General features: G+C 37.5%; 3 protein-coding genes and 1 non-coding gene across 7 annotated transcripts; 3 read left to right on the top strand and 1 right to left on the bottom strand.

The window, feature by feature from the left end:
- Window positions 1–17358: 17358 nt before the first annotated feature.
- On the bottom strand, window positions 17359–26704 carry LOC106054976 (glyoxylate reductase/hydroxypyruvate reductase-like). Its single transcript, XM_013211072.2, has 4 exons — window positions 26570–26704; window positions 24326–24541; window positions 21922–22092; window positions 17359–19807 (listed from the first exon to the last, which is right to left on the bottom strand). The coding sequence occupies exons 2-4, from the start codon at window positions 24534–24536 to the stop codon at window positions 19209–19211; spliced, it is 981 nt and encodes a 326-aa protein (XP_013066526.2). The 5' UTR covers window positions 24537–24541; window positions 26570–26704; the 3' UTR covers window positions 17359–19208.
- Window positions 26705–32114: 5410 nt separating this feature from the next.
- On the top strand, window positions 32115–45913 carry LOC106054969 (uncharacterized). 2 transcript variants are annotated; one of them, XM_056004728.1, is made up of 3 exons: window positions 32115–32320; window positions 39350–39715; window positions 42105–45913. In XM_056004728.1, the coding sequence occupies exons 2-3, from the start codon at window positions 39360–39362 to the stop codon at window positions 44062–44064; spliced, it is 2316 nt and encodes a 771-aa protein (XP_055860703.1). In that variant the 5' UTR covers window positions 32115–32320; window positions 39350–39359; the 3' UTR covers window positions 44065–45913. The 2 variants fall into 2 exon arrangements, with proteins under 2 accessions (XP_055860703.1, XP_013066511.2); XM_013211057.2 differs by having other exon boundaries at window positions 32116–32330.
- Window positions 45914–50159: 4246 nt separating this feature from the next.
- Window positions 50160–72624, top strand: LOC106054955 (cytidine deaminase-like). 3 transcript variants are annotated; one of them, XM_056004458.1, is made up of 5 exons: window positions 50160–50287; window positions 60542–60690; window positions 64512–64623; window positions 68337–68394; window positions 72464–72624. In XM_056004458.1, exons 2-5 carry the CDS (start codon window positions 60570–60572, stop codon window positions 72590–72592), a joined length of 420 nt encoding a protein of 139 aa, XP_055860433.1. In that variant the 5' UTR covers window positions 50160–50287; window positions 60542–60569; the 3' UTR covers window positions 72593–72624. The 3 variants fall into 3 exon arrangements, with proteins under 3 accessions (XP_055860433.1, XP_055860435.1, XP_055860434.1); XM_056004460.1 differs by having other exon boundaries at window positions 50164–50318; XM_056004459.1 differs by lacking the exon at window positions 50160–50287 and adding an exon at window positions 56319–56471.
- A 19338-nt stretch (window positions 72625–91962) lies between these two features.
- Trnar-acg (transfer RNA arginine (anticodon ACG)) lies at window positions 91963–92035 on the top strand. Its single transcript has one exon. It is a non-coding gene; the product is annotated as a tRNA-Arg (tRNA).
- The last annotated feature ends 12909 nt before the right edge of the window (window positions 92036–104944 follow it).

The raw sequence follows: 104944 nt of genomic DNA, 5'->3' as shown, positions 1-104944 counted from the left end.
ATCTCAGTACTTAAAATTTGAACTGTATTTTCAATTAAATAATTAATTTATTACTACTAATTGATTAACTAATTGGTTAGTTTTGTAATTGATTCGTGTATTGTCATGGACTATGAATAATTGTACAAAATGTCAACTTGATCCAAGAATGGCAAGTGGGAGAACAAACATAGAAAATCTGAACCAGACAGACAGACGCAGTGAGTTAATAAAACCTTTCTAAAAAAAACTATCCAAGATAATGATAGAAATTCTCTTTTTTGGTCATACTATTTTTAAATATCTGAATCAAATCTTAATGTATGCGGAAAACTCGAGTTTCGTCAGAGAGTATGTTAAACCGCTGGATCATATCTTGACGTTTGTAGAGCAGACAAGTTGTGTTGGAGATTATGTTTTGCATAAAGATTAGTTCATACCATAGAGGTCTATCTATAGATTGTGTTATCTATGTATAAATATCAAGATCATTACAAAAGAGGTCAGAAATAACTACATAGTGACAGAACAGATTATCTGAAAGACGTTTAGATATAGAAATACAGTTGGCTCTTTGTAAAAAAAAATAAAAAAAATTAAGATCTCTCTTTCACTCAGTAGATATACGAAGTTAAGCTGTCAAATATTCATGAAGCTTATCAGTTAGAAATGTTAATTTGCATTGCTATTTTCAAGGGAGCTAACTTGTACAGAGCACATGCACACATCCACTTATAGATAGATTTCAACAGTTGATAAGCAAGTACAGCTTTGTGATGGCATAATTACAGATGTATAATCTTTGAACTAATAATTAGACATTAAAGCTCACTAACATATATATCTTAATGATCATTCCTTAGAAAGCATAGATTACTACTTTAGATCATTTACGAAATTATTATACTTTGAAGATAATTAGCAATATTTGACAACGGTAAGTACGTCATCTCGTGTGGAGTTTTTGATCTCCCATCGAGCGCCTCCCCAGGTGGCGGATAGGGGAATGCCCTCCAGATATGGTGGGTACCGGGGAAATAAAATACCCGGGGTGGACCAAAATCAAACCTGCTGCCTTGCAGGAAGTGGAGGGATCCACAAAGGCTAGGGCACCTTACCCGAAAATAAAGGCAGCTATCCAGAGAGCTGAAAGGGGCAGCCCCCCAGATGGTTATGCACAGGGCTAACAACTCTGTCATATAAAAAATACTGTTACGAAAGCTAATACACACAAGAAAACCCGGACAGATCTCAACGGAAAACGACCTAGGCCTGGAAAAGGACATGATTTTTGTTTTGCGACATGGAACGTGCTAAGCCTTTATAGAGCAGGTGCACTAGCCCAACTTACTGAAGTGTTAAAGAAATATAGGATACCCCTTGTTGCCCTACAGGAAATCAGGTGGAAAGACTCGGACATTCTCAGAACCAAGGAGTATACTATATTTTATAGTGGTGGAAGCACTAACAACTTAGGTACAGGTTTTGCTGTTAAAAAGGAAATGGTAGGTAATGTCATTGGATTTAAACCTGTAAGTGATAGACTCTGCTCACTACGTTTGAAAGGAAAATTCTTCAACATATCATTTATCAATGTTCATGCCCCTACTGAAGATGCAGATGATAACACAAAAGAAGCCTTCTATGATGGACTGGAAATAATTTATGATGAAGCGCCAAAGCATGACATCAAAATAGTCCTAGGAGATTTCAATGCAAAAATTGGAAAGGAACCAGCATTCAGACCAATAATTGGCAAAGAAAGTTTACATGAAGAGACCAACAATAATGGCATAAGATTAGTGGATTTTGCATCAGGAAAAAGAATGTCTATCAGCAGCACAAAATTCCAACATAAGAATATTCACAAGGTAACCTGGATCTCACCTGATGGCAACACCCAGAATCAAATAGATCATATACTCATAGATAAGAGACATGGATCAGACATACTAGATGTAAGAAGTTTCAGAGGAGCTAATGCTGACTCAGACCACCTACTAGTAAAAGCTAAATTTAGACAAAGAATAAGTACCATACACAATTACCAAAGAAAGAGAGCACAGCAATATGATAGTCAAAAACTCACAAAGGATCCACTTGTTGCAGAAACTTATAGAATGGCACTCCAAACACAACTGACAACATTAGAAAAGGACAGCGAAAATAACATAAATGAGCATTGGGAAATAATAAAGCATGCTATCAAAAGAACAGCAGAAGAGGTAGTTGGACTTAAACAAAAGAACGAGAAAATAGGGTGGTATGATGATGAATGCAGACAAACTATAGAAGAGAAGAACAATGCCCGAATGATAATGCTACTGAGAGAAACCAGGAACACTAGACAGCAATACAATGAAGCAAGAAGAAGGGCCACAAAAGTTTTAAGAAAGAAAAAACGGGAATGGGAAAAGTCCAAGATCACTCAAATTGAGGAACTAGCAAAGGAGGGAGACATGAGAGGAATGTATATGAAAATTAAAGATGAAAAGAACGGATTTCAAGCTAGATCACACATGTGTGAGAACAAAGATGGTCAGCTTATTACAGAAAACAGCAGGGTCATTGAGAGATGGGCTGAATACTTTGAGGAGATCCTAAATACCACTGAAGATGGAGACAATGGAGAATATGAACTGCCGCATGGGGGACCAGATCCCTTAGTGAACCCTCCAACACTCATTGAAACATCAGAAATAATTAGGACCATGAAGAATCACAAAGCACCAGGAGAGGACCAAATCACAGCAGAACTAATTAAATATGGAGGGAAAGACTTACATTCCCAAATACACAGACTAATATCAAGAATTTGGGAAGAAGAAGTAATACCAACAGAATGGGAAACGGCTCTTATAACCCCAATACACAAAAAAGGATCCAAGTTAAAGTGCTGTAATTACAGAGGAATCTCTCTACTAAATGTGACTTATAAGATACTGTCTAGGCTTATAAATAAGAGACTTGGAAAATATTCAGAAGAAATCTTAGGTGACTACCAATGTGGTTTCAGACCCAACAAATCCACAACCGACCACATCTTCACACTAAGATGTATACTAGAAAAATGCCATGAATACAACATACCAATCCACCAACTCTTTATAGACTATAAAATGGCTTATGACAGTATCAGAAGGAAATACCTATATGACACACTACAGGATTTTGGAATACCCAACAAGCTGACAAGACTTATACATATGACATTAAACAACTCAAAAAGCAAAGTCATAATACAAGGAGAACACTCACAGGAATTTAGGATTAAACGAGGATTAAGACAAGGAGACGCACTTTCCTGCATGCTTTTCAATTTAACACTGGAGAGAGTTATAAGAAATATACACATAAACACAAGGGGAACTATTACTAACTACTTCAGGAGAGAAAACATGGGTCCACAACCAACTGGGACGATATACAGCCAACCTCTACAATACCTTGCTTATGCCGATGACATTGCCTTATTGGGTAAAGAAACCTCTGACATTGCTAGAGCCTTCATACAACTAGAAGAAGCATCTCGACCAGCAGGACTTGAGGTCAATGACAGTAAAACCAAGTACATCACAATGACAAGAGACAATCAAACAGAGGGACAAAATATCAAAATCAAAGACCACGAATTTGAAAACGTCCAAACTTTCAAATATCTAGGAAGTACTATTAATTTCAAAAATGACCTACTAACAGAAATAAAGGAAAGAATAGCAGCAGGCAACAGGGCATTTTATAGCACCCACCATCTACTTAAGAGCAAAATGATTTCAAGGAAAACCAAGAAAATAATATACAAAACCATAATAAGACCAGCAGCAATGTATGGAAGTGAGACCTGGACACTGACAAAGACATCTGAAAATTTACTTAACACTTGGGAAAGAAAAATTCTTAGGAAAATCTATAGTGCCATACAGGATGAAACAGGGTGGAGGACACGCACTAACCATGAGTTATATCAATTATATGAAGACCCACCAATAGTGAACGAAATAAAAAAGAACAGACTACGTTGGGCAGGTCACCTTGAAAGAATGTCAGACAACAGAGGGGCGAAAATCGTATACAGGCAAAAACCAAAAGGCAGGCGACCCAAAGGCAGACCCCGAATGCGATGGATAGATGACGTGGAAGCAGATCTGAAGCAGCTTGGGGTTAGGGCGTGGAGACGAAAGGCCCAGGAGAGATCTGAATGGAAGGATGTGTTAAAGCAGGCCAGAGCCCTCCATGGGCTGTAGCGCCACTGGGATGGATGGTAAGTACGTCATTCACAATTTGATCCTTCTCAATTTGAACATACACAATTTCACAATTTGATCATTGACATTTTGATGATTGGCTATTTATTTAAGAATCCATGGCCATTTTTTAACGCAATAAACCGCAAATGGTCAAAGATGAAACAATTCTTCTTACCTACCATCAATATGAACAAAAACTCGAAACAGTTTGAGAACCTCTTCTGTGTGAGCGCCCCCCCCCCGTCTTGACCCCCCCCCCCAATTCCTAAGTCGTTCCCTGTTATTTTTGTTTCATCCAAACTTCAGATTTTCTTTTTTCGGCTTACTTTTCTGTTCCCAACTTTTCTTCCCGCTCAAGGCAGCCGCCTTTGGCTTTTTTTCGTATCGGAACGAATTCAACTTTTTTTTTAAAGTTCACATCGACCTTCGCTTCGAAAGCAGCATTTTTTATTCACAAGCCCACTAGAGGCAACACCCAGTGCCGCTCTATTAAATGTCAGCTGCTAATTCAACATGAGTTTCTACTTTTTCCACCATTCCCCAATCCATTTCTGTAGAATCACGTTACGTATCGCGTGTGTAAATAAGATTTAGAGCTTCTGGTATGAAACATGTATAGAGAATAAACACATGGACCAATCAGATATGTGTGTAAGTATTTTATCTGACTCTTAGATAACGTGGTTCTAATTGAAAAAAAAACAACAACTACTAATCTATATTTTAAGATCACTGAATTTTTTCCAGGCAGTGGCGTCGCTAATGGGTGCTAGAAAGGTACGGAGCCTATTGTCCTATTAAGTGATACTCTTCGGGGGAGGGGGTGACTGGAAAGTCTAAAATAGAAAAAAAAAATTTAAAAAAAGGAACAAAAATTATAATTAGGAAAGATTTTTGTGTCTGGGTAGAGATGGGAGAGATAGTACTTATGGTGGGGGTTGACGTCATGCGCTAACTGCACCGGGCGACATCTACCCTAGTGACAACTCAATTTCCTGGCCAATCATAATATTTTCCTTTTTATTTACACTCTACTATCAAAAGTCCAAAAGCGCCAAAATGCACCTGCAATTTCTTTTAAGTGTGTCAAAGTAAAATGTAAAGTTCCCCTTTCAGACCTTGCGATCTATAGAACAAATGATGTTCAGGTCATCTGTTTCTTTGGCCAAAAATTTCACGAGCAGGGTGTCTTGTGACTAGCACAACGACCAACCGCCTTTACTTTCCCCAACTAAAGTCAGGTACCCATTAGAGTTGGGTGGACTTAGGGACGCCCTAAAAATCCCGAAGTTCAAAACTCGGCCACTGGTGTACATTTTGTTATTTCAAATCCATTTTTCCAATTGCGCAATTGTAGTCAAACTGAATTTCCATTCTTTTGGTCCAATCAAATTATCTAATCTTGTCTCAAACAATGAAATCGTATCTAAAAACAATGAAGCACATCTTAAATTATTGGGGCGCTGGGTTATACACTAAGAACCACTGTAAAATTCCAAAGTATAGCAAAGTATATTTACTTTTAGGTAGGAAGAGTGAGACCAGGACACGAAGTCAGATCTGACTAAACAATACGTTTTAAAAAGCTTTAGAAAACTGCGCCATGCAAGCTCCTTTCTCAGCACATATTCAACTTTAACCTTTGAACTTTCTGATCTTCGAAATCATTATTGAAACTTATACTCTTGAAATGGTCTTTTGGTAGGTAGTTGAAATGTGTAGCTCTTTTTTTTTAACTGCATGATCTGTGAATATTCAAGACTTAAACTTACTGATCAGGCATTTTAACTTACTGAGCTGGAGAGTGTATAACTGGTTGGCAGAGGAAAAAAAAAAGAGAGTGATTTGCAAATATTGACTCTGCAGGTACGAATTAAACCCTTGTTGGGCTAGTTTATTAATAGCCATGAGGTCACAATGTCAATGCAACCCATCAATATAAACACATTAACTCTGAGCAGTAATGCCAGAACTACGGCCCGCGGACCATTTCCGATCCGTAAGATGGCGTTATACTGTCCGTCAAAGGTTACGCCTACAATGTAAATGAACTAAATAAAGCCTATTTGTTACGTTGTTACTTGTTACTTGTTACATAGTTTGCATAGTTTTGTTTTTATGACTTGCTTGTTATCATGATTATTATGTTATTTATTTTGCAAACAAGAAAAACAAGGAAAATATATTTTTTTGTTCAAAATTCAATATCACTTTTATACAACCTATAATAAGGCTTATCTATCTTCGCATAGCTCCTGCCAGTATTTGTTAGCACACTGTCTCGCTACTCTTTGGGCATTGTTACGTACAGCTCTGAGCCTTCTTAAGTTGCTTGGGGTGGGATCCTTCTTGTAGATTAGCATGGCTGCTCTCTTGTTCGTAGAGGCAGTTTCCATTTCTGGTAGGCTAGCTTCAAACCAGTCTTCGCTTTTCTTGGTTTTGTTTCCAAAGACCAGTGATGATATTTGGTAGATTGTATCACGCATAAACGTCCAGCTTTTTTCTACCTCAGTCACAGAGAAGTTTTTAAAAGGCGTATCCATCTTCGACTCCAATTTCAAGTTTTACAAGTGAAAATAGAATACGCCTACCAGAAGTGAGGTGATGCAAGTCAACGTCCGGCTACAACAAACACACATAAAGTAAAAGTGATTTCAGTTCGATGATACTCTTATACCCACATTTTCTCACGCCCCTGTATGTCAATACAGACTACATTATGTCTCATCGATGACATGGTTTACCATACAAATTTTTAGATCTGGAGCATTTGGAGAGTCACCTGACTGGGGCAATTTTCTAAGAATACATTGAATTATGTAAACATTACGCTTGTTGCGCACACGGAGCTAAAAATAAGCCAGGGACCCGCCCCCCCCAAATCCCTACATGACGTAGGCGTGACAGCAGTGGCGTAACTAAGGGGGGATGGGGGGGGGAGAATTTTAAAATCCCCCCTGGCCCCACCTGGGGGGGGGGCCCAAATGGGTGTCCGAAATAAATTTGTAAATACATAAATTAATATATTTTATTGACAAATAGTGTCAACAGGTGTCTTTTTTTTTAAAACATTTATGGATTAAATTTATCACAAAGACTAAACCTAGATCTAGGTCTATCAGTACGTTGACTTTGTTGACATTTTAAAAATATTTTTTCCCAAAGCGATCAAAGTTTTTTTAAAGTTAATTTTACATTTTAAACTTTGTTGCCACGAATAAAACTGCATGATATACAGCGAATTCCAGTTATCTTGTTACCTTTACTAATAATAGATCTAATTGGCGAGTATTTTATGGCTACACTAATTAACCTTGAAGCAAAATTTACAGAATCGAGTATAACAGATCTAAAAGTTATTCTTAACAATGCTAAAATAGTCCATTATTCGGGTTTGGCGTCTATAATTTTAGAATTAAACTTCACACTCGAGTTATCACCCCTCTATTAATCTTTCCTCCATTCAATAGAAACTCCCTTTTTATTTCCATCTAATCCTTTTGCTTTCGCACAAAACATAAACAACAAACAATGACGTAATATCATATAATATTAGCACATCCTTCCTTTTGAAGTTATTATCACACCCTTCCTTTTCAAGTTCTTAAGAGTGATATCTACTAGCAGGGCCGGCCCTAGCATTTGCGGGGCCCTATGCGAAACGGATCGCGCGGGGCCTAGTCTGGGTAAGGATAAGCATAATGTCAAAATTATTTTTTTTTAATTAGAAAATAGGCCTACTTTCGTCTTTGCAATAAATTTTTATCAAATGAAAACTCGCAATGCAACTTTTTGTTTATTGGCACCCCAAAATGTCAATTTGGTGTATTCTTCAGGAGATCTGAATAAATTCAAAAAAAATTCAGGACTTTATCGCATATTTTGCCTTTTCATGAGATTTCCTGGAGGCCCTGGAAAATCAGGAGGTCGCGAAAACCCTGTTAATTTATTTACGTTATAATGGTTTAATTTAATACTTAGAATTAGCGCTGGGCCTATGAAAGCGCGGGGCCCACTGCGACCGCATAGGCTGCAGAGGCCTAAGGCCTGCCCTGTCTACTAGGAACTTTAACAATTCGTCCACTTCTGGTTGTCTTGACTGGCACAACAAGTTCTCTAGACATTGGTCTATAACTGTCTGTTTCGTTTGTTCCAACAGTTTGCAGTTCATTGTCTTCATCGGTATCATAGTACCCAGAGATGTCTTCATCGAAACTCTTATTTCAAAAAGCGTTGATTTCTTCTGTATGTTTTTCCGTTTGTCTTTATGATGTAAGATCTGGGTGCTGAATGTTTTTTTATGACAACTGCTTTCTGCCATGTTTGACCTAGACGAACTCTCCGACAGAATAATCTTTAGGTAGTCTAGCTTTTGCATCGTATTTCACTTTGCTTTTCATCTGTCGTTCGTTGAGTAATGTCTCTGCATTTTCAGCTACCGATGGTTTCAATAGTTTGGGATCAGTTGGAATGATTCCCTGAGTCTTCTACTCGTCAGCAGATGTGATGGTGAATACGGCAGTCCACTTTTCGGAGTATTACTATACTCGAGCATAACGAGATATGGATCTTTCCAACTTTTGTATGCTCTGAATCCTTTTACTTTCGCACAAAACATAAACAACCAACAATGACGTAATACCATATAATATTAGCACAGAATCTTCTTCATGCAGTGGAAAATTAAGAATTGTTTGCCTATCTTGAATTCTGGTCAAAGCTCCTGCGCCTAATTAATATAGTTCAGATGAAACTACAAAAGTCTGGACTGCATATACGGGAAGCTGCTAAAGAAATTAGTACCCTTTCATGCTTTCTGCAAAATGATGAGACACTGACAAAAACCCAATCCATCCAAAAAGCAAAAGAAGGTAGTGAATACCATGGATTCCCTGTAATCAAAACAACCAGAAGAAAGAAAAGACTTGATGGGAAGTTGAGTTCTAATGTAGGACTGTCAATAGAACTGCAATTCAAACGTTATGCGACAGAAGTGACTGACAGATTTCATATGGCAGATTTCAAAGGCTGGAAAGAAAATGGATACCTTTGGGTTTCTTCTTGAACCAAGACACCTGTTAGATGAAGACCCGCTTATGACAAACTGTGCTACTTTTCCTGTTTGTATGATGAAATAAATGGAAAATCGCTTTTTCAATGATGTCATTGATGCACGAGCACTTTTCATCAACAAACCAGTAATACAATCACCAATAGACATATTTAGGTAAAAAGGCTTCATATGGTGATTACGTGTGCTCAAACTTTGCAACCTCCTCCGAATACCGCTAACTCAGGCCACTTCCATTACGTCATGTGAGAGATCATTCTCAAAGCTCAAGTTCATCAAAAACTATCTCAGGAGCACAATGACGCAAGAAAGGCTTATCATGGCTTTAATGTCATTTAAGTCACAAATACTAGAAAGTATCGATGTAGTTGATGTTATAGATGTCTTCGCTGCACAGAATGCACGACGTGAAGCGATATCAATTGAGAGTTGTCACTTGTGCATTATTTAACTAATAAACAACGGCAATATTCATTAAAAGAGTCTTCATGATTATTTTTTTGTTAAGTTTACTGATATACTGAACCAATTTGATTTTGCGTAGCCTACATTATCTCATGTCATATGTCGAATGTCAAAATGCAAGGGGCCCCCCAAAGAGGTCAATCCCCCCGGGCCCCCAAATCCCTAGTTACGCCCCTGCGTGACAGAGATAAGTGTTTCTTGGTTTCTTTTATAATCAATTTCTGGGTGTGTTTGGTCTAAGTGGAAGAACATTGTGCATTGATAATGCAGGGCATAGGAGAAGAGGATCAAGATGTTTAGAGACAGACAACTTAAAGAGACCGTAGGACGACTCAAAGACTGCAGATATATAGACCAATTGACTGCAGATATTTAGAGCAATTGACTTCAGATATATAGACCAATTGACTTCAGATATATAGACCAAATTACTGCAGATATTTAGAGCAATTGTCTTCAGATATATAGACCAAATGACTTTAGATATTTTAACCAATTGACTGCAGACATTTAGACTAATTGACTGCAGATATAGAGACCAATTGACTTCAGATATTTATACCAATCCGCTGCAGATATTTTGACCAATTGACTACAGATATTTAAACCAATTGTCTTCAGATATCTAGATCGATTGATTGCAGATATATAGATCGATTGGCTGCATATATTTAGACCTAATGACTGAATATACTTTGACCAATCGACTGCAGATACATAGAGAAATGACTATATATATATATATATATATATATTGGTTAGGCCAATAATAGAATATGCATCCTGCGTTTGGGACCCCTCAACTCAAGAAAACATTAAGAAACTGGAACAGACACAAAATAGAGCAGTGAGATTCATAACAAATGAATATTCACATTTGACTAGAGTAACACCCTTAGTAAAATCCCTAAATTTAGAAAGCCTTCAGGACAGAAGACTCTAAAGTAAAGTAGCAATTATACATAAAACACTGAACCATAATCTTCAAATACAAAAACAAAATTTAATAAAATACTCTGAAATATATATATATGATACCTATTTTTTCGTTACTAAATAAAATAATAAATTATCAATATTTAATTTTAAAAAATTGTTACATTGTTTTGCTTGAATAAAGTTTTCTTAGGTACAGCAAGTAATTGTGTTGATCCGAGAATGGCGTGGGAGAAAGACGTGTGCAAATATTGTACCAGACAGACAGACAAAGTAAGTTGTTAAACTCAATTAATAAAATGTGCATACATTGATCTATCTTTAAAAAAACAACAACAACAGAAAGTATGCTGTGATCTGCGATTTAAACCTAAGCCTTCTACCTCATAACAGCTTTTTTTTTTGTACAAATTATGGTTTGTTGTTTTTGAATAATGCGCTATCGTCATTTATTTAAACTTATTGCAGTAAAGATTTCAACTGAGAGCTGCTTTAAGCGTATATCTAAAACAAGAACATAGATAATATCATTAGTCATTCCCAGACTGCACTGGACCATCCTAAAACTTACGATGTCACACATCAATAAATATTCATGATTGAATGAAATAAGAAAAGACTCTCGCGGATAAGAAGTGTGTATAAGCAGAATCACTCAGACGCGTCACAACAGCAAAACATGTTTTCAATACCGATAAAAGCGAGGAGAAAAATCTGGCATGTTGATAGCAAGCTAATTGTAAAAGATCAAAGGTATAAATGACAAAAATTAAAATAGTTCCTGAATTAAGAACGACTTCAAAACAAAGAAATAAACACAGCAGGCCAAAAAAAACAACAACACATTGTATAAAAGTACAATTTATATATACTAAAACAGATACTAAAACAAAGCACTTTAAAAAAACAAAAAAACTCTAGACCATATGAACACTTACACAACAATAAAACAACACAACAAAATAACATAAAAACAACGCTAACACAGCACTTGAACATTAAAACAACATTAAAGCAACACAATATATAAAACAGCATTGAAGCAACACAATATATAAAACAGCATTAAAGCAACACAATATATAAAACAGCATTAAAGCAACACAATATATAAAACAGCATTGAAGCAACACAATATATAAAACAGCATTAAAGCAACACAATATATAAAACAGCATTAAAGCAACACAATATATAAAACAGCATTAAAGCAACACAATATATAAAACAGCATTAAAGCAACACAATATATAAAACAGCATTGAAGCAACACAATATATAAAACAGCATTAAAGCAACACAATATATAAAACAGCATTAAAGCAACACAATATATAAAACAGCATTAAAGCAACACAATATATAAAACAGCATTAAAGCAACACAATATATAAAACAGCATTGAAGCAACACAATATATAAAACAGCATTAAAGCAACACAATATATAAAACAGCATTAAAGCAACACAATATATAAAACAGCATTAAAGCAACACAATATATAAAACAGCATTGAAGCAACACAATATATAAAACAGCATTAAAGCAACACAATATATAAAACAGCATTGAAGCAACACAATATATAAAACAGCATTAAAGCAACACAATATATAAAACAGCATTAAAGCAACACAATATATAAAACAGCATTAAAGCAACACAATATATAAAACAGCATTGAAGCAACACAATATATAAAACAGCATTAAAGCAACACAATATATAAAACAGCATTAAAGCAACACAATATATAAAACAGCATTAAAGCAACACAATATATAAAACAGCATTAAAGCAACACAATATATAAAACAGCATTGAAGCAACACAATATATAAAACAGCATTAAAGCAACACAATATATAAAACAGCATTGAAGCAACACAATATATAAAACAGCATTAAAGCAACACAATATATAAAACAGCATTAAAGCAACACAATATATAAAACAGCATTAAAGCAACACAATATATAAAACAGCATTAAAGCAACACAATATATAAAACAGCATTAAAGCAACACAATATATAAAACAGCATTAAAGCAACACAATATATAAAACAGCATTGAAGCAACACAATATATAAAACAGCATTAAAGCAACACAATATATAAAACAGCATTGAAGCAACACAATATATAAAACAGCATTAAAGCAACACAATATATAAAACAGCATTAAAGCAACACAATATATAAAACAGCATTAAAGCAACACAATATATAAAACAGCATTAAAGCAACACAATATATAAAACAGCATTGAAGCAACACAATATATAAAACAGCATTAAAGCAACACAATATATAAAACAGCATTAAAGCAACACAATATATAAAACAGCATTGAAGCAACACAATATATAAAACAGCATTAAAGCAACACAATATATAAAACAGCATTGAAGCAACACAATATATAAAACAGCATTAAAGCAACACAATATATAAAACAGCATTAAAGCAACACAATATATAAAACAGCATTGAAGCAACACAATATATAAAACAGCATTAAAGCAACACAATATATAAAACAGCATTGAAGCAACACAATATATAAAACAGCATTAAAGCAACACAATATATAAAACAGCATTGAAGCAACACAATATATAAAACAGCATTAAAGCAACACAATATATAAAACAGCATTGAAGCAACACAATATATAAAACAGCATTAAAGCAACACAATATATAAAACAGCATTAAAGCAGGCATGCTGACAAAAAGACCTTTGTAAACATAGAGAGCTATACAGAGACAAACACAGAAAAACTTTCTTTACAAATATCTTTCGCGCATGTAAACAAAGTGCCTCCATTTAAGCCCCTCCCCCCCCAAAAAAAAAAAAAAAAAAAAAACAAACAAGGTAATAACCTTTGTAAATGTTAACTTTAGATCACATGTACACAATTTACTTTTTTTTTTTTTTTTTTTTTTTTTTTTTTACAAAACTTGTATCAACTCACTCTGTCTGTCGGTCTGTCTGTCTGGTAATAAGCTCGTACACGTTATTTTTCCCTCACCCATTTTCGGATCAAGTTGAAACTTTGAACAATTATTCATTGGCGTAGACAAGACGTGAATCAGTTTTGCAAAATTAAACAATTTGTTTGTGATACAATGGAAATAAATCATTCAGTATTCACATACATAGCTCTATATGTAGGGTTTCGTCCTCTTAGATAATTGAACTCTTATCTCTACCACACACATTGTTGGATCGAGTTGAAAGAATCAATTATTTATCGTGCCTGGCAAAAGTAACTATCAACTCCGCTGTATTTCCTTAAATGAAATGTTTTAATTACTTTCTGTATTATTTATTACTTTTTTTCCTTAGTTTGTTTTTAACCGCCCACATTTATTGAAGAAAAAATTACTAGGTTCAATGACAAGGGAGAGAATAAAATAATTTCAAAACATTCATGCGTTGCGAAGTAGCTTCCCCTACCTTTATGTATAGCGTTCATATTTTAAAAAAAAATTAATGATAAATTTTAAAAGATTTGCAGTCATCTGCAGCAATCATACAGCAGACACACACACACACACTCCCATCACAAATATGAAATTGAACCCTGTGCTTTAAGAATGTAATTTTAAATGTCTTCTCCATCATCGATACTGTTTGTTATCTGGATCCTCATTTTTAGACATTCTTCATTAATTTGTTTGGGTCACGTTACTTTCATATTTATACAGACAATTATGATGCTCACAGTAATGACATTATATGTCTATGGTAGTGACTCAATGTGAATGTATGTTCGATATATGAGTAGCTCCACTGGTGCTGATTAAAATGTGTAATGAGATAAATTAATGAAACTATTTATTGGAAGTCCTCATAGACCCCTGGGAGTCTATGTAGACCCTATGACAAAATTCTTGTTTTGTTCATGTAAATAAGACCTACTGTTGAATGTTTATGGGAGGCTACTACTGAGAGTTTACTGTAAAGATCGTATACGTTTATAAACAAGGGTAAAACACAGTGACTTCAGCCATTAATACACAAATAGCCTTGTCCTTGGTTCCACCAGTTCCCCCCCCCCCCCAAAACGCTTATTATAGACCAACGACAGCATCTCGTGTCTTTCCAAGTTCCAGTGAACTAATAGTTCCAGAAAGCTCAGCCTATTTCTAAATACCTCTGGTCGATGTAATCTGCCTCTTTCTATTCACAGCGTGTTTCTATCCAATGCTGAATAGAGCGCTTTTATACCCACCACAAACACAGGAGCTGGGCATGGATACAACAGTCCTCACTAGGAGACTCAGTCAGACTTCATGATGTTTACTTAAAACATTTCTCCAGGAGTTAAATATGTTTTGAACAGAATGGACGACAATCTACCAGTATTACAAAGCTAGCATTGTTTGTAGCTTTTATATATTAAAAAAACTTTGCAAGATATAGACTTGGGTAGGCTATATAATGTGAGATTTTAAATGGTCTAGAAGACTAAGAATTTAGTGAAATAATGTGACGCGTGGTCGAGAGACCAAGTGCGCTTGAACTTGGCTTGGCTATCTAGAAGGGGGCTCGAGGTTCGACACCCGACATGGGCAGAGTTGTGTTTACTGAGCGCCTAAAGGCAGCACGGAAAACCAACTCCTAGAAACTTCCCCCCCCCCCCACCACTGGTCCACATGAGATTGGACCAAAAGCGCTCTGAGCATGCTATAAGCAATATAAGCTATATGAAAGCTATAATAATAATAATAATATTGAAGTGTCATAGACTTAGTGAAATAATGTCACATAGCGAAGGGTGTTGTATATTAAAGACTTAGGGATATAATGGGTGATTTTGATTGCTCTTCAACATGACAAGGGAAGTAAGATGCTTAATTTAAAGTACTTATTTTTGATCAGGTATTTAGGTTGTACCAAGTTTAACCTAACTTTTAATAGAAGCCCTGGCATTTGTAAGTAATTAATGTTCATTTGTTGCTATGCTGGACACAGGCCACTGTAATTAAAAGTTGTCCATAGCATTACATTGACATCCTTCAGTCAATGTTGTAGTCCCTCAATGATTTCTTTGTGTACAATGTGACTTTTTTCCCTTTACTTGTGTGGAAGGTTTTTAAATTGAGAAAGAAAGAAAAATCCATCATAACTATAGTATATAACCATGTGGATTAATAAAGCTGTCTTAGGCTTATTTTCTAATAGAAAGAACTCCCTTTAAATCAATATTTCTTTTAAGATCTATAAGGACATAATAATAAGGATTGGTTTAAGTGTATACAATTAAACATGAAAACAAAATACTTTATACATTTATTATTTTTGAAAGACAATGTTAAAGTTCTTTGAATTATTTGAATTGTAAATAAAACAATTACAATTCTTGACTTACAGAAAGCGGCTTATTAAAAATTGATTACAAAACAATTTCTGGTTAGAAAAATTATATAGTAATAGGAAAGTCTGGAATACAAAGCCCCTTCTGTCCAATCATGTCATTCTTAAAAACACAATCGGCCAAAAAATAAAACACAATAATATTGTAATATAAATACAAGAAAAAATTATACATTCTTATTTCATGAGCTTGGACATAAAAGTGCATAAACTTTTCTATTCAAATCCCATAGATCACATGTAATTTGCAGAAAAAAAGCCAGACAATTTGTTTTTGTGTTAAGTTGATGCTCTAAGGTTTAAAATCACTCTATTCTTGTGGATCCCTGAGCAAGGTCCCATTACCCAAAGCACAAGACTTCTAGACAATATTTTGGTGTAAACATAACACTTTTCAGATAATTAGACATTAATGCTTTATATGGAGACAGACTGTACATGCTGGGACAATCATCGCTGAGAGCAAAAGAAACGAAGTGACCTTTAATCAAGAGGATAAAAAAAGAAAGCTGCCCTGTCAGCTAGCCCTGAATCAGATGCATTCACATGCACGAATTGTGGCTAAGTCTGCCGCTCTAGAATTGGCTTGATTAGCCACACCAGATTCTGCCCCGTCTCAAGACGAAACCAAGACCAGTGACTCATCTGGGCGCATCCATTGCCTTCCGAGACAAAAAGGAGCCATATAATTCTTAAAATAAAAGATACACACATAATGACAATCAGTATTATGTTTATTGAACATCAACTATAATTAATGTTCTTAATTGATATGTGATCACATTTCCATATGAATTCAAAGCTCACGTTAATTTAATCTCATCTAACATTTGCAAGGTCAAAGACAGCTGAGAGTAAAGAGAGGGTAGTGAGCTGTGTCTGCTGAAGCTATGAACTAGCTTTTTTTAGCCAAACGACAGAAAACAAAATATTCTTACTCTAAGCATTCCATGACGCATTAATTTCCAACTAAATGAAGGAGAAAATGAGAGGAGGTTCTGAAACAGTCGAGACACCAGAGCATGTCTACTATGACTAGAAGCCTGCATAATGGATCAACAGGACCAGTGGCGTAGCTAGGGTGGGGGTGGGTGGGGCAGAATTTGAAAATCCCCACTTGGGGGGGGGGGGGGGGGGGGGGGGGGGCGCCCAAATGAGTGTTCATAATTGTTTTTTTACATTAAATATTAAATAGTACGCAAAATGCAGGGACACTCAAACAGGTCAGGCCCCCCAAATGAGGGCAAATTTCTAGCTACAGCACTACTTGTCAAGTAGCTAGCCTCCAAGATACCCCTAAATTAAATAGAGCACTGTCTTGGCTGCAAACTAAAGTGCACTCATCACCAAGACAGGACAATTTATATGAACCATTGATGATTGAATGTAGAAAGATTAAGATGAAGAAAAAGTTATGTTTAATGTTTTCTCTGAGTATTTTTCTCTATTTTTTAAAAAGAGTGAGAAAGAATCTCAAACAAAGAAATATTTAAGTCTCCAAGTAAGAAAGTCAAAAGTAAGAAGATAAATATTACTAGCTCAAAGTATTTGTCTAAAACAGTGTTTCCCAAAATGTCCTTCACCGAATCCTAGTGTTCCACGATGCCTGAATAGGTGTTCCGCCAACTACTGCAATAATTAACAAGTAGGCCTCCACGTTAATTAATCTCTCTAAAAAAATAAGCAAAGTGTTCCGCTAAATACTCAGAATAAGCGAAATGTTCCGTTACGAAAAAGTTTGGGAAACACTGTTCTAAAACAATACTAAACATTTTTTCTACCATTTAATTCAGACAAAAAAAAAGGTAAAAAAATGTAAACATGAAAATAAAAATCTCACTACTACTTAAATAGTAATAACAATGTTTCAAAATAAAAATAAAATATTAAAAGTGCTTTTTATCCTAGTGAATTATAAGATCAACAATGTAGAACTGGCTGACTAGATAATCTACAAAAACAGACAATGTAACACTTCAATAGCCTCTGAATAACAAAGATAAATTATGTGAAAAATATTATCAAACAACAATTCTGACTAACTTAAACATATTTCACTGCAATATTTTTAAAAATTGACCAAAATAGACCTTATATAGACAAACTAATACATCTACTTTGACATCCATAATAAATGATATTTGATGGTCCAAGATGTAGAATATGGTGGATTTAAAAATTTTGCTTTTGAATAATAAAAATAGTCCAAAAGAAAAATCCAGTAAATATGATAACTATTTCAAAAACTCATTGCAAATAATTTGTGCTTTGCTAAAAAAATTTCATATCATTTCAAATGAAAAATAGGCTTAAAATTACATTGAAAGTAAAGTAAGTTCTTTGAAACAACATTCAAAGACCGCATCGCAAACCAAGAGATTAGAGACAGGGTTACTGCAGCGATCGGACCCCATGATGACCTTCTCACTATAGTAAAAAAACACAAGCTTAAAATCTATGGCCATATTACAAGATCTTCGGGGCTTGCAAACACCTTCCTTCAGGGAACAATACCAGGAAAAGAAGAGGAGTCCGACAGAGAAAGCGATGGGAGGACAACATTAAAGAATGTACGGGCCTGCCATTGAAAGAGGTTCTAACTAAGGCAAAAGACAGGGAGGAATGGAGAAAGGTGCCCCAACGGTCCAACAGACTAAGGGATAGGTAAAGGTAAGTTCCCCTTACAGACCTTGCGATCTATAAGAAACTGCCATCACTTTCCCCAACTAATGTCAGGTGCTGGGTAAACTCAGAGGCACCCAAAGATACCAGAATTTACCAAAAAAACAGTCTTCATCAGGATTCAACCCGGGACCTCTCTGGAAGCCAAGCACTTTACTGCATCTCCAAAAGTAACATTGAAATAAAGTTTTTGAAAGTAAGAAAAAAAAGTCTTCAGAAATTTCTGAATATAAACTCATTTTCTTTTTTTCTTTCTGTAAATAAACCAACACCTGATAAGAATTTTGTTTTTACTAGGAATACATATTTTAAGATAAATTAGCATCTGCATAACTTGGTGACTTTGAGAAAACCATACAAAAATGATATAATACTGAATAATTGATTATTACACCTAATTAAATGCCAACATATAAATAATAATTAAATAATTTCATAATCAACATGGACAAGGCAAAGGTTTTTCAGTCAATCCAGCCAATATATTATCCACAGTCAAGGAACACATTGCCATACGAGTTTCTATTGTTCCGCTGGCAATATGGGGGGTTATCAAGCAGTTCTTCAGTGTCAAAAGCTTATGATCTATAGGAAGGGGCTCTGGGGTTGTGACGTCCAAACCAGCTGCCCCAATTTTATGTGTGGACAGGGCATCGTACAAGGCATCTTGATCTACCAGGGCACCCCTGGTCACATTGATAAATACAGAGTCCTTTTTCATTCTAGCAAACGCCTCAGCATTGAAGAGTTTCTGGTTCCTGGCATGTACAGAACAAGTAGCTATGACAAAGTCTGAAGTCTCCAGAAGCTCACTGAAACTAACAAACTCAGCTCTGACTTTAGCTGCTTCTGGTTTCACTGAGTTTCCAGAGTAGAGAATCCGAAATGGTTCAAAGGCAGATAGCCTTTTCGCTGTAGCTAATCCGATTCTGCCCAATCCCACAATTCCAATTACAGACCCAGAAACTTGCTTTCCGCACATCCACAGGGCACTGTCCCATTTGGTGCCCCAGGCACCAGTTTTCACAGACTGCATGGCTGAAAAACAAAATTGTCTATGCATTAACAATATTTGACTATTACCTCCTTTATATTTTTACTAATACTTATGGGAAGCGTGGTCGAGAGGCCAAGTGCGCTTGAACTTGGCTTGGCTTGGGTACCTAGAAGGGGGCTCGAGGTTCGACACCCAACTCGGGCAGAGTTGTGTTTACTGAGCGCCTAAAGGCAGCACAGAAAACCAACTCCTAGATACCCCCTCCCCCCCACTGGTCCACAAATGAGATTAGACCAAAAGCGCTCTAAGCATGAAAGTAGCGCTATATAAAAGCTATAATAATAATGGACCAAGTAAAAAACAAAAATTAGAACTAACAATAAAATTTGAGATAGAACAAAGTAAACTATATTGTTACTCCCCCACTTTTGCCCCTTCATCTCTAAAATTCAAAATTCTGGCTATTCAAAAGTATAAAGAGTTTATAAAATTCTAAAATGCCTATAGATACAGACTTACAAGACAGAGCACAAAATGTTCTTCAACATCTATTTGGAATTATGTTACTCACTAAAGAATAATAGATGTAAATAAAAAATGGAATATTTTTAAACCAGACCAATCCTCCTCCATGGCTGAGTCTCATAACATTCCTGGATACCTATAAAGGGGGCTTTAGTTTGAATCCCAACACAAGTTGAACTCCTAGAGGCAGCACAAAACTCAGATTCCCAGATTCCCCCTCCCCCAACGGCTGCACAAGAGATCAGACTAGAGAACACTAAATCTGCATAGCATGAGGTGTGCGCAATTTAAAAAAAAAAAGGTAACAAAACAGTAATCTACAATAGTTGTTCTGATTGATTTTTTTTTTCATATGGAAATTATAGAATTTGTTCAATGTGTAAAAATTATTTTAATTTTTCTAAATTATTTTACAAGATGTTAAGATCTATATAATAATATGTAAAAATTGTGTATCTAATGCAGTATCTAGAAAAAGAAGTAAAGTTTCCCTTTTAGACCTTGTCATCTATAGGGCAGATGATGTAAAAGTTGTCTGTTTCTATGGCTCAAAGTAAACAAGGGTGTTATGTGGCCAGCACAATGAATAACCGCCTTTACTTTTCCCCAGCTAATATCAGGTACTCATTAGTGGTGGTGGTTTACAGTGGTTTAGAGGCACACTAAAGATCCTGAAATTGAAAATCTCAGTCTTCATCAGCATTTGAACTTGCAACCCCCCAGTCCATAAGCCAAGCACTTTACTACTCAGCCACTGCCCTTCCTATGGAGTACCTACAATGTAAATATATATTACTTAGAAGTTGATAAAAGCTTTTATTCTTGTAATGCATAATGCAAGCAATGGCCCATTAGATATTAAATATATACCAGTGCCAGTAATTGGTTGTAAAACGTCAATGTTTAAGATTTAAGAATATATGGATCAAGCATTTGTCAAAGTTTTCTTTCAAACAAAATTTTTAAAAAATGTAATTCAGTTACAAAAAAAAAAAGAGGGATGTGCTGACTGAGTGGTGAACAGGTTGGCTTCAGAATCAAGGTGTCTCGGATTTAACTCAGTAAAGACAAGGATTTTGAACTTCATGATTTTCACAAACCACCGAGTCCACCCCAATGGATTTTTGGTCATTAAGCTGGCCAATTGACATCCATTTAATTATACATTAAACTCTGAACCATTATCTTCAAACACAAAACAAAATCTAATTAAATACTTAGAAAGACACAAAAATAAATGCACATTCCTCATTCCATATGCTAAGACAAATTTGAATAAATGCTCCTTCTTCCCTAGTGCTATTAGAGCATGGAATGGGTTACCTGAGCCAGCCAGGAAAACCAGTGACTTGGCAGAATTTAAGTCATTGGTTAATATGCCTGACTATATAGAGATGCATGACGCGTAGGACGTAATCATCTTCTTTTTTGAAGTTACATCTGTATTTTATAAGATAAAAGGAAGAAGCTTAGCTTAATATCATCTGCCCTATAGATTGCAAGGTCTGAAAAGGGTATTTACTTTAAATAAAAAATAAGGTATATTATTTTGTTTCTTAATTTAAACTATTAAACAATTAAATATGATTAAAAGAGTAACCAAAAAAATATATATATCAATGACAACAACCTTCATCTAATCGTCTTGCCGTCGCCAGCATCAAACTGATGGTCATCTCAGCAACAGCCTTTGTCACTGTATCAGCAACATAGCCGACTTTAATGCCTCGCCTACGACACTCATTTAAGTCAATGTGACCCAGACCAGCTGATGCAGTTGCAATGACTTTTAACTGAGGACCTAGATAAAATAAAATATACAAATAAAACTTCAGAATAAAAAAACATTTTTGTTCATTTTTTGAAGTTAAATTAGGAATATTTATAGAACAACGGTTTCCTAATTATCAGTTAAATTTGGTACTTTTATAGTTGCATTTATAGTTGCATTTATAGTTGCATTTATAGTTGTACTTATAGTTGCATTTATAGTTGCATTTATAGGTGCATTTATAGGTACATTTTTAGGACAAAGATTCTCTTTTCAAATGGCTTATTGGACGTATATTTAAAGTTTGACAATGACATTGATAACAAATCCGGTCTTTTCAAAGGAAATACAAGATTTGATCTCTTACTCAAAGTTGAACAATGACCAAGAATAAGAACATTTTATTGAGACCAACAAGTCTTGGGTTGAAAGAATGGATGCCTGGTCATGAAGTACGTGCTCTGGACTTTTGTCTTGATAGCCATAGGTTCCAACACTATCAGCTTCCATTCTATGCTGTATTACAGTAGGTCTATCTTATCTTATAAATTACAGATGTTACTTCAAAAGAAAAGATGATTAAGTCCTACACATGTCCCTGTGTCAACCTTGTCATGCATGTTAATCAGTGACTTAAACTCTGCCAAGTCATTCGTTTCCCTTGTTGATTCAGGCAATGCATTCCATTCTGAAATAGCACTAGGGAAGAAGCACTTGTACAATTTTTTCCCATCTTATGGAATAAGAAATCTGCATAAGACATAATCTTAATTTCTGAAAGAATGTCCAAAACTTACAAGTCATGTTTGATGGAAACTGGAAAGTTCATAGACTGGAAAGTGAGATTCACACGTTCAACCAGCTAATTTAGATAAGCTTACTTTTTAGGGGGAAGAGTAGCAGTGGTGTAGCAATTAAGAGATTTGAGGGTGGGAGGGCGAGGGTTGACCTCTTTACGGGCCCCTGCATTTTGACATTCAACACCATGGTCTGAGATAATAATTATGAAAACAAGGCTTGTCTTCGAGTTTGAAGATAATATGTAGTGTAAAAACAAATTTCAAAAACTCATTGAGGGGGGCCCAGGGGTATTTTCAAATGTGGGCCCCTTTCCCACCCTAGCTAATCCACTGAAGAATAGAAATGGTTGGTTGTTGTCAGTGTTTACTTTACTGTTAGGATTTTTTTTCCTTTTTTAGTTAAGTGAAAACTAAGCAAGGGACCAAGTGGTTAAGTGTTTGACTTCTGAACGGAGGGGCCTTAAGTTAGAACTTTGAATTTATCCATATTTAGATCGCTCTGAGTCCACCCAACACTACTGTGTACCTAACATTATTTTCCAGTACTTGAGTTTGGTGGCCTCAGACGAGTAAAAAAAAAAAATTTTTTAAATTAAATATCCCAGTCTATAGAGAATTTGGAACCCGAGATCCCTCAGTTTAGAAGCCAAGTGCGTTAACTCTTTCAGTGCAGTGTTACTCTCCGGGAGTATCTTGGTATATAATATTTATTTTTAATGTTAGCATTTTTAGTTCTCTTTCTTTTTTTTTTATTTTCTGGATTTGAGAGTGATTGTTCTTTTTATTTTTATTTTCTGGATATGAGAGTGATTGTTCGTTTTTTTTTTGTTTTTTTTTGTAAATTGGATGCAGGACCAAGATGTTTTGTTTTAAAAAAAAGACAACATTAATTTGCGTTTACGGATCCTCTTTTATTTCTTGGGACCCAAAAAATGTTAATAATTCAATTTCTTGTTTGTTTGTTTTACATGTTTCGGATGTTCCTTCAGAGTTGAAGATAGTTTACTTCCTAGTCCAAACCTCCCGCAGTGCATTTGTTCATCTTTAATGAAATAGAAGTGATAAAATGTGTTTAGTTTTTTGATTTTTTAATATTTATGGATTAAATGTTTAATAAAAAGGTAGAATTTTTCAGTATATAGATTTTGTAATAAATTTTTCATATATTTCCTTTTCTGTGCTCAGTTTAAAATTCATTTTTAAAAAATTTTGATGAATAATTTATTTTATTTATTACACTTTCATAGCCTATTCATTTTCCTGTAAAATAAAATTAAATATGTTAGATTATATTATGAACTTAAAAAATAACATTACTAACTCTAACTCCCTTGAAAATTTGTGTTCGTCCCGGAAAATTCAATTTTTTTCAATCAAAATAATTAGCACTAAAAGAGTTTGCCTCTCAGCCATTATGCCCCATTATGTTAATTTATTGTTTAAAATAGCAATATTTGTAAAACCTGCTATGTCCAATACTTTGTTGTCAATTGTGATAGATGGAATAATAATCACAGCATCTGCTCCAGGGAGAGCCTTCAAGAACTCTTCTTGTGTAGTAAAGCTGTCACTTCCCAAGACTTTCACTTGACAATGCTCTTTAAGGCGCAACAATATCTCTGGTGGCCACTGGTGGGACACCAATACCTTGGGTTTTATATTTAAATTACTCATGGTATCTAAAAAAAAACAATAATAATAATAATAATAAACAACTTTGTAGTTCAATCAAGAAGAACATTTATCTTATCATATCAAATACAGATGTGTAATAAGAAATACATCCTACGGGTGTTTGTAGGTCAATCTATTATAGTTATGCATGTTAATCATGCATATGCAATTACTTCAACTCTGCCAATTCATTGGTTTTCCTGGCTGACTCATGCAACCCTTTCCATGCTCTGATAGCACTATGGAAGAAGGAGCATTTGTCCAATTTGTCCTGGCATATTGAAATAGTAATGTGCCGTTAACTTTGTGTCTTTCTGGGTATTTTATTAGATTTTGTTTTTGTATTTGAAGATTATGGTTCAGTGATTTATGTATAATTGCTACTTTACTTTTAAGTCTTCTATTCTGAAGGGTTTCTAAATTTAGAGATTTTACTGAAGGTGTTACTCTAATCAAATGTGAATATTCATGTTTTTATGAATCTCCCTGCTCTATTTTGTGTCTGTTCCAGTTTCTTAATGTTTTCTTGAGTTGAGGCTCCCAAACAGAGGACGCATATTTTATTAATGGTCTATACAGTATCTAGATAGTATTGTTATGGCACCATTAGGAATAAATTATTTGTTTTGAAAATAGGGGAAGTTTTTACTTAGTGACAATGAGGTGACTAGTAAAATAAGGATAGGGTTTTGGAGTCAAAATGAAACAGACTGCGTTCATAACAACGTAGAAATACGTAGCATTTTATAAAAGGATAGAAGTAGATGACATTCGACAGTTCCTTTCATCGCTATTAAACTAGTTTAACATTTAATATCAGTGGCTACTAACTTCTATTGATTGTTCGGCCTTTTGCCGGTGTTATCGGATTCTGCATTTCGTTGAGTGTTACCTCCATTTGGTTTATAACTTTAATTGCATTAGAAACAGCAGAAGCACCTAACAGTATATAGGCAGCCATGATGATATATGAGCTTAATTTTTTATTCTTATTGCCTCAGTGAAGACCTAACTTACTGCCTATTACTGGCCCGAATTGCTCACGACCTTCTGAAAAAAAAAGCAAGGTTTTGACTGTATAACCATATTATATTACGAGATCCATAGGACAGTCACAAATTCACATTGCTAAGACCACTCTTCAATGATTCTATGATTCTTCTATATAGAACAGAACCAAGGAAAGGGAGATGCAAACAAAACTCAAGAGAAGTAATGGGAAGACTGTCAAGGAATGGAAATTCGGGATGCCACATTACCATAGCTGCATAGATTTAGATCTAGACTAGATTCTAGATCTAGATTTACTATAATAGATTGTCTAGAATATAGATTCTTGATCTCTAGATCTATATATTTATAGATCTAAACATACATATAGACTCTATAGGATTATCTATAGTAGATCTACATTATATTATATAGATCTATTTTAATATAATATTAAATTATTATGGCATTATGCTCTAGTCTAGGCAAAACTAGACTATAACTATAGCCTACTCACTATAGAGTATAGGCTATAGCCAGATAGGCAGCTAGAATCATAGATCTAGATAGATCTAGACTATAATCTACAAAATCAGACTACACACCGTTACTCACTTACTGCGTTAGACGTTACTTCAAAAAACTTATTAAAAAGATGATTATATTGACAATATTGTTACGACATCCATCTACTAGTATCTAGAATAGATCTCTTAATTTAACTATAAACTAGGCCATATAGATCTAGTCATTCTAGTCTACATCCCAGCTGAGTCGGCCTGAATTTGGCTGAATGACACTACTAGATTTACTAGAATCAAGAATGAGAATCTTCAATCTAATTGAACTATTCAACTAATTACTAATTGACTGTCTGAGTCACACTAGTCACAGTCTCACAGTGGACCTGAGTGGATGACAGTCATACAGTTACAGTGCGCCTTTCGTAGTCAAGTCAACTCCACTAGAAAATGAAATAGATCTATTTCCAACAAATAGATCGAGACTCTATATTAGGTTTTATCACTTAGAAGTACACTTACTAATTTAGATCTTAGATATATTAGATCTAACTGTATGGAGATAATCATGCAGGAACAAACTGTTCTGACTTTTGCTAGCAGTTCTGTATTACGGGTCAAAGGTTAGATTAGATAGAAACAATACTTGATCCATATTCGCTCTTTTTTTCAGTGAAACACGGAAAGGTCCATCTTATGATGAGGCAGTGTTTCTCAAACTGATAGAGAGGGGAAAAAAAGGGGATAGGACACATTTAAATTTTTAATATAGATCTATTAACCGAATAAAGACAACAATATTACATAAGTTTATTTAAAAAATAATTTAAATCTATATGAGACTTTTTTGAAGTAACGTCTGTAAAATATAAGATAAGACTAATAAATAAATGTCGTTTATTTTATAAGTAGCGTTTCTAAGAGCCTTTTAAAATGTAGACTTATTGAAGTAACGTCTGTATTATACAAGATAAAAACGGAAATTCATGTATCGCAATTTCCGTACAATAGACAGGGACTAGTAAACATAGTCATAGTGCTCTTATATTTGGTTTATAATTATAATTACCGATAAATATGTACCAGATTTCCATTTGCTCCTTTAACATGTAGACTATATTGTTTAAGCTAGCAGTAAATCCTTCTAGAGTTTCTAGTATGCTATGTTCTAGGAAAATATTTTAAAAGTACTGAGTAGATAATGCATTTTAGTCTATTTAAAATTGAGTTGAGCTTAGATAAACCTAACTGTTGGAGAAGCAACATAGTTCTTTCTTTATATAACGAGGAAAATGTTAAACACTATGTATGAAAAGCCTTCTAGACTGCTGTTAAGAGTATATGTTTATAATATTCCGTCTCTATTAAAATCAAACGTATTGTCCTTTTTTTTTTTTTTCAGATTTAATCTTTTTTATTGATTTGTACATGTCATTGATAATGAATAATCGTGCAAAGTTTCAACTTGATCCGAGAATGAGAAGTGGGAGATTTCACCCAGATAGACAGACGGACATAGTGAGTTGATTAAGTAAAGTTTCCCCTTTCAGAACTTGCGATCTATGGGGCAGATGATGTTGATTTAAGCTGTGTAAATTAAGGATCTTTTCGATTTCTTTTTGTAATTTAAAATATATTTTTTACTGACACAAACTGACTTTCTCAACAATAAATGGGAATCAAATTGGAGCATGTCTTTCCACCCAGAAAAATGTCAGTTGTTAAGTGTAACAAAAAAACTAAAACAAATTAATTCCACTTATCTTATTCATGGCAAACCAGTAACACAGACTAAAAACGCAAAATACCTAGGTGTTATAATAAATGAAAAACTGTCATGGAATCCACATATTGATGAAACTATAAAAAAAAAATTCAACAAAGCATTAGGGTTTATTAAAAGAATTTTCTATAAATCAAATAAGAACATAAAACTAAAATGTTATTTAACCTTGGTTAGGCCAATAATAGAATATGCATCCTCCGTTTGGGACCCCTCAACTCAAGAAAACATTAAGAAACTGGAACAGACACAATATAGAGTAGTGAGATTCATAACAAACGAATATTCACATTTGACTAGAGTAACACCTTTAGTAAAATCACTAAATTTAGAAAGCCTTAAGAACAGAAGACTCAAAAGTAAAGTAGCAATTATACATAAAACACTGAACCATAATCTTCAAATACAAAAACAAAATTTAATAAAATACTCTGAAAGACACAAAGATAAAGGCACATTCCTCGTCCCATATGCTAGGACAAATTTGTACAAATACTCCTTCTTCCCTAGTGCTATTAGAGCATGGAATGGGTTGCCTGAGCTAGCCAGGAAAACTAGTGATTTGGCAGAATTTAAGTCATTGGTTAATATGCAAGACTAAATGCATGACTTCTTTTTTGAAGTAACGTCTGTATTATATAAGATAAGAAGATAAGAGAAACAAAAAATAGTTTTTTACTTATATACATATAATATGCATTTTTTTTATTCAGCATTGAAAAATTCTTTCATCACCAATAAATACTCAAAACATAAGCAAGTTTAATGGTTTCCAATCAGCTCATATTGAGTACGCTCAACTTAAAAAAAATATATCTTTGGAGGTAAAGGATAAAAACATATTTTAATGTTTTTTGTTTTACTATATACCTTGGCTAGGAAGATCTCTAGTGCAGTGGTTCGCAACCTTTTAAGTTCGGCGACCTCTTTTAACAATCCCCTACTCTGCCGCGACCTCCACCCACCCACACACAAACATACAGCAATAGAAGAGTAGATAACAATCCATATTTTCGATTTTCTTAGGCGACCCCTGGCAAATGGTCAAACGACCCCCAAAGGGGTCGCGACCCACATGTTGAGAACCCCTAATCTAGTGCCATACAAGGTCAACATGCATCCTTTTGGTTATTCCGATCTCAAACCGTTTTTTTTATAACGAAAACGAAAGTAAATTTATATTGTTGTTTGGTTGTTTGGTTTATATGTGCCATATTGGGCCATCTCTTTTCTAATCTATTTTTAGCACTTTTTTCAATGCAAATGATTTATCTGCAACATTTAGTTTCGAATTGATTTCTTGACCCGATTTGCATTGTCTTCTATAAAATCGATGCCTTGTGCAAACCTGAGATAGAAAATCAGTCCGCCGTTTATGTTCATGCTAGGGTAAAATCTTTTTAGTAATTTTATCATGATAAAGAACTGCATGACTAAATGCATGACGCGTAGGACGTAATCAGCTTTTTTGATGTAACGTCTGTTTTATATAAGTTCTTGGAAAATAGTAAAAGTATCCTAGGAGAGATGCATGCTTGCAGTACTCCAATATTTGGGATAAAGCCAATTGTTGCCATGTCTACATAATTCCTCGCTAATAATTGTCTCGACCACCATTGTTGGCCTCTTTTTAATATAAACATATCAACTCACTCTTGAAGAGACTTGACCATTTATAACTGCATTTAAAAAGCGATAATGGTAACATTAACAAAGATACCCCGTCTTCCTCCCCCAACCCTTTTCCAACTGGTTCAGGCCAGTGATTGGATTGTAGCCCATTGTGAAAGCTAAACGCATGAAATAGCGCTTAACAAAAAATAATTGGTAGGCCTAACCAAGATTACAAAGAGAGTTTGTGTTATCACACACACAAACTCATAAAGTCAAATACGCGGGGCCGCCTCTGAGTTTGTGTGATAGCACAAACTCTCTTTGTAATCTTTTTTTTTTTTTTTATATTTGTTAGAACGTTTTTCTTGTTTGCGTGTTATGTTGTACACTTTTAGTCATTTCAAATAATTGTTTTCGTTTCTAAATAATTACGAGTACGATTTTACTGTAGCTATTTCTTTTTTGTCGATATCTCATTTAGCCTGTAAGTCTTTCTTTATTCTTTATATAGCAATGTAATACGTTACATTAACCAAGTTCAGCTCTCGATACTTTATCAGACTTAACATATTATGACAAGTTCGAATGATTACTATTATATGTAAGATGTAGGTCGATAGTAGGTAATGCTAGGGTCGATTTGGGCACCATGTCCGCCCTTGCGCTGGAGTAATTGTTGACTTTTTAATGTTTACTACTCTCAAAGTCTCGCCAAATGTCGCAAGTACCTTAGGAATGTTACACATTTTAAGCGTGATTATTTTGAGTATAGTCTTAGTCTTTACGACTTTTGAAAATCGATAAAAATCCAAATTTCTCATATAAATAGTAAAGTTCCCATTTCAAACCTTGTGGTCTATAGGGCTGATGATGTAAAGGCCATCTGTTTCTGTGGCCTACGGTTAACGAAGGTGTCAAGTGGTCAGCACAACAACCAACCGCCTTTACTTTTCCTAAAAATCCCGAAATTAAAAATCTCATCCGGACTCGAACCCGAGACCCCCGGTTTGGAAGCTAATTTATGCACTGTTCACCCACCGCGCTTCCAAATTTCTCATATAAACCTGACATTTAATGTTTAAAAAAAAACACTTTGGTTTGATCGTATATTTTGTGTGCAGCTGTTTAATTAATTTTCTGTTATAATGTTTTCTTATTGGTAATGCCAACATTATAAGACAATTTCCTTAATGATAATATGATTATTGTCATACACCTATGATTATTACATTGGTCTTTATTGACCTAGCACTAGAAGTGGTCACCGTTAGTTTTATGTAACCTGTGCGATCATTTCTCGGTCCTTCTGACAAGTAAAGATTTCCATAAAAGAAGTATTGAAAATATTGGGTCTTCTGAAAGAGAATCCGTTTGTTCTAATCCTATTTAAGTAAATCTTGTTTTGTTCATAATTATTCGACACCATGGGCGTAGCCAGGAAGGGGGTCGGAATTTAGTGACTGAATTTTTGCTTTGATTTTTGTTTATTTTAGGTGAGATTTTAATACTAAACCATCACTTGACCCAGCAAAGCCAAGGCGGTTTTGAGTTTAAAACCCCCTACTTGGGGGGTTTGCGGTTAAATATCTCCCTCTTCTATAAAACAAAACAAATTTAAAAAATAATGCAAACGACAATCCCCAAGTTCCAAAAGCATAGCTAAGGAAGATTTGATTTTAAACCCACCTCCGAAATTGATTTTTACGATAAAAACCCATCTTCAATATAAGACTAAACCATACATCAGTCACCAGTTTCTATGAGTGTAGCCAAGAGGGGTTTTGTGTTTAAACTTTCCCTCTCCCACCCCACCATCAGAGGGTTTGAAGCTAAAAAATACCTCATCAGTATAAAAAAAAAAGCAAATTGCACACTCAAAATTCTATGAGCTAGCCAAAGGGGTTTTGAGTTTAAACGCCACTTCAGCGATATTTTTAAGCTAAAAAAATAACTCTTCAATATAAATTCTATGAGCGTAGCCAAGCCAAAAGGATGGGGTGAATTTACCACCCCCCTCCACTCCAGAGGGCTTTTTTTTTATTTAAAACCCTTCCACACACACCTTACCTCCCACCCACAACTAATAATCAAAAGTGATGAAATAACAAACAAAATAAAAATAAAAAATACGGTCAATGGTCCCGTAATATTCATATAGAATATGTCTTATACTTGTATTTTTATGCATATTGTCGAGGACCCCTTTTGAGGATGAAGCCCTGAACGGCTGCTCGGCTGCTCGGCCTGGGCTAGGGTAGATCCGGTCTTGTATGCAACTTTATTTAATAATTCTAAATATAGAAATAGATCGAGAACAATTCAAATGTAGAGTGTTAAAAGTCGCACGATATTGGATGGGTCAATCCCACACAAACTGTCCACCCACACGTTTCGCGTCTGCCAAATATCACCAGATGTCCGTACCTTCCATATTATTTTCAACACTGAGCGATATTATTAACCACGCCCCCCCCCCCCAAAATGCATACGTCACTTCCGTCAAGATGCAGACGACAGTAGCCTTCTCATTCTCGCAGCGTTGCATGGTCTAGCCATCTTGAGCAAACAAACCAATAAAATACCAGATAGTAGAAGTTAGCCCACTTGAAAGGCCTCCTACTGTCCCCCCCCCCCCCACTCGTGTGCTAAAATTTGTTTGCTTAGACAATTAAGAGTGTCCACTTTAGTTAATTATGCTCTCCCCATCTTTTTTTCCGTGTGTTTTATAAGTTTGTATTTTTAAACACTCGATAGCACACAGCACTAACACACATGCATTTTTTTAGAATTGGAACAATATATTGATGTAGTACATCTGTTTGTCGAAGTCGTGTGATTATCCCCCAGGACATATTTTTTGAGAGCTGTTAAGAAAGGTCAGCAATGGTAAATCTATTTTTTTAAATATTTTTTGTTCTTTAGTCTGTCTTTATACATTGTAGGCAATGGAACCTTTATTTATACATTGTAGGCAATGTGACCTTTATATATACGTTGTAGGCAATGTGATTTTATTTATACATTGAAGGCAATGTGACCTTTATTTATACATTGCAGGCAATGTGACCTTTATTTATACGTTGTAGGCAATGTGACCTTTATTTATACATTACAGGCAATGTGACCTTTATTTATACATTGCAGGCAATGTGACCTTTATTTATACATTGCAGACAATGGGACCTTTCTTTATTCATTGCAGGCAATGGGACCTTTATTTATACATTGTAGGCAATGTGACCTTGATTTATTCATTGCAGGAAATGTGACCTTTATTTATACATTGCAGGCAATGTGACTTTCATTTATACATTGTAGGCAATGTGACCTTTATTTATACATTGAAGGCAATGTGACCTTTATTGATACATTGTAGGCAATGGAACCTTTATTTATACATTGTAGGCAATGGAAACTTTATTTATACATTGTAGGCAATGTGACTTTAATTTATACATTGTAGGCAATGTGACTTTTACTTATACATTGAAGGCAATGTGACTTTTACTTATACATTGTAGGCAATGGAACCTTTATTTATACATTGTAGGCAATGGAACCTTTACTTATACATTGTAGGCAATGTGACTTTAATTTATACATTGTAGGCAATGTGACTTTTACTTATACATTGTAGGCAATGTGACTTTTATTTATACATTGTAGGCAATGGGACCTTTAATATACAGTGTAGGCAATGTGACCTTTATTGCAGGCAATGTGACCTTTATTATTTATATATTGTAGGCAACGTGACGTTTATTTATAAATTCTTGGCACTGTGACCTTAATTTATACACTGTACGAAATGTGACATTTATTTATACGCCGTAGGTAAAAATACATTTATGTTAACACTATAGCTAATGTGACATGTATTATATATATATTGTAGGCAATGTGCCATTTATTTATACAGTGTAGGCAATGGGACTTGACTCTTGAGTTGCTTCAACAGCCTCTTTTTAACTCTTCCTCTTCTTTTTTCTTGTACTGTTCCCTAAAGGAAGGTCACTGAGGACCTTGTCATGTGACCCTAGAGTTTGAGTTCACGTTTTTTGAGAGTGGTTAGCAGGTCATCGTGGGGTCCAATTGCTGTATTAATCCTGTTTCTAATCTCTTCATTCGTGATGCAGTCTTTGTAAGTGACACTTAGGATTTAACTATATCTTTATAACTATCAGTTCATTGAGTAAATATGAATATTAACAATGTAATAATAATAACATTAATAAATCTCAGTATCCTGTGGTATCGAGTCGTTAGTCGAACTATCGATAGAACACTTTCGACACGAGCACGTCTCTTCATTTTGTATCGACGGAGATAGGGTTGTAGTTGTTGATAGTTTGAAACTTATGACTTGACTTAATCCTGTGCACTCCCAGGGGAGCATAGGGCCGCAACCACACCTCTCCACCGAACTCGGTTCTGAGCAGCTTTCTTCATCTACTTCCATGTCATTCCAGTACCCTCAGCTTCACTGATGACTGACCTCTTCCAGGTTTGCTTGGGTCTGCCCACTTTCCTCTTTCCTTGTGGGTTCCAGTCAAGTGCCTGCCTTGCAACATTGGTAGCTGGTTTTCGCAGGGTGTGTCCTATCCAGCTCCATTTTCGTTTTGTGATGTCTTGGGCTATGGGCTTTTGTCTAGTTCTCTCCAACAAATCGATAGTAGTTATCTTTTCTGGCCACATAACTCCTAATATCCGGCGTAGGCATCTGTTAACAAAGGTCTGGAGCGTTTCCATATTTGTTTTAGCGAAGCAGGACGTTTTGGCGCCGCCGTTTTGGCGACGCCGTTTTGGCGCGAAGGACGTTTTGGCGCGAGCCGTTTTGGCGACGGGACGTTTTGGCGCGAAATACATTATGTACGTTTATTGTATTATTTCTTTTAAAATAATTATTCATATCTATGTTTTGCATGAGTGTTTGTGTTAAGACATATTTTTCACGAACTAAATGTAAATGTGTGTTTGATTTTCACATCATTTTCTTTAATAAACATTTTGGCTTGTGTATGTGTGTTTATTAAGAGGCACACTTTTATTTTGAAAAAAGTTTTTTAAGATATTACTTTAAAATTAAAAACAAAATGAAACGATGATAGACTAAAAATTGATGCAATTATTTGTTTACATTAACATTGGTTTATTTAATGACTGTATGGTATCTCCAGCTATACATACCAAACACTTGCTAATAATAAGTAAAAATATAATACATGTACCATGTTTCTCAAAATACTTTAAGTTAAGTATACATATACACCATGGTTATTTGCCTAAGTCGCTGGAATTCAAGGCTTCATTAAAAAAAAGCTACGTGCTTATTAAATTATCGTCAAATGATATCTCGCGCCAAAACGTCCCGTCGCCAAAACGGCTCGCGCCAAAACGTCCCGTCGCCAAAACGGCGGGGCCAAAACGGCGTCGCCAAAACGGCGGCGCCAAAACGTCACGTACCGTTGTTTTAGTGACTCTCCAAGTTTCAGAACTGTATAGAAAGACAGACTTAACGTTTGTATCATAGATTCGTATCTTGTTGTGTAGAGATAATGCCTTAGAGCGCCAGATAGTTTGAAGAGTTGAAAAGGCAAACCTAGCGTTATTAATCCGAATTAGTATAGTTATAGTTTCTGATATTCTTACTGAAAATATTGAAACCTGCCTCTTTAACTACCTGATCGGACCACTTCGGGGGGGGGGGCGATTTTGAGTTTGTGTTTCCACACAAACAGTCTTTGTAACCTTGTTTTACAATATGAACGTACTAGCTCAACGTTCGTATTTAGTGTTAGTTCATAAATAATGCTACTGACATTAATAGAGTTATAAATCGCTGGTTAGTCTCCACTACAATCTAGACTTTTCACGCGGCATTAATTACAAATTATGCAAAGATATAGTTACCACTTTCAAACCTTGCTATCTATGGTGCGGATGATGTAAAGTGAACTGTTTCTATTGCTGACGGTTAACGAGGGTGTCACGTGGCCAGCACAACCGTCTTTATGTCCCTAACGTATGTTAAGTACCCATTAGAGATGGGTGGACCTAGAAGTGAGGTTCAAATCCTAGCCTTCAACGGGATTAGAACTTGAGAACCATCGTTTCGGAAGCCTCATTACCACTTGGCCACCACGATCCCATTTTCAGAGATAAACAATAAATAAATAAATTACTCTTAAAAAAAAGAAAATCAGAACTTATCATCAGTTTCAGATGAACGACTTTTAATGGTTTAGCCTACACCCTCCGAAGCATCCAGCACAAAAACTAATCCTAGCCTAAATATAACCCTACTCCAGAAGTAACCCGAAAATTAACCAAAATATATCTCAATCATCACAAAATATAACACTGAAATTAACCCAAACTTTCACCAAAAAAAAAATAAAATTATACTGTCCAATGCTATATAAAGTTGTAGTCTGCAACATAAAAAAAAAGTTGTTTAAAAAAAAAAAATAAAAGTAGGCCTATTATAATATGAGAAACGTGAAATCGAAAATGTCCTATATCATTGCCAAATTTAGAAGAAAACTCGGGCCAAGAGAGTTTAGTTATTATATTTTCTATTGTTTATTCACAAGATCCATCTGGTTGGTGCAATTATTTTTTTTTCAAAACTCTAATGACCTTTCCTCACAAACAATATAGTGCTACACTGCTACTAGATCTAGTAGGCCTCATCCTTTTAGGGCCCACATACTTAAGGATTAAAAAGCAACATAAGGCCATTAATCCTTATAAGGATAGAGTGTTCACTGTATGCACGTGTAGAGCTATCGATAAATTACCAAACTTATCATGATGATTTTGAGGACAGGTAGACCTAGAGGATGTCCATTATATAGGCCAAACATACAATTTATGGGCCGGATGGTATATAAATGCCCGTACTTGTGAATTGTACATATAACGCTTTGGTCACTTTCACTAGCCTAGTGTTATACATTTGTTAATATATATATATATATAGTGAACACTATATCCTTATAAGGATTAAAGGCCTTATGTTGCTTTTTAATCCTTAAGTATGTGGGCCCTAAAAGGATGAGGCCTACTAGATCTAGTAGCACTGTCTACGGATGTAGGCTATTATATTATTTCAGAAAAAAGTGTTAGATGTTTCTTGTATGATTAAATTAGTTGGCCCTAGTAGAGTCTGCATAAGTTTTTTTTTTTTAATACGTGGCTCAGAGGTCCTCATTTGTTAGAGACTACTATGAAACCTTTAACAATTTAATACCCCACGGTAGTGGGGTCCATGCCGCCCTTATCTTATAAAATACAGACGTGACTTCAAAAAAAAAAAAAGAAGACAATAAGGCTATTGTAACCCTACCGGCCCATTTGTGTACCGGCATTTGCCCGAATGCCCATATAGCCAGTCCACCCTGGGACAAGTGCTTTGACTTGTTAAAAATCTTTCAGATGTGCCCTAAAATTTAACACACCATCAACACGACGGGTTGAACAACTAGTATGCTATCCAAACAGCTTTCTCTTCATAAACATATATTAACATACTATGCCACTTTGAGGAGCGGGCATCCTGCTGATACCCAAAGGAAAGCCGCGGCCTCAAACATCAAAACACTCGTGGGCCACTTGATACCCTGTGTAGTGGCTCTTGAATCTAACACGGGTTGAATCTGTTTCTAACACGAAATTCACTCTTCCAGTTTTGTGGCTTACAAGTTTACAATAGGATTGATATCATAAATATCAACTGAGTGAATATCACAACAATATCACAACAATATCACAACAATAAGATATGATAAGATAGTAAGATAATATACACGCGAAGTATTACGCTTAAAATTTGACTCGAGCATAGTCCAGGTTATCTTATCTAATCTTATCTTATCTTACTTCAAAAATAAAAAAAAGATGATAATTAAGTCCAAGTCAATATAGTCATGCGTGTTAACCAATGACTTAATATTCTGCCAAGTCATTGGTTTTCCTGGCTGGCTCAGCCCATTTCTTGCTCTAATAGCGCTAGGGAAGAAGTTGTCCGAGCACAAGGAACAAGGAATGATAGCCACATCTTATCTTATATGATACAGACGTTACTTCAAAAAAAAAAAGATGATTAAGTCATACACGTCATGCATTTAGTCATGCATATAAAAATATTAACCAATGACTTAAATTCTGCCAAGTCACTGGTTTTCCTGACTAGTTCAGACAACCCATTCCATGCTTTAATAGCACTAGGGAAGAAGGAGTATTTGTACAAATTTGTCCTAGCATATGGAACGTGGAATGTGGCAAGTGGCAGGTGATGTAAAGGTCACCTGTGCTAAGTGGCTGAGTGGTAAAGCACTAGGCTTCCGAACCAATAGTCTCGGGTTTGAATGTCATTGAATGGATAAGGGAAGCGTGGTCGAGAGGCCAAGTGCGCTTGAACTTGGCTTGGCTACCTAGAAGGGGGCTCGAGGTTCTACACCCGACTCGGGCAGAGTTGTGTTTACTGAGCGCCTAAAGGCAGCACGGAAAACCAACTCCTAGATACCCCCTCCCCCCCCCCCCCCCGGTCCACAAATGAGATTGGACCAAAAGCGCTCTGAGCATGCTATAAGCATGAAAGTAGCGCTATATAAAAGCTATAATAATAATAATAATAACCATAATATCTGACTTTAGGTATGGAAAGTAGAGGCAGTTGGGCGTTGTGCTGGTCACACGACGCCCTCGTTAACCGCGTTAGTTTGTAAACTTTAATATATGATTATATTATCTTATCTTGTAAATTAAAGACGTTACTTAATTAGTTAATTAAATATTTTTTTTTCAACGTTTTTCTTTAGGTTCCATTATGTAGCCCCAACACTTTACAGCGTCGCTTTGTCTTCTTTTCTTTTTCTTACCACATTTTATTGTATAAAGAGTTCTAAATATTAATAAGATAAGAAGATAAGAAGAAAGATAAACAAAGAGAAGAAGGATAAGCACGCTGACTCATCTTATCTTATATATTATAGACGTTACTTCAAAGACGAATATTATTACGTCCTAGGCATTTCATGTGTCAATCTAGTCATGCATGTTAATCAATGACTTAAAATCCGCCAAGTCCTTCACTGGCTGATTCAGACAACCCATTCTATTCTCTAATGGCACTAGGGAAGAAGGAGCACTTGTACGAATTTGTTCTAGCGTATGGAATAAGCAATGTGCCTCTATCTTTGTGTCTTTCTGACTATTTCAATAGTTTTTGTATTTCGATTTGTAAGTTATGGTTCAGTGTTTTATGTAGTATAGTTACTTTACTTTTTATTCTTCTGTCCTAAAGTGTTTCTAAGTTCAGTGATTTTACTAGAAAAAGTACAGTTAAGTTCCCCTATCAGACCTTATGGTCTGTAGGGCAGATGATGTAAAGGTCATCTGTTTCTGTGGCCTACTGTTAACAATTGTATCATGTGACCAGCACAACGACCAACGGCCTTTACTTTTCCCGAACTAATGTCAGGTGGAGCTGGGTGGAGTCAGGGTCGCCAGAAATAATTTAGTGTTGCTACTCTAATCAAAGTGGAATATTCGTTAGTTATCAATCTCACTGCTCTATTTTCTTACTTCCTTGACTTTACTGATAATTTTAGCCTTTAGCTGGCTAATTAAAGATTTCTTCTTTGGATTGCTGTCGGTGGCTTAGCTAGGAATTCGACATCATTTAGGGGCCCTGGGGGGGGGGCTTGACCTCTTTGTGGGGCCCTGTATTTCGCGTAATATTTAATTTTTAATGTAAAAAACACTAATTCAGGGGCGCCCCTCAAGTGGGGGCCCGGGGAGGTGGTCGAATTCTCCCCTTCCTCCCCTTACCCTAGCTATGCCTCTGATTGCTGTTCTGTGTTAACTTTAACTAACCATCTCCGTATGAAACGCTTTCTTAGGTTGTTGTAGATGGCGCTGTCAGGAAACACCACCAGCAACTCTGACGTCAACAGCTACTACCTCAGTCGGGCGCTATGGCCTGCAGTGGCGTACACCGTGTTGATGATGACGGTGGGCACCGTGGGCAACATCCTGGTGCTGGTGGTCTACAGGAGGCAGTATCGCAAGAGCGTCACCCGGCTCTTCATCTTCGCCCTGGCCGCGCTGGACATCGGCAACTGCTTGATCACCATGCCTGCGGAGCTGGTCATCTTGATCCACTTCACTTCCTTCCCGTCAGCCACCTGGTGCAAGGCCACGCGCTACTTGACCTATATATTTAACGGAAGTAGTTCCATTATACTGATAGCCATTTCCATGGACAGGTAACAATGTTTGTGTTATAGCACAGTTTATGTTGAAGTAATTTACGCGATACTTTAACAAGTTAAAAACAAGCAACATATTTAAAACAAAATAAAGATTATGTAAGGGAAATAACTCCGCACTTACAACTATATATCTCAGTACTGTAAAAGTTACTTCCCTTTTTCGGTATCGACCAAAATAATTAAATGAATAATTGGTTAATTTTTTTATTCATTCATGTTTCCTTATGTACAATAAATAATAATAATAATAATAATAATAATTTTATTTATAAAGCGCTGTTAACAAACAAAATGTAGGCTCAAGGCGCTGTGATAACATTAGAAACATAAACATGAGAAATAATTGTTTGATTAATGTTTCAACATGGTTTGAGATTGGGTGTGGGAGAATTAGTGTGTACAAAATTATCTAGGGGACGAAACCCTACATATTTAGAGGATATGTGAATACCAAAAGATTAATTTTCCTTTTTGATATGAAAGAAATTATTAATTACCAGTAATTAATTAGCTAATTGGTTAATTGTTTTACATGTTACATCTTGTCTATACCATTGAATAAGTGTGCAAAGTTTCAACTTGATCCGACAATGGGTGAGGGAGAGATGGCGTGTACACACTTTTTACCAGACAGAGTGAGCTAATTTTTTTTACATTTTTTTCTTTGCAATTATGTATTTCGTTGCAGTATCTAACGGACTAAATGTCTCCGATAAATTGCTAATATTTTCCTTTTTTCTTGTGGTTTTCCACAATATTTGTTTTTCAAATGTTTCCTTATTCTATACACCAGATAAACAGCAAGCTAGTTATGAATGCATTGATTTAGTTCTATTTAGTTCTATTTAGTTCTATTTAGGAGTAATACACCAAAAGAGAATGTTAATGCAATGTAATTTGGTCTTTGGCCAGTGTAATATAAAACTGATCGTTTCCATACCCCCCATCCCCAACGGGTAAAGTCAGTTTAAGAGACGCGGTAGATGATAGGAAACAAAATTGTACATTGTTACTTAATATTTCATTTTGAATTCCATCCAAACTCAATGGCTGCTGGATGAGAGGTAGAGCTTTACAGTGACAGCCAGAAGTCTCGGTTCCTCTTTTGGAGAAGAATGAGACTTTAAATCTTCTCCGGAGACTCCGCGTTCAATCAGCTCAATGTTTTTACTTAGCTCTATGGTCTGAGCATCGGACTGTCGTGATAAAAAGCCATGTAATTTGGTCTTTGGCCAGTGTAATATGAAACTGATCGTTTCCATACCCCCCATCCCCAACGGGTAAAGTCAGTTTAAGAGGCGCGGTAGATGAGTGGTCTCGGGTTCTGAAGCCTGGTGAAGAGTGGGATTTTTTTTGTTTCGGGATCCTTAGGGCGCATCCACCCAGTTCTAATGGGTACCTGACATTAGTTTGTGGAAAAGTAAAAACCGTTTAATCGTTGTGCTGGTCACATGACATCCTGGTTAACCGTGGGACACAGAAACATATACATCATCTGTACTATAGACCGCATGGTCTGAAAGGGGTACTTTACTTTTTTTTTCTTTTAAACTCAGTTAACAGAGGCGATAATTTTGTCACTGTTGCCGCAAGACACAAGAAAGTGTCCCTTATAGAAGTTAATTGTTTTAGATGTTGGAGCCTATATAGGAAATTGGCCATCAATAAAAGTTCTCCAGATATGTGGATTCTGTGCTAGATTTCCTTACAATCCTAGTTTATATGAATATGTCTTATGTTTGAGTACATGTACAAAGTCGAAAGATTTTTCTTTTTTAAATGTTAATTTCATAGAAGGTTTAATCGATATATGACTCCTTCTGTCTCGGAAGACAGTGGATGCGCCCAGATGAGTCACTGGTTTTGGTTTCGTCTTGAGACGGGGCAGAATCTTGAGTGACTGGTCAAGCCAATTCTGGAGCGGGAGAGTTAGCCACAGTTCGTGCATGTATATAGTAGGTTTAATTGATAACTAGAAAAGTAACTTGCCTAATAAAGTAATGTTTTTTTGTTATTTCTTCCTCCCATCCATCCATCCATCCCAGTGGCGCTACAGCCCATGGAGGGCTCTGGCCTGCTTTAACACATCCTTCCATTCAGATCTCTCCTGGGCCTTTCGTCTCCACGCCCTAACCCCAAGCTGCTTCAGATCTGCTTCCACGTCATCTATCCATCGCATTCGGGGTCTGCCTTTGGGTCGCCTGCCCTTTGGTTTTTGCCTGTATACGATTTTCGCCCCTCTGTTGTCTGACATTCTTTCAAGGTGACCTGTCCAACGTAGTCTGTTCTTTTTTATTTCGTTCACTATTGGTGGGTCTTCATATAATTGATATTGATAACTTGCCTAATAAAGTAATGTTTTTTTGTTATTTCTTCTTCCCAGATATTTTAAAGTGTGCCGTCCAACACATCAAGGTATGGACATTGGCAGAGCACGGCTCGTGTGTTACGGCTCTTTCCTTTTAGCCGCCCTGCTCTCCATACCGGCTCTCGTTATCTACGGAGACATGGTCATCCCAGTTTTAATTACTGGCGAGGAGGTCTCTTTGCTCCCGTTTGACACTCCCATGAAGAACAGGTCAATGCACAGGGTCAACTCCGAGGGGATTACTGAGACTACCATCACAGGGACGTTCTGTCTGCTGACCACGGACTACATGGACAGCCTACTGCCCACTTTCTTTTATATTGGGATGCTGGTTCTTTACCTTATTCTCATCTTCTTCGTCATCTTCTTTTATAGCCAAGTTGCGAAGACCATGTTTGTGCTGACCCGGAAGCATTCCCAGATGTTTACCTTCTATACCACCCGCGAACTGTCTTCCCCAAACTCCGTGGTGCTGGACGACCGGCCCGTAAGCCACAGCTGCGGGGCTTCCAATATAGTCATTAGGGAGGTGAGTACCTTCGACGAGGACGGGCCCTACGACCAATGCGGTCAGCTTGATCCGGTGTCTACAGTTGGCAGCTCTCATCCGTGTGATCAAGAAGACATATCGCGCCAAGGGAGATCACAATCCCAAAGAACAGCCTTGGGGACCAAGTTAAGGAACATGACAAACTCATTTCGATTTAACGATAATAAAAACGCATCCGTAAGAAGCCATCAGCTAAACCACGATGAGGGAAAGACGCATTTGAGAAACATTTTTAACCTCGAGTCCAATGCCGCAGACGCAACTCTTTCAATCCAAAACAACTCAAGCGCCGTTCGCAGAGACAAAACTCAGAGCGAGATAATTCCCGTGCCCATCGACGTTAATTCGAATTCTCAAATCGGCAGCAAAAAGTTTCGAAAGTCCCACAAGATTCCGAAAATAAAAGTCCACGATGCATGCGACAGCAACGACAGGCTGAACTACACTTCCTCCATGCACAGCATTGACCTGAAGAGTCTCAACGTATCCAACAACAGTCTGCTGCTAAGGAGAATTAAGAGCGCGGAGAACATCAACTCTCTGACGCGCTTGAACAAGCTGCACATGCCGGAAAGGGCATCTACCAAGAAGATCACCGCGCCCATTTTTCCGGACGCGTACGAGGACCTGCTTCCGAAAGTCTCCAGCCGGAAGTCACGAAAGGAAAAGACGACGGAGGTAGGTCACGTGACGAAAAGCTGCGTCAACTTGGATTACGTAGGTGGCTGTGACGATGACAGTGACAGCCACATGAGGGCCAACTCTGAGAAGACTTTAACCCTCACAAAGAAAACATCTCCCCAAGGAAAAAAGAAAATATGCGTCATCCCGCTAACAGGTCTGTCTACAAAAACTGCTCTGCTGGCACAGGATAGCCAAGGGGAGTTTAACACCACAAAGGGAAATAACCCAACAATAAACGGTAAAAAAGATACTTTGTCTGCCTTGAAACCAAGTAATCCTGAAAAAGTGCCCAGTGTTGATCACCTTGACGTCACACTCAGGCCAAAGAGCCCGGAAGTTGCCGCACCCGGTGGCAGCTCCAGGGCGTCGTCGAACAGTAGAAAATCTCAAGAGGGCGCCAAGAACTCGCGCTCTCCTAGGCAAGAGATAGTCAGCACTGCGGACATTCTTCAGGAGCACCACAACCGATGCTCCCTGCATCCTTTCAGAACCAGCAGGATGCTCTTCACCATTTCCCTAGTCTTTGTCATCAGTTTCCTCCCCTTCTTCATTATCGCCTTGATCAGGTCATCCATGGGGTCAAGTTTTCTCGTCTCCCTAACCAACGCTCAGCTTGGCGTGGTCAGCATCTTCATTCGATCCTCCCTCATCAGCAATGCGGTCAACCCGATCATCTACGGTCTGCTGAGTAGCCACTTCCGCCGTGAGTGCACTGGTCTGGTATGCTGCCTGTGGAGATAATGCTGTCATGACGACATTGTTTCAATCATAGCTAATGCCCGGGCATTCATCTCATTTCTGTGAGATCCATTATGGCTTTGGCTGAAGGGGGGTGTGGGCAAAGACAATTATATCAAGAATGTTGTAGATTGTGGGGCGCGGTGGATGAGAAGTTAAGCGCTTGGCTTCCGAACCTTGGGTCCTTGGTTCGAATCTCGGGGAATTTCGGGATTTTTAAGGCGCCCCAGAGTCTAACCAACTGTAATGGGTAACTGACTTTAGTTGGGGAAAGTAAATGCAGTTGGTCGTTATGCTGACCACATGACATCCAGCTCGTTAACCGTTGGCGAAATGAACAGATGACCTTATCATTATCTGCCCAATAAATCGCAATGTCTGAAAGTGGAACTTTTTTGTAGATTGTGTTCATTGGTCCTAAAAGTTAGTGTGCTACAGTAATGATGCACAAATGTCTTAATGGCCGTACTGTAAACCTTCAAACAGTCAAGCAGGAGATTGGCCTGGATTTCTATCATTTCATATCTGAAAAAAAAAATTTTCAGGATATATAGCTTATAAAAAAAAATGTGATACAGTAATGATGCATAAATGTCTTAATGGCCGTACTGTAAACCTTCGAACAAATAAGCAGGAGATCGGCGAGGATTTCTAAACTTTCATATCTGAGAAAACAATATTCAGGATATATAGCTTACATAAAACAATCATTAAAATGGGTGTCTGTTATTGTGCGTTGTTGGTGCATCATTTCCGGGATCGTTGCCATTGATTTGTAAGCTGATCTGATTTGAAAAAAAAAATTGGGTGGGGGGGGGGAATACTATTAGCAAATGTTGTTTATACTCCCCTCCTCTCTCTTTACCAACTTTTTCTGATGTTTTCAAACATTGAAGAGTGCTTTTGTAACGAATAGAGAGTTATTCTGTGCCTCTCTGATAAGGACTATACGTCTGACACTGTGTCAGGAACACTAGACTTCCAAAATGAAAATTAATTAATGACCACTAATTGATTAACTAATTAAAAAACAATATTCATGTATTATCATGGACTATGGGTTACTGTGCCAAATTTCAAGTTGATCCGAGAACAGGAAGTGGGTGGGAAAAAAAAAGACGTATACAAAACGTAAAGGGAATAACTTCACATATACATCCACATCTCTCGAGTAGTAGCATTTTTTTCCTCTTTTTCAATTTCCAAACAGAATAATCGATAACCAATAATTAATTGACAAGTTGGTTAGTTTTTATTATTATTGATTCGTGTGTTGTTATCGACAATGAATGATTGGGCAATGTTTCAACTTGATCCGAGAATGGGAAGTGGGAGAAATCACGTGATCAACAGTTGTACTAGACAGAGTGAGTTGGTATAAACTTTGTACAAGAAATAAGAGCAGCAGACTGGTATAGAATGTGCTCGATGTTCAAGCATGGATTACTTTACAAGGATCTAAAGATTGTGTTAGGGACATGTGTGCAGGGAAAATAAAAGATGCGTGTGTGTGTGTGTGTGAAAGTCAATCAGTCAGTCAGTCAGCACTTGACTTACATGTAGAAGAATATTACAAAGGACTTTTTGTTGTGTTCTTATTCTCAACATTTTCATTCAAATCCTGGATTTTTAAAAAACAATTAACGATTTACTAATGTTGAATGTTTGTAACATCGTATCATCCAGGATTAACTCTTTATCTCCGTAATTATTTATCACATTCTAGTGGAATCGACGTTGGTAGCGTCAGTTAGGAGAGAAAGAGTTAAATTTAACACGAGTTACAGCCCTTTAATTACTACATAGTGTCAGACTTTTATACCTTCTTTATTTCGAATTAAGAAATATTTTTGATATAAATTTTTTAAAAATAAATTACACTTTCATAAAAGAATAAAAAATATATTATTCACTTTTTGTATTTTATGTTTTTTTTCTAGCTACAGACATTATTTATGTTTGGTTTATCTGATCACATTGCTATATCGTGCATAAATACTTTCAAAGTATAAACCAGGGGTGGACTGGGTATCAAAACCGGCCCGGTATTTCTATACCATCCGGCCCATAAATTGTATTTTATAAGATGGACATCCAGTTCTAAGTCTACCTGTCCTCAAAATCATTATGTTAAATTTGATAATGTATCGATAGCTATACACATGCTAACAGTAACACTAAGTCCTTATAAAGAATAAAGGCTTTATGTTGCTTTTTAATCGCAAAGTGTATAGCCCCTAAAAGGATGAAGCTCTATGGACGTAGGGCAGTGAAGGCTATTACATTATTTCGGAAAATATGTTAGATTAAATTAGTAGAGCCTTAGTAGAGTCTGTAAAAGATTTTTTTTTTAAATACTTCGCTCAGAGGCCCCTTCCCCTGAAAAAGGAATACTATAAAACATTTAACAGTGGCATCCATGCAGCCCTTATCTTATAAAATACAGACGTGATTTCAAAAAAGAACATGCTTACTGTGGTCCTACCGGCCCATTTGGATACCGGCCCACCGGGCTATTGCCCGATTGCCCATATAGCCAGTCCGCCTCTGGTATAAACAAACAGATCGACTCTAGGTGATATTATGAGACCCGCTGATCTATTAAAACAGAATTTATAAGGCCGGCTCTCTACTACGCTGTGCCCTTGGTTAGCCTTATTTTGGTTACAAACACGTGACCGATACTTAGAAACAGTGCATTTTTTTAATTATATTTCAATTCGTAATAAGAGATCTTAGAAAAGAACATACATTTTTTTAATAGCAGACTTTAAGGCGTGCTGATATAAACCTTTGTTGTTTGACTCGCTCAACTGAACAAGAGACACAGATAGTTTCGTTTATATTTTTAGAAGTTGGTGTTGTTTTCGATATTTCAATCTGTTTATTCCAGGAATCCAGACTTGACAATTGACAGCATGAAATATTTAAAGTGTAATGAGCTTTGTATCAACGTGATCTTTTTTTTTAGCATTAGATGATATTATTACTTTTTTTTTGTCTCTTCCGACCTTTCTTTTTGGACATCACTATCTGACGTTATCTTTCCTTTCTCGCTCACACTATTTAAGATAAGATAAGATAAGACAAGATAAGATAATTTTTATAGGTCCAATCAAATGGAAATACAGTTTAACTACAAGTGACCACCTCAGCGTAACTTCTGTAAATATAACAATATAGAAGCAAGTACGAACAAAGTTAACACACGAAACACACACTCACAACCAGCGCTTTAAAAGTTATGTACTTCTATGTACTTCTATGTACTTCTATGTACTTGTCGATGACAACAGATGACCTTGTAACGCTCTGACCGAAAACACTGACTGACAAGATCCGAACTTATAAAGTAAGGCAACCACTGGTTCTATTTTATTCCCCATCTCATTTCTCTCTCTCTCTCTCCATCTGCCTCTCTCTCTCTGACACTCTTTGTCTTCTCCATCTCAATATCTTACACTCTTTGTCTCTCTATTTCTCTCTCTTTCTCTCTCTATTTCTCTTTCTTTCTCTATTTTTATCTCTATCACTTTCTCTCTCTCTCTCTCTCTCTATTTCTCTAACTTTTTCTCTCCCAGTTTCTCTCTCTATTTTTCTCTCTCTATTTTTCTCTCTCTCTTTCTCTCTCTCTCTTTCTCTCTCTTTCTCTCTCTTTCTCTCCCTCTCTTTCTCTCTCTTCCTCTTTCTTTCTCTCTCTTTTTTTTCTCTTTTTTCTCTCTTTTTTTCTCTCTCTTTCTCTCTCTCTTTCTCTCTCTATCTCTCTCTCTCTATATCTCTCTATTTCTCTCTCTTTCTCGCTCTCTTTATCTCTCTCTCTCTTTCCCATTGTCTCGATATCATTTTGTTCCCAAGGCAACCTTCTGAGAATTAAACTTTTTGTTTGAAGTCTTTATGCCATTGCTGGTTTTGCGGTGTGCGTGCAGCACTGTCGTGACCCGTTTGGTTGTTTCGATGGTTCCGGGTTCAAACCTTTCCCGCTGTCACCCCCCCCCCCCCCCCCGGATCGACGCACATTCGTCTCACTTGGTTTTCTTTGAACAAAATGAGCAATAAAGAAATAACTCAAAAGTTATAGCATCATTTCATTACATGTGAATTGTAAACTTTTTCTTGCCTAGATCTAGGTTTTTATTGCCGCGTGACAAATACCAGAAGAGGACCAAACTGTATCTGTAACATTTACTTCGAACGTGACATGAATACCGAATGCACACACATACACACACATAATACACTCCAAACTGGATTTACCAATTAAAACAACTACAACCAGTGTTCCTCAAACCTCAACGTTCCCACACCAACTTAACGAGAATATTTACGCTGGCCCTTCCCTCTCCCTTTAGTGGCTAGGCCTGGGGTGTCAAGCGATATTCTACAGATTCTGAGCATCAAAAAATGTATTCTCCTGACGTCTACAACGCACTGTTCATCCAGAACAAAACAAAATGCGCCTGTCAAATTAATTCAAATAATCAATATTAATATGCGAGGGACATTGTATAGGTACATAGCGAATGTACTTGCGTAATAGACCAGGTCGTTGTCAGATTACTTACGTGTTAAGAAAGACGCCTCATAGCGAGACCAATCGAGACCTGTGACTTGGCAATGAGCTAATTTTGCCTAGTTAAATTGCCTTTTAAAGTTCAAGCAAAATTATATTGTAAATATATAACAAATAAATCTCACAAATTGGTATGTTATGGGGTTATTAGAAGAGCCTGTAAGCCTGTAGTTGTACACTACTATCAACAGAAGTACGACACATCTATATAGACCAGTAAGGTCGCTTGAATAGTGTAAGGATGCGATCCAATTACACCCACTAGGAGAAAAACAGACTTTGTTGTTTTTTTCAAACCAGTGGACATGACCTAGATACTCAAATACTTGAACAGGTTTTACCATGTTAAGTGATGAGTTTTTATTTTAAACAACTATTATGGAAAGGGTCGTAGGCTACATCAGGAGCGGGCTGGACGTCAAAATCAGCTCTAGCATTTCTATACAACCCTGCCCACACATTGTAAATCATTTGATGGACATCCAGTTCAAGGTCTACCTGTCCTTACAATCAATAAGTTAAGTTTGGTTATGTATCGATTACTGTAATCATGCTATATATCACAGAAGAGATACAAGACACCGATAGCAAAGACAAACAGACACAAACACTCTTTTGTTCCCTTGGCAATCAAATCATTAAATAAGAACAATCTGGTATAAACTTTGTCACGTGTAAATTATGAGTGAGTCTGGTGTGAATGTACATTTTGGTTTCTTATAGTTATAATGTTTTTTGTTTGGTGTAATGCACAAATTGTAAGACAAATTTCCATACGGACAATAAAGATTATTATTATTATTATTATTATTATATCTTGCTTTTTAATCGCTAAGTGTTAAGGCCCTAAAAGGATGAAGCCTACTAGTAGTAGTAGCACTGTTTGAGGATGTAGGCTATTACATTATTTCGACAATGTGTTTGATCAAATTGGAATGGCATTGTAGAATCTGTAAGGGGTTTCTTTAAACACGACGTTCAGAGAGCCTCCTCTTATAAGCGTAATGCGTGTTATAGTGGCATCCAGTGGCGTAGCTATGGTGGTGGTATGGGATGGGAGATTTTGAAATCCTCCCGGGCCCCCACTTGAGGAGGGAATCCGAATGAGTGTTCGAATTATTTTTTTACATTAAATAATAAAAAATATTACGCCATTATCATTATCCTATTTGTGTAGCGGCCCACCATGTATCTGCCAGAATGCCCATATAGTCATTCCGCCCCTGATATACAGTCACAACTCTAGCTTACCGCACCGGGTGACTCCAATCATAGCGACGCCACTGCCTATTCAAACGATTCCTTCGATTACTGCCAGGCGTACTCGATAAAAAGAAACTTTTCAAGAGCTACCCCCCCCCCTTCTCTCCCAATTCAAAACTTTTCTCTGTTGACTGTATTATTCAAACTGCTAGCAATGACCCTTGACCTCCAGGCTATATTGGAGCACGTCTACTGTTTACGTTGTTACGTAGGATTAAGGAACTGTAAACACTTGGCCAACTTCCGGTATGGGAAAAAAAAAAAAAAGTCTGAACTTGTAATTTATATTGTGACAAAACATGTTCTAAAAATTGGTTAGAACTAATCGTTCTGTGTAGTAACGAACGGGCGGTAACTCTTGTCAGCCCTTCTATCAAGTCACAAGCGTTACAGGTTAGTGATTCAACCAGCTTAAATATCACTAGTAAGATATATTCTTTTCTTCTTAACTAATATGATAGACAGCTATATAAAGCACACTTCATGTAATTAAATGTACGAAATATGTACTTAATGGGTCGTTCTCTACATACAACTAAGTAAATCAGTTTGTGTACGAAATATATACTCTGTATGTACTAGGGGCATGCTGACCTTAGCTAATGTCAACTTATCTCTCTTAGATAAAACCATTGTATTGCCTTTGACTGAAGGCGACCAGCGATTCTAAAACTATGGAGCGCGCCACTTGTGGCCGCGGCGTGTTGATAAATTTGGGGGGGGGGTGCAAGGGGAAACTTATTTTCTTAAGGATTAAAAAAACAAAACTGTTGTGATTGTATTGTAGGCCTATTTCCAAAGCTATATTTGAGATTGTACATGTAAATTTGAAACGAGACCATTACCAATGTTTTACAAAAAGAATATTAAATTAGGTGACGTTGTTTCATCTTCTAAGCAGGGGCGTAGCTAGGATTTTTCCTAGCCCGGGGGGCTTGACCTCTTTGGGGGCCTCTGCATTTTTGCGTAGTATTTAATTTTTAATGTAAAAAAAAAAAAACACTCGTTTGGGGCCCCCTCCCCCGCCCCCCACACAAAAAAATAGATACGCCACTGCTTCTAAGTTTCATTTTTCTTGCTGTTTTTACGAGAAGTTTCTGCAACACGATCGATGGGAAACTTTCTTTCAGGGGAAAACATCTGAATACGTCTTCGCCAACGCGATTCCAGAGACGTCGTTCATGAAAACGGTGTAACTTTCTTATGGTTTTCAAAATGTTTGTCAAATGTTGTACATGTTTCGGATGTTCCTTCAGAGTTGACGATAATCTTCCTAGTCCAAACCTCCCGCAGGATCAAAGGGGGGTTGGTAGCGGGTAGGGTATGATCGAGAAGGCCTGAACACTGACCTGTGACGTGTGGGCAATTTAGACCAATAACTCGTTGCCACATCACAAGAACAGGCCTGGACCTGTGACGTGGCAATGAGCTATTGGTTGCGACGTCGCAGGGCAGTGTTCAGGCTTACTCTAACGATTGGTCAAGGTTTGATCCAGGGACGTTCGAGACGACCGAACGACAGTCCAGCGCGAATGCCACACGACCAGACAGCCATCCTTTTGACGTCTGGTGAGTACAAAAATAAAAAGATTCGTTACAAGATGTGTTCCTGAACTCAAGTATGATCTTTGATGATCTGGCTCATCATCATCATCATCATCACTCCTTTGAGTTCCTCATGGAACATTGAGGCATCGATCATCATCATCATCATCACTCCTTTGAGTTCCTCATGGAACATTGAGGCCTCGACAAAAACACGCTACTCTCCACGGTGTCTTGCTAGTTTTTTTTTTATGGTTTCCCAGCTCTTCCCGGTCTTCTCTGCTTCTTCAAGTACACTGCGTCGCCATGTTCTTTTTTGGTCTTCCTCTGCGTCTTGTTCCCTGGGGGGTTCCACTCTAAGGCCTGCCTAGCTCTGTTGCTGGTATCTTTTCTAAGGGTGTGACCAATCCATCTCCACTTTATCTCTAAGATCTGCACTTCTATATTTTCTCATTATAGATGATTATAGTGGACAGAAAAATAATGATCTGGTTCAGTGTTACCTTAAATACGGCCCGCGGGCCACATGACGTTTTCCACCCGGCCCACCAAACCGTGGGAACAAAGTGAAGAAAATCCTCTCTCGCAACAAAAAAGCCTCTTTTCCTACGTTAGAGTTAAAGGATTGGTACCGATAATAAGCCAACATATTTGTTTTGTCAAGAAAATGTAAACTTTTATTCAAGAACATAATAACCAACAGCTAACCATGAAACCAAACACATACATATATAAGGCGGCATTCTTGGTTTGAGACCCAACCATATGTTGGCATCTAGAGTGGAGGATTGATGAGAATAGTTACCAAAAAGAGAGACAAGGAAACTAGTCTCCTGTAAGGCTAGTTACAGAATGGTTCACATTGCAACTAGAGACATGAAGCGAATGTATACAGAAGTGCTCTCTAGCAATAATGGCTGAATGTGTCTTGAAAAGAAGAATGCTGTTGAAGCTTTCTCATGACACATTTCGAGTGAAAGATATTGGTAACTATCTCCATATAAAGCTAACTGAAAAGGTTTCGAAATGCTTTCTGATGAGTCTACCAACATGTGTCTGATACCGCTTAAAATCTTGGTATTCATTCTCAGCAGTTTGTAGTGTTAGTCACTTAGTATTATTAGTTTTTCTAGAGGCACAACATACTTGACAGACTTTGTATGATCAGAAGCACTTATGTGTGAGGACAAACCTTTTCAGTGATGAATTGTGCGAAACCCATATTACGTAACCGTCTCATGGAAGAAAATCTAGAAACTCTGAAATTTGTGCTCCGACTTTGCGTCCCATCTATTTTTGCCGTGCCAGCGGATGATAAAAAGTTAGTTTACGATTAATTAAGTGATAGATTCACGGGTTTCTGGTTAAAAAAAAATTGTCTATTCCCATTTCTTCTCCCACCTATTTGTTGATGTGACCCGCGACACGAGTGTCTGGAGTTAAACTGTCTCGTTGGTCGAATAAAGCTGAGCATCACTGATCTATATTATTAGGAACTTCAAGGCTGTACCATCTTGAATGTCTTTCACATTTACGTACCAATCCTTCTTAATTTAACTGTTATCTCCCCTGTGTTCTTTTTGAAATTACTGAGTTGTTGGCCTTTTTCAGTCGTAGAACGACTATGGTTCATCTCGAACACTTTTTTTCATATGGCAGTGTAGCCCTACTTTGGAGAGACACTCCCATCCACATGTATCGCTGGTTTAGGTGGCTTGCGCTTTGGTGGTAGAGGAGCTGGTCACTTTTCGTATGGCACGCTTTTCTTCCAGAGCTGAGGTCCATGTTTCTTCGCTGTCCATTGCTTTCTTGGTCACTGTCTCTCTCCAAGCTGTCTTCCCAATGGTCAGTATCAATTTTCACTATTTTGATGTCCCGTTTGATGACATCATTTATGCCAGGGAAATGAATTTCTTAAACGCAGAAACACAACAAAACGCTTAGCAGGATTTAGACGGCACTAACGCAAACAAATAAATGCCGAAACAAAAACAAATTATGACCAATAGCCATCAGGGCTTTAAACGAGGCATCAGTATTGGAGGTGAAAAGCTAACTAGTGTTAACAGCTTTAAATACCTCGGAGCTATTGTCTCAGATGAGAGAACAAAACCCGAACTCTTGGCCCTAATAGCACAGTCCACAGCAGCCCTTTCAAAACTTAAAATAATATGGAAAGACAAGGGCTTAGTCCTCGGCACCAAAATCAGACTGATGCGCTCCCTGGTCATGGCCACATTTTTATATGCTTGCGAGTCGTGGACGTTGAATGCAGAGCTTGAGAGGAGGATCCCTAGCAATGGAATTGAGATGCTACAGAAGGATCCTAGGCATCACATTCAAAGACCGCATCACAAACCAAGAAATCAGAGACAGGGTTACTGCAGCGATCGGAGCCCATGACGACCTGCGAACTATTGTAAAAAGACGAAAGCTTAAAACCTTTGGCCACATTACAAGATATACGGGGCTCGCAAAGACATTCCTTCATGGAACAGTGCCAGGTAAAAGAAGAAGAGGCAGACAGAAAAAGCGATGGGAGGACAACGATGGACGGGCCTGCCATTGAGAGAGGTTTTAAACAAGGCAAAAAAAAAAGAGAGGAATGGAGAAAGACGGTCGACAAATCTTGCCTGGTGCCTCAACGGTCCTACAGACTAAGGGATAGGTAAAGGTAAAGGTAAAAACGCAAGTCTTCTTGGGGTGAGATGAAAGGAAGCTCAGTATTAAAATCTTGAGAAATATGTTTTGTTATGTTTCTATTACATCACATGCGTATGCAGAATGGCCTAATTCATATGATGGTTCATATTATTGTAGTTATTCATTAAAATTATAGGCTTTCAGCTAGACAGTTTTTATTTGTTTCTTGGTGTTTTTGTATAATAATTTATTAATAGGCAGAGAAATTTGTTGAAAAAAAAAAAAAACTTATTATTTAAGCTTCTATTTTTGCTCTGGGCCTCAACTACTGCTTTAATATCAATTTAATCATTAATTCGCAAGGTGGTCAAAGAAAGCGCTTCAGGGATGCCCTCAAAGCTTCTCTGAAGACGTTCAGCATAGACCCAGGCACCTGGGAGACAGAGGCACATGACAGAGCATCATGGCGTCGCGCTGTGAAAACTGGCGCACAGGTTGCTGAGGAAAAAAAGAACAACGCTGGCAGAAGAAAAACGCCAGAAAAGAAAGGCTAGGCCCACGACACTAGCTCCAGCTGGAATAACCTGCCCAGTGTGCGGCCGAACATTCCGGGCTCACATAGGTCTCACCAGCCACATGAGGAGGCATAAAACCCCAGTGCAAAGCCCTCAGCCCCCTGGATGACAAAGTGGTTATCATCGAACCACGATGGACGAACTATATTAATTCGAAGTAATCACAAAATTATCACTAGCCGTCTCCTTTATTTCTTGTGGAGTTCCTCATTCGGAAGAAAAATAGGGAGTGGGCAGGGTTCGATCCTAGAACCTTTGTGACTTCAATTCAAAGGGCATACCTATGGCATACCATAGAGTTTTTTCTTAACCCCTGAACCGCACTACAAAGTTCAAGGCAAAGATAAAAATATTTTTAAAATTTGCATTTTAAAAAAAGTCAACATGTTCATGACTAGTTTTACTAACGAAATGTCAAAGGTCAATGGCAGCATACCCATGTCACGTTCTAGATCTAAATGTCTGTAGTTTATTCATTAATTTTAGAAAAAGCCTGTAAGACAGATAAGATAAGATAATATAAGTTAATTTTTATTGATCCAATCAAATGGAAATTCAGTTTGACTACAATTGACAACCTCGGCGTAACTACTGTAACAATAACAATATAGATGCAAATACGAACAACATTCACACACGAAACACATACACATTCATAACTAGCGCTTTATGAATTAGACTTCTATGTACTTCTCGATGACGACAGATGTTCTTGTAGACACAATGAGTTATATTTTGGATCCTGTATTCGCTTAAAACTGCTTTGTCTGCATCGGATGTGGAAAAATATATAGGTCATAACTGCGTTTGCGTTTACCTTTTACCTCGCCCTTAGTTTTGGACCGTTGGGGCACCATGCAAGATTTGTCGACCGCCTTTCTCCATTCCTCTCTGTCTTTTGCCTTAGAACATCTTTCAATAACAGGCCCGTCGATTCTTTTATGTTGTCTTTCCATCGCTTTCTCTGTCTGCCTCTTCTTCTTCCTGGTACTGTTCTCTGAATGAAGGTCTTTGTAAGCCAAGAATGCCTTGTAATTTGACCATAGATGTTTAGCTCGCGTTATTTTTTACGATAGTTTGCAGGTCTTTATAGGGTCTTATCACTGTAGAAACCCTGTCATGCGTAGCCCTGAGAAACAACTGCACTTAATCCTTAATCATCGGTATCGAAGGGATTGTGATTATTTATTAACCAACCAACAACAGTGCCTTTATCATTACTGTTGGCATTAAAATTGACAATGAAAGCAACACGGTTAAGGTCATTTCGATGTGAGGCTCATTTATGACACTATGATATAAAATTCTACGTATGAATATATTATTATTGTAGAGATAGCGAATCTGGTGTTCGACAGTTAAGGATTAACCGAGACCAATCGTTGAAACGTCACAGGTCTGCAGTTAGGCCTGATGTAACGATTGGTCTCGGTTTAACAGACACCTGTCCGCCCAGAGGACAAAAATGAGGCCAAAGCCTGATAAAATTGGGGGAGTGATTCCAGTTTCTTCACAATATAGGCCACTTTATGAGAGTCCATTTTGGCTCTTCTGTCTAGATGGCTGCCTGGACGTGAGGTATGCGCGCTGAACTGTAGGCCCCATGAAATAAATTTTTTTTTTTTTTTGCACTTTGAGAACCGCGGTGTCCTTGAAATTTATGCTGAAATAGGTGAAGGCAGATATGCGGAGGTCAGTGCGACATATACTAGACATATAAAAACTTGTTTTTAGACACTCTTCACGGGTGGTGACGCATTCTTTTACAGAACTGTACGACAACAGGAATATATCGCAAGTTATACTCAGTTAAGGTATAGTCAGTTAAGGTATATTAAGTAATACTGTACTTTTAGAACCTTATACTCTACGTATAAACAGATTTGAAGAAGTTAATTTTAATGCTACCTAGCTATAGAATAAAGATGGTTTGATGCAATGTTAATATTAGAAGTAAAGGTAATCACGTGAATATGTTTTTATTACTTTTTTGATATTAAATATTCAGTTTACATTTTTCAAGTAATTAAAATAAAGTAAAAAATAAATTTAAAAAAAAAAAAAAAAGATAAAGCAATATGAAGAAATACGGTGTCTATGTAATGGAACCTTGAGAAAAACGTAAGAAAATAATAATAAAAAGGGGAAGAGATCGGGAGAAATTTTTATAATAAATGGACAAAAAGGAATTCAAATAAAATACTTCATTAATTACTTTGTGCTTTAAGCAAAGGAGTTAATAAGTTTGATTCTACTTTGCTGAAAAGGGCATAGGTCGGTGTTATTGTTAGTTTTATACCATGTGGTATTGTTAGTGGTAATGTTAGTGTTAATGTTAGTGTTATTTGTTAACTTGCATGGCTAATCTTTATATATCTGAACGAGCTGAATGTGAAATTCGTAAATTTGCGTTTGTAGCCTAAGGCTGATAGAGCGCCATAAAATTGTCGTGTAATAATTCAGTCACTAGAGTCTGAAAAAGAGTCTAGATCTACTTTGTGTTTTATTGGTCACATAATTTCACATAATAGGAACGAGTATTTGCCCTTGAATGTAATGGATGTTAGTTTCCTTTTCTTCAGTGGTACAAAATAAGTAGGTCCAATCCAGGTCTTTATAAACCCTGCGATAGTCGCTAATCTGAGACTTTTGTCTTATGTATGGTAAATTCTGTACCGGTAGAAATTCGTTTTATATCTGGGAAAGTCTGTACTGGTAGATATTCGTTTTATATCTGGGAAAGTCTGTACTGGTAGATATTCGTTTTATATCTGGGAAAGTCTGTACTGGTAGATATTCGTTTTATATCTGGGAAAGTCTGTACTGGTAGATATTCGTTTTATATCTGGGAAAGTCTGTACTGGTAGATATTCGTTTTATATCTGGGAAAGTCTGTACTGGTAGATATTCGTTTTATATCTGGGAAAGTCTGTACTGGTAGACATTCGTTTTATATCTGGGAAAGTCTGTACTGGTAGATATTCGTTTTATATCTGGGAAAGTCTGTACTGGTAGACATTCGTTTTATATCTGGGAAAGTCTGTACTGGTAGATATTCGTTTTATATCTGGGAAAGTCTGTACTGGTAGATATTCGTTTTATATCTGGGAAAGTCTGTACTGGTAGATATTCGTTTTATATCTGGGAAAGTCTGTACTGGTAGATATTCGTTTTATATCTGGGAAAGTCTGTACTGGTAGATATTCGTTTTATATCTGGGAAAGTCTGTACTGGTAGATATTCGTTTTATATCTGGGAAAGTCTGTACTGGTAGACATTCGTTTTATATCTGGGAAAGTCTGTACTGGTAGATATTCGTTTTATATCTGGGAAAGTCTGTACTGGTAGACATTCGTTTTATATCTGGGAAAGTCTGTACTGGTAGATATTCGTTTTATATCTGGGAAAGTCTGTACTGGTAGACATTCGTTTTATATCTGGGAAAGTCTGTACTGGTAGACATTCGTTTTATATCTGGGAAAGTCTGTACTGGTAGATATTCGTTTTATATCTGGGAAAGTCTGTACTGGTAGACATTCGTTTTATATCTGGGAAAGTCTGTACTGGTAGATATTCGTTTTATATCTGGGAAAGTCTGTACTGGTAGACATTCGTTTTATATCTGGGAAAGTCTGTACTGGTAGATATTCGTTTTATATCTGGGAAAGTCTGTACTGGTAGACATTCGTTTTATATCTGGGAAAGTCTGTACTGGTAGACATTCGTTTTATATTTGGGAAAGTCTGTACTGGTAGATATTCGTTTTATATCTGGGAAAGTCTGTACTGGTAGACATTCGTTTTATATCTGGGAAAGTCTGTACTGGTAGATATTCGTTTTATTTCTGAGAAAATCTGTACTGGTAGATATTCGTTTTATTTCTGAGAAAATCTGTACTGGTAGATATTCGTTTTATTTCTGAGAAAATCTATGCTGAAAGACATTTGTCTTATATCTGTGAAAATCTATAATCCTTGTCTGATATCTTGACATGCTCTGCTGAATATCAATTAAAGTCTATTAGTCTCTTGTACGAATGACAATGTTTCTTGTATTCACATTTATTTATCGATCTCTCAAGTCGCTATCTAGACTATACATAAACACATACGACTACAGCGTTCACACGTCAGTGCTAAATATAGATACAGACTTAACAAGTGATAGCAATCAAACTGTAAATGGCCAAGACGTCAACCGCAGGAAGCGTGCCCCATAAGCCCTCCATTCGGTACGCCACTGGTGGACTGCATCGTGAAGATTCTCATTTTAATGTGTCATGTACAAATAATTAAATGACCACTATCGTAGCTCTTGAATAGTATTCCAGGATACGGACAGAAAGGGAACACCTACCTTCATTAACCCAGAGGTGGACAAACAATTGGAATGACTATTTTATTTAAGTACATTTTTTAAATGCGAAGTAGTTTTTTTTCTAGAGCAGGGGTTCTCAACCTGTGGATCGCGACCCCCTAGGGGGTCGATTGACGATTTGCCAGGGGTCGCCAAAAACTATTTTAAAAAAAATGGATTGTTTTGTCTATTCTTCTATTGCTGTATGTATGAGCGGAGGAGGGGGGGGGGTCGCGGTAGAGCGGGGGATTGTAAAAAGGGGTCGCCGAGCTTAAAAGGTTGAGAACCGCTGTTCTAGAGGAATGCGTAAGATGTTTTATAACCGTTAGGTTTATATAGAGGAATATAACGCAAAGTAGAACCCGCTATTATTCATGCTTCAAGAAAAGTAATGCTTATAATGATAAAGCTTATGGGCCTAATAACAGTAATAATAATATGCGAGGGAAATGACAACTGACCTCACCGATAACATCAAGGCCCTTAACATCCCTAAGAAGATTCTCAATGCCTGTCACAGGGCGGTAATGCTGCAGGACTGCCACATCACCCGAAAATTTTTCAGTGAATACTGTTAAAGGGAATAATGAGTTTTGTTTCTTTCTAACGAAGCTAGACCCTTGCAGTGCCAGAGAATGAATATTAGTTTGTTTTTCACATAATAATAATTTCTCAGTGGACACTGTTAAGGGAAGCGTGGTCGAGAGGCCAAGTGCGCTTGAACTTGGCTTGGCTTGGCAACCTAGAAGGGGGCTCGAGGTTCGACACTGAGCGCATAAAGGCAGCACGGAAAACCAACTCCTAGATACCCCCCCCCCCCCACTGTTCCACAAATGAGATTGGACCAAAGCGCTCTGAGCATGCTATAAGCATGAAAGTAGCGCTATATAAAAAGCTATAATAATAATAAGGGGACTGCAATGAATTTTGTTTCCATTTTGTTTCCATCCGTAGTTGTCTCTCGAAAGGGGCCATATATGACGTATGCGTGACGTGCATGTCTTATACTTGACGTTTACATGGCTTATACATGGCTTATGCATGACGTATACATAACGTATACATGACGTTTACGTGACGTTTACATGACGTATACAAGCGAGACCATTCGTTAAAGAAGGCCTCAACACCGACCTGCAACGTCACAACCTGTGGGCAGTTTAAACCAATAGCTTGTTACCACGTCGTACAGACCTGTTTCGTGGCAACGAACTATTGGTCTAAACTTCCCACAGGCTCTGACGTTGCAGGTCGGTGTTCTGGCCTTCTATAACCATTGGTCTCGGTACAAGACGTGTTCAAAGGGTTTGTAAAATAACTGGCTGCTTACTGGCTGTATTATGTACCTTTCAGTTTGACGTCTTTATAAAATAGAATCCAATAAGTTGTTTTCATTTTTTTCTCAGAGGGAGCCTATGTAACTCTAAAAGTAAAAAATATTGTCATAAAATATGCGATGGTAATTGAAGCCGTTGTTTTATGAAAGATGCAGCGTTTCTGATTAAATTACACTTCATGATTGGTTCAGGTGCTGGCACGTGGCATTCGGTATAAAGATGTGTGACGTCGAGAGTTTGGTGAAGGCCAGCCATGAGGCAAAACTCAGAGCGTACTGCCCCTACAGTAAGTTTCAAGTGGGCGCCGCTGTGTTGACAGAGGATGGCAAAGTATTCACAGGTAATATGAAACATAACTAATTTTCACATTAACATTTTATGGATTTTTTTTTTTATGTGTATTTGTTTAACAGATTTCTAGTGTATGTACCTATACGGAAATAGCTTCACACTTCTGTTTAGTCTTCCCCGGGTCCTTCTGTATCTATATAATATTAGTATATATAGCTCCTCCTTCGTGACCGAAGATCACATTTCTCATTTCCTAAGGACTCGAAGATGACTGTAAAGTCCAATCCTCGCTTTAAAAGAGCCGGCCGCATACGTGGCTTGGGTAGGGTTGGTCACTTACAGGTAGGCCTGCTTCTTCTCTCAGCTTTTTGATGGTCCTGCGCTCTTTCACCCTGGCCACTCTTCTTGCTTCCTATCTCGTGACTCCAAGACTCACAGCGTCACGCCACGAGGAGCGATCGAGAGCTAGTGCTTCCCGGCTGTGAATGTCGATATCAGACTCCTTGAAGGAGCTCTTGAGAGGGTCGTGATAGCGCTTGTACTGAGAGCACTTTCCTACACATTACTTCCTGTACAGAAGTCGTTTGGGAAGGCGATTGTCTGGCATGCATCGCAATTGGGACTTTTTTTTTACTGTGACAGTAATACTGTTCATGTTTGACAACTGTAGGATATCAGACTTGTGTTAACTTTCTCTCCTAACTGACGATATAAGCGTTGATTCCTACACATCACTTCCTGTACAGAAGTCGTTTGGGAAGGCGATTGTCTGGCATGCATCGAAATTGGGACTTTTTTTTTTTTTACTGTGACACTAATACTGTTCATGTTTGACAACTGTAGGATTTCAGACTTGTGTTAACTTTCTCTCCTAACTGACGATATAAGCGTTGATTCCACCAGAATGTGGTAATAATTACGGAGAGAAAGAGTTAAGTCTTCCTCGGGTCCTGCTGTAACAATGAAAACACTACATGACAATGTCGTATAGACACTCTTTATTATCTGTAACTATCATCAAACAAACGTACAATCATCCGGTCATTCACTCAATCCTTTCGACTGACCATCACAAGTAACATTAGATTATATATAACACATAAAGCCAATTTCATATCTTCGGGCTTAAACGCTTTCTTTTTATAAGTATACCAGACGGATATAACCCGCGACCTGCGGGCCTTAGTTTGCGTATTGCTGATATAGTAGATTGGATTGAGATCTATGTGTAAATAGCGAATGTTCCCTTCACATTTTTTTGTTTTTTGCCACGAAACTAGAAGTACTGTATGAAAATAGGTTTACCCGTTCAGCCGACATATTTAAAAGAATATCAACTAGAGCAGTGCGATTTATAACAAACAAATATTCCAGTTTGATTAGAGTAACACCATTAGTAAAATCACTAAACTTAGAGACACTTCAGGACAGAAGAATAAAAAGTAAAGTAGCTATAATATTTAAAACAATAACTTAGAAATAGAAAACAAAAACCTAATGAAATACTCAGAAAGACACAAAGATAGAGGCACATTTCTTATTCCATTCGATAGAACAGATTCGTACAAGTGCTCCTTCTTCCCTAGTGTCATTAGAGAATGGAATGGGTTGCCTGAATCAGCCAGGAAAATCAAAGACTTAGCAGAGTTTAAGTCATAGACTAACATGCATGAGGAGGCGCGGTGGCTGAGCGGTAAAGCGCTTGGCTTCCGAACCGGGGCCCTGGGTTTGAATCCTGGTGAAGACTGAAATTTTTAATTCGGGATCTTCGGGCGCCTCTGAGTCCACCCAGCTCTAATTGGTACCTGACATTAGTTAGGGAAATGTAAATGCGGTTGGTCGTTCTGCTGGCCACATGACACCCTCGTTAACAGTAGGCCAGAGAATCAGATGAATTTACATCATCTGCCCTTTAGACCACAAGGTCTGAAAGTTGAACTTTACTTTTTTTTTTACCATGCATTACTAGATTAACACATGAAATGCGTAGGACGTAATTATCTTATTTTTTAAAGTCACGTCTGGATTATTGAACGTAAAGGTAATTATTGCGTAGAGTTTCAACTACAATGCATACGCTATGAGTACACTGCTGTATGGCAGTGAGTCATAGACTACCTACGCAAAGCAAGAGAGAAAACTGAACTCATTCCATTTGAGATGTCTCCGTAGGATCTTGAATGTCACATGGAAAGAAAAAAGTGTGCAATACTGAGATCCTTGCGCGATCAGGCATTCTCAGCATCTTTACAGCCCTCAGACAACGCCGTTTGCTCTGGCTTGGACCTGTTCGCCGGATGGAGGACAAGCGCATCCCGAAAGTCATCCTCTATGGTCAACTCGCAACTGGCACAAGAAAAACTGGTCGCCTCCACCTCCGTTACATAGATGTAATAAAACGTGACCTCAAATCAGTGAACATCAATACTGACAATTGGGAAGACATTGCTCTAGACCGCACCAGATGGAGAGAGACAGTGACCAAGAAAGCTATGGACAGTGAAAGTACATGGGTCTCAGCTCAGGAAGAAAAACATAGAATCCGAAAAACGGCCAGCTCCTCTACCACCGAAGCGAAAGCCACCTTAACCTGCGCTATCTGTGGACGGGAGTGTCTCTCCAAAATAGGGCTCCACAGCCACATGAGGAAGTGTGCTCTGAGATGAACCATAGTCGTTCTACCTCTGAAGGAGGCCAATGAGTTTCAACTTGATCCGTGAATGGTAAGTGGGAGAGATAGTCTGTATAAGATTCCCTCCAGACAGAGTGAGTAGATATAAGCTTTGTAAGTAGTTTTGTGCGGGGCGAAAATGTTATAGACATTTAGGTACTTGTACTGTTTCTATTTCTTTTCTATTTGTTGAAATAAAATTGAATATTTAGAATCGCGTGTATAGCATAATATGTATAAAAACAAAACTATATTCATAACTAAAAGTTTTTATTAAAGTATTTCTGCACCATAAGTTTTATGTTATATCCACTCTTTCATTGTGTACGTATTTGCTCTGTTACGAACAGCATTTCAAAGATTAACTGTGATAAGTACTATAATGATTTTAAAATGATCTTACACCGAATGCTTAATATCATATGACATCGACAAAACAAGGGTATCTCTTTGAGAGGTGCTGGGAGACCCACTATGGGAAAAACATTATAAACAAGCGTCCAAGCTTATATCTGGTAAGCAAATCTTGTACACGTTCTTTGGTGATGTACACTTGCAGGGGTCTGTTTGGTTTGGGTTTGGTACACGTTTGTTTGCTAACGCTATTTCTTCACCTGTGTGAGGTCCGTGTGTGACTTGTCGGACTGTCCTGGACCAATGTTTACTAGTTAACTTTTGATACTTCACCACGGTTTAGCTCACACTCTCATTAGACTTTCCATATCCCCTTCCCCCTCCCCCCCCCCCAAATAAAAAACAAACAAACAAGCTCCGTGAATTATTTATATAATACCCCATTCGAGGTCATATAAATCTAATTTGTGACTCTACAATATGTGAGTTTAGCTTGATCCGATGGGGGGGGGATGTGGGAGAAATAACGTGTACAAACTTTTTACCACACAGAGTGAGTTGATAACTTGATATAAGCTTTGTAATCAGTCAAGTCATTAAATTTATGATAAGTCTCAAACGACAATCTATAAAGGGGACTAATTCAGCATAAACCACCACTTCTTGTGTTGTCAGGTAAAAGAAATAATTGTACAAAATGTCAGCTTAATCCGAGATTGGATGTGGGAGAAATAACGTGTACAAACTTTTGACCAGACAGACAGACAGAGTGAGTTGATAAAAGCTTTATAAACATGACTGATTTCTTTCCAATGTATTTGTTCTTTTATGTCTATGTTTCCCAGGATGCAATGTTGAAAATGTTTCCTATTCTTTGACAATCTGCGCAGAAAGGTCAGCTCTGGTTAAAGCTGTGTCAGAAGGTCACACACGGTTCAAGGCCATCGCTGTCGCCTCGTAAGTCGATTTTAATAGGATGCAAACAAGAATCACACACGCATACAACGCCTCTTACGGAAGACATGAGACACACGACATGCATTGAATTAAAAAGTGAGCCGTAGGTTCTGGGGGTATAACTTGGTAGAGCAGTGTTTATGCACAACACGTCTCGAGTTCAAAACTCGGAATTTTTAGACATTCTTGTTTGTCAAACGTTTTATATGTTGCGGACGATCCTTCAGAGTTGAAGACAATTTACTTCCTAGTACAAGCCCCCGGGGGCGCGGTGGTTGAGTGGTTAAGTGCTTGGCTTCCATGCCTTGGAACATGGATTCGAATCTAGGTGAATTTCGGAATTTTTAGGGCGCCTCTGAGTTCACCTAACTCTAATGGGTACCTGGGTTTGGGGAAAGTAAAGGCGGTTGGTCGTTGTGCTGGGCACATGATTCCCTGCTCATCACTAATAAACTCTGCACTCTATCCAGAAGAATTGAAGAAATTAATTGTAAATAAAATAAATGAGAAATGGACGAGCTCTCATCCGAATCACAAGAAAGATGACGCTTACTATAAGCTATCCCGACAAGACCAACGTCTAATCTTTCGACTCAGGACCAAACACAACAGAATGTGACAACACAATACCGGAAGCTCAAAATTGGAACCAGTGAAATCTGCCCATTTGGAGTATCACACGAGAATGCCGACCACGTCCTCCAAAACTACTCTCTATACCAAGAGGCCCGTATAAGACATTGGCCCCAAATCACCCCAATAGAAAGAAAACTATATGGAGAGCTTCCTGATTTGGAAACCACTGCGCAGTTCATCTCCAACATAACAATGAGAACGAAGAAGAAGAAGAACCGTTGGCAAAACATCATCTACCCTATAGATTGCAAGGTCTGAACGGGAAACTTTGCTTTTTTTTCTTTACTTTAGTCCAAACCTCCCACAGGGTGTGAACACCGGACCATCGAGACGTCGGGACGACAGTCCAGCGGACATACAGTATGACCAGGCAACCATCTGGAGCAATACCAGTTTTTTTGGATACCTAATTTCTTTAATGGTAGGAACAGAGTAAACAATTTTAACCCTAACCCTAGCTACACCAAAGTTATCAATGTGGATAACCAAATAGTAGGCTACAGTAGCACTCATTATCATCATCATCAAACTCCGTTAGAGTGAGGGCTTGAGAGGCTCAAATCCTCTCTTGCAAAAGCCCTGGACAGAAACCCTGCTGTCTTGCTTAGTGCATTAATGTCGCCATAGAGGTCGAGAATTTTGGGTTTCCCAGACCTGTCGAGACGGAGATCAGCAAGTCTGGGGCAGAAAGACAGAATATGAGGCACGGTTTCCTCTTCTTCCCCGCAGCGGGGGCACCGTGAATCAAAATTTGGCCATAGCCGCGAGAAATATGAGCCAACAGGACTGTGGCCTGCCCTGCACTGTGCTATAATAGCCTGCTCAGGCCTGGACAGCTTCCACCACGGGGAAGTGCGGTCAGGGCGCCTCATGCGCTCCCAGACTCTACGGGCTTTTTGGGACTTGTCCCAGCACTGAAACCACTTTTCCATTTCTGTTTTTTTTTTGTATTATAGCCAGAGCTTGATGAAAACTTACAGCCTGTTCAGTGGGTGGAATTTGCCCTCCCTGGTGGGCCAAAGAGTCTGCAATTGTGTTGCCAGTCACACCTATGTGACTCGGTACCCACTGCATTATTACAGGGGTGCCATAGCAATAACTATTATAACAAGAAAAAAAATTTACAAGTATTCTTTTTTAAAAGACAATACCTCCATTATTTATGTTATATCATAATAAAAATAATTTAAAAACATATAATTATACAAATATTTTTGATTCAATTCGGGTATCGAAACCGCGACACCATCATCTGCTAGCACTTACGAATTTTCTGATTCGGCCAGCGAGAAAGGAATATTTGTGCGATTATTTATTGATATGTTCATGACATGGACATCTAGATCTAACACTAGACCTAAAGTTTCTCCATCAAGAAGCGACATGAATAGAGACATTGTAAAGAGGTGCTCAGTAGTTTCAATGTTGTAACAGAGAGAGAAATTTTGATGTGATCAAAGGGATATAACTCTTGTTATTCTAACTCGTAAAAGTAATGGAATGAGTTATAGGGATTAAAATTGGTTATTATACTTTTTAGTTAGTCAAGTCATATAGATCGTTAATGAAAATTTGATTTGTCTTTTGGTTGAAAGGACCGGGAAAAAGTTGTCAAACAAGATTGTGATGTGATTGTATAAATCAGACATAGATCGTAATTTTTTTTTTTAAATAAGTGTATACTTGGATTCTTTCCAATAACTTCCTAAAAGGAAGATGCTCGAAGGCTACATTGGAAGTCAGGCATTGGAAGAAGAAGAAGAATAAACTTGCGCTTTGCGTATGACATCGATGGTCCGCCAGGGACACTTGAAGGATTAGCAGACTTGGTGAGGCGCATATGGTATGCAAATCAATGCTGACACTAGCGCAAATTAAGACCAGTAGCCAACATGGGTTCACAAGACTAAGGGATAGGTGAATGTGAGAATATAAAATAAGTTTATTTCTTTAACCCTTAAAGTGCTGAGCTGTTTTACAATGAGTGCATACAAAATGAAAAAATACTATTCTGATGTTTAGCGGCTAAACCACCACACGCGTTGTAAGGGTTAAGAATTATGTGTATGTCAGGGATATTTGTATATATTTTAGGTTTGAATGGATAGTGTCTAGAACTGTACAAGTGTCTGTAATTTTTTTCTTTTTTGGTAGAGTGATGAAAAACAGAATTAATTAATTTGAATTATAAACAAAAAAAGAAAAAAAATATAAACTCAGTTTTTGTGTCTATTTTATTTATTATTAATAAGATTTAGCACAAAAGAAGAACAAGCTATGATTTTATTTAGTAGCGTTGAGTTTACATTGGCATTGAGACAAAGATGTGTTGTAGCGTGAGTTTTATTTATTGATATGTGTGGTTATTTGTGTTAGGTTTATTCGTTCGCTAAATCATGTGTGATCATTGACATTTGATTAATTTATTCTGGCTGATCGCTTGTGGTTATTTATCATCATCATCATCATCATCATCATCATCATCTTTCCTTTGCGTTTCTCGTGGAACATGGGGCCTCAGTAAAAAAACACGCCACTCTCCAGGGTCTCTTGCTAGTTTTTTGATGGCTTCCCAGCTCTTTCCGGTTCTCCCGGCTTCCTCTAGTATACTGCGTCTCCATGTTCTTTTTGGTCTTCCTCTACGTCTTGTGCCCAGGGGGTTCCACTCTAAGGCCTTTCTAGCTCTTGTGGTTATTGGTGTGTAGTTTATTCCTGTGGTGATCGTGTACGGCTACTGTATTGTGGTCTATTCCTGTGGCTAATCGCGTGTGGTTATTGGTGTGTAGTTTATTCCTGCGCTGAATCGTGTACAGTTATTGTCTTCTGGTCTATTCGTGTGGTTGATCGCGTGTGGTTATTGATGTGTGATTTATTCATGTGTGGTTGTTGGTGTGTGATTTATTATCGTGCGGTGATTGGTGTGTGATTTATTCATGTTTGGTTATTGGTTTGTGGTTACATATTGAGGCCGGCCATGTTTTTTTTTTTCACCATGTGGCTAGTCATGTGCACAATATCATTGATCTTAAGTCATCTTAATACCATTGTCATCATCGATATATGATCATATATTTCAGTAACATGCCCGACACGTACATTCGTCCATGTGGCGCCTGCCGACAATTTCTCCTGGAGGTAAGTTATCTATGTACTAGGACCATTAAGTCTAACACAGGTAGAAAGTACTCATTAAATAAATTATATATAAAATGTCTCACCAATCACTGTCGCACAGATTAATGGCAAACCTTCGTTTTCTTCCACGAATCACTTACGCTGCAACGATTTTCAACGATCAAAGGGAAGTAATGCTAGATTCTAAATCGTAGATGAGAATAAATTCGGCTACCGACCTTGGCTCAGTCTATATTATTTTTATATGTTAACTTCTTTTTAATTTGGGGTTTTGCGCATTACTTGCTGTTTCCCCAAATTCTAAACCAATGTTTCTCAAACTGCGTTCCTCAGAACCCTAGTGTTCCGCGAGGCCTGAATAGATGTTCCCAGATCTACTGGAGTAATTAACTAGTAGGTCACCACTAGAATTTATTTCTCAAAAAAAAAAGATAAGCAAAGTGTTCCGCTAAATACTCAGAATGTACAAAATGTTCGTTCCGTTAAGGAAAAAAAGTCTAGGAACCACTGATCTAAACGGTATGGATGGGGCGAAGATACGGGGAAATAATCGGAGAAGACATTTAGAAGACGTTTTTTTTTTTTGTGGATGTTGTGAAATGATCGCCCACTTTTACGGTATTCGGATGTATGCAAACGCGATATGAAGCTCTTCAAACTCGACACTAGCAGCTGGGAAGAGGTGGCACTGGATAGATCCACGTGGAGAGAGAGCATAAAGGAAGGGTGCCGGATTGCAGATGTCATACACAACAGTAGTAGAAAGAAGGGTCAAAATGCAACGGCGCCTGGTGATTACATATGCCCTGCTTGTTGACAAATGCCGAAAATGTGGAAATGTGGGTGAGTCAATTGAACACATAATGGCGGGATGTTCAGCCCTATCGGAATCTGCCTACCTAGGTCGCCATAACCAAGTTGCAAAGCTAATACACCAGCACTTGGCTTTGACACACAATTTGATCGGTAAGGACACACTCCTCCATATTACAAATACTCACCACTAGAGGTTCTCAAATCTACTGATCATCTGCTGTACTGGGATAGGCCTATTTTGACTGACAAAACGGTAGATTTTAATCGCCCTGATTTGCTGCTCATCGATAAAAAAGAAAAGGCCGCTACCATTATTGACATCGCCGTGCCACTATCTCATAATTAAAAAAAAAACTGAGCTGGAAAAACAACGACAATATGGGAACCTTGGCTTGGAGATTAAGCGTTTATGGAAATTATCTAAAACAACAATATACCCCATTGTTATATCAACCGAGAGGATAATAACAACTAACCTCACAGACACCTTCAGTGGAAACTGTTAAAGGGACTTCAATGAATTTTTGTTTCCCTTTAACGTTCATTTCTAACATAATAATAATAATTATAATTATATTAATAATAATTATTATTATTATAATCGTCTTGATCTGCTGTTTATTGAAAAAAAAAACGCTGCCATTATTGACATCGCCGTACCATTATCCCATAATATAAAAAAAACTGAAATGAAAAAATAAAGAAAATATGGGAACCTAAGCGACCATGAAAGTTGTCTAAAATAACAATATACCCCATTGTTATATCAACCGAGGGGATAATAACAACTGACGTAACAGATACCTTCAAGGCCCTTAACATTCCTAGGAACATCCTCGTCGCCTGTCAGAGGGCGGTACTGCTGCAGACCTGCCACATCACCAGAAAATTCCTCGGTGGAAACTGATAAAGGGACTTCAATGAATTTTTGTTTCCCTTTAACGAAGGTCGACCCTGGCAGTGTCAGTGAATAAAGATTAGTTTGTTTTTAACGCAATAATAATAACCGGGCATCACTAGCTAAGAACATTTAAAAGCCTAACTAAATGAAAGGCAAATGTATTCACTATTAAAGTATCGGACCCGAACCTCTTACAAATGGGTTTTTTAATTTACATTTTATTTATAAATATATACATAGATTTTGATTATTATAAATATAGACCGTTACTCTTTACAGTTAGAACTAAAAAAAAAAAATAACTCATGAGAACTTTGAACTTTGAAGTTAACGTATTAAAAAAAAACATAATTAGTTCAGAGTGGGGGATCTACTGAAAACTGGAAAACATGACTAGGGGTCTAGCATACGATTTGAGAACCACACAATTGAATTTTAATACTGAGTATACCTATATACTGTCATCGGTTGCAGTGAGGTAAATTCTTTAAGGTTTCTATTTGTGGGACATTTAATTTATCCAATAATAAAAGGGAAGAAGATAAGAAAAATATATTATTTTTGAAAAAAAAAATATTTTAACTTATTTTTCTATGCAAAAAAAAAAAAAAAAAAAAAAAAAAAGATTAAACTCTTAAGATAAGATAAGATAAGATAATTTTTATTGGTCCAATCAAAATTCAGTTTGACTACAATTGACAACCTCAGCGTAACTAGTGTAACAATTACAATATAGATGCAAGTACGAACAAACAACACACGAAACTTACACACACTCACAACCAGCGCTTTATGAATTAGACTTCTCTGACGACTGATGACCTAGAAACACTCTGACCGGAAGTGGGATAAAGGAGTTTTTAAATCTTTCTGTTTTAGTCCTAAAGGAAAGGAGACGACCACTATGTTCAGATCTGATGTAACAGTGGTTTAATGGGTGCAGGTTGTCTTTGAGAATCGTGTGTGCTTAGGAAAGGCAACATACAATTTCTATTATTGCGACGACTCTTTTTAAATTTTGCGTCTAGACACATTTTATTCTATATAGCATTAGATATTGTGAAGAAACAAGTCTCTTTAAGTATAAACTGCCTTTTATTGTGCAGCATTCAAACATAACACATTTACAAGGCTAACATTATCTACAGATAACCAACTCCACTAGATGACTTTCTTCTTCTTGTTTACACCCTCGTCACTTCCCGCAAGTCCCCTAACTCTCCGATACCCAACACTTGACCGTGTGTCACGGTTGACCACACATAGCAACCGTGTCACAACATATATTTTTATTAATATAAATTAAATGTGTAACTATTAACCTTAACCTTTACTATTTTTATATCACGAATTTTTATTTCATTTCTCATTGCCCTCCATCCTTTCTTTGATGGTGTACACCTGTGATTGTCTTGATTGTACAAATTGTGAAATGTACAATTTCTTATTATAGTTAGGAAAGCAAAGATGAGAAATGTAGCATAACTTTACGTCGTTACAAGACGTATATTCCTATATTAAGTCACTGTGTGTTACTTTGTATTTCACTCTCTGTATGTCACTCTGTATGTCACACTGTCACTCTCTATGTCGATCTGTATGTCACACTGTCACTCTCTATGTCACTCTATGTGTCACTCTATATGTCACACTGTCACTCTCTATGTCACTCTGTATGTCACACTGTCTGTTTGCAAAATGTTTGTTTGTAAAACGTTTTACATTTTTCGGATGTTCCTTCAGAGTTGAAGATAATTTACTTCCTAGTCCAAACCTCCCGCAGGACGACGGGGGATGGGAGCGGGCAGGATTTGAACCCTCGACCATCGATAAATCCGTACGACAGTCCAGCGCGCAAACCTCACGACCAGGCAGTCACTCTCTATGTCAATCTGTATGTCACACTGTCACTCTCTATGTCAATCTGTATGTCACACTGTCACTCTCTGTCAATCTGTATGTCACACTGTCACTCTTTATGTCAATCTGTATGTCAAAAAACGGCATGTTAATGTAAAAGGTCCCCCTTTCAGACCTTGCGATCTATAGGGCAGATCTGTTTCTGTGGCCCACTGTTAACAAGGGTGTCATGTGGCCAGCACAACGACCGACAGCCTTTACTTTTCCCCAAGTAATGTCAGGTACCCATTAGAGCTGGGTGAACTCAGAGGCGCCTAAAGATCCTGAAATAGAAAACTCTCTGTCTTCACCAGGATTCAAACCCAAGACCCCCAGTTCGGTACCCAAGCACCTTTCTACTAAGCCAGCTCGCCTCCATGTTAATGTAAAGATTTTATGTCAATGTTATGTTTCGCAGGAATGATTCGTTTTGGTTTTACTTTCTCTCTACAGTTTGGGAAGGACTATGACGTGTACATGACCAAACCTGACCACACGTTTATCAAGTCCAGCCCTGTAGAACTGATGCCACATGGATTCACTCCCTTGGATCTTATGTCCTATGAAAAGCCTGGAAATTAGTTGTTGAAATTTACATTTTTTTTATATTTTTTTTTTTTTTTTGCCGTTATTACATTCTCTCCCTGTTCATGTGTGTGTGTGTGTGTGTGAATAAGGAGAGAGTGGTGGGGAGTGATAAACGAGAGAGAACGAGAGGAGAGGGAGGTAGTTAAGGGAAAGAAATAGGAAGTAGAAAAGAGAGAGAGAGAAAGATGCAAGAATAGAAAGAAAGAGTCGTGTATGGACAAATATAACTGCGAACCAAATTACCAGATAAAGAAAAAATATTATAAAGAGGAAAAAAAAAAGTAAACATGTTTTATTTAATATATTTAAAATGTTTATTTCCTGAATTATTTTAAAACCGTCCTTATTTAGTGTTTACGTTTTTTCTACGACCAAAAGTAATGCACAAATCGGAAGACAAATTTCCATACGGACAATAAAGATTATTATTATTATTACTATTAATATTATTACCGGTCGTCACTGATCTTTTTCTTATTATTCAACATAGACGTTACTTCAAATAAGAAGATGATTACGTCCTACGCGTCATGCATTTGGTCATGCGTTTTAACCAATGACCTAAATTCTGCCAAGTCACTGGTTTTCCTGGCTGGTTAAAGCAACCCATTCCATGCTCTAATAGCACTAGGGAAGAAGGAGTATTTGTACAAATTTGTCCTAACATATAGAACAAGGAATGTGCTTTTATCTTTGTGTCTTTCTGAGTATTTTATTAAATTTTGTTTTTTGTATTTGAAGATTATGGTTCAGTGTTTTATGTTTAATTGCTACTTTACTTTTAAGTCTTCTATCCTGAAGACTTTCTAAATTTAGTGATTTGACTAAAGGTAAAAGTCATCTGTATGCTCACAGGAGATTAAATCAAGTAAAATATAAGAAATAATTTTTAAAACATTTTAAGGGGAAATAATGCAAAATCACAGGCATATCTCTCAATATTGTAAAGTTAAAACTCCCCTTTTTCTGCATAAAACAAAAATTAACTACCGCTAATTGATTCATTATTATTTCTTATTGAAATTGATTCATGTATTGACATTAACTATGCACCGCGCCGGATACATTCCGCAAGGGGGGACGACCGCATGCCAAAGGCGATCTTCTTTAGCGAGCTTAAAGGAGCGCGGCGTAACACATGTGCCGTCCGTAACCACTCTAAAAGTCAACGCAGGCGCTGTATTACCTTCCCTGGCATAGAGCATAGAAGAAAGTAGCTTGCAGCAGATGACCTTTGAAAGAGAAAGTTGGAGAGCTCTCACAAAACCGTGGGACAAACCTTGGGAAAGAAAAGCTCTTGATGAAGGCAGACGCAGAAAAAGAAATTAAAACTTAATTAGACTTCCAGTGGACTGCCGCTTTGTCTGCATCAGATTTTCAGAAACAAAAAATATGCAGGTCGTAGCTAACCCTTTTTTTCACCCACTTCTTAATCTCGGATCAAGTTGAAATTTTGCAGTTATTCAGAACGGAAATATATCCTCGATTCTTCAGATTAAGGATGATTGCCGTGTTTCACGTGACTATGCAAGTGTAAAAGTGTACAATAATCCTTCCAGACAGCGAGAGTTAATATAAACTTTGTAAAAACATGTCTACATGAGTCAATGTCACAGAATGTTTTCTCCATCGCTTAATAAATCCATTGACTTTCGCGAACTGTGACTGTCCGCGTAACATAAACCCCTTCACTTTTCCTTATCAACAGCTGTTTTTAGCAGGACATCAAGAGAGAGGCCGGTCCATTTTTTTACATTGTCCAGCAAGTTTTTCTTTAGACGACCCTTTCTTCTTCTCCGTCCACTGTACCTTGAAGTATACAGTGGCGTAGCTAGGGGGGGGGGGAGGAACGGGGAGAATTTGAAAATCCCCCCGGGACCCCACTTGAGAGGGCCGCCAAAAAATATTTTTTTTTACATTAAAAATTAAATCTTACGCAAAATGCAGGGGCCGCCAAACGATGGAAAAATTCCTAGCTATACCCCTGGAAGTATGAACAGTGACTCGTGTCTCACAATAGCAATACATGTTATAAAGTAGAATAATTTAATGTTTCGAATTGGAATCATAAAACAAGAAAAATTTTTTTTTAAAAATACATGTAGTTAAATTTGTCAGAGATCTAGACTAACAATAGTTAATCTGTGTGATTAGAAATATTTTTGTATCGCGCATAGCTCAAGCTTTTAGCTTTCTCAATACGCTAGGATGCTATCTCTTGTCTGGACCAGTTGAGATAGGAGGGGTGGGGAGAAAGAAGGGGGGTATCTGTGTGAATGTAACCGTGATCTCTTTTTTAATGCATATTGGTGACCTTGAGATTGTTAAAAACTCCATGACACTAATTAAGTCCTTAAGATTGTTAAAAACTCCATGACACTGATTAAGTCCTTAAGATTGTTAAAAACTCCATGACACTGATTTAGTCCTTAAGATTGTTAAAAACTCCATGACACTGATTAAGTTCTTAAGATTGTTAAAAACTCCATGACACTAATTAAGTCCTTGAGATTGTTAAAAACTCCATGACACTGATTAAGTCCTTAAGATTGTTAAAAACTCCATGACACCGATTAAGTCACTATGAACTCAATGTTGGAAACGCTAAATGTTCTTAAAATGAACTTAACAAAAAAGTTAGTTTTTTTTTTCTAACCTCACTCGATTCAGCGTCGTTCATCAATACACACCAATCCACGATCTACAGGAAAGCATAAAAGCATCATCAGCACTTGCGTAGAACTGAAATTCTTAGAAGTACCCTACCGCCCTCGCCATTAAAGGGAGATTAAACGCAGTGTATGCATATCCGTCCGCTACAACCGCTAATAAAACCCTCTCCCTCCTTCATGCTGCCTCTGGCTAAAACGGAACTCTTCATTTGTTGATACAAAGCTGACTTCCGCTCCTGCAACACATCCCCCTGTTAGTACAGGTCTACCTTACTGCGTCGCCCGTTTCCTTGGCAACGCTTTTTCTCTTCCGGTCTGTTACCCCATAGATTTCCATTCAAACAGTTTAAACCTCCTAGTGGCTTGGTTGCGTCTACGGAAACCTAATAGGAATATATGAAACCGGAAGGGAGTCTATGACCTTTAGAATTTTTTTCCCGGAAAGTGTTTTTTTGTTTACGGGCTCTGTCTATCTGTATTCAAACTAGGTTCACCTTTTTTATACACTGTTTTAAGCAAAGAAATAAAAATAGTTTGTAACTTTATTATATTGCATCAGATATTATTTTATATGTATTCCTAGATATAGTACCCCTATAAAAAGGCTCAATGATTCCTATGAAGACAAACCTTAATTGAATAGCGCAAATTCTGAGGTTTTTGAATTTATTTTAAATCTACAGTAAAGAAAAATCTAACATTAATCATTATTTAGCTAAGACTTAGTACAGTAGAAAGGTAAAGGCGGTAGGTCGTTGTGCTGGCCGCATGATACCCTCGATAACCGTGGGCCACAGAAACAGATGATCCATGAATCGCAAGGTCTGAAAGGGGAACTTTACTATTACTGATGAAACAGTCGTTGGTTTGTAGCTTCAGTCAGTTAGTACACCTAAACCAATGGAATTCTTAATGAAAAAATTTGAAATAAACTTGAACAGACTTCTTTAAAACAAACAAATACAATTTTTGTTTATAAATATATACCGCTTCAGCTTCAAGGTAGATATATGTAAAAAGGCGACTAATGTCCGGTACCCTTTAGAGCTGGGTGGACTTCGAAGCGCCCTATAGATAATGAAATTTAAAATCCCAGAATTGAACCCGTGACCCCCGTTTCGGAAACCATGCCCCTTACCACTCAGCCACCGCGCCTTTACTAATTATAGTACCAACATTTATAAGTAAAACTATTATTATTTTAGCTTTTATATAGCGCTACTTTCATGCTTATAGCATGCTCAGAGCGCTTTGGTCCAATCTCATTTGTGGACCAGTGGGGGGGAAGGGGGTATCTAGGAGCTGGTTTTCCGTGCTGCCTTTAGGCGCTCAGTAAACACAACTCTGCCCGAGTCGGGTGTCGAACCTCGAGCCCCCTTCTAGGTAGCCAAGCCAAGCCAAGTTCAAGCGCACTTGGCCTCTCGACCACTATAAATGAGTTCAAAACTGAGCGTTACAAATATTAAGTCAACTTGTATCACATCCTTAAGCCTCAGATCGTCTGCCTCTAACTGAGTGATTCATGTGAGTTAGATGTATTGCATCAAGGAGAGGTCCTTTTAGGCTCTAGCCCAACTTTCATCCACTTTTACCTAAGTAACCAGAAAAAAAAAAGCGGAGATCAAGCCGACCAAACGACCAGTTCTTAGAGATGTCAAGGACGTGAGCAGACGTACTTCGTGGCACATTTCCTTGATGTCAAAGGTCAACTATTATATGTCTCGAGCAGATGTAAAAATCTGTGATCACGGTTCGTCGGCACTGACTGGAGTCTGGCGGTGTAAAGAATACACTGTGAGCATTAAAAATTTTTTTTTAGAGAACTTCCGGTGCAGATTTATATTTCCTTTACCCCAGCCCAGAAACATCAAATAAAAAATACGTATTTAAAAGTCCTTACAAGCTCATGATATAAAGAATTACATTATACGTTCAAGACGAGCAATAAATTCAAAATGTAACTTAACTCCGCCTGTCTACTCAGACAGGTGTCAGCCCTACTAGGTTTAGAATTGTACAAAGGTCATCTTGCACCTCTAGGCTAAGGACCTTCCAAAGTCATAGTTATCATTTTGTTTTTTTTTCAATGCCCCAAAAATCCTTCTCCTAGAATGTCCTATATTTACTGTGTAGCATTATAAATGATCATTTGGAAGTAAAACTTAAGATCGTCTTAATTAGAGTCATTAAAATGGTTCACATTTGCATGCATATTTATACATACAATGAAATCAGTGTAGTTAAAGGGAATCTCTAGTGGCCCTCCGTTAGTTCTAATGTTCTAACCACCTGGTCACAAAGCCCTTCAGGCTAGTACCTGGTCCGGACACACTGGATCGTTATTCACTTTACCTTTTTTATGATGTGTTTTTATTTTAAAAAAAAAATGAAAAATGGAAATGAAAGGGCTTTAGGGTAGCTTCGAGATGTCGGTTACGGTTTTTTTTTTTCAATGATTAATAAGTGGAAAACAAAAATGTAAGAAAAAAACTAAGAAAGAGAAGAACAGTGATCTGCCCCTGCATTGAGAAAAAAAATCTGCGCATTTGTTGATGACAGATGTAATGGAGGGAGGGGTGGCTGATATTCATGTTCTTTTTCATGTGCATCTTTTATTCCCATGACACTACACTAAACTATTTTCCAGGGCTTAGCTTTCACGTTTAAACTATTTCAACAGCCCTTAAGGGGGCTCTGGCCTGCTTCAACACATCTCTCCATTCAGATCTCTCCTGAGCCCCCCGTCTCATGCTCGAACCTCAAGTTGTAGATCTGACTCCATATCATTAATCCATCGGGGTCCGCCTTGGGTCGCCTGCCTTTTTAGTTTTTGCCTGTATACAAACTTCGCTCCTCTGTTCTGTGGCATTCCCTCAGGGTGACCTGCCCAACATGGCCTGCTCTTTTTTTTAAATTTCAGTCACTATCGGAGGGTCTTCATATAATTGATATATCTCATGGCTAGTGCGTGTCCTCCACCCTGTTTCATCCTGTGTGGCACCATAGATTTTCCTAAGAATTTTTCGTTCCCAAGTATTAAATAGATTTTTGGTCATCTCTCTATATTTCAAATTCTCACTTGCATACATTGCTGCTGGTCTTATTATGTTTTTGTACATCTTTTTCTTGGTTTTCCTTGACATAAATAATGGGTGCTATAAAACAAGGAAGTCCTATGCCAACCTGGGAGTCGAACACTTAGTAAGGTTGTGACAGAGCGTCGCAAGAGGTTTATAGGGACATGTTCTCCGACAAAAATGAACTACGCATACCAAGAGTTGCGATGACATGGAGGCCAATACGAGGAAAGCGCAAACAAGAAACGTCCTCGTATAGCTTGGCGCCACACCTTCACGTAGGACCTCAGAACAGTGGACACCAGGTGGGAGGAGGCTTCAGACACTGCCAACGACAGATCTTTATGGAAACAGCTTGCCGCCCAATGCGCCTAACGGCGCGTGAGGACCTAAGTCTAAGTCTAAGTAAGCTATAAAATGTTCTTTTGCCTCCTGCTATTCTTTCCTTTATTTCTGTTAGTAGGTCATTCTACACCTGTAGCACCTATAGCACCCATAGCACCTATAGCACCTATACCCATTATTGAAATTCCTTTGTGCTAAAAGCAGAGGAGCTTAGAAGATTGGATACTGCAGCGCTAAATGTGAACAGAAAATTATTATACCTTTTAAAAAACACAAAGCTTATCGACAATGCCTTTATTTTGTTCACCCGATACACGACAAAGCTTTGCGTTTAATAGTTGTCACTGTCATGTATGAAAGCCACCCATAATTTGGGCATCATGATTCACCTTCAATGTGATATTTGCTTTAAGCTAACACGAATGCCTACTACAAGATGTAACTCTAAATCAGCGGTTCTCAACATTTTATGCTCGGCGACCCCTTTTTCCGTGCTGCCTTTAGGCCAGCGGTTCTCAACCTTTTATGCTCGGCGACCCCTTTTTACAACCCCCCACTCTGCCGCGACCCCCCCTCCCCTCACACACACACACAGCAATAGATGAGTAGTCAATAACAATCCATATTTTGGATCGTCTTAGGGCGACCCCCTGGCAAATCGTCAATCGACCCCCAAGGGGGTCGCGAACCACAGGTTGAGAACCCCTGCTCTAAATGAAATAACGAGAACAGGGACGTCCTCGTATAACTTGGCGCCATCTACTTGAAAAACTCGACCATTATACTTCTCCTTAACGTGGGAAGACAATCTTTTTAAGTGCCTACCTGGCGCCCTTATACCTATGGGGAGTCTAGAAAAAACTATATCCCTGACCTCGCTACAGTTACAGCACAATACGAGACCAAGTTATTAAGTCACTTTAAAAAAATGTGTGGGCTGCTCCGAGAGAACTTCCATTTTGTAAAGGCCGGATGTTTGATTGATGCAACTTTTAAAATACATATCTCCATAGTAACAGTTTTTATAGCTGCCGTGCGAAGCGCCAAGGGGAGGTAATCGTTTGAATCAAGGGGTAGGATTATCCAACTTTGTATGTCAGCAACTGATGCGAAAGCGCACCGTAAATTACTCGCTTCAATTTTTTTTTTCTTTTTCAAAATAATTTTTTATCTTGCTATCTTAAATTTCATTGCATAAAAATGTAAAGTTATTGTTGAAAAGAGTTGTCTTGAAAGAAAACAGCAGTTCTTGCCCTTTGTTGAGCAAATTTTTATCTGTCACCGTACACATATATCTATTACGTGTGATTGTCAAAAGAGCTGAACCGAAGGCTCTTCGAGCTCTAGGCGTGTAAGCCTGCTTGAACAAACCGCTCTGTCTGGAAGAGGTCCAAGTCAATGCCTATGTAAAGCATTGCTATTTCCGATGTATCTGACACTCTAGGCGATTAGACTAGAATGCATGGCCGAAGGCTGAGTACACCGGGAACCTCCGCCATTTTCTTATGTTGTACCAAGCTAACCGTGCAGGACTCGCCATTAGTGTGACGGTCCTTCTCTCCTGCTCCTTTTCTCTCTCTTTGTCTTATTTCCTCTTAACATCTTTCCAATCTTCCCCTCTCTTTTTCTCTCTCTCTCTTTGTCATAGTTACTCTCTATATCTTCACTCTCTTTCCTTCCCTCTGTCTCATCCTTCATTCTTTGTGCTACGTTGTCACTCTGTCGCTCTGTCACTTTGTGACTCGCTCACTTTGTCACGTTGTCACTTTGCCACTCTACCAATTGTTGCTCTGTCATTTTGTCACTTTGACACAATCGCTCTGCCATTTTTTTACATCGTCACTTTCTCACTTTGTAACGTTGTCGCTCTGTCGCGATGTCATTTTGTCGCTCTGTCGCGATGTCATTTTGTCACTTTGTCGCGTTGTCACCTTTTCCCTCTGTCACGTTGTCGCTCTTTTGCGTTGTCACTTTCTCAGTCTGTCATGTTGTCGCTCTGTCGCTCTGTCATTTTGTCGCTCTGTCGCGATGTCATTTTGTCACTTTGTCGCGTTGTCACCTTTTCCCTCTGTCACGTTGTCGCTCTTTTGCGTTGTCACTTTCTCACTCTGTCATGTTGGCGTTCTGTCACGTTGTCACTTTGTCGCTCTGTCACGTTGTCACTCTGTCACGTTGACACTTTGTCACTCTGCCACGCTGTCGCTCTGTCCCTTTGTAACGTTCATTAAGTCCCTAACTGACCAGGCTAGGAGTGTTTCGAATGTGTACGTCATAACCCCCTCCTTTCATTTCCCCATCGCTCATTCCTCACCTCTTACCCTCAGTCCAAGAATTCCGCTTTACGTAAATAAGAATCGCATCCCTTGAGCCCCATATCTCCCCATTTCCCTGGAGACGACCCTGGTCTGAGGAGCTTAGCGCCAGTAGCTCATAACCAGATTAAGTCTGGTGGGGGGGGGGGTTAGACTGAGGTCAATCACTGGGTTCAGATTCAAACGGAAAGTTATATCAGGGGCAGCACTATTTCTTTTTTTACAATACCTCTTTTGAAGTCGCACTTAGTTAGCAAAACACTTGAAAAACCTTCAGGGTGGACATGGTTCTCAAAAACGGCTCTAAGAAAAATGACGATGTATATCGTTGGGAAAGGAATTGCTAGCTCGTTGACCGCATGCGGTAAACTGTTGTTCGACCGTTATAATTTTTCAAAGTATAAAAAGAAAGTAGTTTAAATGTGGTCAGAGGACTAGAGTAGACTAATCTTGAACACTGTAAATGTCTTCGGGTATTTCCGTATGTAGGCCTTGTTGATTTAAGAGTTTAATAAATTTGTGTTCCGAATCATTTTCTTTACCGCCCTCTTAATTTAAAGGGCATATCACTAGAATATTATAAAGTTGAGTACATTTACATATTCGCTTAACCAGGATTTTTTTTCGGGGGGGGGGGGGGTTTGGTCCATTTTTTTTAAAAGAGAAAAACAATGGCTCAATACGTTGTATAGAGGAGCTATTGTATTCTTTGAGAAAAAAAAAATTTAAAATATATTTTTATTGTTTTATTTTTGAAGGCTATATTCAGTGCCGTATTTAGACTCGAAAAGGCCCCAAGGAAGTGATGCCCAACCTGGATCGGGCCCGCGGGCCATTTTCATTTCTGACACTCATGTCGCTGGCCATATCAAAGAAAAGAGAACAAAAAATGAATTGACAACTTTTTTTGAGAACTCTTGTTGCAAGTCCGCTGTGACATCCAACCATGATTTTTCACTTTTCTTCGAAGTGTTAGATTCAGGGCCTACATTTCATTTTCACCCATTACAACCACGCACACAGATTAAATGGTACAGTACCACTTGCTTTGATACCAAAAAAGGTGATCCCAAAATGATGCAAAATAAAACGATGCCCTGGTTTGAACACGCAAGATGCCATGCTCAAGGCTTAGCTCAAGGCAGCAGCGGACATTTCAATGAGTTAAAAATAGCACAAGATTCATGTCGCTTAAAATTTAAAAACGCAAACTTTTTTTTTACAAGGACGATAATAAATAAAATGAATCTTAGAATTGCGAAACTAAATCCACAGTGAAACCCCTGACATCGCCACTCCTTCGATACGGAGGTCACGAACAGATACCATTTTTCAACCTCTTTTTGTGTCATTTTCTACAGGTCGGTCCAACGTTTCGGCCGGGCTGAGAACACCATGCAGCGTGTCGGATCTGGCCCGCGGGCCGTTTTTCAGACATCACTCCCTTAGGTATTTAAGATGTGGAGCCCTTTTGGAAATATATCTATAATATGTCAGCGCTAAATATTTCTTGGGGGTCATAAGCTATAGTTTGTGTATAGGTAAGCTGTAGGTGAATCAGTCCCTGGTTATACACCAGCGGTTCTCAACCTTTTAAGCTCGGCGACCCCTTTTTATATTCCCCCACTCTTCCGCGCCACCCCCCCCCCAAAGCACACACATACAGCAATAGAAGAGTAGACAATAACAATCCATATTTTCGATGGTCTTAGGCGACCCCTGGCAAATCGTCAATCGACACCCAAGGCGGTCGCGACCCACAGGCTCAGAACCCCTGCTATACACGATTACAATAAAATTAGCCGTAATAGAAGACACTAATTTGCATGAGCTGACACACAAGGTAAATTCGTATCACTGTAAGATACTCTTTCAGACCATGCGATCAATGAAGACAAATCTTGTAAAGGTCATCCGTTTCTAAATCAGACGTTTAACAAGGGTGCTATGTGGCCAGCACAACGACCAACCAGCGTTGGGTACCCATAATAGTCTGGGTGACTCAGGTGTGTCCTGAAAATCCATAGTTTCAAACACCATTTATCACCTCGATTTGAACTCTATATCTCTCAGTTCGGTAGCCAGCCGTTTTTCCACTCAGCCGCCAAGCTGCACATTATTATTATTATTTTATTTTATTTCTAATGCAAATAGCGCGTACTATAATAATCACAAAGACTCAGCCTAACAAAATACTCAGACGCAAAGATAAAAACATATGTCCATGACATATGCTAGGGCGAATTCATATAAAGTACTCTTTTACCAATAGTGCTACTAGAGCAAGACCATTCATTATAGAAATGACAACTAAATGATCGTCAAGTATGTCCGGACGATGTTTACTTTAATTGTTATGAAAACATGGAACTTGCGGTTTTGTCTTATGTGTTTTTGGCAATGTAATCTTCTACTGAATAAAAAAAATGAAAAAATAATATTATTATATATAATATTAATATTTATAATATATTTATAATATTGCTATAACTTAGCCAAATAACCTCAACGAAAGGATTATAAAATAACAAAATAGAATGTTTAATAACCAAATAGGGAACTAGATCTAGAATCACAGCACAAGCGTCGTTTTCATCTCTAATCATCGGCCATCTTGACTTCCCCTTTCGTTGAGGATCCCACTTCTGACACCAATTGTTGTAACTCTAGGTTAGGCACTCAACGAATAGGCATGCAACTCAACACAGTGTAACAGGAAATAAATACAGGTGTTTATTCACTAGGACAAACACATAGCATCCTTCAGCTTCCTCAGAGTCTTTCTACTAATTTACCAGTCCTTTAGACAGCAACCCGAATGTGGACCAACGACAGCCTTCCCCGCTTCGCTCCAGGTCCCTTCTACAACCTTCAGGCAGCACCAAAAGCTGGCTTCTTAGTTTCCAAACATTCAGACTCTTCACAATCCCTGATGCAATGTTATTATCTCCGTTCTAGTCTCTTCCTGTTTACGTTCACTAGTGCGCTAGTGCGCACCTCAAGCACTGGTGCAAGGCAGGGTTACAACACTACCCCCACCTTAGTCTTTTCGTCCCGAAAAGAAACATGTTCACGGTTGGCCAGTGCAGGTGGAGGTCGGTCAGTGGGAGTCACAGATTGCATTGATCGTGCTCCCCACAAAACAATCCACACTGCTCTCTGCAGGTGCCGCTTTCTCCTTCTGCTCCAATTGACCTGCCTTTGGTTAAGGGGAAGTCGTTTCCGTTGTCTGGCCTTTCTCTTAGTTACCACCGACGGCAGACTCATGGCAAGAAGCGATGCAGTGGATGTCATAGCGTAGGTCATCAAGACCATTTGTCTTACACGTTGCTCCAGCAGGCTTTCTCGATGTGCCGTGGGCCCCCAGGAGGCCAGGTTGTCAAACACGGTATAATCTTTAAGCCTGTCTGAAAGACATATCTGTGGGGCACGTTTACAACGTCCTATGTGTCCATCTGCTGTACCACCATCAGCGCTTCTCTTGCTGATACTGGTATCAGGACAAATACTTAGTTGGCAGGACCTCCGGTGCTCGAATTCTCCCTTTGAGGAGGTCCCGTCATCACAGTTATTTTTCAACGTCTGAGTGTAGGCAGGAATCACGATAGCATGATCAGATCTGTGCTCAGTACTTTCACAACAAATGTTAGGATTCTTGTCGTAGGAGCCAAGCTTGCCCGGCTCACTATTACAGTCATAGACAGCGCCACCATCAACGGCGTCTCCGTTGAGTAACGGATTGTTTATACCTGTCGACATGGTAGCCATCTGATCGTCGGTCTTGCTCATCACGGTATCAAACGTATCACCAGTCTTGTTCAGCGAGGTACTGATACCTATCTGTTTAATCATGGTACAGATCTGCTCGTTGACCTCTTTTAGCTGTACCTGGAACGAGTTCATCTGATCTGTCACGGTATTCATGAGCTCTCTGATATCTGGTTGTACTTCGAACAGATACGAGTCCGGATCTTCATCTTCGTCCAGCAAGGCTTGTCGAAGGCGTTCTCTCATTTTTTCTTTGGCACAGAAGATCCTCAGCTCCCTGACTCGGAGCTCCTCTTTTAACTGTTTACAGCTTAGTTCATCTAGCTTCCTCAGCGTTGTCATTGTTTCCTTTCGTTGAGCTGCCTAAATCCCACTTCTGACACCAATTGCTATAACTTAGCCAAATAACCTCAACGAAAGGATTATAAAATAACAAAATAGAATGTTTAATAACCAAATAGGGAACTAGATCTAGAATCACAGCACAAGCGTCGTTTTCATCTCTAATCATCGGCCATCTTGACTTCCCCTTTCGTTGAGGATCCCACTTCTGACACCAATTGTTGTAACTCTAGGTTAGGCACTCAACGAATAGGCATGCAACTCAACACAGTGTAACAGGAAATAAATACAGGTGTTTATTCACTAGGACAAACACATAGCATCCTTCAGCTTCCTCAGAGTCTTTCTACTAATTTACCAGTCCTTTAGACAGCAACCCGAATGTGGACCAACGACAGCCTTCCCCGCTTCGCTCCAGGTCCCTTCTACAACCTTCAGGCAGCACCAAAAGCTGGCTTCTTAGTTTCCAAACATTCAGACTCTTCACAATCCCTGATGCAATGTTATTATCTCCGTTCTAGTCTCTTCCTGTTTACGTTCACTAGTGCGCTAGTGCGCACCTCAAGCACTGGTGCAAGGCAGGGCTACAACAATATAATATTTATTTATAGATAGATAGATAGATAGATAGATAGATAGATAGATAGATAGATAGATAGATAGATAGATAGATAGATAGATAGATAGAGAGATACAGAGAGAGAGAGAGAGAGAGAGAGAGAGAGAGAGAGAGAGAGATAGATAGATATATATATAGATAGATAGATAGATAGATAGATAGATAGATAGATAGATAGATAGATAGATAGATAGATAGATAGATACAGAGAGAGAGAGAGAGAGAGAGAGAGAGAGAGATAGATAGATAGATAGATAGATAGATAGATAGATAGATAGATAGATAGATAGATAGATAGATAGATAGATAGATAGATAGATAGATAGATAGATAGATAGATAGATAGATAGATATAGATAGCCTTCAGGACAGAAGGCTCAAAAGTAAAGTAGCAATAATACATAAAACACTGAACCATTATCTTCAAATACAAAAAACAAAATTTAATAAAATACTCTGAAAGACACAAAGAAAAAGGCACATTCCTCGTTCCATATGCTAGGACAAATTTGTACAAATGCTCCTTCTTCCCTATTGCTATTAGAGCATGGAATGGGTCGCCTGAGCTAGCCAGGAAAACCAGTGACTTGGCAGAATTTACGTCATTGGCTAATATGCATGACTAAATGCATGACGCGTAGGACGTAATCATCTTCTTTTTTTGAAGTAACGTCTGTATTATATAAGAAGAAGAAGATATTTAGATATAAATACAGATATAGTTATAGATAGATATATAGATAAATAGATAACAATATCGCTTGATATCGATCTAGTGATTTTTTTCTACACCGAGAGCTCAAAAAAAAGGGGGCTGGGGTTGGGGATGAAATTATCTTGTGTGTGTATGTGCATCTTAAGGAATTATTGCACGTACTTCTTTGAAAAAAAAATCATATCTCTTCTTTATGTAAGATATTGAAACTAATTTTAAAACTGTGAATTGTATGATATATTTTAGAAAACATCAACTTTTCTTTACTTATAAACCTCAATGTGTCTCTTATATCTTTTAGGTTTTCATTTCATTTTAAAACTAGAGGAATTAAACAAGTATACTTATAGGGGTGCTGAGATTAGGTGTAAAAATTACTTAAGTAATGAAGGTCCTAGTAAACTATTCCTATCGTTTGAACAGAATGTACAATCAAGTAAAATAATAAGCAACATCATAGATAGTGAGGGGAATAAAGTAGATGATTATGAAGATATTAAGAATATTTTTACAAAACACTTCACTACTATATACAGTGAAGAGCCAGTATATACTGATGCTCAAGATAATTTTCTAAAATTTTGCAACCAGCTGGACAAGACAGATGAAGATCTTTTAGGGAGTGCATTTACGCTAGACGAACTCAGGACTGCCCTGGACTCGACTAAGAACAATAAATCACCCGGTCCAGATGGCTTAACATTTGAACTCTATAAAACCTTCTTCCCCCTGCTTGGTCCTCTCTTACTGCGACTATATAGCGACGCCATTAAACTGGGACATTTTCCTCCAAATTTTAACGAAGCATACATCACACTTTTACCTAAGAAATCTGAAAATAACACTTCACCTAGCGACTATAGGCCCATTTCACTTCTCAACACTGACTATAAACTTCTCACAAAAATGATTTTCCTAAGAATGAAACCACTCATAAACCAACTTATCGGACATGACCAGTACTGTTGTATCCCGGACAGAAACATTGACGGCATGACGCATTTTTTACGGGATTTTATCATGTACAGTAAGGATAAAAACCTCAATGTGTCTCTTTTATCTGTAGATCAAGAAAAAGCCTTTGACCGAGTAAGCCATAGCTTTCTGTTCAAGGTGCTTGAGAAATGTAAAATAAGTTCCCTGTTAATCAGATATATAAAGCTTGTCTATACCAATGCAACAAGTAGATTGATAATTAATCATTCTCTCAGTAGGAGTATCCTCATACAAAGGTCTGTCAGACAGGGCTGTCCCTTATCCCCCTTCTTGTATATCCTTTGCTTGGAACCCTTCTTGGAATCTGTAAGATCTGACCCATCCATTATTGGGATAAATATACCGGGTCGTTCCTTCTCAACCATCAAAGTCAAAGCCTATGCGGATGATACAACCTTTTTTCCATCTTCAGAGCAAGATATTGAAAATATACTAAAGAAATTTACACTTTTCGGAGAAGCTAGTGGTTCAAAAATAAATATAAATAAATCCTCTGTAATGGGACTAGGGAAATGGAAATTCAAAGAGAATTGCGCTTTCAGAATTGTTGATAAAATCAAGATTTGTGTTATTGTCTATACCTGTAATCCTTTGTTCTATTGTAAAGACCAGTGGGAGAATATTTTTGTCAAAGCCTCAAACTTAATTAAACTTTATCAGCACACAGGTTCTACAATATTTGGTAGAGCTGTATTGATAAATAGTTTGGTCATTCCAAAGATTGTCTATTTAGCTAACATTACAGAGCCACCTCCTAAATTCCTAAACAAGCTGAACAAGTTAATTAGAAGCTTTATATTTAAAAACACTATTAGGGGCATTAAGCACACTACACTTATTCAAAACAAAGAGGATGGGGGGATAAACTTGCAAGATGTTAAAACAAAAATACAGTCGCTAAGGCTAAAATTTGTAGGTCAAGTAGTTAGAAACCCAACAAACTTTCCCTTGACAATTTACTATTATGGTTTAATATTAAGTAGTCTTCTTCCAATACACAATGATACTCCTCACTATTTTGGTACAGTCACTCATCCATTTTACAGATCTATTTCAAGAGTTTTACCTGGTAATGAACATTTAATACACAACAAAACCAAAGAATCATACATAACACTTAAAAAGCTGTTACAGGAAAGCCTAGTGAATAGGATTAAGTGGGGGAGAGTTCTTGGGGTGACAGAATTCAAGGACACATCCATAAACCTACACAGTAAACATATCCCACCAAAAGCTAGAGAGATTAGTTATAGACTTATCTTTGGGATGACCCCTATGGTTAGAAGACGGGCAAATGACCGTGAATGTATATTATGCCACCTTGAAAATGCTGATAACGAAAAACACATGTATTTGGAATGTCCATTATTCCTTCAAGTTAGAAGTACTGTAATTGGACGCAAACTGTGGCAATTATGTAAATGTTAACTTGTCTATTATTTTAAACAAGCTGCCAAAACTAAAAAATAAAATGATACATAACTTTAACTTGATTATTGTTTCCGAATACAGGAATCTTGTTTGGGCTACCTGGCTCAAATGTCTACATAATAATAAGGTGTTTGATCCTAATCACTTGGAATTAACGTTTAGAAAAATAATGGACTTTAGGGTAGAGAATTATCTAGTTTGATTTTCATATACCTGTATAATGCTCATGTAGTTTTTCAGAAATAGGGTCAGGGATATCTGATATTGTGTTGATTGTTCTGGAGTAGAGTATACTTGTATCATTTTTCTGTCTTTAGGGGGTTCATTGGTTAGGTAGTATGTCTTTGATTTTAAATAATATTTCTATTACTGTTATTATATTTTTAGGTTACTCACTTTTCAATTGTTTATGATTTAATACTTGTGAATTACGATAACTTACAAATAAAAACATATTAAAAAAAAAAAAAAAAAAAAAAAAAAAAAAGCCCACAAAAGAGGCAAGATGGCCCATAAAAGAGGCATATAAAGCCCAAAAAAGAGGCAAAGAAAAGAGGCCCAAGGCCCAAGGATTCCTATGATGATAAAGCTAAAACTGAATAGCGCAAATTCTGAGGTTTCCTTTAAAAAAAAAAAAAAAAAAAAGTAAAAATGGGTTATAATTAAAAAGGAAACGTCTATTAAATTGCAATTTCTACTGTTTCACTGTTCGAAGCTTATATCAACTCACTCTGTTTGTTAAAAAAATTGAACATAGTCTTCTCCCATTCTCGCATCAAGTTCAAACTTTGCAAAATTATTCATAGTCGATGACAATACACGAATCAATCCAAAATTAACCAATTAATCAATTAGTACTCAAGGCTTAATTTTGTTTTATATAGCATAAAGGGGGCTAATCCCAGTCATTTTCAGATAAATGGAAGTAATCAGAGGTTATTTCTCTTAGATAGGCTTTGTTTTTCTTTTTGTTTTCTTTTGCTTGTTTGAAACAGTTCTGCTGAGGAGAGAGAGCGAAACTTCAATGTTTTATTTATCAGTACTTCTATCATACAGACCTGTGACGTGGCAACGAGCTATTGGTCCAAACTGCCCACAGGATGTGACGTTGCAGGTCAGTGTTCAGGCCTTCTGTAACGAATGGTCTTGGATAGATAGATAGATAGATAGATAGATAGATAGATTAGATAGATAGATAGATAAATAGATAGATAGATAGATTAGATATATAGATAGATAGATAGATAGATAGATAGATAGATAGATAGATAGATTAGATAGATAGATAGATAGATTAGATAGATAGATAGATAGATAGATAGATAGATAGATAGATAGATAGATAGATAGATAGATAGATTAGATAGATAGATAGATAGATAGATAGATAGATAGATAGATAGATTAGATAGATAGATAGATAAATAGATAGATAGATAGATTAGATATATAGATAGATAGATAGATAGATAGATAGATATATAGATTAGATAGATAGATAGATAGATTAGATAGATAGATAGATAGATAGATAGATAGATAGATAGATAGATAGATTAGATAGATAGATAGATAGATAGATAGATAGATAGATAGATAGATAGATAGATAGATAGAAAGATTAGATAGATAGATAGATAGATCGATAGATTGATAGATTAGATAGATAGATAGATAGATAGATAGATAGATAGATAGATAGATAGATAGATAGATAGATTAGATAGATAGATAGATAGATAGATAGATAGATAGATTAGATAGATAGATAGATAGATAGATAGATAGATAGATAGATAGATAGATTAGATAGATAGATAGATAGATAGATAGATAGATAGATAGATTAGATTAGATAGATAGATAGATAGATAGATAGATAGATAGATAGATAGATAGATAGATAGATAGATAGATTAGATAGATAGATATATATATAGATAGATAGATAGATTAGATAGATAGATAGATAGATAGATAGATAGATAGATAGATAGATAGATAGATAGATAGATTAGATAGATAGATAGATAGATAGATTAGATAGATAGATAGATAGATAGATAGATAGATAGATAGATAGATAGATTAGATAGATAGATAGATAGATAGATAGATAGATAGATAGATAGATAGATAGATAGATAGATAGATAGATAGATTAGATAGATAGATAGATTAGATAGATAGATAGATAGATTAGATAGATAGATAGATAGATAGATAGATAGATAGATAGATAGATAGATTAGATAGATAGATAGATAGATAGACAGATAGATAGATAGATAGATAGATAGATAGATAGATAGATAGATAGATAGATAGATAGATAGATAGATAGATTAGTTGTTTAAAAACAAAGCGATGTTCAAACCCAGATCTATTACTTCCAACTTCAGGTTTGTAAAGTATAAATGTTCGTGTCATTTAACAAATAGACCAGTGGTTCCCAAACCGTGTTCCTCGGAACCCCTGCTCCTCGAGGCCTGAATAGGTGTTCCACGAACTTACTGGAACTATGAACTAGATCTAGATCTAGTTGGCCGCCACGTAAAATAAATATCTCTACAATAATAAGCAAAGTGTTCCACTAAATACTCAGAACGAAAGTGAAAGTTTAATGAAAATGTTAGGGAAACACCGAAATAGAGTGCTAAACCAACTTTTACCTTCAGTATATTACTATAGTAGTCTAGATTATTGGGCATCACTGGTCTAGAACATAAAGAGGCATGTTGCTTAATTTATTTATAAGATAAATAAAGGAAACAGAGATATAGATTTATAGAATATAGTCTAGATATCTAGAGATCTAGATTTATAGTCTAGAGATCTAGATTTATAGTCTAGAGATTTAGAGATCTAGATTTATAGTCTAGAGATCTAGATCAGTTGTTGTTTTTTGTAAGCAGTTATTGTCTTCTTTGAAAGAATGTCTGCAATTTCTAAGACTTTTGTTGAAACGGTGAACGAACTAAAGACTTGCTAGTGTCACATCTAAAACCTTTCAAAATAACAACCCAACAATAACATCTGTCATCAGCTTCTTAGAAAATGACAATTTTACAAATTAAAGTATACCAAGGGCCTGTGGCGCAACGGACAACGCGTCTGACTACGGATCAGAAGATTCCAGGTTCGAATCCTGGCAGGCTCGAATTTCATTTTTTTTAAAAATTGTATTGCTATAGTAATAGAAAATAGATAGAGATTCAAAGTTTCTTTTTTTTTTCTTAGTTTGAATAGAAAATAAAATGAATAGATCGATAATCTTGAACTCCTATTTCTAACATAATAAGAATCGATTTTAAGTAAACGCGGTGACCTCTGAGGACAAGTGGGTCTTTTTTTTTTTCGACAGGGGAAACAACTTGTCAATTTAAAATGTGAAAATGTTTTATCTTCGCGATAGATTATCTCCCCTTAAACACTTGTAAAAGATTCTTTCCTCCGAGAGCTGAAGACTGAGTGGTGGAAAAACAACATGGCAGACGAGTGTATATTTTTTTTGTGGGGGGACAGCCTAGGCGGATAAATGACGAGAGATAGGATAGTCTATCCCCTGACAGTGACCACTGGACGGACAACGGAAGATTGCAAACCACAAACTGTCATATTATCAAGAGCCGAGTTGTCCCAAACAGTGAATCGTCGGCTAGCTTGGGATAAGCACTGACTCCCCATTGTCTGGTCTGGTGTTAGAACGGAAGGGGAATTATTGTCTTAAACTATCATACACTTTACCATTGATAACTATCATATGTTGGTGAAATGAATAAATCAGCACCTTATCCTAGAACACTTAATATGTAGTAACATCATAAACCACTTAGACAAACATAATTTCCTCACCCCATACCATCATGGCTTTAGGAAATATAGATCATGCGAAACACAACTAATAGGACTAATTGATGATTTTTCAAAAGGTTTAGATAATAGTGAACAAATAGATGCTATCTTACTAGATTTTTCCAAGGCTTTTGTCAAAGTTCACCACCATAGCTTGCTTACAAAATTAAAATATTTCGGCATTAATGGTCCACTGCATCAGTGGATTAAAGATTCTTCAATAGGGAGAGAACAAACTGTAATAATAAATGGCTCTAAATCAACACCGGTAACAGTAAACTCAGGTGTACCTCAAGGAACAGTCTTGGGTCCACTACTATTTTTAATTTACATAAATGATTTACCAAATTGCATTAGTTCAGGAACAAAAGTCCGATTATTTGCAGACGATTGCATAATATATAGAACAATAAAAACAACACAAGACACAGATATTTTACAAAGAGAATTAGATGAATTACAGAAATGGGAATCAAATGGGAGCATGTCTTTCCACCCAGAAAAATGTCAGTTGTTAAGAGTAACAAAAAAACTAAAACAAATTAATTCCACTTATCTTATTCATGGCAAATTAGTAACACAGACTATAAACGCAAAATAACTAGGTGTTATAATAAATGAAAAACTGTCATGGAATCCACATATTTATGAAACTATAAAAAAAAATCTAACAAAGTATTAGGGTTTATTAAAAGAAATTTCTATAAATCAAATAAGAACATAAAACTAAAATGTTATTTAACCTTGGTTAGGCCAATAATAGAATATGCATCCTCCGTTTGGGACCCCTCAACTCAAGAAAACATTAAGAAACTGGAACATGCACAAAATAGAGTAGTGAGATTCATAACAAATGAATATTCATATTTGACTAGAGTAACACCCCTAGTAATATAACTAAATTTAGAAAGCCTTCAGGACAGAAGGCTCAAAAGTAAAGTAGCAATAATACATAAATCACTGAACCATAATCTTTAAATACAAAAACAAAATTTAATAAAATACTCAGAAAGACACAAAGATAAAGGCACATTCCTCGTCCCATATGCTAGGACAAATTTGTACAAATACTCCTTCTTCCCTAGTGCTATTAGAGCATGGAATGGGTTGCCTGAGCTAGCCAGGAAAACCAGTGACTTGGCAGAATTTAAGTCATTGGTTAATATGCATGACTAAATGCATGACGCGTAGGACGTAATCATCTTCTTTTTTGAAGTAACGTCTGTATTATATAAGATAAGATAAGATCTAAAAAAAAAGGGTATGCAATTTAATTATAGAAAGCTTTTAAAATAAACCGAGAACATTTGTGCAATAAATGTAAAATGTATTCATCAAGTAATTGGCCTAATTTTTAACCAATCTGACTCATATATGTTATAGTCTCACACAATCTCTTAATTCTAATAATACCAGTTATATTGTTATATCCTATACTCTTAAACGAGCAATTCTTGTATGTATGTATATATATTTATATATATATATATATATATATATATATATATATATATATATATATATATATATATATAAATTTTATTTCGAAAACGGCTCTAACGATTTTCTTTAAAAGTTCACGGTATGTGCATAATAGTGAGAAAAAAATTCTCAACTCACTGGCCACATCGGGAAAACTCGAGGTCGACCGTTATATCGGTTTGAAAATGGCTCATTATCGAAAAATTTATTTTGGCTAGAATGTTTTATGAATGAAATTTTCTATATGACGTCAATGGGGAAAAAAACTTGACACCGCTTACGTCACTAGGCTCACATCAGTACACTAAGACATTTCTTCGCAAACAAGAACAAGTTTTAATGATTCAATTGGCGTAATTAAACATTTGCGCACCATCTTATTGTACATTGATCCATTAGGAATTTATGGAAGAAAAATAATGAAATTAAATATCTTAATGTAAGATTAGTTATTGTGTTTTAAAGGCTTTATAAGTTGTTTACACTTTAATTGCTTACACCCGTAGGTAGCTTTTACTTTGTTATTATTTTGCTGGTGAATTATTGCAATGTGTTTAAGCTTCGAAGTCTGCTGTCCAATACCAAAACATAGGAAATGGTCATAACACAGCATATCTATGCCTTACTTGCACAATCAGGGCCGGCCCTAACATTTGCGGGGCCCTATGTGAAATGTGAGGATTGCGCGCGGACCAGTAAGGGTAGAGATAAAGATAATAAGTGAAAATAAAGATTTTGTATTAGAAAATAAATTCGTATTTGCATTACATTTTTATTAAATGAAAGCTGACGATGCCGTTTTTTTATATCACGCGTAGGACTGGCGTTTACCATATTGATTGACACCCCAAAGTGACAATTTTGTCTTTTTAAGGACATTTTTATGAGTTTCAGATTTCCAGGAGCTCCTTGAAAACAAGGAGACCACGGGAACCCTATTATAAATTATAATGATTTAATTTAATAATTTACACCTAGAATTAGCGCGGGGCTTTTGAACCTTCGGAGTCCACCACTGTGACAGCATAGGCCTAGGGCTGGCCCTGATGATATCCAGCTCGCGGTCAACGAATTTTCATCACGCTGCTGCCTTTTTTTTTATTTGTTAACCTATAAACCTCGGTAAAACAGAAGTCATGTTCCAAAAGTCACCCAATAAAACCTACTCAGCCCAAAGATCACTGCGCATAGACATCCCTTAAAGTGGTAGATAACTTCACATTATCTGGGAAGCATTTTATCAATTGACGCATTGCTTTAAAGAGAGGTTGATATGTGATCATGGATAGTCGTGCTTTTGGACGCCTCCAAGCGAGAGTGTGGCGAAATAAATCGCTCCACCTGTCTACAAAAATCAGTGTCAACCAGTATTCTCTCAACCCTCTCTATGTGGATCTGAGACATGAGTACTTTATAGAAAGCAACTAAGACTTCTTGAACGACTTTACCAAAGACCACAATACAAACAGCGATATTCTTGCAAAATGGTATGAAATTCGAAGCCGAAGATAAGTGAGGAATGCAGTATTTCCCTTTGCTGTGCAGCCCCAACTGTGACCTACATATTTTGCCACATCCAGGGCAAGCATAACCAATGTCCGCAGGTGGCCGATTTAGATTTTCTTTTCGCCGTCTGCGTTTGTTCTCGGCAGCAGATTTTCTTTTGGTCTCAAATGAGTATCTCGCGGCCTTCGTGAGAGACCTCCAGCTGTCTCGTTCTGAGGCCGCATGCAACCAGGTGCTCTCTTCTATGTCAGCCAAGGAAAGTTGACGACTAGGCTGGTCTTTGAAGAATTTCCGTGGAGCGACCACATTTTAGCTCACAAAAAAAGACTGCCTTTGGCATTCGTTCGTCTCCCATACGGGATACGTGCCCTACCCAGTGCAACTGTCGGACCATAAGAAGTCCCACTATACTGTCCATACCGGCATTGGCAAGGACATCGCTGTATGTAGTGCTGTCCTGCCACCGTATGTCCATGATGGAGCGCAAGCATCTTTGGTGAAAGCACTCAAGAAGTCTTAGTTTTTTCTGTAAAGTGTCCATGTCTCAGAGCCATAATAAATATACTAATTGCAGTATTAAATGTCATGAAGTAACCATTTTAGAAGTTATACTGCAAAGACTTTCTTACAAGCCTATAATAGCCCAATAGTTCTACATGAAAGAAGCAATGTAAAACGTTAAGACGTGAGCTGTGGTTTTCTATAGGCCTACTATTGGAGGGACTTTCTATTCTAATCGCCATGTACAATTACATTGAGAACTGAAAGAACTAAAAAGCAACTCTTCGGATTGATAGTCTTTACCCGATCGTTCATTTTCGTAATTACAACAATATTCCCAAAATAACTTCGGGTAAATATCCTTCCTTAACAAATTATTCATCCGAGCGAGGCTCGGTCACCTGATATTAAGATTATTATGTCACTAATATGTTCTGGAGTAGAGTATACTTGTATCATTTTTCTGTCTTTTTGGGGTTCATTGTTTAGGTAGTATGTCTTTGATATTAAATAATATTTCTATTACTGTTAAAAAAAATGTCACTAATATGTTAGTAAATTTGCTGTTTCCTTCGTATTATCAAAAACAAAAAAAGTCTTCGAGTCCGCAGATTTACTGTGACCTACATATTTTGCCACACCCAGGGCAAGCATAACCATTGTCCACTGGGGTACAAATACTCCTTCTTCCCTAGTGCTATTAGAGCATGGAATGGGTTGCCTGAGGCTACCAGGAAAACCAGTGACTTGGCAGAATTTAAGTCATTGGTTAATATGCATGACTAAATGCATGATGCGTAGGAAGTAATCATCTTCTTTTTTGAAGTAATGTCTGTATTATATAAGATAAGATTATGACAGAAATGGGTTAATGAGATTAGTTCTTACTAAAGCGCGACGCTGTTAATTAGCTTTCTTCATGCCTCGTTTTCAGAACGAGTTCAGAGTGCATAAGGTAAAAGAATGCATCGTTGAGCAACGCCCAGTCACAACTTATCAAGGTCACAACTTATCAAGGTCACAACTTATCAAGGTCACAACTTATCAAGGTCACAACTTATCAAGGTCACAACTTATCAAGGTCACAACCTATCAAGGTCACAACTTAACAAGGCCACAACTTATCAAGGTCACAACTTATCAAGGTCACAACTTATCAAGGTCACAACTTATCAAGGTCAGTGTCAGGCTAAACAAAATATATATAATTTCCAGATGACGTGTAGAAATAATAATTTATTTTTTTTCGGAAAAAAGACGAAACTAATTTTGTATTTCTGTAACAATTTCTCTTATTGTGATCTTTTCACATGTTTAAAAATGTCGTAAAATGGAGGTAGGACACGTACTTCTGAAATGGCTTAAATGATTTTTCCTAGAAATTTGACAGTGATCTCTCTCTCTCTCTCTCTCTCTCGGGATTGTTAGGGCGCCTCTGAGTCCACCCAGCATTAAGGGGTACCTGACCTTAGTTGGGGAGGTCGTTCGTTGTGCTGGCAACATGACACCCTCGTTAACCGTGGGTCACAGAAACAGAAGACCTTCACATCATCTGCCTTATAGATCACATGGTATGAAAGGATAATTTTACTTGACCTATAATATATCAATGGAAAAAAAACAACTATCTAATTGGTCACAAAGGGACAATTTTTGTTTATAATTTCTCAAAAGTATAATTATCTTAAACTTAAATTTGGATTACGTTGTTTTTTTGTTTTGATCACATTTTTCAGGGGAAATTCCCGCACTTGTTATTTGTATCTAGTAAAGAGGTGAATAAATAAATAGACTATATACACATTTTGTGTATTATCTTATGTAGACGTGTAGTTTCAGCCCACATACCTTTCTGTTAGCGGTAACGTCCGGTGGGCCGTTCGGCTATTGTAGTTCAGGAGGTGTTGATTTAAAAAGAAAATTTACGTTACAAGCTAAGTGAAGATTTGTATGCATAGTGAAAACAAAACTATAAAAAACAAGCATTTGGTGACTACACAGACCTAATAAAAACGACCATTGTATAAGTAAGGTCCCCTATTTCAGATCTTGCGACCTATAAGGCAGATGATGTAAAGGTCATCTGTTGCTCTGGCTGACCGCTAACAAAAGTGTCATGTGGCCAGCATTAACTTTCCAGAACTAATGTCAGGTACTCATTAGAGGTGCGTGGACCAAGGAGCACCCTAAATAAAATCATGAAATTCAATTTCATTGCCCTCACCGAGATTGGAACCTGAGACTCCTCGTTGCTATATCACTTGGCCACCTCCCACCACCACGTACAGTAATTTCAGGATACTGTCAGTTTGACTGTTATACTAACACACTCACACGTGCAATAAAGTTAAAAACATGGACAGATAGACACACTCACACACACACTTACATCTAAAGACTCCACGCACAGACTTACGATCACACACACACCCCCACACACACACACAAAATACCTTTTTCGCCTTCACCTTGCCAGCCCTACCACTCGACGTGAGCAGTTTGGTTCAAGGTGAAGCATGTCATTAGCTCCCCTGTGTGAGCTCTCATACTTCCGTGAAATGACTTGCCTCACGTGATGGGCAAGGACACCTGCACCAGACGTTGGGCAATTCATCGCAGGGGCAAATTTCCAGGCTTGTCAAGGTCATTTAATTACTGCTATTTTTTAAAAATAAATAATAATTTCTTACAGAGATGTACACTCTTCGCCTATTCAATAATATGCAGAAAGTTCTATACCAAACAAATCCACGTGAATTTCGAATATTTTTTAACGATATTGCTTAACACTAAAATTCACAATATGCACATGTATCTTATCTAATGCTGTAATCAGAGCCGGATTTAAGTGAAGGCAGGCGGGGCTATAGCCCCAGGGAATCCACAAGAACCCTTTTTATTAAATCAGATGGCTACATAAATTTCCGACACATAACTCACTAGCCTCATTAACATTAAACATTCAACCGATCATATGCGGTTATTGAGGACCTGAACGCTGACATGCAACGTCACAACCTGTGGGCAGTTTAGACCAATTGGTCTCGTCATATGCGACAATATTGGCAGACGTTTCGATTGGCTGGACAGCACTGTCTTACGGGACGGATGTTGCCCGCGGAACTTATTTAGGACATCACTTTTGTTACAGAACACGCGAATCTAGACCAGTCCAGTTAGCATTTGTTTGAAAAATGATCTTACTACTAATAGAGTTTAAATGCTTGATCTTAAGATGCTAACTTTCCAAAAATGTATCCTATTTTCTCCCAAGTTCGTTGCCACGACACACGCACGTTCAAACCAACGCAGCAGGTGCACGAGAAATCAGGAGCTAAAAATACATCCCCTCGTGCAGTGGCAAGCGGAGACTACTCCAAATCAAAGCTACGCTTATTGTTGGAATTAACGCTCCTTATTTCCCACGATACGTCACTGATACTTGCGCACGTAAGAAATGAATAACTTTTAATTACAACTGGGCAACCGAACGGACGTTGACTCTTAAGACTACTTCCGGTACTTGAAAACAAGTGGCCAGATTTTTTTTTCTGCATCATTACATTTTATTTATTATGACATTTTGTGACCATAAAACTGGCGAAACTAAGGCTTAATTAATTTTTTTTTTAAATCTTAATATATAATTGAGCAATTGAAGCTTTCACGGGAAAAGAAATGTCTTATAGGCTATTAACTTCAATGCATCAATTATTTACAAAGAACTACGACTGCTTGTAGATACAGAAGGAGGTCTTCAACAGGAGTTAGGGCTTGGATGGAAAAGCAGAAGAGAGAGATCTGAATGGAAAGATGTGTTGAAGCATGCCAGGACTCTGGGCTTTAGTGCCACTGGGATAGAAGGATTTATTACATTTTATTAGTCTACCTCAGCGGTTCTCAACCTTTTATGCTCGGCGACCCCCTTTTACCATCCCCCATTCTGCAGCGACCCTGCCCCACACACACACATGAAGCAAAATAAGAATAGACAATAACAATCCATATTTTCGATGGTCTTAGGTGACCCCTGGCAAATCGTCAATCGACCCCCCAAGGGGGTTGCGACCCACAGGCTAAGAACCCCTGGTCTACCTGATTTGGTTTGACATCGTCAAAAGCGTTGTCATTATAAACTAAATCCTTCAAGATTGATTTGACGTTATAGGTTGAAGAAAATGTTTTAGCAAACTCTGAATAGAGTGAAATCCAAGTCACCAGTAGAACTTGAGTTGGTGAGCGCTGAAAAAAGTACCAAAAAAAAATAATCAAAGTACAAAGCATGAATCAGTAAGAACGTAAACCAAATACTTAATTAATTATTGGTAATTAATTATGTTTGCTTAGTATCGGAAGAGAAATAAATACTACCCATTTAGAGATGTGTCTGTTTATGTTTAGTTATTCCCCTTATTACATTTTGTATACGTTTACCTCACTTTTACCATTCTCGGATGAAGTTGAAATTTTGCGAAATTGTTGATAGTTGATGACAATATATGAATTACTTTTAAAAATAAACCAATTAGTTAACCAACTATTGGTAATTCATTAATTTTGTTTCATATAGAAAAAAAAAGGATCTTTTCATACTATGTCAATATATATGCCAGTGATTTTTTTGCGGTTTTTCCCCTTTGATAAGCTTTGTTTTAGAAAAAACAAATTTTTTATTCTACTTTTTTTTTTAAGGTTGGGCCTCTTTCAGAGGCGGATGCTCCTATGTATTCGCCCCTTTTCCTCTTTGTAGTTGCTTGATCGTTCATCAAGTCTCATCAAAAGCTCTCCAGCCTACACAACCAAACATCTGCTCCCCTTTTCCTCGTGGTTACAGCACAAACACGCACATACACTGCATAACGCACTTCTCATTCGCCTCCAGTTCTAGGAGTGCTGTTACGCGTGGTCCTGCTTCCAACATCTAGTTTCAGATATAATTACAAGCGTATTTGTTCTAATGTCAAACTTTATGATTTCCTGCCTTTAAGAAGAGAGGATTTAATCTGGTACACTTAAATTCGTACAGATCAAACAATTTTTTTTTCTTTAAAGGTTTCCTGTGGGTCAAATGCCCTGGTGCAATGAACCCCTTAGGGCCCTTCTTTTCTACGCCTAGACCCACCGCAGTGTGGAGGCTCGGTGGCTGAGTAGTAAAGCTCTTGGCTTCCAAACCGAGGCGCGGTGGCTGAGCGGTAAAGCGCTTGGCTTCCGAACCGGGGACCGGGGTTCGAATCCTGGTGAAGACTGGGATTTTAAATTTCGTGATCTTTTGGCGCCTCTGAGTCCACCCAGCTCTAATGGGTACCTCTGAGTTCACCCAGCTCTAATGGGTACCTCTGAATTCACCCAGCTCTAATGGGTACCTCTGAGTCCACCCAGCTCAAATGGGTATCTGACATTAGTTGGGGAAAAGTAAAGGCGGTTGATCGTTGTGCTGGCCACATGACATCCTTGTTAACCGTTGGCCACAGAAACAGATGACCTTTACATCATCTACCCTATAGATCGCAAGGTCTGAAAGGGGAACAAACCCATCGTTGTTGTAAATTGTATGAGTTTATTGTTTCTATCGAAAGTTTCAACATCTAATGACAAACACGAAGACAACGGGTTTTTGTTTTCTTCATTCTAACAGTTGGCAGCGTTTCCTGTCAGTGAGACCCTCATTAAGCAGATAACATCTGCAGGGAGAAGCACAATTATTCTGGTGATACGTTTTTTCACTCTACACCGGCAGGAAGTGCACGCTGAGACTACACCGCAGTAAATACACGCTTTGGAAGATAACATCAGAGATTCTCAAACTGAATTTTTTTACAAAGCTTATATCAACTTACTCTGTCTGTCGGTGTGGTAAAAAGTTTGTACACGTTATTTCTCCCACACCCAATCTCGGATCAAGCTGAAATTTCGCACAATTATTTCTTTTACCTGACTACACAAGAATCAATTTTTTAAAAAAATCAATCAACTAGTTAATTAACTTACGGTCAATCATTTTTTTGTGTTTGGTATCTCGATACCAAGTGATACAAATTGTATTTGACTGAAGTGGTGGTATAGGCTGAATAATCTTATATAATACAGACGTTACATCAAAAAAGAAGATGATTACGTCCTACGCGTCATGCATTTAGTCATGCATATTAACCAATGACCTAAATTCAGCTAAGTCACTGGTTTTCCTGGCTAGCTCTGGCAACCCATTCCATGTTCTAATAGCACTAGGGAAGAATGAGAATTTGTACAAATTTGTCCTATCATATGGGATGAGGAATGTGCCTTTATCTTTGTGTCTTTCTGAGTATCTTATTAGAATTTGTTTTTGTGTTTGAACGTGTGTCCCCTTTCTACGTTGTCGTCTGAGGTTTAGTTCAAAACAACCTGAACATTAGGACGAGACTCTAGAAACATGGTCATAAGCTTATAAGCCTAACAAGGCTTGAGTTTGAATGGACCTTGTTGATGTCTAAGGGCTGAGTCGAAGGCTCTTCGAGCCCTAAGTTTAAAAAAAAACCTGCTTGGACGCCAAACAGTAAAAAAAAAAAACCTGTGTGAACACACAGTTCTGTTTGGGAGAGTCCCTAGACAATGCCTATGTAAAGCATTGCTGTTGATCGATGCATTTGGCCCCCAACACGTGGGCTAGACACGGCCGAAGGCCGAGAATACACCGGGATCTTCTGCCATTTTCCTTCAATGTACCAAGCTAACTGTGCGGGACCCGCCATTTATGTAACGGTCCCTTTGAGGAACAGCGCATGGATTGGTGACAGGTTTGTGGGGACTTTATTACAACCCCGTCCGTGCAATGGGTGGACTCTCGTCTACCCGTGGGCATCCCCACGGGAGTCCTGTGTTGTTACCCATTTAGCTTAGGCACTTCCTCTAATGGCCGTTTCCACGCGAGCGCCACGATGAGGCAGGGCAACGTGCTCGCGGAATGGACCTCATTCACCAATCGTACACAAACAACATTTAGCGACGTGATAATATTGATAAAACAATAGGAAAAAAACGTATCACGTGACAGCCCTTATGGATTAAAGATTTTGTATAGAAGAGATAGAGAGGTCGCTCACGAAGGCCTCGGGATACACATTTGAGACCAAAAGAAAATCTGCTGCCGAGGACAAACGCAGACGACGAAAAGAAAATCGAAATCGACCACCAGTGGACAATGGTTATGCTTGCCCTAGATGTGGCAAAATATGTAGGTCACAGTAAATCTGCGGACTCGAAAACTTATTTTGTTTTTGATAATACGAAGGGAATAGCTAATTTACTAACATTTTAGTGACATAATAACTTTATAGCAATATAACTATTGTCACTGGAGTAAAGAGATTGTGTGAGACTATAACATAAATGAGTCAGATTTGTTAAAAATTAGGTCAATTATTTTATGAATACATTTTACATTTATTGCACACATGTTCTCGGTTTATTTTAAAAGCTTTCTATAATTAAATTGCATACCTTTTTTTTAGATCTTATCTTATCTTATATAATACAGACGTTACTTTAAAAAAAGAAGATGATTGCGTCCTACGCGTCATGCATTTAGTCATGCATATTAACCAATGACCTAAATTCAGCTAATTCACTGGTTTTCCTGGTTAGCTCAGGCAACCCATTCCATGTTCTAATAGCACTAGGGAAGAATGAGAATTTGTACAAATTTGTCCTAGCATATGGGATGAGGAATGTGCCTTTATCTTTGTGTCTTTCTGAGTATCTTATTAGAATTTGTTTTTGTGTTTGAATGTGTGTCCCCTTTCTACGTTGTCGTCTGAGGTTTAGTTCAAAACAACCTGAACATTAGGACGAGACTCTAGAAACATGGTCATTAGCTTATAAGCCTAACAAGGCTTGAGTTTGAATGGACCTTGTTGATGTCTAAGGGCTGAGTCGAAGGCTCTTCGAGCCCTAAGTTTGAAAAAAAACCTGCTTGGACGCCAAAAAGTAAAAAAAAAAAAACCTGTGTGAACACACAGTTCTGTTTGGGAGAGTCCCTAGACAATGCCTATGTAAAGCATTGCTGTTGACCGATGCATTTGGCCCCCAACGCGTGGGCTAGACACGGCCGAAGGCCGAGAATACACCGGGATCTTCTGCCATTTTCCTTCAATGTACCAAGCTAACTGTGCGGGACCCGCCATTTATGTAACGGTCCCTTTGAGGAACAGCGCATGGATTGGTGACAGGTTTGTGGGGACTTTATTACAACCCCGTCCGTGCAATGGGTGGACTCTCGTCTACCCGTGGGCATCCCCACGGGAGTCCTGTGTTGTTACCCATTTAGCTTAGGCACTTCCTCTAATGGCCGTTTCCACGCGAGCGCCACGATGAGGCAGGGCAACGTGCTCGCGGAATGGACCTCATTCACCAATCGTACACAAACAACATTTAGCGACGTGATAATATTGATAAAATAATAGGAAAAAAACGTATCACGTGACAGCCCTTATGGATTAAAGATTTTGTATAGAAGAGATAGAGAGGTCGCTCACGAAGGCCTCGGGATACACATTTGAGACCAAAAGAAAATCTGCTGCCGAGGACAAACGCAGACGACGAAAAGAAAATCGAAATCGACCACCAGTGGACAATAGTTATGCTTGCCCTGGATGTGGCAAAATATGTAGGTCACAGTAAATCTGCGGACTCGAAAACTTATTTTGTTTTTGATAATACGAAGGGAATAGCTAATTTACTAACATAT

Source organism: Biomphalaria glabrata, chromosome 11, assembly GCF_947242115.1.
Source record: "Biomphalaria glabrata chromosome 11, xgBioGlab47.1, whole genome shotgun sequence".
Taxonomy (NCBI): domain Eukaryota; kingdom Metazoa; phylum Mollusca; class Gastropoda; family Planorbidae; genus Biomphalaria; species Biomphalaria glabrata.
Note: the sequence above shows the minus strand (reverse complement) of the source record. Positions and strands in the feature narration are given on the sequence as shown.

Coding starts and splice junctions, on each gene's coding strand:
- LOC106054976 (XM_013211072.2), bottom strand. CDS start 24,536: ATGAGTAATTTAAATATAAAACCCAAGGTATTGGTGTCCCACCAGTGG. Junction 22,093..24,325: donor CAAAGTATTGGACATAGCAG/GTTTTACAAATA, acceptor TATTTTATCTAG/GTCCTCAGTTAAAAGTCATT. Junction 19,808..21,921: donor GGCAAGACGATTAGATGAAG/GTTGTTGTCATT, acceptor TTTGTTTTTCAG/CCATGCAGTCTGTGAAAACT.
- LOC106054969 (XM_056004728.1), top strand. CDS start 39,360: ATGGCGCTGTCAGGAAACACCACCAGCAACTCTGACGTCAACAGCTAC. Junction 39,716..42,104: donor ATAGCCATTTCCATGGACAG/GTAACAATGTTT, acceptor TCTTCTTCCCAG/ATATTTTAAAGTGTGCCGTC.
- LOC106054955 (XM_056004458.1), top strand. CDS start 60,570: ATGTGTGACGTCGAGAGTTTGGTGAAGGCCAGCCATGAGGCAAAACTC. Junction 60,691..64,511: donor GGATGGCAAAGTATTCACAG/GTAATATGAAAC, acceptor TATGTTTCCCAG/GATGCAATGTTGAAAATGTT. Junction 68,395..72,463: donor GCCGACAATTTCTCCTGGAG/GTAAGTTATCTA, acceptor TTCTCTCTACAG/TTTGGGAAGGACTATGACGT.